This window comes from Chenopodium album, chromosome 27, assembly GCF_948465745.1.
Source record: "Chenopodium album chromosome 27, dcCheAlbu1.1, whole genome shotgun sequence".
Classification (NCBI taxonomy): Eukaryota; Viridiplantae; Streptophyta; class Magnoliopsida; order Caryophyllales; family Amaranthaceae; genus Chenopodium; species Chenopodium album.
The window spans coordinates 30,941,907-31,082,464 of record NC_137860.1 but is presented as its reverse complement, the minus strand read 5'-3'; the positions used below and the strand labels follow the sequence as shown (position 1 = coordinate 31,082,464).

General features: G+C 34.6%; 17 protein-coding genes and 1 non-coding gene across 22 annotated transcripts in view; 7 read left to right on the top strand and 11 right to left on the bottom strand.

The window, feature by feature from the left end:
• LOC145619419 (chaperone protein dnaJ 10-like) overlaps positions 1–5,667 on the bottom strand; it is a 6,643-nt gene extending 976 nt beyond the window's left edge. Inside the window, exons 1-9 of the mRNA XM_081674103.1 lie at positions 5,512–5,667; positions 5,171–5,272; positions 3,750–3,809; positions 3,453–3,535; positions 3,117–3,285; positions 2,906–3,035; positions 1,068–1,226; positions 782–954; positions 142–222 (exon numbers count right to left, since the gene is read on the bottom strand). Of these exons, the coding sequence (XP_081530229.1) occupies positions 142–222; positions 782–954; positions 1,068–1,226; positions 2,906–3,035; positions 3,117–3,285; positions 3,453–3,535; positions 3,750–3,809; positions 5,171–5,257 (942 nt within the window). The 5' untranslated portion in view covers positions 5,258–5,272; positions 5,512–5,667. The remainder of the gene's footprint in view (positions 1–141; positions 223–781; positions 955–1,067; positions 1,227–2,905; positions 3,036–3,116; positions 3,286–3,452; positions 3,536–3,749; positions 3,810–5,170; positions 5,273–5,511) is intronic.
• Positions 5,668–14,444: 8,777 nt separating this feature from the next.
• Positions 14,445–21,514, top strand: LOC145621588 (phosphatidylinositol/phosphatidylcholine transfer protein SFH6-like). Its single transcript, XM_081676311.1, has 15 exons — positions 14,445–14,849; positions 14,962–15,046; positions 16,803–17,106; positions 17,193–17,292; positions 17,435–17,701; positions 17,799–17,876; positions 17,967–18,068; positions 18,164–18,213; positions 18,331–18,430; positions 18,587–18,685; positions 18,768–18,881; positions 19,018–19,150; positions 19,749–20,149; positions 21,086–21,160; positions 21,266–21,514. The coding sequence occupies exons 2-15, from the start codon at positions 15,013–15,015 to the stop codon at positions 21,284–21,286; spliced, it is 1,878 nt and encodes a 625-aa protein (XP_081532437.1). The 5' UTR covers positions 14,445–14,849; positions 14,962–15,012; the 3' UTR covers positions 21,287–21,514.
• Positions 21,515–22,641: 1,127 nt separating this feature from the next.
• LOC145621589 (phosphatidylinositol/phosphatidylcholine transfer protein SFH12-like) lies at positions 22,642–27,566 on the bottom strand. Its single transcript, XM_081676312.1, has 14 exons — positions 27,490–27,566; positions 27,088–27,349; positions 26,857–26,956; positions 26,170–26,436; positions 25,911–25,988; positions 25,701–25,802; positions 25,557–25,606; positions 25,231–25,330; positions 25,008–25,103; positions 24,866–24,913; positions 24,398–24,527; positions 23,507–23,883; positions 22,958–23,032; positions 22,642–22,866 (listed from the first exon to the last, which is right to left on the bottom strand). The coding sequence occupies exons 1-14, from the start codon at positions 27,554–27,556 to the stop codon at positions 22,855–22,857; spliced, it is 1,764 nt and encodes a 587-aa protein (XP_081532438.1). The 5' UTR covers positions 27,557–27,566; the 3' UTR covers positions 22,642–22,854.
• A 5,047-nt stretch (positions 27,567–32,613) lies between these two features.
• LOC145619357 (diaminopimelate decarboxylase 2, chloroplastic-like) lies at positions 32,614–37,158 on the top strand. The gene is made up of 8 exons (XM_081674036.1): positions 32,614–33,236; positions 33,742–33,916; positions 34,907–35,056; positions 35,240–35,401; positions 35,494–35,679; positions 35,813–35,935; positions 36,037–36,126; positions 36,852–37,158. Exons 1-8 carry the CDS (start codon positions 32,707–32,709, stop codon positions 36,930–36,932), a joined length of 1,497 nt encoding a protein of 498 aa, XP_081530162.1. The 5' UTR covers positions 32,614–32,706; the 3' UTR covers positions 36,933–37,158.
• Positions 37,159–38,960: 1,802 nt separating this feature from the next.
• On the top strand, positions 38,961–45,094 carry LOC145621527 (bifunctional dihydrofolate reductase-thymidylate synthase 1-like). 3 transcript variants are annotated; one of them, XM_081676258.1, is made up of 12 exons: positions 38,961–39,142; positions 39,395–39,846; positions 39,929–40,316; positions 40,403–40,447; positions 40,668–40,733; positions 41,392–41,453; positions 41,543–41,617; positions 41,708–41,873; positions 41,947–42,070; positions 42,172–42,278; positions 42,370–42,495; positions 45,012–45,094. In XM_081676258.1, exons 1-11 carry the CDS (start codon positions 39,071–39,073, stop codon positions 42,478–42,480), a joined length of 1,668 nt encoding a protein of 555 aa, XP_081532384.1. In that variant the 5' UTR covers positions 38,961–39,070; the 3' UTR covers positions 42,481–42,495; positions 45,012–45,094. The 3 variants fall into 3 exon arrangements, with proteins under 3 accessions (XP_081532384.1, XP_081532385.1, XP_081532383.1); XM_081676259.1 differs by lacking the exon at positions 45,012–45,094 and adding an exon at positions 43,074–43,152; XM_081676257.1 differs by lacking the exon at positions 45,012–45,094 and having other exon boundaries at positions 42,370–42,625.
• Positions 42,776–44,738, bottom strand: LOC145621529 (AAA-ATPase At3g50940-like). The gene is made up of 2 exons (XM_081676261.1): positions 43,413–44,738; positions 42,776–43,332 (listed from the first exon to the last, which is right to left on the bottom strand). Exons 1-2 carry the CDS (start codon positions 44,403–44,405, stop codon positions 42,925–42,927), a joined length of 1,401 nt encoding a protein of 466 aa, XP_081532387.1. The 5' UTR covers positions 44,406–44,738; the 3' UTR covers positions 42,776–42,924.
• On the bottom strand, positions 44,804–47,202 carry LOC145621528 (AAA-ATPase At3g50940-like). The gene is made up of 2 exons (XM_081676260.1): positions 46,181–47,202; positions 44,804–46,087 (listed from the first exon to the last, which is right to left on the bottom strand). The coding sequence occupies exons 1-2, from the start codon at positions 47,165–47,167 to the stop codon at positions 45,644–45,646; spliced, it is 1,431 nt and encodes a 476-aa protein (XP_081532386.1). The 5' UTR covers positions 47,168–47,202; the 3' UTR covers positions 44,804–45,643.
• A 1,096-nt stretch (positions 47,203–48,298) lies between these two features.
• LOC145620041 (S-adenosyl-L-methionine:benzoic acid/salicylic acid carboxyl methyltransferase 3-like) lies at positions 48,299–50,264 on the bottom strand. The gene is made up of 4 exons (XM_081674695.1): positions 50,190–50,264; positions 49,453–49,857; positions 48,950–49,210; positions 48,299–48,643 (listed from the first exon to the last, which is right to left on the bottom strand). Exons 1-4 carry the CDS (start codon positions 50,262–50,264, stop codon positions 48,299–48,301), a joined length of 1,086 nt encoding a protein of 361 aa, XP_081530821.1.
• Positions 50,265–75,428: 25,164 nt separating this feature from the next.
• LOC145620258 (small ribosomal subunit protein eS25) lies at positions 75,429–77,442 on the bottom strand. Its single transcript, XM_081674898.1, has 4 exons — positions 77,365–77,442; positions 77,177–77,251; positions 76,921–77,055; positions 75,429–75,773 (listed from the first exon to the last, which is right to left on the bottom strand). Exons 1-4 carry the CDS (start codon positions 77,365–77,367, stop codon positions 75,642–75,644), a joined length of 345 nt encoding a protein of 114 aa, XP_081531024.1. The 5' UTR covers positions 77,368–77,442; the 3' UTR covers positions 75,429–75,641.
• Positions 77,443–82,933: 5,491 nt separating this feature from the next.
• Positions 82,934–87,378, top strand: LOC145621449 (glucose-1-phosphate adenylyltransferase large subunit 1-like). Its single transcript, XM_081676177.1, has 15 exons — positions 82,934–83,208; positions 83,575–83,873; positions 84,219–84,341; positions 84,495–84,665; positions 84,768–84,860; positions 84,968–85,051; positions 85,131–85,186; positions 85,307–85,400; positions 85,494–85,679; positions 85,812–85,892; positions 86,008–86,094; positions 86,174–86,278; positions 86,386–86,492; positions 86,635–86,695; positions 86,820–87,378. Exons 2-15 carry the CDS (start codon positions 83,646–83,648, stop codon positions 86,919–86,921), a joined length of 1,578 nt encoding a protein of 525 aa, XP_081532303.1. The 5' UTR covers positions 82,934–83,208; positions 83,575–83,645; the 3' UTR covers positions 86,922–87,378.
• Positions 87,379–88,083: 705 nt separating this feature from the next.
• Positions 88,084–90,077, top strand: LOC145620040 (SNF1-related protein kinase regulatory subunit gamma-1-like). The gene is made up of 7 exons (XM_081674694.1): positions 88,084–88,272; positions 88,354–88,413; positions 88,783–88,890; positions 88,991–89,152; positions 89,255–89,337; positions 89,419–89,607; positions 89,693–90,077. The coding sequence occupies exons 1-7, from the start codon at positions 88,084–88,086 to the stop codon at positions 90,075–90,077; spliced, it is 1,176 nt and encodes a 391-aa protein (XP_081530820.1).
• Positions 90,078–90,386: 309 nt separating this feature from the next.
• Positions 90,387–95,098, bottom strand: LOC145621295 (uncharacterized). 2 transcript variants are annotated; one of them, XM_081676038.1, is made up of 5 exons: positions 94,939–95,098; positions 92,145–93,438; positions 91,980–92,005; positions 91,444–91,743; positions 91,202–91,351 (listed from the first exon to the last, which is right to left on the bottom strand). In XM_081676038.1, the coding sequence occupies exons 2-5, from the start codon at positions 93,361–93,363 to the stop codon at positions 91,334–91,336; spliced, it is 1,563 nt and encodes a 520-aa protein (XP_081532164.1). In that variant the 5' UTR covers positions 93,364–93,438; positions 94,939–95,098; the 3' UTR covers positions 91,202–91,333. The 2 variants fall into 2 exon arrangements, with proteins under 2 accessions (XP_081532163.1, XP_081532164.1); XM_081676037.1 differs by having other exon boundaries at positions 90,387–91,743.
• An 8,470-nt stretch (positions 95,099–103,568) lies between these two features.
• LOC145619455 (protein RER1B-like) lies at positions 103,569–108,372 on the top strand. Its single transcript, XM_081674145.1, has 4 exons — positions 103,569–103,779; positions 103,977–104,362; positions 107,651–107,831; positions 107,935–108,372. The coding sequence occupies exons 2-4, from the start codon at positions 104,019–104,021 to the stop codon at positions 107,983–107,985; spliced, it is 576 nt and encodes a 191-aa protein (XP_081530271.1). The 5' UTR covers positions 103,569–103,779; positions 103,977–104,018; the 3' UTR covers positions 107,986–108,372.
• Positions 108,373–110,303: 1,931 nt separating this feature from the next.
• On the bottom strand, positions 110,304–114,283 carry LOC145619231 (phenylcoumaran benzylic ether reductase Betv6-like). Its single transcript, XM_081673878.1, has 5 exons — positions 114,035–114,283; positions 113,781–113,915; positions 111,256–111,493; positions 110,878–111,081; positions 110,304–110,587 (listed from the first exon to the last, which is right to left on the bottom strand). Exons 1-5 carry the CDS (start codon positions 114,215–114,217, stop codon positions 110,421–110,423), a joined length of 927 nt encoding a protein of 308 aa, XP_081530004.1. The 5' UTR covers positions 114,218–114,283; the 3' UTR covers positions 110,304–110,420.
• Positions 114,284–115,666: 1,383 nt separating this feature from the next.
• Positions 115,667–119,479, bottom strand: LOC145620302 (putative pinoresinol-lariciresinol reductase 3). The gene is made up of 5 exons (XM_081674944.1): positions 119,216–119,479; positions 118,968–119,102; positions 117,239–117,476; positions 116,890–117,093; positions 115,667–116,042 (listed from the first exon to the last, which is right to left on the bottom strand). The coding sequence occupies exons 1-5, from the start codon at positions 119,393–119,395 to the stop codon at positions 115,876–115,878; spliced, it is 924 nt and encodes a 307-aa protein (XP_081531070.1). The 5' UTR covers positions 119,396–119,479; the 3' UTR covers positions 115,667–115,875.
• Positions 119,480–121,325: 1,846 nt separating this feature from the next.
• LOC145620301 (protein THALLO-like) lies at positions 121,326–129,382 on the bottom strand. Of its 2 annotated transcripts, none has more exons than XM_081674942.1 (17): positions 129,252–129,382; positions 128,986–129,145; positions 128,674–128,768; positions 128,315–128,423; positions 127,351–127,496; positions 127,040–127,186; positions 126,767–126,906; positions 125,979–126,066; positions 125,409–125,588; positions 124,319–124,492; positions 124,159–124,236; positions 123,931–124,067; positions 123,658–123,790; positions 121,979–122,253; positions 121,835–121,898; positions 121,668–121,736; positions 121,326–121,562 (listed from the first exon to the last, which is right to left on the bottom strand). In XM_081674942.1, exons 2-17 carry the CDS (start codon positions 129,089–129,091, stop codon positions 121,434–121,436), a joined length of 2,070 nt encoding a protein of 689 aa, XP_081531068.1. In that variant the 5' UTR covers positions 129,092–129,145; positions 129,252–129,382; the 3' UTR covers positions 121,326–121,433. The 2 variants fall into 2 exon arrangements, with proteins under 2 accessions (XP_081531068.1, XP_081531069.1); XM_081674943.1 differs by having other exon boundaries at positions 123,931–124,061.
• A 3,289-nt stretch (positions 129,383–132,671) lies between these two features.
• On the bottom strand, positions 132,672–135,734 carry LOC145620038 (putative pectinesterase 11). The gene is made up of 5 exons (XM_081674693.1): positions 135,427–135,734; positions 134,426–134,585; positions 134,008–134,196; positions 133,457–133,701; positions 132,672–132,876 (listed from the first exon to the last, which is right to left on the bottom strand). The coding sequence occupies exons 1-5, from the start codon at positions 135,732–135,734 to the stop codon at positions 132,672–132,674; spliced, it is 1,107 nt and encodes a 368-aa protein (XP_081530819.1).
• A 3,099-nt stretch (positions 135,735–138,833) lies between these two features.
• Positions 138,834–138,917, top strand: LOC145621783 (small nucleolar RNA U30). The gene has a single exon (XR_014108580.1). It is a non-coding gene; the product is annotated as a small nucleolar RNA U30 (small nucleolar RNA).
• Positions 138,918–140,558: the final 1,641 nt, after the last annotated feature.

The following is a 140,558-nucleotide window of genomic DNA, read 5'->3' as shown; positions in this document are numbered from 1 at the left end:
AGATCTAGATGAAAGCAACCTAATTAACCTGGTAACCTCTTACCAGTAAAAACGCAAAAAAAATACACAACACATATATACAATACAAATAACCAGAAAATAGATCCAGGTTGTTGACAAGATTGATCACACTAAACTTACTTGAAAAATTGTTCCCAGTTTCTTCAATGCCTTAGCACGCGACTTGAGAACATCCTTTGAAACAGTAGTATCCCTTAGAACCTACAATGAACAAAGAATTAAATACAAATCACTTTTCATTGAAGCAGCAACTTCACCGATTTTGGTCTGAATTTCTTTCATGTACCAATTACACCAAAATTTCAAGTAATAAAAATTTAAATGCTATGGGAAAGCATATATCTTTAACAGTATTGCAAGAAAAATGGCAACCTCTTATGACAGCCTTAATTGGAAAAGCAACTGTTTATTTTTTAGGTCAGAAAGAGCATATCATACAAAGTGTAATTACTATGCATCAAAAAAAGATAAATACACCCATATAAATCAAACACAAGTTCGCTTTAGAAGTTTAACCCAAAAATTTCATCTGGTAAGAATATATGATGAAGCTTCACAGGACCCATACATTACTGGTTTTAAATTCACAAAATATCACATATGCACCAAAATGAACATATGAGGCCATAGGTTTGGTCATCCCCTTTTAAAATAAATAGAAAGCTTCACTCTAGATACTTTTCACAGATGCAATTTATCATCTCAGAATGCACCAAAAAATGCCAATTAACCTTGGCATTAGTAATATAACTATACTCACTGCTTGGCAGACACGTGATAAGGTTGTCTCTATATCAATAACATTGAGCTGCCAAAGGGAATTAAGCATGGCATCTTTCTTCTCTTCCATGGCTTTCATCATGTTCTCTTCCTTGTTTTCTCCTTGACTCAGCCGCTTCAAATCTTCTTGTATTTGAATTAATGACACAGCTCCTGCATACCAAAAGTGTGAAGTTATAATTGGAAGTTGGGTGTTAAAGTCTTAGAAGTCAGAAGATCACAAACTCCTTATAAATCTTGCCTACGAATTCTAAGACCATTCTTACCTGAAGCTGCCATCACCTGTGACTTTATCTGGTGTCCTTTGTCCCGAACCCATTCTGCTATATAGGGTACTTTGAAGAACTTTTTATCTTTTCCAATTTCTTTGGCAGCTTGTCTTGTATAAATATAACCAATTGTGTGTAGCATGGCCTCACCAAACACTGTAAACAGAGATCGAGAATTACAAAACTAAATATATAAATAGATTAGCACAATTAGTTTTAAGCAAGCAAGAACAGACTTTACTTTAAGTTATCAATCCATATTATTAAGATGATTTTAGCAATAAAAAAAAGGTGAAATAAAATCTTTAATTGTTTAGACCCAAGTCAAACCCTATACATGTGTGCCTATGAGAAACAGGAACTCTAAATAGGGAAAGAGGAAATATTACACAATACTCCCTTTGTTCCTTTAAGTTATTTCTAATTTCCAGTTCAATTTGTTCCTCAAAGTTTTTCTCACCCTTGATATAATCTTTATGCAGTAATTGTCAGTTCCCTTTCTACAAGAAAAAAAAAAGGGGGGGGGGGGGGGGGGGTGGGGTGGGGGGCGCTCGCTTTTACACACTCTCTTCTTATATCTAGTAAGCATTGCTACTGCAAAGAACTTTAGGGAACAGAGAGAGTACAATATTTGTGAGTGAAGCTTTGCCCCGTACATGGGAGAATGGACTTTATCTGTTCTCAGCACCAGAATGGGGCCCAAAACTTCTTATTATACTGGCAGCACTCATCAGCAACAATTCCCTTTTCAAAATATCCTATTGCATTCACCCAATAAATTCCTGATATCCTTGTGTTTTTATATGTTTTTCTCATCTAAAAAAGATTTCAGTTGATTAAAAGAATTTTAAAAAAAACACCCACATGGTTACAATCTAATAATCCTTTTACAATATCTTGTTTCACTGTCATATTGCCACACAGCCTTAAAAGGCTTACATAGTCACCAAGGGTAAGAAATCTCCTACACCACCCCCCAGAGAACAATGAAAGCTATTGTCTATATATAAATAATACAATATCTCAATCAACAATCGCCTAGTATAAATCCTGACAATACACAAATGCAGAACAAAGAGTTTAGTAAAACTATCCAAAAATCTGATCTTATAAATCTCGGATCTCCTAGAATGGATATCCAATCCAAATGTCAAAAACTTTGGGGTTTAAACATTTTCTTCTTCTTTTTCTTTGTTTTGTTTTTTTTCTTTTGTCTCTTTTTTTTTTTTTTTTTTTTTTTTTTTTTTTTTTTTTGACAACATTAACATTTTCTTTAAAAGAAAGAAGAAAGTATACAAAAATTCTAATTTAAAAGTTTATAATCTTCATAGAAACCTATATTAAGATGTTATGATTTTTTTGTTGATAATACATATTGTTCTTGACAAAATTTAAAGGAGAATGACATAGTGCTTCAGGTATAGGATATCTGAAATTGCACAGAAAAAGTAACATAATGTCAACTACCTAAATCCTGCAGTGCATCTAATATGTATTAAGGGCCATATCTTCCATTGCAATATTCACCAGACCCAGCCTTCTTAATATTCAGCATCACAATCAGATGAAACTGTTGATTTATTCAAACACATGTTTAAAAACCCTTATATGTACTCTGTGATTTTTTGTCATACTTGTATAAAGTTAACAAATTGGTTATGCAAATCTTTTATGACTCAAAGAAACATCTGAAATTTCTCTCCTACGTCTTTAACTCTTCATCTCTTCATCTCTTCATTGTATAAACTGATGTTGTAGTCAGAACTCAAGAACATGCCACGATCACCAACTACAACGAATAACATAATTATAGTAGAAAGTATAATTAAGTATACCAGCTTTTGAGAGATTAGATGCTTCTGATTTAGCCCAATCCACAAACTCATCAATGCGACCATCTACATACGGTTGAAGGCGGTCTTTTAGGGTCACTATGAGTTTTTCTTGCCTTTCTTGTTGCATTGTCTGCAAAGTAACACGGACCAAATCAGCTATGCTTTAATGCTAGAACAATTAATGACGCGTCACAATAATAGAATGGAATACCTTCATCTTTTCCTGAACTTTCTGCCTCCTGAGTTCAGCAGGAATCTGGGGATCCTCTTCTAACTCAACAGATGCTACAGAGGCCAATGCAAGTTGGCCAATATAATCTTCGAAAAAGTCACTTCCAAAAAGCATCCCAAATACTGCTGCTGGATCTACCATGGCATCCCTGACAATGATAGTAAACACAACAATAATCAGGACCAGGAGGATCAGAATGCTGATGATTTGAAATCTATCTTACTGGATAGACTAAGAAGCAAACAAATCAGTCATAAGCGATTTTGTAAATCATAATTTGAAGCAGCTCGACATCTTCCTTCTGTCAACACTTACTGTGGTACACCTGACTTTCCATACTTATCATATGCCTCACGTTTCTCAGGATCACTTAGTACTTGATAAGCCTCACCAAGTTCCTACAATTCCACAAAAGAACATTTGTAAAAGACAAAATCTAGTACATCAAATAAAGATGAAGAACCTCGAACTTGGAGCAAGAGTTTTAAAAAAGTAAAACGTGATAAATACTTAAATATTTCAATCAGCCATTTTATATATTGATAATTTCTTGTATAACCAGTGACTTATCAGTATACCACAGAGGATAATCGGTACCATCAAGTATCATACCTGAAACTTCCGGGCAGCTTGTGGATCTCCGGGATTTTTATCAGGATGAACAAGTCTTGCCTGAGGGAAACAAAAATCATGATTTATATAAGTTCCGCCTAGAGAGACCTCTTTGGCATTAGAATTTAGAAATTTACTAGTGTAGTTGTTAAATCAAACTAAGACGACTTTGTTCTTTGGAGAGGGGGAGGGAGGTGAAAGCGTCATATAACCTTGACACAACAACAACAAAGCCTTAGTCCCAAAAAGATTTGGGGTCATAATAGCATCTCAGATGAAATCTAAAAAAACAGGCACAATCCAAAGAAGCCAACTCACTCACCAATAATAAGGGATGGCGACATGGAAGATGATGTGCAATTTGAAATTAAAGCATGGCCAAGTGAGTAATCTTAACAACATCAACCAAATAAGCATTGATCTCCAAATGCAATATTCTCAAAGGTTGCATATTGAAGTCACAATCTCCTCTACCCCCAAGGCTTTACCTCTAATTGATTCCCACACTCCTGACCTATCTTACTATATCAACTCCATCAACTCATTCTAATCCAACGCAAAAGAAAACATAACATAAGTACTACGAGCATGTTTGGTAATAGTATTTATTGAGTTGAAAGCGGATTCAACTAAACCATTACCGTTACTTAGTGTTTGGTTAAAAGGTCTAGGTGACAATTACCATTTCCAACTAATTGTTACCTCTCTTAAATCAAAGCTAACAATTACCTTTACCCTCCTCAAGCAAAAAGAGAGAAAGTTATGTTTAAGTAATTCCTTTCCATGGTTAAACCGAACATATGAAAGGGTTAAATGATTCCTTTCCCCTCTCTTAATTGTTTCTTTTCCACTCCATTTCTAATATTCATACCAAACACCCCCTACGTATTATAATAAGACTAGCAAAGGCACCCCATTTATCATAGACCCACCTCATATCCACTTGAATATTAGTCCTCAATCACTACATATTGGTAACTCTTTAAATTCACTCCATATCCAGCTTTGATATACGCTGCTGTAAATACTAACTATAAGCATCAAAATCTCCTAAACCAGCATTGTAGTGTAAAATTTGATTACAAAATCGCGTTTATCATTGTTATTAATGTTTACGAATAGTTAATACTTTCTTGCCCCACACGGTCTATATCATACACATATGCCAAACCTAGAAAATTCATGTTAAGTGTTAACCCTCTAATCCTCTATACAATAAGACACTATAGAGTCAAGTCACTTCAATCTACACCATAATTCACCAAAAACCCGGGTTCGAAATCGAATTCTAAAACGATCATATCTCACAAACATTATTTACTACTTGAATCAAATGCAAACAGAACAATCAAAAAATACCAACACACATAAATTCATAAATTAAAGAAAATAAGTTGAAATTGGCAATGTAAAACGCTTGCCTGAACATAGTATGCCTTCTTAATCTCCGTTGGCGTAGCCTCAATCCCAACTCCTAGTAAATCATAATACCCAGTTTCCTTCACCATTTTCTACTGAATTCCCTGCAAATATATAAATTTTATTATTCTATAATACTCTAATTTTAGCAAAATAAAATCAACACAAAAACACCATAAGATTAATAAAAACAAAACAATAACGATGAAAAAACCCTAATTCGATAAAATTCACATACAGAAGATGAAATTAACTACAAATTAAGCATTAAAATCGAGTAAAAATCATGAAATGAGCTAAAAATTGTTACCTAAATTAGCAAAATTAAATAATAAATACTTACCAGAAATTCAAACAATTAGAGATGCACAAAAGATTATATAGAGTGAAAATTAAGGATGAACAAATGTGAAATTAATGCGATCTGTTCTTGACCTTCCCTGAATGTATGATAGATCTGATTATAATTCTGAGAATTTCCTTCAAAATAAAATCAAATCTTATTTGTTCTTTTTTTTTAACTTGGAATGTTGTAGGAAACGACGACGTTTTGGTACATCAGATAGTTCCATGCTGGACGAATAATTTTGGTGGTATGACGTATGATTGTATGAAGGAGATGTCGATAAGGCCAGATGATAATCGACATTTCGAACAATAATACGAGAGTAGTAAAATGTTGTCCAACTAATGTAGTGACGTATTGACGTCCCATATTTTGACGAACAAAGGTTTTTTTTTTTTTTTAAAACGAACAAAGTTGCATACTTACAAAAGTAGCATAACCAAAACCAATGAGTTTTTTTTTGGTGATGGTCACACTTGTCAATAGAATGAATTAAATTCTACATCGTATTATCTCACTTATTAATTAAAGTGTCTTTTCTCCTAAAAGAAGTACTCGTATTAGTTAGCGCTAAATCGCTAATACATTATAAGAGACATTTTATTACATGTGGAAGGGAATCAAGAGATGGTGTATGGGGTTAGCCTTGACATATGCAAAGCTTAAGGATCGTGTTAATTAAATGAAATTTCGTGAAGATAGTTGTAAGAAAGATGGGCCTCGAGGCTAGTTGGTTTAATTTAATCATGAAGTGCGTCAACTCGGTATCGTCGTATTGACTGTGGTTGGGAAGCTGCTCGTCATATCTCTTTAGGAGTTTATGCCTTGTTTAGTTGACAAACAAATTCATGGAATTTTTAATTCCTAGGAAATAGATTAGTGCATGTTTGTTTGGTTGACAATAGTGTAGGAATTGGAACTTCCTAGGAAATTCCACTTCCCACAAAATGAAGGAATTAACTTAACTAGTCCCCCACTCCCCCTTAGGTAAGTGAAACTTCCCATGAAAAGTGGAAATTCCCACATCCAACCAGACAATTTTTGGAAATTCCTAGGAATTACAATTTCATAGGAAACTTCTACTTCATGGAAACTTCCTAGGAATTGAGATTTCATGGAAACTTCTACTTCCCACATCCAACCAAACAAGGCCTTATAACTTGTGTTAAAGCATTCTTTTAAGTCTTGTTTGGCGAAATGTAGATGTGAAGATAAGCATTAGTTGTGATTTAAATTGTAAATTGTATTATGTATCACTTTTTAGCTGTCAACAAATTTGTTAGCTTTGATATGTAGATAGATAGTTTAAGTGTGAATGTTTAATAAATTAGATAATTGATTAATTGTTACGCGTAAAGGTATAATAAATTTAATTTCCTAAAAATTTAGAAAGGGTATTAATGATCAATCACCTTTATTATTCAAAAGTTAATAATTTTAACTTTTAATACTCCTCTGTCCCTAAAAGATCCACTAACACAAAAGTACAATTAAGAAAGTTATCTTTTAATAATTTTAACTTTTTTAACTTTATGGACAATCTTCACGGGTATTAAGAAAGTTAAATAAGAATTCGCAAAAGTACATGTTGAATCCCATTGTAGCCTACTTATGAGTGTCTCATATTGGAGAAAGAGGAGAAAATGTTTCACTTTATAAGGTAGAGGAGTACCTCCTACTATTGCCAATTTGTTTTAGTATGGAAGCTCTAAAGCCTTGTTTGTGGCCCAAACTCTCCTCCTCCTTGTTCAGGTTAAATAACTCTTAGGAATAGTGTGCTACCAATTATACCATCAATATTGTGTGCAAAATGTGTATTTACTTTTTTACCTTCAATAATATGCTTACTATCATTAATACATTTAATGTTTTTTTTTTCATTAAACATATACCATCAATTAATTCGGTTTTTTTAGCAAAATATATGTAATGCTTTTTTTTTATTAATTAAAAAGAAAATTAATGATTTACACTTCATATGATATTATTATTATTATTTAAAATGAAAAAAGAATTGTATGTATGAATAGATGATTTATTACCAACTGCCAAGGGACTATTTTATCTAATTGTTGTTTATGCGAGTTGCAGGGCGTACTTGTTTCTCTTTTTCAGTTTCATATAGTTAATCTCATATACTTATGTAGAATAATTACTAGGTTGGGTAAGAGTATAGACTATCAAATAGTAAATGTTCCGAAAAATTGTTCTACTATTGCATATGTAATTAATGTTAAATTACTTCTTTTAGTATATAATATGTGCTCTATGATTTTTGAATTGTATTTAATCCATTTCTAATTAAGTTTGTAGATGTTTTTGCAATATTACACCGTTGAATAATTGCATAGATGTTACTTGAAGAAAGGTTGTGCAGGAAAAAACGAAAACTTTAAATACACATTCCATTAATTTATCAAATTATTTTCCCTAAAATCCCAATGTTGTGAAAAGTTTAAACACAACCTAATATAGACATCAAGAAAGGGCAAATCACTTCGCGCGCATCGCACGCGTCGACTGCCCTATTATATTGAAAAGGTAAGTTCTTACGAGATAAGTTAATAGGGACAAATTAGCTAATCTATATCTATGTTATATATTAAAAGGCGTTCCTAAAAATGTCAATGTACCACGTAGTTCTTTTTTTTTTGTTGTTTTTTTTTTTTGTTGCGTCATGTTATCTTCCCAACATCTCATGACGTCACATCACTCAAACAATACCACATCACCCAAGCAACCAACATTACTCCATATAAAAACGCTAGGATAAGGAGGATTGAACCATCAACCTCTTACAAGAGCAATAAATAATCTAAGTCAGTTATCAAGTATGTTATTAATATGTTAAAAAAAAAAACTACTAGTATATAAGTGCAAACCACAAGGTTCAATTTTAAAAAATATACTTAAAAAAAAAAATAAATAAAACTCAATTCTAGTTTGACAATGACAAATAGAAATTTTAAAAAGCCTTTTCAATTGGATGTCTACAACAGTAGCAATCCGGGACAACGAACGTCCGAACAGGTTGGACACTTTGAGAGTGGGGGGGAAAAGATAAGGGATCCCCACCCTTAATGTGCCTCTAGTGGGATTGAACCTCCAACCTCAAGGTTAGAAGGTACAATCTTTATCACTAGATCAGATCAAGCTGTAAATAATACCAATAAGTTGCAAATACGAAGTATAAACTGACATATACAGTAAAAAAAATAAATAAAACAATACGGAGTAAATTTTGACCGAAAACTGGATAGTACTGTAATTCACATGTTTCCTTGTAACGGCAATTCGTTTAAGACAGAGGCCTCCAAAGTAGGGGCTTGGTCTAGTCAAGTTCTTGAAGTTGGCGACCAACTTCATGAGTTGTCACCTAACAATAATCGAGGGTTAAAGATAACACAAAGTGGAAAAAAAGAAGAAAAGCTTTTAAAAAAAATCTTTGCATGCACGTAAAGTACTCTTATTGTCTAACTGATCATTATGTTTTCGAGTTGTTTCCTTAGTGTTGCGTGCTTACTTCTACTATTAACAAAACATGCATAACCATGCTTAAATTATTTTACACTTAACTTTATTATTTAAAGCCTGTTTTTGGTTGACAATACATGAAACTCGAGATTTTTTTTTGTTGATTTGCGCAACTGCCGGGGTGTTGCATTCCCCATGGAATAAGTCATACGACTACTTTACCTACTATTACCAGTTTTTTATTGGATTCGGTTACTAATACGAGTATTTTATTAAACTCTGAAGTACTTTGGACAATTACTATATTTACCCGTCTCTAATGAGTAGACAATTCATTACTCACACTAAAGACCTGTCAATTCCTGACCCGATAACTCAACCTGACCCGATTTAAAACCCAAACCCAACCCAAAATCAGTCGTCCGATTTGACCTACTACCTCTAGTTCATATTACTCGCAACAAAAGGGGTATTATTTGTGAGTCATAAAATATTCTTTTGTTGCGAGTAATTCGAATCGGAGGTAGTATTTATTTTTCATATTTTATAATGATCCAAAAGGCTCAACTCAAACGGCACGAAATCTAACCCGAACCCAATCTGTTGATCCGGATTTACAAATATATTACTATTAAGGCCCTGTTTGATTCACCTTAATTTTGCTGAACTGAAATTATTTTTACTGAATTGAACTTATTTTTACTGAACTGAATTTAATTTTACCGAATTGAAATTATTAATACTGAAATTAAATTTTTTTTACTGAACTGAAATTATTTTTACTGGTTTTGTATTATAATTCTTCTTTAAGAAAACTGAATTTTACTGAATTGAACTTATTTTTACTGAACTGAAATTAATTTTACTGAATTGAACTTATTTTTATTAAACTGAAATTATTTTTACTTAATATTATTTTTTTAAGGTGAAAAGAACAGGGCCTAATAAAGAGAAAATTTATAAATATCAATTAGGTCTAAATAAGTAGATTTCACTATCACTTATCTCAATATGTAATAAAATAAATTACCTAAAGTGATATTCCCATCATCCCTACAAAATTGCCCCAAACTCCTAATTAATCTTATTTCATTTTCTTTGATTAGACTAAGAATTTACATCATCTCTTATCTAGCAGCAACAGATTGACACTAAGGGCCTGTTCATATTTACTGAATTAAGCTGAACTGAACTGATTGGAGCTGAACTGAACTGAATTGAGCTGAAATGAATATTTTATGTGAGAGGGAAATTAAGAGCTGAACTGAACTGAACTGAACTGATTGGAGCTGAACTGAACTGAAATTAAGTAAATGTGAACAGGCCCTAAGAAAAACACTACGAGTACAATTTAAAGTGAGATTTATTTAGACGTACTTTATCATACAAATGTGTCCTTTGATCCTTTCCAAAGAATTTTCATAATGTTTTGTTAATGCACAATTTAAAATATTTGATGATAAGCAATCAAAAATTAAATTATGACTTGATGTAATATACTTCTATATGAATATTCTGTAGAGGTTAAAAAGATAAAAAAGGTAAAAAGTTTTTGTAAATTAAGTAGTTATTAAAGTTCTTATAAGTAATTTACTTCCTGCAACAATTACAGGGACATTGTCACATTGGACACAAAAAAATGTCGATGGATGATGAGCACCGAAACTTTATCCAAGAGTAAAAAAAAGTTTGTAAAAGACGGGAAACATGGAGTTCGTAGTAAGGTTTTCTTTTTTAAAAGTCTTCTACGTACAGCTTATCTCTTAGTTGACCATGCTGTACGCGCAAGGAAATACATGGCTTGACAACCACATTTTAACACCCAATTTTTGTATTAATATTGTACTCCGTATTACATTCAAGTAATATGTTTTGATAAAAACAAAACGTCTATGTTGCTATTTAAGAAGAACTTTCTCTCTCTAACCTCTCCTCTCCTCCACCGAAACCCTATCGCCTCCCCCTAATTTTCTCCAGCCATGAGGCTCGCCGGCCGGCGTGCGGCCCACAGCCCATGCCTGGACGTCGGCGAGCCTCCGATCTACTCTTTTAGTTTGTTTTTTCCCTTTCTTTTTCGCGTTTTAGTTTTCGTTGTGGTGTTTTGTTTTTCCGGCCTAGCATCGTGCTCCGTCTCCCTTTTACGGCCGTTCCAGTTCCTCTCCGGCCTTACCGCCGGCTTGCCGCCGGTTTTCGTTGCCGCTTCCCCGCCGTGGCTATGCTCCTCCGTTTTGGCCGTCGGTGCGTCGTTGTTTTCGAGAACGGGGAGGGAGATCCCTCCGAGTCCCTCGCGTAGGGCCGTTCTTAGTCCCTCGCGTAGGGTTGTCGCTGCCGCGGTTCAGGGGTGTGGGGGGTATGGGTTTATCGGGCGGGCCTTGGTGGCTGGGGTCCTATTGTCAGGCGGCTTGTGGGTTGGGTTGGTGAACCTCGGAGCTTTGGTGGTTGTGCTCGGAGTGGCGGCGGGGTGGGTTGTTAGGGTTTTGTCCGTTGTTTTAGTTTTTAAGTTTCTTCCTGTTTTTCGTTTTAGGAGTCTTTGTGTGCTGTTTAGTTTTGTTATTTTTTCTGTCTGTGTGGTGTGTTTGAGTGACATGGGGTATGCAGATCGGTGTACCGATCTTCTGGTGCAGGATTTAAGCCGGGTTTTTTGGCTATGGGGCTTCGGTTGTATCTTTTGTTGGTTTGGACTTAAGGGTTATGCTTCCATGCCGATATCCGTGTTTGAATCGGAGATTGTCTTGTCTATGGTGAAGTGTACGACACCAATTTTGATTTCAGGTCGAGGAGTACGGGATTCTGAGCTAATGAAGGTTCACGTCAGAAACTACAGCATATTGCCAGACCCCCTTGCAAGAGGCTGCATAGGACAGCGTTATATGAGCCAAGGGTACTTAAGAAAGTCATTTTGCGAGTGCAATTGTAGTTTTCTTTATTTCGAACTTGAAATTGGTTCTTTTGTCTTTGTATTGTTCGATTACGATCTCTTATGTAAGTGCCGTATGGCTTATTATTAATGAATTTTATCTCCCCCCTTCAAAAAAAAAAAAAAAGTAATATGTTTTGATTAATCAAAATTTTTCTTTTAACAATTTCTACTATGCCTTGTATTTCTGAATACGTAGCATGAGAGTATGTATTGGTGTGTGATCATGTGAAATTGTGAATTACTAATAGCCTCTTGTTAAGTACAAGAAGTATTGTACAGTAATACATTCTGGTAAGAATTACAAAGTACGAAGTATATGTCACAATCACAAGATTTTGGGATTAATTGCTATTAAGAACGACTTGTGAGCATTTCTTTATCCTCCCTATCTTCCATCCTCTTCAAAAAAAACTTGTCAATAATCTTGACTAGATTTAACCTTTTTGTGATATCGATTCGATAAGGTATATTTTGTTCAGGCTACTTACCTTACCCCCCAAAAAAAAAAAAAAAAAACTTCAATAGTAATATTCAAAGCTTCACAAACTATAAAAAGACTAATTAATTACATCATGTTCTCAGTGTCCCACCTTATGTGAAGGATTGGAGACACACAACACACATCATGTGCTAATTAATACAACTATACAAGTAAATGAACTGAGTACTATTTGTGCTTCAAAATAACTGTATGTCTGTATCATATTGATTTCAGGCAATGATCGATCACTTTTCTTATTTTTAACGGTACTTTTTTTCCATTAACTAATTTAACTATCATATGAGACCAAATGTCAATATGTAAATTGCTATCAAATCATTTTAATAAATACTTGTAGTTTTAATAAGTTTATTTAATCAAAGTGTGCATCTCTATTAAATTGATCATTTTTTTAAATAAGTTTATGTGTATATAACACTATGAGTACATAATGCTTGTTAGAATACCACATAGTTGTGCTAACGATATAAAACAAAAGGCAGTAAAAAAGAAAATAGAGTACTAAATTTGATATGTTTTAGATTAGGTAATCGATCCAAAATCACACTCATGACCAATTTGATAACCATGCCTATCACAAATTGATATATCAAATTGATTATGTTTTATTTGCATTTTTTTTCCTCTCAAAATTCTAATTTTGCTAGTTTGTTTAGAAACGATTTAATCAGCCCTCCTATAAATTTAAATTCTTATATAACATGCACAAAGAATAATGAGTTTAACAACAAAATAAAAGTAAGACATTAGAGAAAATTGATAGGAGTGACACAATACCATATACATAAAAAGGAATCGATGATCAATATATTATGAGACAAGTGAAAAAGTCGAGTGCAAACTATTCTTTAAACTTCACTTAGTGAAATAGATTCTCCAATACATGATCAATTGATCATATGGATCTAAGCTACAAGGCATCAAGTATTTTTTTTGTACCAGTTCCTCTCTATACCATAACCCAAAAAAAAAAAAAAAACACATCCATTTCACAATCACAAAAAGTCATTCGTATTTCTTCTCACAATAAATCAATTTTAAATAATAATTGATTGACATTTGATCAATTCTTCCAACTATATATATTTTCAGTATCCCATTCTTTACAAATTATTGCAAACAATTTAAATAAGTATATATTGTTTTCAACATCAAATTGAAATTCTTTACACTTTACCATTATTTTTGTATTTCTATATGACTAACACTAATTTCTCCCACGAAGCAAAATCATTTTTAATTACAATTAGTCAAATTAATAAATCTCTCCTCATAGCTACTCAATTTTAAATTCAATTATACTTCGAATTGTTTGATTAAATTTCACAATAGTCTCCCATACATATTTAAGGTATCCCCTCACATCTACTTAGAGAATACAATTATTATACAAACACAAACTCCCTCCGTTTTCAAATACTTGCTATATTTTTCTTTTGTGTTCGTTTTTAAAAATTTGCTCCATTACTTTTGCGGTTGTTTTTAAAAACTTGCTCCATTTTCGTTTTCAAATATTCTCAACTAGTGGAACCCAATTTTATTACTTTTAAATTCTCTCTCCTTTAATTTACCTTCCATTAACCCACTATCTCTATGTTTTATAAATTTCTCCAATTTCTCCTAAAACTTTGCGTAGGAGGAGAAATAGAATAAGTCTTTATTTAAAAACGGAGATGGTAAAAAGAACCACAATCCTATTACATCCGAGTATGCAATCCTATTACATCCGATGACCCGAGTGTATAATCGAAATTCTATATTTACCCCGCCCCGATATTTAATTTTGTACTAACCTACAACAGCAACAAGACCAAAAGACGAAGCCAAAGCATTCTGCTAAAAGCCGAGCTTAGGCAAACAGCATAATACCATCCCTCCCTTTCGTCTCCGCTCCACCTTCCAACCATACCGCCACGTGTCAACTAAAAACAAATTCAACCTACGTAGGTCCCACACCAAGTGGGTCCCACCTCAACACTACCTTCCAATCACAGTTCATCTACCCTTCTTTTTTCCTATTTTTCTCTCTCTTCAAATTTCTCTTTTTCTTTCTTTTTTCTCTCTCCTCTTTTTCTCTCTCTCCAAAATCGCCGTCAAATTCGGGAGAATCAGAATTTTACCAGAGTACCAAAATCGGAAGAATTTAATTCATAATTCATATTTTTCTTACAAAAATAAAATTAATTCAAATTTCTTTGACCATATCCTTTTAACCTAAGATCATCATCATCATTGTCAAATTGTCATAGTTTTTGGTATAATTTTGGAAAAATTATCGTTTGGAATTCTGAAAATTTCAGCTCCCTTAAATTTTGGAATCTTTCACTTTCTTCTTTGCTTTCTCTCTCATCCTTAAATTAGCAATTTAGCACCGACAATTCAGGTTACTTGAAATTTCTTCCCCTTTTTTTGTGATCTGGATTTTTGAGCTTTTTTGAGGTATAGGGTTTTTGAATTCTTTTGCTTTTTCGGCTTTGATAAATTTTTTTTGTTTTAATTAGTTAGGGTTTGGGGGATTGACGATTTTAGGGTTTTTTTCTTCGAAATGCAGGCTCCGGTGATGCTAAATTGCTCATAAAAATTGATCGGAAATTTCTAAGAAATGTCGGGACCTCTTGATCGATTTGCTCGCCCTTGTGAGTTTTTCTAATTCTTCAATTTCTTATATATTTTAATTGGATTTTTATTTTTTTAAATTTTTTGTAAAATTATGTTTTTGGGTTTAATTATCTTTAGCTTAAATTTTAGGGTTTTCTTTTTGTTCTGTAACTTCTTTCAATTTGAATTTTTAGCTAATTTATTATTTAGTTTAGGGGTTTTCTCAAAATCAGTAATCATAGGATATTCTTTGATTTTAAAATTAAAAACTATATACATGGATAATGTGAATTTGTATATAATTTGTGGATTTTTTTGGAATTATTAATTTTCTATAAATTTTTGGTGGTAGTGGTTGGGGAAGAAGGGGTAGCTGGTAAAGACGCGTCACATTGTTGTAACAATGCTAATGACAACACTATGAACTATGAAGATATATGTAGGTTTAATTGCTGAGTTAGATTTTAGGTTAGCAGTTGATTAAAATAAACCGAAGCTGTGTAGTTTGATACAAGTGACTTGGGTCTAGTTAGCTGGGTTATGTCCCTTGCGCCCGGTCGAAATTTTTGCTGGGAAGCTGTGTTGTTGAGTTCAACAGGTGGCTTGGGATTTGATGGCATTTGTTTTTTAACAATAGATGGGCTGTAATTTTGATGTTGTGGTATTATATTGAGGTGAAGAAGGCAAAATCCGGGAGTTTTTGAAGTAGTTATGGGATACTTAATGAATGATAGGGTGAAACTTGAAGGATTAGCCACGGGTTTCTCCCCACGCCTTTGTTTTCTTACTTCCTTAACTTATCCCCTGGTCTTATGGAGCCTTTTTGCTTTTACAAGGGCAGTGATTAAAGCGTCTCTTGACGATGGTTAAATTTTCTCTGTCTTGCTTTATATGTTATTGATTTTTGGATAGGAGATGCCAAGAAGGTGTGAAACCTTTCTCCTGTAGCTTGTTTGGTTAGTAATTTAGAAGGGACGGGGAGGAGAGGGTAAGGAAGGGAAGGGGAGGATGGAGAAAAAGAGAGAGGGGTGGGGGTGGGGGGAGAAGAAACGCGGAACTCTCATCTGGATTACAAAGATGATGAGGGAAGGGGAGAGGAGATGTGAATCATTTGATTTGCTTTTAATTTAGCTCAATGCTAAATACTAAGTTGTCAACAGAAAGCTTGGTTTAATCATCCATCAAATACAAGTTTGTCTAACGGAACTCGAATACAAATATGATTGGGGATTGGGGGGTGCATCCTCTCGAAAATAATAAATATGGAATAATAAAAAAAGAAGAATGGGAGCTGTACAGCAGTTAGATCACATGTTTCAGCTTCAAGGCAGAACTTTGAATTAATAGTTGTATTCTACGTCAAATTAGGAAATGATCAGCAAGCAAGTCAGTCATGTATAGTTTCAAGGATCAATGGCAGCAATTTTTTCATAATATAAGCTTTGGACTCTTATTCTTAACAAACGTGGGCTTGAATATCCTCTCCATTTCCCTTCCCCTCCAATGCCTCCATTGCTCTCACCCCCATGATTTGTTATAAGTAAGCCAAATATGCCCTCAATTTCCTATTTTGCTTGTCTTATCTTAAATGTCTGAACTCTTCCCGTAGATTGTGATTTATATGCACAATATGTTATATCAAGATGATTTATTGTTAAAAAAATGTTATCATTTTGAGATGTCATGACTATGCATGTTAAGCTATTAAGTATTTGGCCAAGTGATTTCATTTGCTTTGTTGATTATTTGCATTACTCTTATACCTCCCCCTTGACATTATTTAATTTATTGCAGGTTTTGAGGGAATCTCTGGAAGTGATGAGAGAAGGGAAAGAAAATCTGATTTTGAGAATTCAGAGGATGAGAGGAGGTCAAGAAATTGGTCCTTGAAGAAGAAAGCAATAAATGCATCAACCAAATTAAAACATTCCCTTAAGAAAAAGAGCAGCAGAAGAAAAAGTGATGGACGTGTCAGTTCGGTTTCTATAGAAGATATCCGTGATGTAGAAGAGTTGCGGGCTGTCGATGCATTTCGACAAGCGTTGGTATTGGAAGAACTTTTACCTGATAAACATGATGATTATCATATGATGTTGAGGTGAGCTATCTGTTTTTATGTTTTCTTGATTGTCATTTTGTATATCAACTCTGCAGAGGTAAAATTATGTTTATCTTTCTGTGCAGGTTCCTTAAAGCAAGGAAATTCGACATTGAAAAAGCAAAAAGCATGTGGGCTGATATGATTCAGTGGAGGAAAGAGTTTGGTGTTGATAATATTGTGCAGGTAATAGCTCTTTGTCTATCATTGATGATTATTTTTTATATTAACCCATTATTCTTTCTGATGATATATTGTCTGTAAGCATGCCATTTTTGCTCATCCTATTATAAATTTCATGTTTGACAATTTTATCTGATGTTTCCAGGAATTTGAGTTTAAAGAGATAGATGAAGTCTTGAAGTATTATCCCCATGGCTATCATGGCGTGGACAAAGAAGGTAGACCTATTTACATTGAAAGATTAGGAAAAGTTGATCCAAACAAACTTATGCAAGTAACTACGATGGATCGTTACATAAAATATCATGTCCGTGAATTCGAGAAAGCCTTCTCAATTAAGTTCCCAGCGTGCACCATTGCTGCAAAACGACACATAGATTCAAGCACTACAATCTTAGATGTTCAGGGCGTGGTATGTTGTCTGCATTTACATGCTTTTTCTTTAAAATGTTACAATTTGTATATACGTGTCTAAGCTATACATATTTTTTTTGTTTAAATGAATTCAGGGTTTAAAAAATTTCACAAAGTCTGCTAGGGAACTTGTAACACGTCTGCAGAAGATTGATGGTGACAATTATCCTGAGGTTTGTTCCATTGTTTTTTCGAAGGGAAGAATGAATTTACTAGATTAAAAATTTAGAAGTGACCATAACTGCAGTGGTTTACTTGTGCAGACCCTTTACCAGATGTTCATTGTTAATGCTGGCCCGGGATTTAGGCTTCTGTGGAGTACTGTGAAGTCTTTCATAGATCCAAAAACCACCTCAAAGATTCATGTATGAAAAAACAGATTCTTTTTAGCTACTTATATCGATACGTTCTTTGTGTAGGAGGCTTTATTGGTTGGTTTAATGACATTTTGTTTTCATAGGTTCTTGGCACCAAATTCCAGAGCAAATTACTTGAAGTAATTGACGCCAGGTAATGTGGTCTTATCTTGAAGCATATTTTAAATTGAATAATATAGACCTTCTGCCGCAGCATATGATATGTTATTTGGCTGTAATTTTCTCATAACTTTGTTACTACCATATGCAGTGAGTTACCAGATTTTCTTGGAGGCACTTGCACTTGTGCTGAGCAAGGGGGGTGTATGCTCTCTGACAAGGGACCTTGGAGAACTCCTGAGATATTAAAGGTGTGTTTTTTCTCTTATAAGTTCCTTCTCTGTATCTGTTTTTGCTGCGATGACAATAGTTTCAACTGGCTTAGTATGCAATTGAATTCCTTAAGAAGTTGCATTCATTTATTTTCTTTAGAAATAATCATGGCATGCAATTTCACTCTTCTGCAGATGGTTCTTAATGGGGAGCCACGGCGTGCAAGGCAAGTTGTTAAAGTGTTGAGCAGTGATGGAAAGGTTCTTGCTTATGCTAAGCCTCAGTTTCCAATGGTATGGCTGTTTATGTCTTTAAATGAATGAAATTTCCAATATTTGAGCTTTTGGTTTCAATATTTGACCTACTTTTAAACAGTTAAAAGGAAGTGATACATCTACTGCTGAGTCGGGATCTGAAGCTGAAGATATTGCTTCACCTAAGGCAGCAATGAATTATTCGCATCTGAGGTTGACTCCTGTTCGTGAAGAGGTAAACTTTATACAATCTTTGTAATAGTCTAAATTGCACTATTAGTATCAGATGAAGTCACTTTTTATACTTTGTAATGGACGTGTTAAATTAAAATTTTAAAATGTCCATTTCTTTTGCTTTTGTGACCATATAGGTCAAGGTAACTGGAAAGACAGCCTATGCTGGTAGTTATTCGGGGTATGATGAATATGTACCCATGGTTGACAAGCCCGTTGATGCTGGCTGGAAGAAGCAATCATCCATTCAGAGACCTTTTTCTTCTAAAGGTTAGCACGTTTGCTCAAGATAGCAGTTGTATTTTTATCTATGTAACGTTAATCACTGCGTGTAAATTTCCGAATAACTCTATGACGTGTAGATTGACTTGCTGCTTTAAGGTTCATATTGGCCATGCTATATTCATTGTTTTCAATCAGCCTCCTCTTTTTTTTCATTTTTTCTTTTTTTTTTTTTTTGAAAGAATCAGCTTCCTCTTTTGATGCATTACCAATTTACCATCATAATATCTACATAATTTCCCCTGCCACAGCTGCTGGTAACTAATTACCTGTAAAACTCTTGACTCTTCAGGCTTGGTGTGATTATAAAATCCTGTTTTTATTTTATTTTATTTTTTAATTTTTAATTTTTTATTTATTTTTATTTTCTTAAAATCATCCTGCTGCTTCAGAATTTTGCATTGTTTGCTTATAGAGTACATCTTTAAAAAACTCTTTAGTGGGTTTCAGTATGTGGAAAAAGCCGTGGTCATGGAAAAGTTATCAGCTAATATAATGTGATATTAAATGTTGGCATTTGGTTTATCTTGTAATATATTCATGTAAAAGTTAAGTCCTAACAGAACAATTGTTGTGTTCAATGCAGCGGCACTTCCATTGCCGGATGCAAAGAAGACTCCAAAAGGAATCCGAGATCGTGTGATGATGGTTATTGTGGCTTTCTTCATGACTTTGCTCACAATTTTCCGCTCATTGGCTGGTCGTGTGACTAAAAAATTACCTGATGCATCTCCTATTGATGAGCTTAATATCAAAGACGTCACCTTAGATACAATTCCACAGGAATCTCGTCCCCCGTCTCCGCCTCCAGCATTCACTGAAACTGATCTGATGTCCAATGTACTGAAGAGGCTGGGCGAGCTTGAGGAGAAAGTTGGTACACTTCAATCAAAGCCTTCTGAAATGCCATACGAGAAGGAAGAATTGTTGAATGCTGCTGTATGTCGCGTGGATGCATTGGAGGCAGAGTTAATTGCTACTAAAAAGGTAAAGCTGCTTAATTTGATATTTTGCTTTCTTATAGTAGAGGGGTTGCATATGATTTGCATAGCACATGAAATCTGTTGCTTGTTGATGATTGCATTGAGAATGATGTATGCTGTTTTCTTAAAAGATTGGACCGTGTTGTCCTTTTGAGCAAAAAAATAATGTTGGTTCTGTTATCATCAACTCATCGTAATTTACCTCAGTGTAATTGTAATGTGTCTATATTACATTGTTTGTCTATGTGCTTTTGTCATATTTTTAATCAATGCCAAATTGCTTTAAAATCATGCAGCAGAATGGAGTACAAGTCGTAGAATTGACCTGCCTCATGATTTTTTTTAATTGCCAAGTCACTGTTATGGCCGTTCTTAATGCTATAGCTTATGTTGTCATACCTAACATTAGGTGAAATGCATAATTGTTTAAACAAAATTATATTTGTTTGATCCTTGTGTTGGTGCCAGTTTTGTTAGTGATTAAGGATTATGATGTTGGTGAATGCAAAGTCATACCTAATATTCCTTGCTCGGTCAATAATATTGGATTCATCTAGGCTAGATTTTCCAGTTTACTTAGTATTTGATATTTCTTCCATGGACGTCTTTTATCCCGCAAACTGTTTGTCACTGCAATGGATCAATGATTTAATTTTCTAGGTGTGGACAATATTAACTGAAAAGGGGCTTTGCTGGAAATTGAATTTTATCTTTAAGTCTTGTAGGGAGCTGCAATTTCCTGCAATTAAGAAAAGGGTGTCCATAATACTGTAGTGAAAAAAGTAGGAATTACAGTGAGTACATGCCTGTATGGTTTCTTTGATTCTTTTATGCGCTGTGACTCCGCAAGTAACTTGAAAAATCACGTGTCTTTACAAACTTTAATATGTTCTGCAGTTTTATGGTTTAGATATTGGGTTCTAAATCTCCTTATTTACAGGCTCTACATGAAGCTCTAATGAGGCAAGAGGAGCTGCTTGCTTATATTGATCGTCAAGAAGCAGCCAAGTACCAGGTAATATATATAATTATTCATTTGACTAGTTTTATGAAACTGCTGTATATATTCATCAAGGCTTGTGTTCTTACTGTTATCGCCTCTGTTTTACATTGGGTACAGAAGAAAAAGTTTTGCTGGTGAGCGGATGCATTGAAAGAAGAAACGGGAACGTTGATGATAACAAGAGCTGAGACATTTGCGTAACCTTACCTTTTCTATATGTAAAACTATATCTACTTCATATTTGACAAAACGAGCTACTGCCCGCAACAATGTAAAGAGATGCAGAAAATGTGTATGTAGATTTCACAGCCCCCAGTTCCAACTAAGCGGAGGGTTGAAAAAGAATTACATAATGTTTTCTGAAAACTTGCGTGTGTGTTTATTTCGTTTTAATTACAATCCATCGAATATCCAACGTTGCTATGTCTCTCCGGTTATATGACTTAGTTTTCATGTTATCATCCATAAACCCTTTGTTTTTTTGGTTAAACCATAAACCCTTGATAGTAAGATTTTTATTGTTTGATCTGGGTTTCCACGTTCTCCCTGCTAAAGTAATGTTTGTTCCCGTATAATAATCAAATGATGCCACCAAAAAAAAAGTTAGGGAACATTCTTGATATGAAGCATAATATTAGCATTTCATTGTTTTTGCTAGCTTTTTAGTTCAATTATTGGAACAATAGGCTTCTTTTTGGCCGAACGGAAATAATTTGATAAAATTTCAACGATGCTAGCCAATCTCGTAGAAGTCTTGCGTTGCGTTTGCATATTGCTACCTATGTTCGAAAATGATCATTAGCGAATGCTATCAGGTAATTGGGCAGAAAAACTGAGGGGAAAAGAGTATTCACCGGCGAACAAATTTGTTAGTAATGAATCACTGAATAACCTTGGAACATAAGGTGTTGTAGCTAATCTTGTGATATGTTTCAGGCTGCAAGAAATTAGTGATATTTGCTTACATGTATCTGTAAGAACTAAGAAGTTCCGAAACATCAGGCGTTTATTTAAGTTCAACAACATTCACAATAAAACACATCGAAAGTAAAACAACACATTGGCATAGAGAAAACACACACACACACACACACACACACACAAATCCAAGATGACTGGAGAAAGGACATGTGAGGCAATGGTCCTCTTTGAGCTATCAGCTGTGGCCAATTAAGTTTAGGGAATACAGTTAGCGGCCGATTGAAAAAGGGAGTACAATCAGTGGCTGATGAGGACTTGAGGAACTACAGGGTTGAGGTTCTGCACTAGTTAATCCATAATGACAAACCCTTTCTATTTTAATAGATATTGTCTTAATTAAGTAATTGTTTCCCTGTTAATTGTGGCACAGCCAACATGATGAGAAACTGAACTGCACAGTCCAGTTTCTCATCCAACAAAAGTCACAAAACACAAGGGGTCATAGACTCATAGTCTCATCGAGTACAAGTGTCCGCTGAAGTCATTCTTACGATGTACAAACTTTTCAGAAGTAATATCAAAGAAAAAATATAAGATAAATAATTGAGGTGATAGTATATTAGTCATATACAAAGCAACAGGCAAACGTCGAGGGGGATAGCGGGGGATATAACTCGCAATCGCCTCCAGGTTAGAGACTCTTCGACTCTTAATATTACAGCAAGGCAGCGGACAGTTTACAGACAACTCACTTCTACTATCTCTGATCAGAAGAACTGATGTGCTCAAAAAAGGAACTGCAGATGCAACATAAGGAGAAGAAATCAGTAACTCCAAATTGTGCTGCAGTGAAGTTATAACAAAAATAAAATGAATGTAAATGCATACCATCTTCTTCTTCTTTTTCTTCTTTTCGAGGAATGCCAACAGCTCTCCCTGTCTTTGCATTGATTCCTCAAGAAGCTGCAACAGTTCAATTTTGTCACAATTTGATTTTTCATATGAAAAAATCTCTCCAAAATCTATGTATAAGTTCATCAAACTTTCGATACTTGTAAGACAGTTAATTTGATTTATTTTAGAAGTATGTCCTAAGTAGCATGATGATAACTCCCGTTTGACTTGAATTAAGACACTTTCAATATGTTACTCTTGTTAGATGTATTTATGTAGGAGGTCTAGCTCATAATGTAACGTTGCTAGACAATTTATACAGGAATACATTCTTGTTCTTAGAATCTTAGCCTAGGATACATTTCAGAAACAATTGCAGGTTCAGTCTTAATCTCAGAAACTATCTACTGCCTCCGTTAAATGTTATGTGCAACTTTGGGGTATTATTTGTGAGATATAAAATATTCCAAAGTTGCACATAACATTTAACGGAGGTAGTAGGATTAATGTCAATAAACTTAATGATTAAGATGTATAAAGTACCTTCTTTGTTGCGGAAAGTTCCTGCTCTAGGATTTCTACACGGCTTATTGCATTGTTGAGCATTTCCTCTTTTTCGGGAGGCATGATTGCTGGTTTTGCAGCAAGGGAAATCACCTTCCCTTCCAATTCACCCATGCGCTTCATCATTGCAAAATACTCGACCTCAGAGATTGCATGTCCAGGCAATTTATGCGAGTCCTTCACAGCAGACTCATCACAGTAGGTATATAAGGTCGCATCAGTGAGCTTCTTAGGCATGTTTCGAGTCAATCTGATCATTGTTACAATGCCCATCATCACAGACATGAGACCAGTGACTAGATGGTTGCTGAATTTCTGATTAGAACCATCAAAACTGTTCTTTGATGGTAAACAACCTGCAGTTTCAGGAAGTAAATATCAGTAACAGAATTTCAAACCTTTAACTCTTCTATACATAAACGTGCTTCAGTTACTAATTTACTATTAATAATATCTGCTAGGCAGACCAAAGCAACAACAACAAAAATCCACTGCAACCTAGTGAAATAAATCCATAATCTGCAAAATAGAAACTACATAAATTTTATATCTGCTCTTAACTAGTTTTCATACTTAAATAGAGACTCATAGAAATTCATAAAAGATACAATACGTCAACACATAATGTAATTGGACTTGTATACTTATTTTACTACTTAGTATGCATATAGATTACACCATTTGTAGGTCTCAGGACATATAGTAGTCATGTGCACATATTAGTTCAACTAGTTTATATTTCTGAAAAGGCCAGGCAGTAACTCTTTTCGCCCCTGGCTTAAATCCTTTCCCTTTGGGTGCAAGTCCATAAATAAAAGTAGAGACACATTTGGCAAAATTTCATGTTAAAGAGGGCAGGGATGCCGATACCTTTGGTCATGGCTAGCTTGTTCATGTTGATATCAACAGGTTTGCTCCACGATTTTTCCATGTCCTTGTCTACTATTGGGACGAAGTTGTCATATGGGAAGGGACTAGGTGCATCTTTGCACATAGGTTCCTGAAAATAGTAGACACAAAAACTAATTTAGGATAACAGAAACAAAGTTGTCACCTTTCTAAATGTTGTAATAGCATATAATTTTTGAGTTCTATTATGCCCTCATTTAAACTAAATGTCTGGAAAATATTAGTGGTTGAGACAATGTGCATGTGACAACTATGAAGTCTGTAGTCCATGAATGACTTTTGCTATTTTTCTAAAAGATTCATTCATTATCAGTCATCAACTCATCACTGTACAGCAAAAATTTCTGCAATATAGTATCTGTTTGCTTCTGCTAGCTATTTACAATACTATAAAGTCTGTATTACAATGAATGAAATATTCACACTTACTTTGGGTGCATAATACTGGAACTCATCTGAATCGCATGAGTTGCATCCCTTCACATTACGAAAACAAAGAAATGAAGTTAGTAAATATGCAGTACATTTTCAGTTTGGAGATAAGCATATTCCCTAGAAGTCAGAAGACTACCTTTGGTTTTGCCATCTCATCTTCACCAATGGTTTTCTCGTCTATCACTGGGAAGGGACCCCTTACGTTGCATTTGGCCTCACCATTACGAACCATCTGCAGAAGCGGGAACAGTAGGAAGGAAAAAAAAACAATTAACAAATGAAAGAAAGATAATGTAAGTTCAATTAATTGGAAGATATGATGTACTAGGTAGAATAGAGATTTTCTGCTAAAATCAAACCTTCATGATCTCAGGATCATTCCATGGCCCTTTATCAGATTTCAAGCAGCCACCTTTTTCTGCACAGGTGCAGGTACCGCCCAAAAATTCTGGCAGTTCACTGTAATCATATGAAAATTGGCTTCATAAGTATATAGATGATGCAACTTCAACTATATACAGAGTACTTAAGCCATCTCTCGTCCCAATAAACAGTCACTTTCTGGATTTTAAACTCATTTCACTCTAACTAATGTTAGAGAAGTAAAATTTCAGAGTCTGACACTCGCAGTAAGTTTTATGTAGGAACGGAGGGAGTATAGATCAATAACAGATAGAATAGTAACCTGGCATCAATGATCTCAAGCAGTTTGCTTTGGTACTTGTTGCCCAGGACCTTTACACAAAAAAAAATTATATTAGGCCTAAAATCCTCAATCAAAAATCACAGTAGAACAAAAAGAGATACTTCGTATTTATTAAGTTCTTACATGAATCTTCTGGGTGGTCTTGGGATCAAGGAACGACTTAACGGTGCTCCACAACAGCCTGAAACCAGATCCTGCATTGATGATGTACATCCTGCACAAGGTCTGAGAAAACAGAAAAAAATGTCAAAAGTTTTCCTGATCCTCAGTTTGGCAACCAATCATACCATAAACAAACTTGTAAAATGTGTAAGGAAGCAAGAAAATCTGTACCTCAGGGTAGTTGTCACCATCTATCTTTTGTAGGGTCTGGATGAGTTCCCTTGCCGCCTTGTTGAAGTTCTTAAGTCCCTGCACAAGTGCACATCACACATACCAAATATTAATTTTCGGTCCTGATCTTAATGCTTTGCTATTCTGTGGCTAGTAAAACCATAATTTCTTTGAATTTTAACTTGTGCTTTAATAGAAATAACATTTCAAGTTTTTCAACAAGAGATTTATGTTATGGCACAGTTCATCTCATACATACCACTCCTTGAACATCCAGAATAGTTGTACTCTGATCGATGTGTTTCTTTGCAGCGATTGAGCAAGCAGGAAACTTATCAATAAAGGTCCTCTCAAACTCTTGGACGTGATATTTAAGATATCGTTCCATGGAGGTGACTTGCATCAACTTGTTCGGATCAACCTGACCCAACTTTTCAATGTAAACTGGCCGGCCTTCCTTGTCAACTCCATGGTGTCCTTGAGGATAGTATTGCTTGACTTCTTCAACTTCCTTGAACTCAAAATCCTATACAGGAAAGACGAAAAGTATGGCAAGGCAGTTAGAAAACATCACTACATCACTTGAGACTAGATGAGTGCTGAACATGTCAAAAACTGACCCAATCTGAGCCCAACTGAAGAAAACTTGTCTAAAACAGATAAATTCTTGAAGATAGGTAAAAAAATTCTCTTCAAAGTTCAAACCCATTACATATAGGCATAAGATAGCACCTAACCCGACCTGAACAAAATCCGATCAAATTTGAATGAAATTCATAAAGGCTTGTATAAAGTAAAAAAAAACAATCAAAAAATTCTAATCAAAACATTAGATCGATCAATCTAAAGATTCTAAACAAGATGACCCAACTGATCTGTTTGATTCACCTGACAGAAACATATAGTATAGTATAAGAACATCATCCTGAGAATATACAGTATATACCTCCATGATTGTGTCAGCACCAAAATCCTTTCTCCATTGGATCATGTCAGACCACATTTGCTTTGACTTCTCAATATCAAACTTCCTGGCCTTCAAGAATCTGTCAAATTGTACATTATTTGTTATGCACTATTTAAACCAAGAAAAATTCAAACTAATTTCAGACAAATTGGAATAAAATGTCTAGGAACAATTTTGAAATCAAGTTAAAATAAAGATGGAAAATGTTACCTAAGCAGCATGTGATAATCATCATGCTTTGAAGGCAGCAATTCTTCCAAACTAAGGGCCTGACGAAATGCATCTACTGCCTTCATTTCCTCTGCATCATGTTCATCTTCGAAAGCAAATGACATGACTCTGCTGTTCCTTCTACCTTTCTTTGTCAGCGAGTTTCTGAACATGCTTGAGACATTAAAAGCCGCCTTCTTGAAGGAACCAAGCTTCGTTTTCTTCTCATCATCGTAGAAATCAATGTCAGGTTTCTCAAGTCCTGAGAAAAGTAACCAAAATAGCCAAATAAGATCAATTTAATACCATATCAATCAAAAGGCCTACATTTTCATCAGAAGCATAATTTGTCAGAAATCAGAATAAATCACCTTGAGAACAAGAGAGGTAAAATACACTTACCCGGTTTAAGGGACTGCACAACAGATCCAGACATTGTTTCGGTCATGGTCATTGCTTCTACACTCATAAAACGCGTCAAAAAACTCTGCAAAGAATAAACAACCAAACACTCATATCACATTGTGGTACAAATATATACAAGTACCATATAAAGATTGATTTTGTAGTTATTCAGTTCCATTTCTATAAGATGTTTGTGAAAGATCATGTAGGATATCAATACACATAAGAGCGCGAATCATTTGAAACATCTTCAAGATATATTTGTTCATGACATTTGATTACTCTGACTTCAAGTATACCTTTACAAAATCACAAGGTGAAATCACCACCAAGATAAACACCTCTCAGATATCAGTATCATAATTTGTAACCCCAAAATATAACTTATGGTATATCAAAAAAAAAAAATACAACTTATGGTAAGTTTTTATATTGGATCAAACACATTCAATAATAGAGGTCAATTATTTACACTACATAATCATGGAATAACATTAAAAGGGTTTATCAAATAAATCAACACAATAGTAATGTTATTCATAAAAGCTAACCAACTTGACATTCAATACTGGTATTAAATCTCGTCTACATCACTACTCTACGTGACTCTCTATGATATTCATTCAATCTCGCCTACATCAATGTCATATCCATACACGTACCGAGAAAAAAAAAAAAAAAAAAAAACCCACAAAAGCCCTTAGGAGATTTTACCATTATAGAAAAACAGAATCATTATCAGCTTAATATCACCCCCCAAAAAAATCTACAATTTCATAAGCTAACAAGAAGAAATATACCAACTTAATGCAGAATTATCTCAATTGAGCAACAATGAATGCAAAAAATTGTTGCTTTTGTTTTTTGTTTTTGTTATTTTTTTTAATAGATAATTATGTAATTAGGATAAGAAGAAGAAATTATTACCTGGAAACAAAATATGTTTAGGAGCAAAAAAAAATGAAGGGAGGAGAGAGAATTTGGAGGGAGTTATAGAATTGCTAGGCTCTTCACAACGGCTAGGAGACAACTCTCATTGTAAGACAGCATAATCATAATCTTTTTTTTTTTTTTAATAAAAATAATTTTTGATATTGTATATGATACAGATGTTTTTATAACACCATTGACATAGTCTTAATTAGATTTATGTAAATTCCTTTTCTGTAATTTAGTCATTAAAGAGATAGGAAAATTAGAAAGGCATAATAATAATTAAATTAATACAGAATAAAAGAGATAGGCGGCTAAGTGAGAAATGCAAGGCACTCCGTCCATATTAATGATCATTTTCAATGTTAACAGATGGGAAAACTAGTACAAGTATTAATTTCGAGCATGTACGTATTTTGTACGTATCATTTTTCACTACTTTGGCTGAACTTGATTTGCAATAAGTTTTTCCGAGCTGACCTTATATGTACGGTTTAATAGTTTTCGAATTTGAATAAACCAAAGTTAATACTTTTGATGTTGATGATCATCTTTGTCAATTGTCTTTTAAAGAAGTTTCTTTGCCTTCTTCACGTTAAAGTGCCCGCAATCTTACCAACCGTGGCCAACTAACTACCTACAAAGGTACTAGCCATTCTCTTTTATCCTTTATGATTCTGCCATATGAAAATCATGGAGTATTATTCCTTCAAAAATAAATAATTTTGAGCATAAGGTAATGGGCATGGACCGCATGGTATTAGATACCAAAGTAAGGATGCAAAATTATACGGAGTATGTAAAAGTATCGTTTATAAACATTGGCATGATAAATATGCGAGTTTAAAAGGTCACCAAAATATGTTTGTTTTCGCATTTGTGTCCCTAAATATAGGACTTGTTCTGATTAACTGAACTGAACTGAACTGATTGGAACTGAACTTAACTGGACGGAATACAATTGAAATTATTTGTTTATGAGAGAAAAAAAAAATAGGAATTGAACTGAAGTGGACTGAACTGAAATTAAGCTGAAAATAATAGACCCTTAGTTTACACCTCATAAGTAGATACCAACATATTTCGCATTTGAAAAGGCATTAGTATCATAATGTAGATTATTGGAAACCATGTAAAATACAAGTGGGTAAAACTTAGACAAAAGATAGAAATTGATTGACATTATTTTGAGATGAAAAGTCAAAAACTTTGATAAGTACATTTATTCTAAACAAAAATTCCACGAAATCTACATATATCCATAAATTATCAATGTTGGTAATTTCAAATTTTCACTTCCAAAACTCCAATTGATTCTTTCTCAATTTGACTAAAAGAGTGGGCAATAAATTCGCGACAAGAAATCCAGGATACCGACAGCATGGAAGAGCCAAATTGAGGCCAACATGTAATGTTTGTAACACAAAATATTCAAGCATATAATATAATTAGTCATTAATTTATTATATAGGTAGTTTGATGATGAAATACAGAAGAATAGTTCCAAATTTCCAATTATATTTGAGGTCCTCCACTAAGTTTTGGGTCAGCCTCGTTACATTTAATCATAAACTATACTGATTATGGCCTGCCCAAGTCAAACAAAGGAAATGCTTGTTATAAGTAAGATCTTTACTACTAGTACTCATAAAATCATAAATGATGCCTACTCCTGCCTATTGCTTGGCCTATATCCATACGCCATTGTTCCGTTGTTATATTGTCTCAATCTCTTATAAATATAGAGTAATAATTTTATCCGGTATAAAAAAAACTCTTTCATTTTATTAATGCATATACAAACTTTCTCACTAATTAATATAAATTGATCATCTAGCATATATAATAGCATTAATATTATTTTAAAAGCAAGGTCAACTTTTCTATACATACACTTTCACCGTTTAATATTAGTTAATACATTTTGTGATTAGTATTAAAAAGAAAATATAGTCATGTTAGATCGTACTAAAACTTTCTCAATGCATATATGTTTTTCATATAATTATGTATCAACTTTTTAAATGGTTTTTTTTTTCCTTCTTATTTATAATAAGTAATTGAAATTATAATGTTTGAAAACATGTACTTGTATCAATCAATCGATGATAAACATGCTTATAGAAATGTGTCAACTAATATGAAATAGAGAAAGTGATAATAATGAGCAAAAGCCAATAAGCGCATTTATACATATACAAGTAGGGCCTGTTCTGTTGAGCTTATTTTCAGTTCAATTTAGCTCTTAATTTTCTTCTCTCATAAAATATTCAGTTCAGTTCAATTCAACTCAGCTCAGTTTAGTCAATCAGATTAGGCGCCCGTACATCTTCATTTCATAAAACTATTATTTCCTTAAAGGATTACGTGTATTTAACTATTTATATATCAAGCTTTATTTTTAATCAAGTAGTTTAGAAAACTACTCATTGCCTCCAACCTGCCCACCTACCCTTCTTTTGTTTAAGATAGAGTAAGATATTCAAGTATTTAATTTATTGCCAAAATATGTCCTCATAATGTAAAGCAAGAAAAATTGCATTTAATATTTTTTTGTATAGAAGAGGAATTACATAATTGTCTGCAAATAACTGGCACAATCTTAGTGTTATTAATATTAAAATAATGATAAAGATATTAGCTAGAGATTGTAATTTAAATCAATTATTGGTGTATATGGTGGGTGAGTGACTTTGAGAGTAATTAAGAACTAAGAAGCTTACACGTCATATATCATTATATCATTTTGAACTTTTTAGTCAATGATCACAGCTTAAATATACAGGTACTGAGTAATAATATTACTAGCACACACACACACAAAATAATAATAAAAAGGGTATATTTAGCAATATTGGAACATGTATATTAATTAAGAATTTTAAGTGCTTTATTTAGTAGTCATTGCTAGTTAAACCTAATTTGTCAAATAACATATGTAAGGTCCTTACCAAGTCTACAAGATAGAACATAGAAGGCCAACTATTGTTGTGTTGCACAAGAAATATGTAACTATGTAAGTGCTCATGTAACTACACATTATAAAGTGTTAGTTCAAATGGAAGTTTACATGTCTTTTTGTGTAGAGTGTTAACTATGATTCAATGTTTCTTAATTATTTATGTCATCAACTTACATTCAATAAATTAGAAATGTGACTTATATATCTGATTCAATCATGCAACCTTATGGAGTCATGGCGTAGCACTAAAAGTCTTAGTAGCTAATTAGCCATTACTAAGATATGTCATCATTTATCTTTTGAAAACCAAATACAAAATATAATAAATTACTATGTTATATGATAAGTAATTTTTTTTTCCTTTCTAAAAATCATGTAACTACCGAATCATCTCATGATCATAGTGAAACAAAGGGAGTACTTGCTATCTCATGTAATGACACGGGATCCAAATACTACTACGTAGATCGTATTATCACATTGTAGTTTATAACTTTATATGGGGTAATTCTTAATGGATTATTTTGTTGTTGATGGGTTTTATATTTGAGTGGGGCTTCCTTAGTTAGGGAATAGATGTTAGTGTTGGGCCATCCTACTCCTAACAGTTCTAAGCCCATCAAATGCAGACAACTTCATTCCTACCTATATAGGCTATTTGGCTAGTACTCCGTACCCACTCAGTAGTGTACTAGTGTTCCGAAAAAAAAAAAGAAAAAATCCGTAAAATAACAACAAATCCAGTAGCGCTATGAAATTGTGTTATACGATTGTCCATTGCAGAATATGAGACTTGAGTCCCATATCGATTGTATGGGGGGTTGATGTGGGGTTTATGTAAGATAATGAGCTCTCCTCTCCTTAAATTAGCTTTTGGAGATGACTCTCGTATTATCCTACTACTACATTAAATTGAGTCTACAATCAGATAGTCGATTGTAATAAATTTTGTTTTTTGGATCGCTTTGGTATGTGTCAGGTCGTGATTAGATTAGTTTTTGCTAGCTCCCATACTAGGTTTGTTATTAGGGTCGAATTAGGTTAAGTCTTTTGGTACGAAGGTTTAAATGAAATCATTATGCCAATGCAGATTTAATGATCGGAGTAGAAATTTTATTCGGGTCACTTTGGTATGTGTCGGGTTATGGTCAGATCGGATCAATTTTTGCTACCTCCCATACTAGTTTTCGAACCGGCAGCATTTCCTCCATCATACTCGTAGTAAGTAGAATCGTTGACCACTACAAAGAAGTGACCTATTGCCCTACACTATCACTTCCTTTCTCTCTCCTACTGTTACTCTTCCTCTGTGAACAACCATGGCGGCCACCCACCTTCTCTCTCAATCCACAACTCTCAATCAAACCCCTAACCTCTCTTCAAAACCCAAAACCCCTTTTCTTTCAAACCGCTGTATCACCTTCAACAAACCCTTTTCCCCAAAACCCTCAATCACCTTCAACAAACCTCTCTTAACCCCAAAACCCTTAACTCTCAAAGCAGCTGTTTCCCAAAACGCTGCAACATTAGAGCCCCAAACTAGCGATTTCAAGCATTGTTTCTCAAAAAAGGAAGATGGGTATTTGTATTGTGAAGGGCAAAAGGTGCAAGATGTTATGGAAAGTGTTGAAAAGAGGCCATTTTATTTGTATAGTAAACCCCAAATTACTAGAAATGTTGTGGCTTATAAAAATGCTCTTGAAGGGTTGAGATCAATTATTGGTTATGCTATTAAGGCTAATAATAATGTCAAGATTTTGGAACATTTGAGGGAATTGGGTTGTGGGGCTGTTCTTGTTAGTGGTAATGAGCTCAGGCTTGCTTTGGCTACTGGTTTTGATCCCACTAAGTAAGATTACATCTCTTTCTCTCTCAATTTGGGTAATTTGGTGTAGTTTATGATTGTATTTTGCTGTTTATGTGCTTGGAAATAGATAATTGTGATGTAATTTGCTAAGTTTGAAATTGTGTATTTGTGGCTTTTATGTGTGAATCAGTGTTACCTAATTTGTGGTAGGAGTTGGTACTCGAAACGGGTTTTGAAATGCAAATTGCTATCTATTTTGAAGTTGTTCAATGTGCGTGTTGAAGAGAGGGTGATAATAGTTTATTTTTCAATGCTTGGGAAATGCTCATTGATCATGGTATTGATATGGAGCTAGTTAATGGTCTCTTATGAATCATTACTTTGTTTCTTTGCATTAAATAATGTTACAGTTTTATTATACGCTGTAGTTGACTGCTAGAAGTTGAAGCATTGGGGATATTGGTTTGTTTATAGCTTGTGTGTACCCTTAGTTGATTGGACTCTGAAATAATGTAGCTTGTCCACTAAGATGATGTCTTGATGGTAGGTGTATCTTCAATGGAAATGGGAAGACATTGGAGGATTTAGTCCTTGCTGCTGAGAGCGGTGTATTCGTGAACATTGACAGTGAGTTTGACTTGGACAACATCATTTCAGCTGCTAAAATTACAGGGAAAAGGGTGAATGTATTGCTTCGAATTAACCCTGATGTTGATCCTCAGGTATGTCTGTTAAGATGTCATCTTATTTGTACATATATTATTTTTCCTTCTTAACACTAATATACTTTTAGTTGTTTGAGATAAACCTATTGTCTTCAATTAATAATTTGGTGTGGCATGTGTAGTGAATATGTCAAATGTTATGGAAGCTTGGAACCTTGGCTTGTTAAGTATTTTTTTGAGGCATGTTTGTACAGTATTTAGTCCCTTTTTTTGGGGCATAGGAATCTGGTATATCTCCGTGATTCAATTGCATTGCCTAAGCTGAACAGTCTGTAGCTCATTCTGTGGTATCGTTGCTTTAACCTTTTTCATGCCCATGGGAAACCAGAGTCCTGTGTTGAGTATTTCATATTTCTGTTGGAGAAAAGGAGAAGTGATATAAAATTGTGACAGAGCTCTGGGAGAATTAGAGTCTAGCAATATTCATCAATTTGTTTTTCTTGACAATACTCCTTTGTCTCCTAATGTTATTCTTCAATTTGTTTTCCTTGACATTATTCCTTTGTCCAATTTGTCTTTTTTGTGTCAGGTAAGGAAAAGTTACCAAATAAGATAAGGGGTAAACTCAAATTGACAAACATAATAGGAAATTTGGGCAATCTGTAAGAGACGGAGGGGTTATTTGTATTAGTCAAACTCAAAATCATTTATCATCTTTCAAAAGCAAACATGGCCTTGGGTCCCTAGTGCAACGCATTGACTGTAAATAGTTTAAAATTTTGAATTGCATCCACACCTTTGTTTTAGTTTTCAAATTATGATATTCTAAATGTCTTAAAGTGCTTGTTGAATCCTGTCAATATGCAACTGTACATGAGTTTCATCATTGAAAGTAATAGGTGAGTGTATATAGGGGAGAGATACCGGGAGGCCTAAATTGCCATGTATGTACGATGGTAGGTATAGTTGTATTTACATTCATTTAGGCTAGACAAAGCCTTTCTTCTTGTGTTTCCATATGGCTTACGTATTGGTCGTTACTTTTAGGTCCATCCTTATGTTGCCACTGGGAACAAGAACTCCAAATTTGGTATTAGAAATGAGAAATTACAGTGGTTTTTGGATGCTGTGAAAGCTCATCCTAATGAGCTAAAGCTAGTTGGAGCTCATTGCCATCTTGGATCAACAATCACCAAGGTATTTAAGTATTGTCATTTTTACTAAAGAGTTTTGATTACTTTCAGTCTATTGATTCTGAGATGCTCATATAAACTGTCTAATCTTCAGGACTACTTTGCTGGTGTCTGTTTATTTTGCTTTGTAATAAATACGTCATAGCCTCTCATTAGTCAAAAATTTTTTTTTTTTTCCCATGTACAGGTGGATATATTCAGGGATGCTGCTGTTCTTATGGTAGACTATATAGACCAAATTCGTGACCAAGGTTTCGAGATTAGTTACTTGAACATTGGAGGTGGTCTGGGAATAGACTACTATCATGCCGGCGCTGTTCTTCCTACACCTAGAGATCTTATTAACACGGTACATGCAGATCTGTTTTACTCTAAATCATATACTTAGGCTGAATTGGTGTTGATGATAAATTTGGTTATGACCATCTATGCTTATTGCAGGTGCGTGAATTGGTCCTCTCACGTGATCTCAACCTTATCATTGAACCAGGAAGATCACTTATTGCAAATACATGTTGCCTAGTTAATCGTGTTACTGGTGTCAAAACTAATGGTACAAAGAATTTTATTGTCATTGATGGGAGCATGGCAGAACTTATCCGTCCGAGTCTTTATGATGCTTACCAAGTAAGTAGTTTTCCTGTCAGTTGCATTCAATTAAACCACAAGGCTAGTACTACGCTAAATTATAGTACTGTAATCTACTTGGGTCCAGCAACTGTCGAAACGGTTTTCTAACTACTGTAAATATTGTCTGCAGCATATAGAGCTAGTTTCTCCAGCTCCATCAGATTTAGAGTTATCTACCTTTGATGTGGTTGGCCCAGTTTGTGAGTCAGCTGATTTCTTGGGCAAGGAGCGCAAACTTCCTACTCCACAAAGTGTAATGATAATGCATTTTTCTCCATTTGGATCCCTTTGGTTTAAGTTGTGAAAAATAAATTTCATGTAATCATGTTTTAATACTTGGGTTTTGGCTTGCAGGGAGCTGGATTAGTAGTTCATGATGCAGGTGCCTATTGCATGAGCATGGCCTCCACCTACAATCTTAAGATGCGCCCACCAGAATACTGGGTACTGAGTCTTATCCCTTATTTATGGGAAAATATCTGTTTCCGCATCTTGCTCCCTGATTATCCATTTCTTAACTTAAATTAGGATTGTCACTGTGTCTTGTTTATGAACTTAGGTATATTTTTTTTTTTGACAAAATCACATCATTGGAAGCCAGTTTTAATCCTTATTTTTCCTTTGTTTAGTTCCTTAGTAGAAATCAGAAAATCAATCTAAAGATTGTTTGTTTCAACCATTAAAATAGAAATGGAATGGAATGGGATTAGAGGGAGGAATGATTCATATTCAATCTATTCCACTAATCCGATAGTTGCTTTGTTCAGCAAATTGGGGCTCACCATATGATTTTACTCTTGCACTTGGATCTTCCTCCTTGTTCTTCCTTTTTTTCTCTTCTTTGTACTATATCAGGCTCTTCCATGGTTATACACTTGTACTTGTGATCTTTATTATCAACCTAATAATACTATTGACCCCTTTGCAAACCAAATAGTCTGATAATAGAAAAACTCTGCAACTAAATGCCGGGTTTAGTTAAATGGATAAATTTTTTTTCCTGGCTTTATTTTCTTTCAATTGGATTGTAAAAGGAGTGAAACCAAACAGGAAGAATTTTCATTTAATGGACTGAGCAAGTCGTCTACTTTTTGGTGGTGGTGAAGTCGCTTTGTGTTTTTGTTAGTAATGCTTTTGTGAGTGTACTAACTACTATAATTTCTGTATAGATTGAAGAGGATGGATCAGTTGCCAAAATCCGCCATGGTGAGACATTCGAAGACCATATGAGATACTTTTCTGGTCTCTAATCATTGGTCCGTGAAATGTTGCTATCATCCAATTTGAAGAGGATTGAGTACTTGCCTGTTGTAGGGAAATGATGTAATCTATTGGATAAGCATTTGCCTGTAGAGTGTTGCACGCTTTGTAATATTCAGAGTATATTAGTCTTCTTTTCAGTTTACTGAGAGTACTGATGTACTTCGGCGTAATTGAAAGGCATTTGCCAGATTATGGTATTTATTTTTCCCTTAATTAGTTAATGCACTGCCACATTTTTTTCCCTCCTTCCTTAGTTCCTTCCCTTGGTTCCCTGCTCTCTTCTTCTTGTTTTACTGGAAGGCATTTGCTGTATATGGTGTTTAGTTGATTAGTTCATCCATAAGTTTGCCCCTGATTTTCATCTCTCATTCTTCATTTTCTCTAATTTATATCAAGGCATTTGCAATGATGTCCTTAATGGGTCCCTTATAAAGGTCCGTATGCATCATTTTTTAACTTAATTTATCTTATATTTCAGAAAAACTAAGTTCAAGTAAGGTTTTTTTTTTTAAAAAAAAAAAGTTTAGACAGAATAAAAAATAAAAAAATTATTTAAGATAAACACAAGTTTAGAGGAGATAAAGTAAAATTATAAACAAAAAAAAGTTCAAGCAAATAAAACAAGATTAGATAAAAAGAGGGCATGTTTTGATTTATTGAACTGAATTGAACTAAATATTATATGAGAGGAGGATATTAGGAAATGAGCTGAACTGAATTGAACTTAAGTTGAAAAAAACAAACCCTAAGTTCAAAATAAATGATGAATCAGAGCCTAATATTTTCCTTAGAGTTCATCTCTCTTACCGTAGTTTGAAATCTACATTATGGTTTCATGTTAATATCCTACCAAGATACCCTTTTGTTAAGGGCAAGGAGCCATCCAATTAATCAGTTTGAATAAAAGATAATTACATCTCAAATATGGATGTTAAACACTAAAAAACTCACTTCGAGTTTAGCAATGTCTCTGCTTCACTTTCTCCCTTAGAGCATCCATAATGAATTAGCTACAATCCTTATAGTTTTGTGTGTTATATTTCCCAAACAGCAAGAAATTAGACAACTTTGGAGAGCAACATATATATCTCCAAACTACTAGTAGGTCACTCAATGAGTGAGGGATACCTTAAGTGATTAGAACTCCCCTTCCGATTTCAGATGATCTTGGGATCGATTCTCATCACCCCGCCTTTATAGCTCTCTAAACTCCAAAAAAAACAAGTATGTTGCTGCTCCATAGTATATTTGGTTATTTGCAAGCAAGTTATCTTATACAACCAGCATAGATGCTCTTATATAGTTATATGTAAGACTCCTAGTAATTTACTCCTATTTATAACACAAAAATTACTCGAGGGAGGGTATGATAAATTCTTCACACACTCCCAACAAGGTCCGAACACAGATGGTGAGGTACACCCACTCATACACAACAAAAAGTTGGTTTAAAGTAGGCCTGTACAAAACTATCCGAGGATCCGAAAATTCGAAAATCCGATCCGCAACCGATCCGAATTTTTGAATATCTGATCCGAGTTTTCATTTCGGATCGGATATCCGATTCGAAAAACCGGATATCGGATGCGGATTTGGATATTAATTTTCATAATTTCGGATATCCGATATCCGAAAGATATCCGAAATATAAAGCCTAAAATAGTGAAATATATATAAAATTTTAAATTGTTCATATAAAACTAACCCTGTATTATTAACTTATTGTAATATTCTTAATATATTTGATGATAATATTAATTGCAAAAGGACTACTATTTTTGTTAAAATATTTTGTTCAACTTAGCGATAAAAAAATGGTAAAATTAGTGAAATTTCGAAAGTAATCATAACAATTTTACTTAATATTGGATAATGGATATCCGAAGCATCTGATTCGAAAATTTTGGGTATCCAAATATCGAATATCCGAATTTTTCAAAACGGATTTGGATATCAAATTTTGATTTCGGATCGGATATCCGATCCGTGAACAGGCTTACTTTAAAGAGTTAAAAACTTATCAAATATCCAATAACTAAAAGTCTAAACATGTAATTTGGCGCGAATTTGCGCGCCCTTTCTTCCTCTAAAGTCTAAACCTCACTTCTTTCTTCACCATATTTTCATGTCCTATTACCCCAAAATTGCTGCTGCGATTCAATCAATTAATTCAATCCCTACTATCAGATTACGATTGGTAAGCTTCTCTTTCGATCTGATTTTTCCAATAACATCAATTAGTAATTGCATATTGTTTCATGCTTAAACCCTAAATTTCAATTTTTTAATGTTAATATTGTTCATTACAGTATCTAATTCATGAATTTTGCTTTATTACTGCTTAATTTTATGTTGAATTACTTTGATTTGTCAATAATTTCAATTTCAAAGAGTGAAATTGTTACATCATATCGGATTTCTGTAAAAAAATAATGTTTTTCGATTGCAGAAATTTCTCGATTTTTGTGCCGTTTCGATGGCTAGTGAGATTAGAAACGTTAGTAATGGAACAAGCAATGATAAAATTGATTTGAGAAGGGGATACCAAGTAGTTGTTGCGGCAACTAAGGAAATGGGTATTGGTAAAGATGGAAAATTGCCATGGAAATTGCCTTCTGACCTTAAATTTTTTAAGGATATTACTTTGCAAACTTCTAATGCTGAGAAAAAGAATGCTGTTATAATGGGGAGAAAGACATGGGAGAGTATTCCTCGTAAGAATCGGCCTTTGCCCGGTAGACTTAACGTCGTTCTCACTCATTCTCGAGATTATGATGTTGGAAGTTTGGATGATGTTGTGACTTGTGGAAGCATCAGTTCTGCTTTGGAGTTGTTGGGAATGCGCCCGTATGATCTTTTGATTGAGAGGGTGTTTGTCATTGGTGGTGGTCAGATCTTGAGGTTGGCATTTATGTTGTGTTTTCATGAAATTTGAGTAGGAATGTATCTTTTGCATAAAGGGTTTAATGCTTTGTTTATTTAGGGAGGCGCTCAATGCTCCAGCTTGCGATGCGATTCATATTACAGAGATTGAGACCGATATAGAGTGTGACACATTTATGCCCACTGTGGATAATTCTTTGTTTCAGCCTTGGTATTCGTCTTTTCCTTTAGTTGAGAACAATATACGACACTCTTTCGTTACATATGTCCGTGTGAGAAGGACTGCGGCTGATATTGGTACACAAATCAATACTAACAAGTTACTACCTAGTAAGTTTGAGGTGCAGGACTTCTCCTTCCTGCCTCAAATGGTATTTGATAGACATCAGGAGTATTTGTACCTTAAGCTAGTTCAAGAGATCCTGTCCAGTGGGAATCTTAAGGATGATAGGACAGGGACTGGGACCCTATCAACATTTGGTTGTCAGGTACATCAAGCTGTTTGTTTATATTGAGTTCTTATATAGTTTTTGTTTTGGTCTTTAGTTATCGATTTGATGGTTTTTGCCTGCAGATGCGGTTCAATCTGCGCAAGAGTTTCCCACTTCTTACTACCAAGGCATGTAATTTCTAATTAAGTTTCCAGCTTATTGCTTCTCTTTATGATATATTTTGAGGATTTTAGCTATTTATGTTTTCCTGAAATGGCTTGTTGATATGATCATTCATACAGACTAAGATAATTAATATGGTGGATACTGGATGCTAGTTGTGGAAAAAAATCTATTTGAACTCTTATGCTATATATACTGACAAGTATCTTTATCATTTGAAAACAGAGGGTGTTTTGGCGAGGTGTTGTAGAGGAACTATTGTGGTTTATTAGTGGTTCCACAAATGCCAAGGTATTGTATACAAACTCTGAGAATCATTTTATTTTTGTTGATTCAACATTGCTTTCTTTTTAAATGAACATGCTGCTTCCTTGCTGTCAATCTAATACTTATCTGAGATTCATACGAGGCTGAAGATGCCTTCAAGACATAATGCTACTTTTTTGTGGAAATTACCATGAACTGTTTAGTCTGTTTTTAATGCTACGGAGTATGAGCTAATTTTCCAAGCCTGCCTTGATGCAACCTCTGAGTTTTTGATGCTTTGCATGGTAGACTTTTTATTGATTCTATTTCTGACCTAGATTTCAGTGAATTGTTAAATGTAAATATCACTTCACAACATTGGACTGTTGCCATACCCTTATCGACTTAGGCATCCAGATTTCAGAGGCTGAAATGGATAATAGAAAAGAAAGGCACAATAAATCACCAGAGTGAATGCAGAAGAGTTTGCTCAAGCATGATGGACTATTCATCTATGAATACATATTATATCCTGGTTAAGAGGAATATATACACTTGCATATAAGATACACTATCTTGTACATAGTAAATGACTATCTTCCTTCCATCAAGTGTCTATACCAATAATGGTTTTAATGACCTTTGGGTTTGATAACTGAAATTCAAGGTGTAAGCAGTGTAACAAGTGTTTTCGTTTTTTCAGGTTCTGCAAGAGAAAGGCATACATATTTGGGATGGAAATGCATCCAGAATTTATCTTGATAGGTTAACCAAAAAATTGCAGCTCAAATTTTGTCTGGTGATATGTTACTGTTTTGCATATATGCCTTGACATGCATCCATTCCTGTTGCAGCATTGGTCTACCAGACAGGGAAGAGGGAGACCTAGGACCTGTATATGGATTCCAGTGGCGGCACTTTGGTGCTAGGTTGATCCATAATGTTTGAGAGATTTTTATATGTTGCTTCACATGAAGAAGCCAGATGTTAGCTCTTATGTCTACTTGTTACTTCTACAGATATACCAACATGCATGCTGACTACACTGGGCAAGGATTTGATCAGTTGTTAGATGTTATACACAAGATTAAGAATAAGCCAGATGACAGGCGTATCATCCTCTCAGCTTGGAATCCTTCTGATCTTAAATTAATGGCATTGCCTCCATGCCACATGTTTTCTCAGGTATTTGTTGAGATTCAAGTTATTTGCTTTTATGTATTCTTATATTTCTTTGGTGCTTACTTTCTCTGTACAGTTCTATGTAGCAAATGGTGAGCTATCTTGTCAAATGTACCAGCGGTCAGCAGACATGGGCTTGGGGGTTCCCTTTAATATTGCGTCTTACGCTCTATTGACGTGTATGATTGCTCATGTCTGTGGTAAGCATATTTGCAGCTACTTTTATCTATCCTTTGCTCAGGCTAGTTGTTGATTTTGGATAATTGGATGTATATGCTTAACAAAATTTTCTTTATTGCAGATCTTATTCCTGGGGATTTTATCCATGTCATTGGAGATACTCATGTTTATCGCAACCATATTGCGCCTTTGCAAGAACAATTACAGAATCTGCCTAAACCTTTTCCTGTAAGCATTAGTGGTGTAGCTAGCTTTGATTTGATATAGGATAGTTACCTTTTCTTTTTTAGGCTATTAGGTAATGTTTGTATTTTAACAGGCTTTGAAGATCAACACTGAGAAGAAGAATATAGATTCTTTTGTAGCAACTGATTTCGAGCTTGTGGGTTATGATCCTCACCAGAAAATTGAAATGAAGATGGCAGTTTAAAGTTCACTCTTGACTGTGAGTTTGTTATGTTAATATTAGCCATTGATTAATTGAAATTATGTTATCGTGTTGCCTTTTCAAAATCATGTATACAGTTGCCTATTTTATTGATCAGGTATTCAAGTCGCTACAATATGTTTTATGTATTTACTGTACTGAGTTTTTGTGTTGTTGATCCTTGATTTCACTTAATCTAATATTTTGCCTTCATTTGACAATATAGTATAGGAATAAGTTTAGAACGTTGATACACGATTAATGAATAGAAAAAGTAAGATATACCAAGATTTGAAGCTCTAAACATCCTTTATAGAAGTTGCAAAATTATGAAAGTCCCATACTACCATTACATTTCCTTAGGGGGTCATAGCATTGTGTACTATCTGGAACATATAATTCCTAATTCAGTATTTGAACACTTTCCTTATCTCCTCTTCAAACTCCTTAGTCCTTACTTCCCACTTCTGCTATCTCTTTCTGCTGAGTGCTTCTGAGATCCTCACTTTTCTTTTTCTCAGCAATGAAATTCATTAGCATTCTCAATGTCTCCTCTGAATTTTCACTTTTCATCAGCTGTTCACCTACTTCTGCAGGGGTGACCTTTGTTTCCTGCACCTGTTGTTCAATTTCCGTCAAAAGTGGGTGCTCTGTGATGCCAAGGTAATTTGAAGAGAGTGTTCTGAGTGAAGATTGGGTGCAATAGGACATGTGGATATGCAAATCCATCCTTCCTGGTCGCAAGAGTGCTGGATCAAGTCTGTCTTTGTGGTTTGTTGTGAACACAATGATCCTCTCATCTCCACAGTTTGACCATAACCCGTCCATAAAATTAAGCAAGCCTGATAGGGTCATCTAGGTTATAGAACAGAAAAATGTCAGTTCTAGATCATTACTCGTTAAAATTTCTCTTAGAATAATTTTCAATAACTTACCTCATTCCCTTGTTGAGAATATGAATCTTGAAAGTTTCTCTGGCGTGCCTCCATCTTCTTCTGTAAGTCGATAGAGCAGTCAATGTCTTCCACCACGAGTATCGATCTATTAGCTGTTGCTACCAACAGTCTCCTAAGGTCAGAGTTTCTCCTAATATCAGTCAGCTCTAGATCATATATATCAAAATTTAGATAATTAGCCATGGCTGCGATCAGACTAGACTTTCCTGTACCCGGAGGTCCAAACAGCAAGTAGCCACGTTTCCATGACTTCCCAACTTTTCTGTAGAAATCTTTCCTCTTCAAAAACCTGTCCAAATCCTCCATTATCATCTTCTTCATCTCCATGTCCATTGCTAAAGTGCCAAAATTTGCTGGGTGATCTAGATTTACCGATTGCCAAACCCTCCCCCCCATATGTCTTAATTCAGAATCCAGTGTGTGCAGCTTTGGGGTCTTTTTCTGTTTTTTGACCTCCTGTGCTTGTTCTAGGATGTGCTGGAAATAGGTGGTGAACACCATATCTTTGTGCTTCTTATGGAAGCTCAAGTTGTAATATTGGATTTCATGACTCTCATCGTTGAATCTCTTTGTTACCACCTGTTTAGTCACTTTTTTCCAAGTGAACTTGACTCCATTGAATATGTCAATCACTTCTTGATTTGTATCCATGGAAAATTGGATATTCGACTCTTTGATAGGCAAGGTGGCTCGGAACCTGTGGGTTGATGCAGAGAGTTTGGTGCCCAAATAAAGTTCTGCAGCATAAAAGAGCTGATTTTTAACAATTCCATCAACTTCACCGATGATTATGGTTACCTCTGAGGACATAGAAGCAAAGAGAGCCCTGATTTTATTGGAAATGTAGACTTGAAATTCAATGGGTACGTTGTCTCTAGCAATGCTGCGTATCAGCATAGCGGCCGCAGCGGCAGAGGTAGCTGTGGAGATTATAGTTTTAACAGTAGGCATTTGGATGTTGGTGTCTAACATATTGAGATGGTTTTCCAGATCTTGTTTAAGAAATCAGGTATCCCTAAATAGGGTGGAGAAATAATAAAATGGTTTGTATTGCTTTATTATTATTCATCAATAAATTGAGTATATATACAAAACCTACTCTCATAAGATAGAACCAATATTCCTAAAGATTTACTAACATTATTATATATCCTAAAGATATTTTCTTTAAATATTATCTTAACATTTCTTTAAATATTATGTTAACATAAATAAACCTAAATATATTATAATAAGATATATACGGAAAATATATCATATCTCATATTTGTAATTTTTTTTTTTTTTTGAAGGTAAGGTATGGAGTGTTTCAAGGTGCTGCATTTGGTCTTTCCTATTGTGTTTACTTGAATAGAGAATGTGGTTATACAATGGAAAATTTTAATTTTAGTATGGAGTAATTGAAATTTTTGGGAGTAGTGGATTTTGGTTGGTTTCAGTGTTTCACTGTTAATTCCTATAAGCTTTTTCTGCACTTAATAAATTAATAATTGACCTTGCTGAGTGCTGACTATGAATTGAAAGTTCAGAATCAGAAGTGATGTTGCTTTTTTTGTTTTTTTTTTTTTTTACTCACAGAACACAGAAGTGATAATGCTTCGATGTCTTCCCCTGTTTCTTTTCTAAAGTTACGTTAAATTTAAATGTTTTGGAAGTATGATAAATGAAATTCTTGCAGTATTTATCTTGGGAGTAGGCAAATATTTTGGTAAGAATAGTTGCTTTGGGATTATGTAAATACTTAATTTGTAATTTGTAATTTGTATTTACAAAATAAGAAAAGTTGCATTAGAAGTACTGTGTAAAAACATTATTCCCATGTGTAAAAACTTGATCTGTCTTACTGCTACATACGTAATACTAAGGGCCTGTTCTCTTCATATTCAGCTCAACTCAGCTCAGTCAATCAGAACCGGCCTTAAATTGATAATTATTTAAAAAAAAAAAAAAAAACACTACATTAGTACATGTATAAACTCTGATGTATCTCACTGTAATTAAACTCTGACCGTTCACACATATCATGCATAAGTGTATAACTGTTGTTCTGAGGTTGAGGAAACTCCAATTTTAATCCCTCTTAGTCACTTAGACCACAATATTTAAGTATTCAATTTGTTCTCGAGCCATACATTCCTTGACATTTATTATGAACCTAAGAAACGATCATCCATGGCTGCCTCACTAAATGCAGTTGTAAGGAGAGATTCTTAATTCAGCATTTGAACACTTTCTTTGATCTCCTCTTCGAATTCCTTACTTCCCACTTCAGCTACCTCTTTCTGCTGAGTTCTTCTGATATCCTCGCTTTTCTTCTCAGCAATGAAATCCATTAGCATTCTCAATGCCTCCTCTGAGTCTTCACTTTTCATCAGCTGTTCAGCTACTTCTGCAGGGGTGACCTTTATTTCCTGCACCTGTTGTTCAATTTCCGTCAAAAGTGGATGCTCTGTGATGCCAAGGTAATTTGTAGAGAATGTTCTGAGTGCAGATTGGGTGCAATAGGACATGTGGATATGCAAATCCATCCGACCTGGTCGCAAGAGTGCCGGGTCTAATCTGTCTTTGTGATTCGTCGTGAACACAATGATCCTCTCATCTCCACAGCTTGACCATAACCCGTCCATAAAATTAAGCAAGCCTGATAGGGTTACCTAGTTATAGAATAGGAAAATGTCAGTTCTAGACCGTTACTTGTTAAAAATTTTCTTAGAATAATATTCAATAACTTTTACTTATTTACTTACCTCATTCCCTTGTTGAAAATATGGATCTTGAAAGTTTTTCTGGCGCTCCTTCATTGTCTTTTGCAAGTCGATAGAGCAGTCAATATCTTCCACCACGAGTATCGACCTATTAGCTGTTCCTATCAGTAGTCTCCTAAGATCAGAGTTTCTCCTAACATCAGTCAGCTCTAGATCATATATATCAAAATTCAGGTAATTAGCCATGGCTGCTATCAGGCTAGACTTTCCTGTACCCGGAGGTCCAAACAGCAAGTAACCGCGTTTCCATGCCTTCCCAACTTTCCTGTAGAAGTCTTTCCTCTTCACAAACCTGTCCAAATCCTCCATTATCATCTTCTTCATCTCCATGTCCATGGCTAAAGTGCCAAAATTTGCTGGGTGATCTAGATTTACCGATTGCCAAACCGTGCCCGGGCTCCTACGCATTAAATCAGGATCCAGTGTGTGCAGCTTTGGGGTCCTTTTCTGTTTTCTGACCACCTGTGCTTGTTCTAGGATGTGCTGGAAGTAGGTGGTGAACACCATGTCTTTGTGCTTCTTATGAAAGCTCAAGTTGTAGTATTGGATCTCATCGTTGGCCTTCTTTGTTTTCACCTGTTTAGTCACTTTTTTCCAAGTGAGCTTGACTCCATTGAATATGTCAATCACCTCTTGATTTTTATCCATGGAAAATTGGATATTCATCTCTTTGATAGGCAAGGTGGCTCGGAATCTGTTGGTTAAAGGCGATAGTTTGGTGCCCAAGTAAAGGTCTGCAGCATAAAAGAGCTGGTTTCTAACCATACCATCAACTTCACTGATGATAATAGTTACCTCTGAGGAGAAAGAAGCAAAGAGAGCCCTGATTTTATAGGAAATGTAGTATTGAAATTCATTGGGTACATAGTCTCTAGCAATGCTACGTATCAGCATAGCGGCCGCAGCAGCAGAGGTAGCAGTGGAGATGATCGTTTTAACAGTAGGCATTTGGATGTTGGTGTTTAACATTTTGAGAGGTTTTCTGATCTTGTTTTTGAGATCAAGTTAGGAGTGTTTTAAGGTGCTGCATTTGGTCTTTCCTAATGTGTTTACTTTAATAGAGATTGTGGTCGTCTCTTGTGGATATGCAATGGAAATTTCAACTTAATGTGGAGTAATTGAACTTTTTGGGAGTAGTGGGTTTGGGTAGTTTCACTGGTACTTCCTATAAGCTTTTTCTGCACGTAATAAATTAAGAATTGACCCTGATGACTTTGAATTAGAAAGTTCAGAAGTGATGGCGCTTTGTTGTGTCCGATTGTTTTTTTTTTTTTTTTTTCTTATGTTATGTTTGAGTTTTTCTAACCAGTACAGTATCATGTTGTGGGAGCAGGTAAAATGTACTTTGTAAGTTTGTATTGTATTTGTTGTGGGAATAGGTTTGGTAAATGGGAATATATGCTATGAAAATAGATAAATATTTTGGTAAATGAAAATAGTTACTTTGGGTTAGTACTTACTCCGTATTTTGTAATTGAGAATAGTTGCATTGAAAGTAGGTATGAGGTTAATTTTACAAAAATATATTGGAAATAATAACAGAACTAAAGAAACGTTAAAAATAAAAGAACCAAAAGGAGCAGCAAATGTCATACTCTGTAATTTTTTATGCTTACAATAACCTTTTCTTTTAAATGCGACTCTAGAACCGCATAAGGGGGTGGCCGGGTGGGGTGGGGTGGGGTGGGGGTGTTATTTTCTTTCATTTCAAATCATTAGTTTTGCATTTTTACAAAATTTGGGTTGAAACCCTTTTTTATTGTGAAACCTTAACTTCCAAAATAGTACAACTCTTATTTAACACATGAGACATGTATAATACTAATATAAAACTTTTAAAAATATTACTAATTCATTTATTAACGTTTATCATTGGGAGTTAAACTATTAAGATACAAAAGGTAAATGTATCCTTGTATAAATATAGGTGCACAGTTGATATAAAAACTTCATCCGTCGTATGTATCCTTATTGTAAATAAACTCTGACCATTATTATCGATTATGTAATAAGGCTTTTCATCAGAATTCTTTTCCTTAACAATCTAAGCAATATGTATAAGTGTATAACAGTTGTTCTGAGGTTTAGGAAACTCCAGCTTTAATCCCTCTTAGTCACTGAGATCACTATATTTAAGTATTCACTCTGTTCTCGAGCCATACGTTCCTTGACCATTGTTTTGAACCTGAGAAACAAATCATCCATGGCTGCCTCACTAAATGCAGTTCTAAGGAGTGATTCTGTAACAGCTCTTATAGTCTTGGATATGAATTTGGCTCGGTTTTCGAGGCTTTGGTTTGTGTCAACGCTCCAATCAACTGTAAAAGTTTCAAGTTTGTTAACAGAAAATGATCCTTCAGCCTCCACTAAATTTTTTATCTCCTCCACTGTTGGAGCATAAAATGGCATGTTGAATCTGTCTAGTTTTTCCTGTTCGATCAAACCCTGCAGAACACCAGAAGTGTTATTTATGGCTCTAGTAATGATTTAGTCACCCTTTTATCTTGTCATATATAAAAATGTCGATTATGACTCAAACATAGTTACAAGTCTTATAACTTTTAATTATGAACTTAATATTTAAATGTACTTTTTACCCAAACTTATTCATATCTATCTGTACATATAGGTGTGTGAATAATATTTGTAAGCCCTCATCAGAAGTCAGAATTTATCTATACTTGTTGGCATTTTGGTTATATTGGCAAACTTAGAAGTATTTTAAGAAGAAAATAATAAGACCATAGTCACCTCTAGGACCATAGTTTGGATGGTAGAGCCAAGCAATTCCCAAATTGAATCAGGGTCATTTCTCTGAATGCTACCCTGCAGAGTCAAGACCATACGGCCACCAGGTATTATCTCCTTCGCTCGTGACCTCATGAAGAGAGTGAAGTCCCTCTTAAACTGTGCATAGTATGCCTGTAATATCTCTGGAGGGCTTGTTTTTGCTATGTATATATTCCCTTTGTTCAATGCTTCTCCAGTGCTACTTTCCAATTCCCTTGGTACCTGCCATTGCAATCCCTCATCCAAGTTAAGAATAAACATACCAAGTATATGCAGAAAATAAAGACATACGAAGTATTATAATCTTATTCTCAAGAAGAAAATTCCATTTTCTTTGTATATATATGCACTAGAAGTAGCAGATCTTGCTCTGCATCAAGGGATTCTATGTCATGCTTCTCATTATAATGTGACAATTGTTTTCGGACATTCTACAGTAGTATTGTATATGATGTAGGTTATACCTGTGAGAGCCAATGAACACTGTAAGAAGAGTGTACAAAGTGAAGGAATTGGTCAGTAAAAATTCTTCCATAGAATGATTTAGGTGTTCCTGATACAGAACATGGTCCGAAGTCACTGCCTTTTTCTTCTATTAGACTCTGGTAAAAGCTTGGGAGCAAGTTAAATATAGCATTGAAATCATTCCCAGGGAGATCATTAAGGAACACTCCAAATTTAGGAGATTTTCGATTTAACTTTTGTCGTTCCTCATCAATTATATCAATGATTTCTGAGACTACTAACAGCGAATTAGGCCCAGAAGAACAGCCTAAGTCGGCCATCATTAGGCATTCTGGCTGTAAGGCATGGTACAGATCTCTTATGCTTTCTTGTAGTACCGGCCTCGCCTTGTTTATCATGGTTCTCTGCTCCAAAAAACAAGGAAAAGAAAAAAATGGCCTTAAAGGGGTAGCTGTAGAGTAAACTGAACATGTATGTCAGTATGTGTTAAATTTTAGTACAATACATTTATGATTTTATTGAAAGAAAATTTTACAACATTTGAGTCATTTTCAATTTTTCATACTCGTTTCATGATTGGGTTTCCCATGAGACAAGTATGAAAATTACTCAAACTAAGCGAATGTTGTTTCAAACTAGGTGTTACATGTTTTATGTATCTCAATATCTTACTACATTCAATTCATACATGTGACTATTATATCTGAAAAATGAATGTATTTATAGATGTTCAAACCTGAAGTAAGGAGTTCTTTGCATAACTACTTTGCCCATCTCCTTCCTTCATGTGGAGGACATTCTCTACTTCCATGTAAGCACCTATCTATTCTTTTCTCTCTAGTCTAAGTGTATTATTAATGATAATTTTTTTTAGTTTTGTCTCATATAATATCTATACACTCTTTATATTACTAGTTCAGGTGTAAATATATGCGTACCAAATAGGCAAATACTACAAGCTCACTAAATTAGCCCTAAAACTTGAGTGATGGTACTATAAGTGCAAAGGTTGTGTCGAGTGATTCACGTTTCTGCTATTTCATCTTCTTTCTCTCTTGTTGAAGCTCTTAATAAACCTTTCACAATATTAACTGTCCCATAAAACTAGGGTACCCACTACCCATCTTAAAGGTTAAGGAAAAAGTTCTACATTAGTATAATTTTAATTTTCAACTATTCAAAGTCCAATTCTTATTTATTTAATTGTAAGTTTATAACCATGATTTTACCAAACATTTGGGAGTAGACTATTGCATTACTTTTGCAAGGTGATCTTTAATTTTCCTCTTAGTCAAAAGTATAAAATAAGATGAAGACATATTACTTTAATAGTTTTCTTAGAAAGTTCGTCATAAATTATAAAATTTAAGTTAGAACCCGAGACCAATAAAGCCTCTTGTGTATAACAATGTGTAAGAGTGTGTGCGATACATGTGGTACTACTACTACGGAGTTTGAAATGTGATACATGTGCCATAATATAGTGGGTGACATTAGGGCTCTGCTTGGTAATTAACGGTTAGCTGATTGACAAGAGCTGATAGTATTAGCTGTTTTGACTAACTGATTGTATTAGATGCATCATAGCTATTTCACTAGCTGATCGGTAAGAGCTTATTAGATGACCCCGGACCCTTTTCTCCCCCCCCCCCCCTCCCAGCCTTTATGTATAACATAATTGTTTGTAAATACTACACTCTGTAATTCTTTAAACTAAGTTGTTTAGTATTCCTTCTCCATTTCTACTTTCTACATTACCCAGTGGAAAGCTGAACAAATGCAGCCTAGATCTTTAAGTGGTTAGTACAGATCTTGGCTCATAGAGTTTCAAAATTATGATCCTTAACCCTTAAATTTACGTTATGCCCCAGCCTTAATCCACTTTTATGTGGTCTCTCTTCTGCTTTGGCCTAGCCTTTTCTCTTTAATTCTTTTGCTCTCTTTTTATCATCTTTTTCCCTTAGAATAAAGTGAATCATTTTATTTACCAAAATTCAAACATATAAAAGTAAGTTAATAAACAAGCATCTAAGACATCACGAAGTAATTGTATGGTAAATTAATTTCATAGGTGAAAGTGAAAACTCAATAATAGGAAGTACGGAGTATTTAAGATTGGAAGACGTAACTTCCTAATCATACTTGATATTTCAGGACAACACTTATCTTCACAATAAAAAGACATTATATCTACAACATGTTATCTTATTATTGGATGAAACAACGAATTGTGAATAAAGTGGTGGTCCTAAACTCGACAACATTTGCTAACGTGGTTATACTTAAGATAAAATTGTCTCGCAAAAATGGCTAATAATAGGCTTCCTAATAGCTAGCCTTAAAAAGAATTGAATAAAGAAGGTTGGCAAGATTAAAGGATTTCCTTTGAACTTAATCAAATTAATTAGGTACGATCCATGGATGTACACCAGCATTCTTTTGCCTTTATGATCTTTATATTTCTGCTCACCTAATTAATTAGCTAAAAAACTTCGAGATCATTCATTAAATCATATCAGAACCAACTTCCTTTTGGATTGTGCTAAACATAGGGTATGTATTATGTATAAAGTACATAAAAGTACTAGTATTAAATCTTCAATAACATTGCATCACACATTGCATGATATTGTTATAAATTACAACCTTTATATTGTACTGTGTTATAAAATGGATTTATTTCGTGTCACTTAAACCTTCGGACCTTCGGATTCTTAAACAGTTAAACAACTTAACATCATGAACTTAAAAATCTTCATTTTTATTACAATTATCAATTGGACCTATTTATGATACTTGAACAATAGGAACTTTGAAATTGACAGACTTCTATAATATTCCTTCATGTGCATCAGCTTTACCAAGAAGATCATCAACATATACTGGCCATCCACCAGGAGGTAAGGAGGACATATTCTTTAGGGCATAAAATTCTCAATGTCTGGTTCTTTTTTTGCATCTAGATACCGAAAATTCGAACAATTTTAGCAGCAGAGAATATATCAGTATATTGCATCATATGCAGTAGAACAAAATATATGGCATAGATTTTAGATTTTGCCCCTTAACAGACAGATGCATTTCATCTCTTTACCATATATTCTCCTTGCTTGGCTACTTGGGGATTTATTTTATTATTTTTCTCTTTTCTTCCATCAAAACTTTTGTATGTATTTTGAGTTTTTGACCATCCTATCAAACTAGAAATAAAATTCATAAATAAATGTATATATGTTACATTTCACACAAATGAAGAAAGAGACATAAATTTACAAAGTGTTAGAAAAAGAATTACTACAGCACATTGTTTACTCTATTCGAAATCATAAATAAGCTCTACCAAGGAAAGTGCTCTTTATGAGCTATACGTAATGAAATTGATTTGATCGACTGTAAACGTAGCTTTAAGGGCTATAAATAAGAAGTTAAAAGTAAATACTCATAAAAATATATACTCGCAAGTGATATGACTAAACGTGTTACATGCATGTTCATGGTTTTAGCCTTTTACTTATTCAAGATATACATATGAACCTTTCCTTTTTCACTTTTACTGTGGATTTGGTTATTATGTTCTGTTACCTTTTCACAATTGAAGATTGATACAGAAGAGACAATATAAGGTAAATGCTAAATTGCTAATTAATTTAGACTTAGGCTTTGTTTTTTCCACCTTGACCTCTTTATCTCAATTTAACATATTTTAGGTCTAATAAGTTTGAAGTTGGATTGTATGGATAAACTAAGGTCAAAGCTAATTTAATAAGTTCAATCGATAATATAAATTCAGATAAGATAAGGCCAAGGTAAATTAATTACTTTAGATTAGGTGACATAAATGAATTTCAAGTGAAAACAACATTAACTTAAGCCAATAGTGCTGATAGACTAGTGATTAACTAATAGATTTCCTTTTGACTTGGAAACAGATTAACAGAATATATTAACTGCAGCATCTGAATATATAGCTATATCTGAGAGCATCTGATTCTGTTAAAGAATGTCATTAGCTAGTAAAGACAAATGTTTAACATAATTAGTGACTTTAAGCTAATCAATATACTTAACACGATCATGATCTTGGGCTTATCAGACCCATGTCAAACCTAAGTAGAGGCTTAGATTCGGTTAATTCGGTATTCCCTTCTCTCATTATTAGTTGTCACTTTGTCCCAACCCTTAATATATAATTGAGGATTGAATTATGACAATTGCATTTAACATCTGATTCTCTTCCAGGGGATTATTCCCGAACAAAGCACGTAGGGAACATGCCTAGTATAACAAGTCTACTTACTATGGAGAGATTGTAATTTGAACTTTAGTACCTATGATATGTTACCTTACCGAGTAATACATGGTCTAGTGGTAATGTTTGTATCTTTAAACCACAAGGTTTTTCCTTTAGGCTTAGCCGGCTGAGCCTAGTTGACTTATGTGAGGTTCAAATTCAATAGGACACTTCTTATTTTCGTATCAAAAAACATATACTAGAGACCTTAAATGTGGAAAACGATATATAGTCCAGGAAATTTTCCAAGGAAAAAACTTGTCTTTCATACTAAAGTTTAAAACCCTTATGGCAAACTATAGCAAACAACAAGTACACTACCATTTTCAGAAGTAAAACTGTACAAAAACCTTCCAAAAACAACTAACAACACCCTTCCACCCCCCCCCCCCCCCAAATCATAGTACTATTGTACAAAAATCTACTCTATAAGAGCAGAGTACTCTTCTTCTCTCAAAAACCTCTGTTGTCTAGCAATAAAGTTTTCTACTGTCTTCTGAAATTCTTCATTACTCATATGATCTTCAGGGTAATGACCTTCCTTTGCAACCTTATTAGATCCACAACCTCTGAAGCTCTTAATCTCCGTGTTCGATCTTCGTAATCCACAGCACTTATTCTCTACTACCTTTTCCCTCCTCACCTTCTCTGACTTACTCCTATGGTAGATTTTGATCACCTGCTGCTGTTCTGAAGTCGAAAAAATCATTGCCATCATTGCGTTTTCTTCTGGCATTACCTGTTTTTTAACATACTTTTGAACTGTCTTCATGTTCTTACGCTCTAATGAAGAAGTTTTTGGTGACTTAAGGTTGCTGTTTAAATGGCCCGAGTTCACGAAAAGTGTGATCACAATCGCGTTCCCTAAGATGAACACGAACTGAGGGCTAACTAGGAAGATAGATAAGCTGTTGATGAATTCATTTGAAAGCTGGAATAATGCTAAGGGTAACTGAAATGATAGCCTTGAGATCACTGCAAGAATTAGGATGATTTCGAAAACTCGAAAAAAATGTGTGATCTTTCTTAGTTTTTGGTACCTAAGTTTGATGGATTTTGCTTTCTCTACTTTGATGTGGTTTATGTTTAAGGGATTCATTTGCTAATTTAGAAAGTTGAGATTTTTGCTAGCAAATTGTTTTGCTGCTAACTTAATAATCTTAACCAAAAAAAAAAGAGTTTGGAATATTGAATTTTGTAATCAAAACATAGTTTGATAAATTAAGTTTTTGGATATTAAGAGGGAAAATTGAAGTATGAAGGAGAAATAATCAGAAAAATGGTTGAGTTGGGTGCACAAAGATTGAGTGAGCCACTATATATAAAGGCAAAGGATATAAAGTAAAGTACACTAAGAGTAATTAGTTTTAGTGATATTTTTTAGAAAAATTATTTGAGTGTGGGTTTGGTATACATAATAGAATAAGGAACATCTTTTCTCTTTTAGTCACTTTTACTAAGTCTATTATCTATGATTTAGTGCTTATATATATGTTTTTAAAATTTTATTGCTTCCTCCACCAAAGTTTTTTTTTTTTTTTTTTTTTTTCCCATTGTTGAAGTAATAGATCGTATTAGATTTTTTTTTCCCCCCCCCCCATTGTTAGAAATAACTCTTCAATTGTAAACACATGTATCTAACTACATCATTAGTGTGGCTTATAGAGCATGTCTATCAAAAGCTCAAAAATAAAAATTATACTTGAATTATTTGAGGGAAAAGATTAATTTATTGTTGCAAATCCGAAGTCATTAAATCACTTGTATTGTATGTTAAAGGACCAATTCAACCAAACACTTAAGCTGATGGTTGAAACTCAAAATCGGTTTATATACTCTATCACAGTAATTTGAGCTCCAGAGTGAAACTAAGTTAAATTAAACAAGGCCGGATTAGATCAAACAAAGCCGGATTAAATGATTGGTTAAGGTAAACTATCATGTTTTAGCTAACCTCAAGAGTAAACTAGGTTAGAAGCTAAATTGTCACATCCTAAATTAGGCTCTTTGCCATTAAGAAGTGCCATGTGGCAAAAGACAACATTATCATTGGCCATCCTTTTCTTACTTCCTTACTAAGATAGTGTCACGAAAATTAGCAGCCATAAATTTTAAAATCAACTTCCACTGTGCTTGACAAAATTCACTTTAATCATACCAATTACTTCATAGCCCCACCAAAAAAAAAAATAATGCAACAACTTTAGTCTAAAAATTAAAAATAATGTATACTTGTATACAATATGTCTTGGGTCTTTATTTAATTTTTTGGTGCTTTATTTTTGTAGGTCCCTTCTAATTTTACCGTTTTTCTGTTAAACTTTCCGTTACTTTGAGACCATGATGGAGATATCAAAATGGTGGAGAGTGGAGACATCATTTTCATATCAAATAAGCTTCTCTTTAAGTTTTTATTTTCTTTTGAAAGATAATGTTACGTTACAACAATCAATTTTTCGCGTATCTAACCATATACTAGCATCAAGGGTTGCAGATATATAATTGTACCACTTAATTTGGGTATTGTACAAACTTTTGATGCATCAACAACGTGTTTTGAAGTCCTTATTTGATGGTGATTGTTAACGGTAGGTGTACATACATCACAAGCTGGTCACCGGAGATGCATATATATATGTGCCCTTCCATACCATGTTTATTGTGCACGCAGGTGATGATCAAAATTAAAGCACAATCTAAATTACTTTCGAGGGCATAAAATAATTTGCAATCACGTGGAGTTTAAATACAGAATTTTAAGCTAGTGTTAATTAATATCAATATTTACTAATCTACGCATAATTTTTTCATACAATGTGATATGAATATCAATTTAGGAATTTTAAAAGTCTTATATGGAGTAGCATAATTCCAGTTAATATTGTAAGCCGTAGTAGTAGAAAGCAGTAGAGAACTTCTAGAGCTAAAGTATGACAAGTACTTTTTAGTGATGAGATTTGACCCTTTATTGACCATAATTTCAATGTTACTAGGTTAGTATATTAACTTATTAAGTAAGGACTATAAATGTCTAGAACTCTTCTAAAAGAGTAAATATCTCTGCTTTAGATAAATAATAGTATTATAGTAAAACAATAGTATAATAAAAATAGTTTTAACTTTTGTTTTCACTATAGTATAGTATCTTTGATCATGTACTTGAATTTTAACCCTTAGTTTATTATCATTTTTTTCATGGCCACCACACCATTTATATATATGTACTTGGTAAAAGATTTAGGGTACATTTTATATGTAGGCATTTGATAGTCTTTTGTTATGCATCAGTAGCTAGCTAATCTAGCTATTAGATATGCACGCACATTCTTGACCATTGTAAGAGGCAGAGGAAAAGCACAACTTTTGTACTGTTAATCTACATATGCATAATCGAAGGATAATCCAATTAAGCGACGTGTGTCGATCCTACATGTCTTCTATTGTAAATTCTTAATTGTGTCTACTTTTAACTTCTTATACATAATCCTTGGAATTATACTTGACTATACAAACTCCTCAACAAATCGTACTGGTTTTAATTAAGGCTAGCGAACATATGCACACCTCACATCAAACCAGATCATCCAACCTCTAGTACAAGCAAATTGATTTAGAATAATTGAGTTGAATTCAGCTTGAATTGACCTATAGATTATCTTATAAGATGCACACTAATGTCCCTTCAAAAATTTAAAGATGTTTTCTATTGTCATACTTTAAGCTTTAAAGTAGGGCCAAAATAATGAATTGTACAAACTTCACATATAAAAAGTGAAGTGCATGAATTTAATCTTAGTTAGGAGGTTAGGATAACACATTAAAACACTAGACTACAAGAGTATTAGTTGCTTCACTAATCCAGGCCATTAAACAAAACATTAGTAATAGATTAAGTTTTGTCATGATATAATCCTATATAATATGATGTACAAATTGGCAGACAATCTTTGTGAATGATTGAAACTTTTGGAACCTATACCTAAAGCAAACCTAGCTAGCCAATCTTTGTCTTGGTCAATTATTTAGTTTATCTGACAATGATCTATGTGGACATCCTGCAAAAGGGTATAAGAATTGTGCTAAAATGCTCTCAAAATTATCAGCATGTGTGCTTCATTCAATTTTCTACTAGTATATTTCAAAATTATTTTAATTTATGGAGAAAAGTGGTAACTCTATTATTTTGATTCTAAATTGCATGTAGCTGATTCAAAAGATATATCTTTTTGTCTAACACAAGTTCCCACGAGAGTTCTCTTTAGAGATGTTGAGAAGAGATGTGGTAACGAGATAACCGCGTAATTGGCATTTTGTTATGGATTTTAAAGTTTTTTTTTAATAGGTAGGTACATAGAGTTTGTCGTCAGTCATGAATAGAAAATAAAGTAGGCGCGCGAATTTAATCTCAAATCTTAGTATTGACAATTTGCCATAGTTTAGGTTAATAAGTGCATGCATAAACAAGTTGCAGAAGACATCAAATATCGTACAATGTACAATATATACTATACTAACTAATTAAATGAAATTAAACACGCCCAAAATTTCAATTGTAAACCTACTTCTGTAAATAAAGTGCAAGAATGAAGCATTGAAGCCTACTCGACCTCAAATACCATCACGGGCACGGGGCACATTGTATACAAGTGATGTGCCTAGATTGTATATTCGTTTTAGTTTTTTTTTTTTTTTTTAATCACGTTTTAATTTAATTATACCCATGCTATATTAGATGAATTCTTGATTTAATTAACTACAAACAAATTACCAAAATTAGAAATTAAACTATTTTCATTGAGTATAAAGTGCATGCATGCAACTAAGCAACTTATAAATATGTTCTTTTATACTCCACATAAACCTTCAATCTTAGACAAATATGTATTTGAAAGGCTTGAAAATTTAATTTGGTCGGAATCTTGTTTATATTTAATTTCATATTTCATACATTGCATTTCATGTGATTTGATATTTGATTGTTCGAATCACATGCAAGAGAGAGATGCTTATTCCCCTATTTCTAACAAACTTTTTCCTTATCACAAATTATACTTGTATACTTTATGTCTCAAATCTCTTCGATGCATTAGAGCATGATAATTAGTATACTATAATATCCTCCTAATTAACCAGTGGTGTATAAATGCTTAAAAAGTGGATTTTGTCACGTCGGATATGACCATAATGCATCAGATCCGACATATAATTCTCATGCAATATGACAGTCTTCGTAATCCACTGCATTTTCCAACTCATTTCCTAATTTTTATATGCCTATGTACGAATACAATTTGACTTTCACGGTTATAATTAGTTAATTACAATACCTCGAGTACGTCCGCGACTATTATTATATACTCATATAATTTATCTTAGTAAACTTATTATAAAATAATCTGATCTATGAGAATATGCATTAAAACTACATTAGTTTCAAAATTATTATATGAATAGTTTTCATAAAATAGTTTAACATTTTATCTAGTACTAGAATAAAGATATACTGCAAATACATGGCATTAAGAAAGATTATGAGTTTAAGGTTCATTTCGATTTAAAAAGGAGATTAATGTAGTATAGCTCTTCGTAATCAGATATGTATTTTTTAGAGATATTCAGAGATATAAGAACAAATTATATGAACGAAATTTAATCTCATATAATCAGCTATATATGCAAACAGATTTTTATTCTCTGCTGACATTTATCAGATTAAAAAAATAAGTACTTCATATTTTATACTTCCTCTATTTTTGTATACTTGCAACACTTCTCTTTTCAAGCTTGCCGATGTATTATTTCAATTGTTTATATCTTTAATTAGCAATATGAAAAAAAAAAAAATGTTAGATATTAAAATAGTATAAACCAAGACGAATCTAACAAGATCTCACATGACTATATTTTTTCTTAGCTATAAATCATCAAAGCTAGTCAAAGTGGAGTATATGAATTGTGTAAAAGTCAAAGTGTTGCAAGTATAAAAAACCGGAGGAAGTATCTAATAGTGAATCCAAAGATCTGTAGCCCATGGATTGGGCCCATTCTAGTTTCAATTAATTACATTTTCATCATGGGCTTCATTGACACAAGCCTATAAATCAAAGCCCAATAACTTCAACACTACCATTGAGTGAGCATGTGACTATGAAGTATGAACCAAATGAGTGTTATCTGGATTCTGGAACCATGTAACTTCCACCAGTTAAGCAATTAGTCATATAAAAGCCCGCGGTGGGTTTGAGTTAATCTAAGGAGGTGTGTATGTACCTTGTTAATAGTATAAAGTATAATACACGAAATCGAACGATTTAGAAGGTGTCGGGAGCTGGTGTTGGAATTTCACGGAACACTACGAGATGAATCCCGGTATCATATAATATTGTGTGGACCCATATGTGACCATTATCTGGCAACGTAAAGGTCCAGTGAGAGCTTATAGCCAATACAAGAGGCATGTACGAAAACGGGTAATATGACCATTTAAAAGCAAATTGGATGGTTCAACCCACCCAATTAAACTCTCGGAGGGTATTAGGGAACATAGTAAACATCTCGGCAATTTTTATTTCTGAGCGAAAAAAAAAGTCAAAATATTACAATATTAAAGGCTATAAATCAACAGTTTTTGAGGAACTTTTAAGGTTTCGGGGCCCGGTGGCAAAAAGTATTGAGACTCTAAAGCTGTCAAAAACTGATCCGACACGAGGACCCGATCTTAACTGATAATGATCTGAACCCAGCCTGTACTCGAACAATGGGGTGGATTATAACCTTCAATTTTGCCAATTTTCGCCATTTGGCCCCAAAACCTTAAAATTTCCTTAAAAAGCGTGGATTATAGCCTTTAATTTTGTAATTTTTTTTTTATCTTTTTTCGCTCGGAAATGAAAATTGCCGAGATATTTACCATGGTCACTAATACCCTCCGAGAGTCCAATTGGGTCGGTGGGAACCATCCAATATACTGTTAAACGGTCATTTTACCCGTTCACAACTTGAAGTGATTTCGTAAAATCAAGCCTACCACGGACGTTTATGACAACATATAACGATCATATGTAATTTTTAACGGAATTATATGACTACGAGATGTATCCCTTAGGGTCTCAAGGCTTTTCGCCACCGGGCCCTAAACCTCAAAATTCCTCGAAAAACGTGAATTATAGCCTTCAATTTTGTAATTTTTTTACCTCTTTTCGCCCGTAAATAAAAATTGCCAAGATGTTAACCATGGTCCCTAATACCCTCCAAGAGTGAAATTGGGTCGGTGGAACCATCCAATATAACCTTAAACGGTCATTTTACCCGTTCACAACTTAGACTGATTTCGTAAACTAAACCTACCACGGACGTTTATGACAACATATAATGATCATATGTGGTTTCAAACGGAATTATATGACCCCGAGATGTATCCCTTAGGGTTTCAAGGTTTTTCGCCACCAGGCCCCGAAACCTCAAAATTCCTCAAAAAGCGTGGATTATAGCCTTCAATTTTTGTAATTTTTTTACTTTTTTTCGCCCACAAATAAAAATTGCCGAGATGTTTACCATGGTCCCAAATATCCCCCGGGAGTCAAATTGGGTCGGTGGAACCATCCAATATGCCTTTAAACGGTCATTTTACCCATTCACAACTTGTAGTGATTTAGTAAACTCAAGCATATCACGTACGTTTATGACAACATATAATGATCATATATGATTTCAAACGGCATTATATGACACTGAGATATATTCCCTAAGATGTCAACACTTTTTGCCACCGGGCCCTGAAACCTCAAATTTTCCTCAAAAAGCGTGGATTATATCCTTCAATTTTATTATTTTTTGACCTTTTTCAACCGGAAATAAAAATTGTCAATATGTTTACCATGGTCCCTATTAACCTTCGGAAGTCAAATTGGGTCGGTGGAACTATCCAATATGCCCTTAAACGGTCATTTTACCCGCTCACAACTTGCAGTGATTTCGTAAACTCAAGCCTACCACGGACGTTTATGACAACATATAATGACCATATATGGTTTCAAACGGCATTATGTAACCCCGAGATGTATCCTTTAGGGTTTCAAGGGTTTCCACCACCGGGTTCTGAAACCTCAAAATTTCCAAAAAAAAATTGTGGATACTTCAATTTTGTAATTTTTTTGACCTTATTTCGCACGGAAATAAAAATTGCTAAGATATTTATCATGGCTCTAATACTCTCCAAGAGTCCAATTGGGTTGGTGAAACCAACCAATATGCCCTAACGGTCATTTTACGCGTTCTCAACTTGCACTGATTTTGTAGCGCATGCCTACCACGAACCTTTATGACAACAAATATGTAGGGATTTATAGGTACTACGCAGCGGAAATAACATGAATCATATTCATACAGTACCTAATCCAAGGATCTAATGCATAACACATAAAGCACAAATAATCGTACCTTTGAAGCGTGATTCCACGATGATCGAGCAAGAACAATGGGGAGATAAAGAACCTCAAACGCGATTCCTCTATTCAGTCCACGGGCACGGATTAAAGCCTCCACTAATGCTAGTTAGTCTCGAGAGAACACTTCTATCGATCTTCTACGGAGATGGAAGAACAATCAACTAGGCAAGGAACACCGTGCAACACCACGAGGACCACTAGGGGTGGCCGGCCGTGGGGAGAGGTGAGAGGGAGGTGGCGTGTGAGAGAAGGAGGAAGAGGGTCTTTGGATGGTGGTTGCTTGTTTTACAATTCACTGTAATGTCAATTGTGTAACTATCAACCCTAGGCAAGGCTATTATTTATAGATCACATCTCTAAATAATAGCCCAAGTCCAATTCCAAGCCCACTTCTATTCCTACTCAAACTATACTTAGCCCACTCAAGCTTATGACTAATTGATTGCTCATGAGGCCCATAAATGGGCCTCTAACTTGCTTTAACCCAATACCCTTGTGTGTGACCAACATAGGATCCACTCTAAAGGGCTTTGGGCTATTTGACTAGCCCAAAGATCATCTCTCATAGTCTAGCAACAGATGATGACGCCCCAATAGAATGAACTTATTATCTCCATAATAGTGATCCTTGATATATCTAGTAATTGCACTTATCGAAGACACAATTCCTTCAATCTCCCACTTGTCTGAGACAAGTGCGCAATATTCAAATTCCTTAAGTCACTTTGTGTCGATTTGATGATATGATTGCATCTCATGCTAATCCATATTAATCCACAAATCGTTTCTTGAAATCTGAGTTAGAATTACAAAACAAATGTTTACTATGTAACACATTTGAGCACGGCCATGCATTTTCTGAATTCTCCCTCTTCAAGAGGCCAAAACATGACACATTCCTAATTTAATAGGTAGACTCTATCCAATCTTGTGGCAACCAAAGCTCCCACTCAATTTCTGAAATAACCAGGAAACACCCTTTATAATCTCCAGTTACGGGCAGACGTTTGAATGTACCACAGTTACATCATCCATTGAATGAAATCAATGTTCCACTCATGTCAAAGGAATTCACTAATATATCCGGAAGTCTTATACTTGAACTTCAAAGTTTGGTCTATAGTTCGATCCTGCATCATTCATGCATATCCATGTGATTGACCGAGCCTTATCACTATGCTCCTATAGCCCATGAAACCGAGCTATCCAATCAATCTTACATGCTAGTCCATTCATTGAAATCATTTATGTCCACTTTAATGATTTCGAACTAGGAACTTAAATAATATATGGATCTGTTCACCTGTGGGGTTTCATACACCAGGTCTGCATCGAATGCACAACCTGATGAGCCCATCAATCCACAATTATTTTTTTTTGGACATTTCATTTAATTTTGAAACCACAATTAAATAAGATTGAAACTTTGTTTCAATTGATAAACATAATTCTGCAAGCTAATGTATTTACTTTTGTAATATGCTTTCTCAAAACATACACAACTAAAAAATTACATAACTTGCTTCAATCCAAAAACCTTAGTATGACTCTCATTCCTTGGTTACGGAAGGGGTTTAGAAAGTAGAGTTCATGAGACATTCTCATAAACATGAATTTTGCAATTTCTAAATTTTATAATCATTTTCATCTCCATACACTAAGAATTTTCCTTCGCCCTTTCACAAAGAACTTAGGAATTTCTAATTTGTATTCCAACGTCACATTATTGGATTTTGATTGAAATCTATCATCACTTGTTCTTAGAACACGTGAATCAAATAGACGAGTATAGTCCATGGCATGCATGATGCATCCTTTGCGAATTGCATAAGGATCACCACTCAAAGTCTTAATTTCATCAACCTTTCTTAAAGTATTGAATCATTAAGCAATGTGCCATGTTACATGGGATTGAAACTCCTTTCAATATAATGTTGAGCCCTATAAGAATCTTATCAATATAAGCTTCTTAACAAAAACTCAAACATCCTTCGAGACCTATCTATATAGATCTTGAATCCCAAATGTACTCATTTTCTTCTTCAAGTTTTCCATACAAAATGCATTAACCATTACTTGACTATTCAAGCAACAAATAATCGCTCTTTGTACTAGACCAAGAAGACTTCATAGCTCCCACTAAACGTCTTGTACACTCAAGACCTTTTCCTTCATTTTACGAGAACATCAAACGATTTGATTAACTCACAAAATTAAGAACATAACTCCCTGATGCTAACTTCAATCCATTATGGATCTTTTAGGCATCCCTAGGATTATTAGATCTCCAAACTTTTGATTGTATCATATACAAATCTTCTTTCATGAACAATTTCAAGAAAGTGTTTTGATATCCATCTACCAAATCTTATAAGGTAGAAATCACTAAATATCTTTAATAGATCTTTGCAACATGTAAAGGTTTCATCATAATCATAGTCATACTATGAATTAGTTGAATCTTTTAACAAGTCTTTGCTTTAGTTAGAAAACATTTTTTTTTTTTTTTGTCTGCTTTGCTTATATTGGGTTTCACCCAATTTAGGCAAATTATTCAAGTGTCATACACTTGCTTACAGATTTAGAATCTATTTCAGATTTCCTGGTTTTAAACCATTTGGAGTTATAACTTGTCAAATCATCTTTATTACTTGCATAATCACAATGTTCCAAAATGAATAATTTAGAACTCTTAGTCAATATGAAATCATATTTCTTTGGCTAAGATTTACGTGTGCCAGTCATCATTGTGGGTTTTTATGCAACAATTGAAACTCATACAACAACTTTGTTTAGCTTTCAATGAGAAATGACAATAGAGGATGTGCACTTGGAATGTACTACCTTCGACACATGGTTATTAATCTCATTACACTTAATGAGACCACGCATTGTCATTTGTATCATGAGGTGAATCATGCTCATATTGTTGCTTTTATTCGATAACTTCTCAAATTTCTTCGAGATTTTCGAAATCACTTTTCTTGAACTCTTTCAAGGCTTTCGAACTTTTCAAGATTCTTATACTCCCACTTTCCTTTTGAGGAGGCATATTTAGCATAGGGTGAACCAATCATGGTTTGAATCATGTTTGTTTGTTGCTTTTCTCAAACTCTTTTGAGATTTACACTACTCCCACTTGACCTTTTGGAACAATTTCCATAAGGGCACCTACTTGAGCAACAAACATTTTGTGCTAAGTATGGTTGTGTAGTATTACCCCGTGCTCTATATAGGAATCAAACGTGCATCAAACGGTTTAATGCATGTTTTATTCCTTGCTTTGTAGAAAGACTTAATAAGAACTTTTCTTATCCATATCACATATGAAGTCTTTACTACATTCTGATTTGACCTATGTAATTTTTGTTTAGTTTTGTAGCTTATCTTAAAAGTATATCCATTGAACAATGGTTGGAAGATAGGTAATTTACATCCATTATCAAAATATATCTCATATAGGTTGATAGCTCCCTTCATAAATACTTCACAAGGTTTTCTTTCGGATTTTGTTGTAAAACGATTTCACAACTCTTGGATGTTTATCAATGTCTTGGCTTAAATTCTCATTATTACGATCATATCGCAATACTTTGAATGTGTTGCCAAGTACATGTCTTGACTTAAATTTTTTTTACAATTACAATCATATTGTAATGTAATCATTATCTTGTCAAGTTGATACTGAACTTCATACTGAACATTTTGAACATTTCAAAATTTTCACCCTTATGTTTCAACTAAGCACAAGTAGTGATCATATCACAAATGAAGTTTCATTGTCGTCTCTAACCTTTGAACCTTTGGTTTTCTTACATCGATATGTATTCGACCTTGAGTTCTCATCATCATTTCTCTAAATGGTGACTTAGTCAAAATTTCAAATTAGAATGATAATTACATATATCAATAGATTCATAATCTAATGATATTGAAAGTCCATCCTTTTGGATCTTCCTCATGCAATTTTCATTCGAATTAATTGATATATTAGAGACAATTTATATATTTAGAAATGGTTTAATTATTTCTATCATATAGAACTTTAAACCTATTTAGCAATTCAAAACACATTATGACTCAAAGAAGCATAGAATAACATTTATTCTACGTTTTTGAATCTTCGATGCTTAGTCATTACTAACATTGAATGGTGTTTTGATAATGGCAAGAATGAATAACATTTATTTAATTCTAGCCAATTACTAGTGGTGAAATACTAGTTCTACTTGTAAAGTTGCAACTTTTGCTTCCAAACTTATAGATTCTACTTGTGAAGTAGCAACATTTGCTTCTAAACTTGTAGATTTATTTCTCCTTTAGCAATAACTTCTTCCTTTAGTTCAATCACATTGTGCAATGAATGATCTAAACAAGACATCATATGTCCAAGAGGTAGCAATATGCTAAATCAATTTCTATAATATAATTCTTAAATTGGAACATTTCCATTCTTTTACCTTCCAACTATATGAGGTAGTTTCTAATCAATTGGAATTGGTCCATTTAATTTGAAACATTTGTTGTTCATAACAACTTTTAGCATATAAGTAGTTCTAGGTTTGAGAAGTAGCAACTTGTTTGCATTTCTTGGCCTAAAACATCTTAATGCAATCCTCATATATTCCTAAACCTTTCCCTTTGAGCCACTTAGAACATTTCTCTTAGGTTCAAAATGATACCTTGCTCAACTACTTTAAGCACTTTTCATGATTTTGCTAAGTCTATTCTATCATTATTTATATTTGAGTTTAATCAAGTATTAAACTCTATATAAAATAGATGAAGAATACCATCATATGATCAACTTTTGATCATAGAGATTTCCAATCACTTTCTCATATTCAATCATATTGAAGATAAGAGATTTTATTGGATTTCTATACTTGTCTTTTGGAGGGTTTGTACCTCTCATCTCATTATATCCCTTGAAACATTTTTCAAAATGAAGATGTGTTGGCATTTTACTCAAACATTTTGAATAAGACCAACCTTAGACTTGTGACATGAATTTCTAAAACTTGCCTTTTAGAACAATCTTAGCAAAATTGGAATATAGGTTTATGGATTATCTTTTAAACTTTTGAGAACGTTTCTCAACTTTATTTTCAATCGAGGAGATTATATATAATAATAAAATTAGAACGATATGTTACTTATAAGTAAACGCAAAATTCAATTATGTTTATTAAATTTAAAGTACCATAAACGAATTAAATTGGTAACTTTAAAACATTCATTCAATATTTAAATGATCCCTATTGAATAAAATGATTCCAAGATCCTTTATTCGTGCAATAATTAACCGGACTTTGGCCCTGCCATCAACCATTACATTTTCAAGGTGAGTAAACTCTTTACTGATTACAACTCTTGTAATTCTTGGTTGAATAATTAATCATCACATGTTTAATTATTACCCTTAGCTTCAAGGTTCTAAACTTTGTCTTTAGGTAACCCTGTTGAGAATAACCAATTAAAAGTGTAGAATTTGTCCTACCCCCACTTCCCCAATGAAAAATATGATGCCCAGCTTTGGCATGACCCATCATAAATGTCAAAGGTTTTCATCGGGTTTTTAATTGGAAAAGCTGCCTCAATATTGCTGGGATCTAGATTTATTATGTTGTGATTTTATAGTGAACTCTAACGCATCATCAAGCAACATAAATAAACCTAAACATGCATAATCTACTAATGCAATAAAACATGACATAGTATGGCCCCTTAATCCTAAGAAAAACTAATAAAGTAAAATGCTCCCACTTGAACCTTCATGGATCTCATCCATCTTGCTCCATTGGGCCTTTACTTCATTGGCTTTTGGATCAACTGCAACCTGTAATTTTATTCTATTCTACCACTACTTAAATAAAATAAAATAAATTACAAAAATACTCAACGGTACGCAGACCGTATTTAGATTACAAAATACTTCACGATGCGCAGATCGTATTTTAGAATCTATGGGCCATACTAGTCTATATATAGCAATAAACAATATCATATATTATAAAGTGCCATATAATAAATCACTCATCATGCTTTCCTAAACTACAACATCGAATGTTCATAATAAAGGAGCATGGCTATAAATATCTCATATTTTAATTAATTACTGTAATTAGATAATATCATATATTAATCATGACCAATTATAAAATATCATATATTTTAATTTAGGTATGAGATAGAATCAAATCTTATTTGGAATTATGGAATATAAATCATATTTATTTTCCATGATTATCCTAACTAATTTAGGAATTCTATCCTAATTACTTGCCAATCACATATTTTAAATCAATTATATCCAAAATTAATTATGGGATAATCACATTATTTAAATCAATTATTATCCTTTTTGGAATATGCTCAGAATATCCTAATCATTCTTATCCATAATTAACCACTTTAATTTAGGATAATTACCAATTTAACAACTTAAATATGGATAATATCAAATATAACAACTGTTGAATATTTGATTTTATCCTAAAATAAAAGATTTTATCCAAAATAAAACTGATTTTATCCCAAAATAATTCATAATTATCTTGAAATAAATTTTTTAAAACTGATTTTTTTTTTTTTTTTATTTAATTTAAAATTGCGCCAGCCACCGTGGTGTGGCCAGCCGAAGCTAGCCACGGTGGCCGTACACCGTGAGGTGTACGCTGCTCTAGGCAGCGACGCACAGCAGCAGCAGTGCCGCGCAACTGTTGCACGGTGCTGCTGTTGCTGCACCTTTCTGATCCACCTGCTGCCCCTCTTCGCCCCTCCCTCCGGACCACCTGCAGCGGCAGCCGCCGTGGCTGCGCCACCCAGCCGCGGTTGCCGCTGCTAAAATATAATTTTTTTTTTTTTTGATTTTAATTTTAATTAAAACAAAACATTTTTGTTAAAATTAAATTAACTTAATGTGGTCCTTTTAATTTCAAAATTAAATCATATTCAATTTCAAAATTAGGGTTCTTCATGAATTTCAAACCCCAATTCAATTTAACTCTTAAATTAAATAATTTGATCATGAAAAATTCATAATTTATCATGAAATCAAATAGATTAAAAAACATGAAGCGTGAAACTATCGAAATTATTCAAAACCAAAACACAAAATCAAAATTTTAGGGTTTAGGGTTTCGAAATTTTCGAATCTAGGGTTAGGGTTTTCGAATAAATTCGAATAAACTAGGGCAAAATCGGATCTCTTCATGGCTATTTGAGCATTATTAAATCACATTTAATCTATTCCAAAAGTTTAATCCCATTAAATATAACAATTGAACCATAATTAAAAATTCTCCCTCCTAATTGAATTAAAATTGTGGATTATCAAAGAATTATTGGCAATATGCGTAAATGCAATAGGCTAACTGATACCACTGTAGGGATTTATAGGTACTACGCAGCGGAAATAACATGAATCATATTCATACAGTACCTAATCCAAGGATCTAATGCATAACACATAAAGCACAAATAATCGTACCTTTGAAGCGTGATTCCACGATGATCGAGCAAGAACAATGGGGAGATAAAGAACCTCAAACGCGATTCCTCTATTCAGTCCACGGGCACGGATTAAAGCCTCCACTAATGCTAGTTAGTCTCGAGAGAACACTTCTATCGATCTTCTACGGAGATGGAAGAACAATCAACTAGGCAAGGAACACCGTGCAACACCACGAGGACCACTAGGGGTGGCCGGCCGTGGGGAGAGGTGAGAGGGAGGTGGCGTGTGAGAGAAGGAGGAAGAGGGTCTTTGGATGGTGGTTGCTTGTTTTACAATTCACTGTAATGTCAATTGTGTAACTATCAACCCTAGGCAAGGCTATTATTTATAGATCACATCTCTAAATAATAGCCCAAGTCCAATTCCAAGCCCACTTCTATTCCTACTCAAACTATACTTAGCCCACTCAAGCTTATGACTAATTGATTGCTCATGAGGCCCATAAATGGGCCTCTAACTTGCTTTAACCCAATACCCTTGTGTGTGACCAACATAGGATCCACTCTAAAGGGCTTTGGGCTATTTGACTAGCCCAAAGATCATCTCTCATAGTCTAGCAACAGATGATGACGCCCCAATAGAATGAACTTATTATCTCCATAATAGTGATCCTTGATATATCTAGTAATTGCACTTATCGAAGACACAATTCCTTCAAAATAATGATCATATATGGTTTCAAACAACATTAAATTACCTCGAGATACATCCCTTAGGGTCTCAAGCCTTTTCGCCACCGGGCCCCAAAACCTCAAAATTTCCTCAAAAAGCATGGATTTATAACCTTCAATTTTGTAATTTTTTGACTTATTTTCGCCCGTAAATAAAAATTGCCGAGATGTTAACTATGGTCTCTTATACCCTCCAAGAGTGCAATTGGGTCGGTGAAACCATCCAATATAACCTTAAACGGTCACTTTACCCGTTCACAACTTAAAGTGATTTCATAAACTAAAGCCTACCACAGACCTTTATGACAACATATAATGATCATATGTGGTTTCAAACGGAATTATATAACCCCAAGATGTATCCCTTAGGGTCTCAAGACTTTTCGCCACTGGGCCCCCAAAACCACAAAATTGCTCAAAAAAGCGTGGATTATAGCCTTCAATTTTGCAATTTTTTGACCTTTTTTCGCCCGGAAATAAAAATTGCCGAGATGTTTTCCATGGTCCCTAATATCCCCCGGGAGTCAAATTGGGACGTCGGTGGAACCATCCAATATGCCCTTAAACGGTCATTTTACACATTCATAATTTGCCGTGATTTCGTAAACTCAAGCCTACCACGGACGTTTATGACAACATATAATGATCATTTATGGTTTCAAACGGCATTATATCACCCTGAGATGTATGCCATAGGGTTTCAAGGTTTTTCGTCACCAGGCCCCGAAACCTCAAGTTTTCCTCAAAAAGTGTGGATTAACCTTCAATTTTGTAATTTTTTGACCTCTTTTCGCACAGAAATAAAAATTGCCGAGATGTTTACCATGATCCTTAATATCCTCCGGGAGTCAAATTGGGTCAGTGAAACCGTCCAATATTCCCTTAAATTGTCATTTTACCCGTTTACAACTTGAAGTGATTGCGTAAACTCAAGCGTATCACGTACGTTTATAACAACATATAATGATCATATATGGTTTCAAACGGCATTATACGACACCGAGATATATTCCCTAAAGTGTCAACACTTTTCGCCATCGATCCCCGAAACCTCAAAAAGCGTGGATTAGCCTTCAATTTTGTAATTTTTTGACTTTTTTCGCCCGAAAATAAAAATTGCCGAGATTTTTACCATGGTCCCTAATATCCCGTGGCAATCAAATTGGGTCAGTGGAACCATCCTATATACCCTTAAACGGTACTCGTTCACAATGATTTCGTAAACTCAAGCCCAGCACGGACGTTTATGACAACATATAATGATCATATATGGTTTCAAACGACATTATGTCACCCCGAGATGTATCCCTTAGGGTTTCAAGTTTTTTCGTCACCGGGCCCCAAAACCTCAAATTTTCCTCAAAAAGTGTGAATTATAGCCTTCTATTTCGTAATTTTTTGACATTTTTTCGACCGTAAATAAAAATTGTGAAGATGTTTACCATGGTCCCTAATAATCTCCGGGAGTCAAATTAGGTCGGTGGAACCATCCAATATGCACTTAAACGGTCATTTTCCCGTTTACAACTTGAAGTGTTTTCGTAAACTCAAGCGTATCACGTACGTTTATGACAGCATATTATGATCATATATGGCTTCAAACGATATTATATGACACCGAGATATATTCCCTAAGGTGTCAACGCTTTTCGCCACCGAACCCCAAATCCTCAAATTTCCTAAAAAAGCGTGGATTATAGCCTTCAATATTGTAATTTTTAAAAAAAATTTCGCCCGGAAATAAAAATTCACTAGTAGAAAAAACAAATTGGGAAGCCCCAATTTCGAAGCGGTTTTTCAAATCCGCTTGGAAAGACCCATTTTTTTTTAAAAAAAAAAACTTGTTTAGAATGGCAAGCGGTTTTGGCCTGAACCGCTTCCCATTACAAGTATTGGCAAGCGGTTCGGGGTTGAACCGCTTGCCATTTGTTATAATGGTAAGCGGTTCAACCCCGAACCGCTTGCCAATTCAAAAAAACCCTAAAAGATTAAAAGCCCCTCAATACTCACGCTCTCTCTCCTCCCCTCCCTTCCCCTCCCACGATTCTCTCTCTCCTCCTCTATCTCACTGCACGCCCTCCATTCTCTCTCCCCTCCCCTCAAATCCTCTATCTCACACCCTCCATTCGATCTCTCTCTCCTCCCTTTTCCCCTCATTTTTCCCGTCATCCTCTTTCCTTTCTCCATCTCCTTCTCTTTCTTTTGTCATCTCCTTCTCTTTCATCTCTCATCTCCTTCTCTTTCGTCCTCCCTCACGAACTCAAGGTGCGGTGGTGGTGCGTTCCCTTGAAGGACGACGGCGACGAGTAACCTTGAAGTCCGGTGGTGGTGCGTGTGGGTCTTCGAGTTTTCTAGGTCAAATTCGACCATAAAAACTCTAGATCTAGAGTTTTCATGGTCGAATTTGACCCATAAAACCCAAATTTCAAGCCAATTTTGAGGGTTTGGAGGAATTCATGGTATGCTCCTTTTTTTTTATTTTTTATTTGTTTTTTAAAGTTTTTTTTTTTAATTTTATGGTGATGTGTGGTTAAATCGGTTTGTTTCAGGCCGATTTGGTTTGGGTGGGGGTTTTGGTGGGGGTCGTGGTGGGCGAAGTGGCTGGGATCTGGTGGATTGTGGTGGTGCTGCTGCTCGTGCGTGGCATGGTGCTGCTACTGGTGTGGTCTGCGATCTGGAGGTGGTGGTGGTGGTGGTGGTGCGCATGGACGGTGGAAGAACTCTAGTTCTTCGTATTTTTATTTATTTATTTTTTTTAAGATATCTTGTATTAATTTATTTACTTGTATATACTGCAAAAAAAAAAAAAATTATTTACTTGTATAAATTTTTGTAATTTTTTTTTTTATGAAAATGTAATCACATCAATTAATTAATAAAAATATTATTGTTCTTATATATATTTTGTTTGTGTATCAATTTTAGTGAAAAAAACAAAAAAAAAAAATTAATTTTTTTTTATTTTTTATAGCCCTAATGGGCAGCGGTTTGGCGCCAAAACCGCTGCCCATTCTCTTCAAATGGCAAGCGGTTCTGAACCGCTTGCCATTTGAATGGCCAATGGCAAGCCCCCCAAAAGCAAGCGGTTCAAAACCGCTTGCCATTAGGGGGTTTGAACCGCTTGCCATTTTGTTTATTCTACTAGTGATTGTCGAGATGTTTACCATGGTCCCTAATATCCCCCGGGAGTCAAATTGGGTCGGTGGAACCATCCAATATGCCCTTAAACGGTCGTTTTTACCCGTTCACAATTTGTAGTTATTTCGTAAACTCAAGCCTATCACGGACCTTTATGACATTAAATAATGATCATATATTGTTTCAAACGACATTATATCACCTCGAGATGTATCCCTTAGGGTCTCATGACTTATCGCTACCGGGCCCCTAAACCTCAAAATTCTTCAAAAAGCGTGGATTATAGCCTTCAATTTTGTAACTTTTTGACCTTCTTTCGCCCGGAACTAAAAATTTTCAAGATGTTTACCATGGTCCCTAATACCCTCCAGAAGTACAATTGGGTCGGTGGAACCGTCCAATATGTCCTTAATCGGTCATTTTACCCGTTCACAACTTGTAGTTATTTCGTAAACTCAAACCTACCACGGACATCTATGACAACATTAATGATCATATTTGGTTTCAAACGGCATTATATGACCCCGAGATGTATCCCTTAGGGTTTCAATGATTTTCGCCACCGTGCTCTGAAACCTCGAAATTTCTTCAAATAGCATGGATTACAGCCTTCAATTTTGTAATTTTTTGACCTTATTTCGCCCGTAAATAAAAATTGCTTAGATGTTAACCCTGGTCCCTAATACCCTCAAATAGTGCAATTGGGTCGGTGGAACTATCCAATATAACGAAGTCTACCACCGACGTTTATGACAACATATAATGATCTTATGTGGTTTCAAACGGAATTATATGACCTCGAGATGTATTTCTTAAGGTCTCAAGGCTTTTTGCCACCGGGCCCTGAAACCTTAAAATTTCCTCGAAAAGTGTTGATTATAGCTTTTTAAGGGTAAATGGAAAGTTCCAAGCATATTTCAAAAAATAAAAAAAAAATAACAAAAAAAATAAATAAATAAATAAATAAATAAATAAATAAATAAAAAAAGAAGAAGAAGAAGAAAGTTCCAAGCAGAAAATTGTCGAAAATTATCCAAAAATAAAAGCTATAATCTATTCCACACTAAGTAGAATTATTGAGAATTTTTTACAAAATAATTAAATGTTGGGAGTGTTCATAACAATTGATTTATAATAGGCCTACCAATAGGTATGTATAAACTCTAGAGACTAATTATATTTGATTATATAACTATTTTAAAATTGTATTATAGTGATATAATAGAGATAAATTCAATCACTAACCTAGTGGTTCTATTAAGGCATTGGAAATTCATCATTACATCATCATAACCAAGCCCACCCCATACATAGTAGGGAGAACCGGTGTTTGAATCTAGATCAGCCCAAACGGTGAACCGGGTAAAACACCAACAAAAAAAACATTTAGCCGCATTAACTTCCACTATGTATCACTAGCCAGCATATAAATGTTCAAAGTAGATTTGAGTTCACTAAGGTCATAAGGTGTAGTTAATTAAGGAAATGTTCAAAGTAGATTTGAGTTTATTAAGGCGTAGATAATTAAGGGTAGGGTTGTCCATGTCTGTGCGTGTACTCGCTTGTGTAAGGGTGTTACCAACTAAATTGATAACATCAAGGCAAAGTAGACAATTCCTACCACATAGTCACATACATATGGACAATCCTGCATCGGTTTGCCATAACCAAACCCACACATTAACGCCATTATCATTTTTTGAATGTTGATACAAATACATGGTATTGAAAATCCTACTTTGGGTTGCCATACTAGCCCACCAAACCAATACACAACGTTCCCTATTTTCTGTCTTACTTTCACCAATTTTCCTCTATTTATCAAAATCATTAACATAATCATGTGAAAAATGCCCCTAATTGCCAACACAATCAAGACGTTCGTTCATGGACGGAGTAGCAATGGCAATCATGAAAAAAAAAAAGCACTTCCTAATAGAAATTTTGCATTCTTAACACACTGAGAAGAAGGTTCAACGATGGAATAAAATAATTTCTCAAAGGCTAAGAGTTCTAGATGAGTATTCTGCCTCAAAGAAAGGTGTCAAAAACATAATTATCCTACAAGATGATAATCAAAACTAGCTGCCCATGGCAACCATTACATGTACTAAAGAGAAGAGAATTAAGCAGCAGCAACAACTTTCTCATTGGTTGATCTGGTGTAAATCTGCAAGCTTGAGTGATGAGCTACCATCTTAATAGCACCCCTTGTTACGAGCTCTCTGATTGCCCTCCTTGCAAGAGATCCATTAATCTGCCAGGAGGAAAACCAAAAACATTATAGATGAATCAGTAAAAAGAATTAGTGTAGTTAATATTTCGATGCTGCAAAGATATGCAAGACTGAAATCCAGCAACACAACATTGATCTCGAAGCTAATCAGTAAAAAGAATTAGTGTAGTTAGTATTTCAATGTTGCAAAGATATGCAAGACTGAAATCCAGCAACGCAACATTAACAGTAAAAAAGCCTAACAATGCCACAAGAACTTACACAAGTTTAAGCATTTATTTGACTCGGTCATATTATAAATGGCTACTTCAATACTAACCCAAGGCTTGGGAACAAAAAATCAGTACAGCTGCGGTTCAAGAATAACATCACCTCATTTTACGAATACCAAAACTTTGTTCTTAAATAGGTTCTCTCTATAAAAGAGTATACCCTAAGGGATGATCACTTCAAATTTGTTTAATCAATCAAAATCTCACTCCAAGATAAAACCCCCTTCTTCACAATGAAGACAATACAATTGCACGTTAATCAACTTCTTTAGTCTAGACTATGGTTCCGTTGTATACTTAGATAATACAATATACGAAACCACGTAACACAAGTATTAGTTACTTAACAAATCTCTAGTATCATACTATTAGAAATTGAAAAGTAAACAAACTCCACACATCATTCTTATGTGATATCAATCAAAATTGAATACCTTACATTGCTTAATAAGACAAACATTTCATAGAAAAAGGCAGAAAAACTTCAACTACAAACAACTGGGCACCTAATAATCGTGATAAGTAATTACCTTAATTCATTTGCAGTAAATTCTAATTAAGTACAAATAATGAACACTAAATTCTAATCAAGTAAACCCTAAATCGCACAAAAATTTCATTGTCCCCTAATAATTCAGAGAAATTTATTGAAAACTGAAGCTTGATAAATATTCAAATTATCACTATAATTCGCTACTAAACGCACTGACACATCATACTATAAATCATAAAAACCAGCATTAAAACACAAATCAGATCACAACTAATACCTCTTTTATATTTTTCAATCATGTAATTCAAAACCCTAAAATCCTAACTTAAACAATCAGATCGAAATACCCAGATTAATTACAAAAATCAAAAAAAATTGAGATGGAATTAGATAGAAATCATACCCTGAAACGCTCAGAAAGAGTAGCAGCTGTAACGACCTTCTGCTTAGCAGCTTCAGAAAGAAGCTTGTCAAAAGTAGCGTTATCGAACAAAACCAAGTTGTTCACCTTTTCCTTTTGCTTTCCCTTACTCCACTTCTGCAATTTTTACCCAAAAAAAAATCTATTAATCTCAATTTGAACACACAAATTATACAAAGTATCAAAGATAAAAACTAAAAATAAAAATAAAAAAAACCCATAAAATTAAGAAATTAACCTTCTTCTTTTGCTTTCCACCTCCAGATTTAGCTGGTTTTGATGAAGGTGCAGCCTTCGTATCCTTCTTTGGAGCCTGGAAATTAATCGAAAAAAACCCATAAATTTAAAATCGAACAGTAACAGATGAAAATCAAATATCAAATCTGTGTAATTAGAAGAGAGAGAACTAGAGAGAGAAATGAATACCATGGTTGAAAAGAGGCAGAACGGCAAATGAAGAGAGAGAAACTGAAGGAAGGAGATAATTTAAGGAGTGAAGCGAATTAGGGTTTTAGATGAATATATATTCCCATTTTCTAGGTTTTGCAAGTTTATTGGGCTGGATTGCGTGAGTTTTAATTTCAGGTTTATTGGGCTAGACTGCGTATAGTTTTAATATTGGGGATTTTGATAATATGGGGGGTATATGATGGTTAGGGATGGCTTTTCGGACCCTATCCGGGTATGGTAAAGGTTAAGTGGTATTAGTTAGGGTAAGGGTCTGAGTACAATTTATTATACCCAAATACGTACTTAGATCCGTCCAGTTTATTAAATAAAAAAACAAAATAGAATAATACTTGTAAAAGTAAAACCGTTGTTTCAAAAAAATAATGTAAAACTGTAAGGAAGGAAGGAGCGTACGCATAGCCGAATTTCACGCAATATCCCCATTCACTTTCACCAGTCCAACAAAGAAACCTCACTCCTCAGCTTCAGTACTCCATCGTCGGTTTAAAAACCTATCTACATTGCTGATTTTCGAAAATATTTTGAGCTCCGTATTAGTTTTTTTTTCATCAAATATGCAATCGTACACCAAAAAAAAAAAAAAAAAAAAAAAAAAAAAAAAAAAAGACGATAATTAGGGGAAAAAATTAACGGGTCCTGTTTGAACCCTGCCCAGACCATGTTAAACCAATAGGGTCCGAGTAAGGGTCTTAAAATTTTTCGTAGCGTATTTTTATGGGCAAAAAATACGGGTATGAGTCCGAGTATTACTAGACCCTACCCAAACCCTATCCATTGCCATCCCTAATGATTGCGACTCTCTCTAACTATGAGAATGCTTCCCGCGTTGTTCTTAAGGAAGTAAATAGTTGATTGTTCTTAGGCTCATGGATGCATAGAACCAAATGGAATTAATCCAATGATGTGGCAATGATCCAAACAATTGCAGTGTATGAGACCCTCTCCAATGGTGAGACTTAAGTGAGTATTTTTAGGAGAGAGAGAGTATTTTTTGCAATGTATACCAATAAGTTAGTATCTAAACTTAGCAACTCCAAAAGAAAATTGCTAAGTTTAAATACTTAACTTTGAGTCTCATTTGACAAAAAGTGTGGGCCCTTGTCAATATTCTAATATATTTTGAAATTTATTTGAGTTTTACCTTTTTTTTAATTAATTTTTAATCTTACAATAATTGATGGGTCATAAATTGAAAGTGACATTTGTATATTTTAGAAAGTCTCACCATTGAGAATTTAGACTTCATATGAGTTGCTAAATTGAGAAGTGAGTATGGTATCACCATTGGAGGTAAAAAACAACTCATTTTGTATTTCAATACTCAAACTTGAGTCTCACCAGTGGAGATGGTCTAAGACCTATTTGGAATCCTCTTAGTTTAGATTTGCCAATTTTTGACCGGTCTCGCAAATCCGACCAGAAGCTGACCTTTTTTGTAGGTCTTGAACACAATTTTTTTGATCTGTAACCCGTTTTAACCCGAACTTTTTTAACCTGCAAAATGTGTGGGTCAAACCCGACCTATTCCGCCAACCCTTTTTTATGGTTTCTTTTTTTTTTAACTATTGTTATTTGAAAATTAACATCTAGTTTATTGGTTGAGTTTGATCATTTCCCTATTTCATTTATCCATTCATTTCTCTATCTAGTTTAAACCCAAACTACTAGATTGAAGATAGAGGAATTAGGGCATGATTCAATTCATCTGAACTGAAGTGCTTGGGGCTGATATGTTTGAACTGCTTGGAACTTAATTTGAGCTGAAAATGCCTGAAATGAATTGTTTATGAGATAATTGAAGTAAATAAAGAACTGAATTGAAATTAAGCTAAACAGAAATGGCCCTAAGTGCATGTTATCTTCAGTCCTTCAAATTCCATACTCTGTAATATACAAAGCATTTGCGGGCTTTTTAATCTTAGAATAAGAAATAAGAAGAAGAATTGTCCTATTGAACTTTAATTAAACCAAAATTTCACACAATCCAATCGAAATACTTAATCCATTCAAAATTATGTTTAAACTTTTTATACAAATAAAAATCTTGTCAGATTCTTCTGAATGTGTGATTTTATTCCACAACTCTTTTATAATTTTAGCTTATCAATATTAAATATGTCAACTAGTTTGAAACCAAAACATTATTTTACTCGTACTCCATATACGTAATACTCCCTTTGTTTTTATTTAAGTGTCCCAGATTGACTTTGCCACTATTCACATGCACCGCTTTGACCATTATTTGTGTTTTAAATGTAAGACAAAATATAATCAATGAATACTTGTTAGAATCGTCTCAAAGTATAATTTTCAAATCAACTTTTTATAATTTATACTTCCTCCATTCTGTTAATATTGCAACAATGGACTTTTTGCACTATTCATCACTCTTGTTTGACCATATTATATGATTTATACGTTAAGCAAAATATAGTCATGTGGGATCTTGTTAGATTCGTCTCAAAAAATAATTTCATAATATTAACTTTTTATAATTTTTACTTTTACACAATTATAGATATTTAACATATAAAATGTGCATTGGGATGCATAATTTCCTCTTTGTTGCAACATTAATAGAACGGAAAAAGTATTTGTTGATTCTTAAAAATATCATTAATCAAAGTTGTGTATATGCTCTCTCTAACCAAAGTTGTGCATAGGCAAATATGCTGAATAAATTGGACACTTAAATAAAAACGGAGGGAGTGATACAAAATTACAAATCCACGAAGTCACGAATAATAGTGTTTTTTTTAAAAAAAATGATGTTTTGAGATGCAATTCTTTTCCCAAGCCAAAGTCGATTGTTTTTTTTTAAGACCACCGCGGGAGGGTATTGTGGTATTGTGTAACATACTAACAAGTAACATCATAAGATTCATAACATTTGTTTGTTCGGACTTGCTGTGTCCCTTTCTATCTGACCACTTTGTTTGTGTAATTTGGGATATTGGACTTCTATTAAATGTGAGAATTTGTGGGCCAATTATAATTGACATTCTACGGCCCTTACTTATGGGCTTTTAATCCTTGTTGGGCCCACTTCTGTGATACGTCCAGCTGGGACCCAGTCGCAATAAAAAAAATGACTTAAGAAATTTCTACTTTTTTTTTTTTGGACAAAAAAATATGAACCGTGAATTCCTGACACGTGTGCGGTCAGGAGATATTTTCAGTTTTTTTCCAGAAAATTATTGGCATCCTGTGTCTAGTAAACTCCAACCTTTGTAGTTTACCTTCATTTTGCATATGTTAAATCATACTGTACTAAAAATATGGTCCTTACCTTCTATGTTTCCAAATTAAGTGTATAATTGATCTTTGTTACCTACAATACTTCTTTGACTCAAAACTTTGTTTCCTCTTGTTCGTGTATGCTAATCATTCATCTAAAAAAAAATCGCAGTTTTTTTATTGATTATGTAACATCGGAGTATGAACATGTAATGTGAAAACCAAATCTAATTAGGGAACATTCAATTATAATTTAGTAAAGCTAAATTATTTCTAGAAAGTTTTTTTTATACGTAACATATGTAAATAAATCAAAATAAGTACCAGCACATTACTATATGTAGAGTTTATACTAGTATGTCTTCCAAGGTTACTATTTTAGGTTTCCCCAATACTAAAACTTGTTTGATACTTGAACTAGTTGAGCTATAGAAAATAACCTTATAGGTTATGCTTCCAATAATGCTATTATCAATTTAGTGGATGCTCAATTATACTTATTCGATTCAGAGTTAGATGATGTATCAAAATTAAAGATTACTCGTATTGAATATCATTTACATCAACTTTCTATCCCTATTTTGGTTCTTAATACAAAAAACTAAACATAAATATATAGATTCAATTTTTACTTATAAATTTCCAATGATTATTCCAAACACTCGATGAAAATAATACAAGGAGTGAAGAAAGTTACACTAAGGTAGATCTAACTCCAAAGGTTTCTATTAGAGAATTGGAACAAACAAAATTCATATATCCTATTCTTGCAAAGATGATTTATAAAATCGCCCTTATTCCCCTTTTCATATAAGCATGTCGTATAATTAACAATAAAGGTTTTTGAAACAACAACTCTTTATAATAGTTGTAGTTGACTAGTTGGATCATCATCACGCTTTGCCGTACACAATCTTAGAATCGATTTTTGGAAAAACTAACTACAAATTTTAATGTTGATTGCATTGACGGTTACTTTGCACCATATTTAAAATTAGATTTTTTTTGTAACATCAATTTCAACGTAATTGATTTTCATTTATATAGGGAGTTCGAAAAGACAAGAGAACATGTCACAAATCCTATCAAGCACCAATTGTATCATTATCAAACACTTCAAATATGAACCAACAAACAAGACAACTAATAATCCCTCCTTTCTCGGTGGTTAAACAGTCAAAAACTTTGAATCAACCTCTTCTTTCTTTATTTTTATTATTTTTTTTGGAAGGGGTCAATTCAAGCTCCAATTAAACTAAACATGTTTTTAAGAGAAAAAAAAAAGCTTAAAATTGAATAAAGGATTGCATTAATGTACTAACGATCCTAGTAGCCAATAGATTGGTCCAAAACTCCGTCCACTTCTTATCCCTTATAACAATGCTACTCCGTATTTGCTAGACAAGGATAATGCCGTGCATTACATGCTCAAAACTTAAAAGCAAAAAAAAAAAAAAAAAATACTCTAAATACCATTAATAGCAAATAAATGATCGAGACAAAAAAAAAAAAAAAAAAAAAAAAGGAATGTACCATATGGATTATGGAGTATTTATCTAGGATAATTTACGTGCCCTTAGATCTCATTTCTCGAGTACCCAAGAACATACGGTGTTATTATTTGACATGACTTAAACAAATTTTTTTACTCTAATAGTAAAAACTTTGTATTAACAACCATCAAAAGGTGAAAATATAATACGAGTACCGCATATCAAACTAAACCAAACCAAACCAAACCAAACCAAACCAAATAATCTTATTATTAATATAAGTTCAGCTCTTCCTATTTGTAATCAATTAATCACTCCGTAAATTAAGAATTCCCTCGTTATCAAATAATTCTAACTTGACATTAATTTACTCCGTATTAGATTTTTGTTAAATTAATCTCAATATAAAAGTATACTACTATCTTCAAATTATTTTACTTGTTGAACATTAAAGATATTAATAAATTAAATATATACTTGTATTTTTTTTTATCTCACGGTAATTGACAAACGTGACAATCTCATAATTAATTTGAAAAGGAAGAAAGATTTTTTTTACGTTAATCAAACATTGCCTAATTTGTCTGTTTGTCTCTGAATATGGACAGGTGTTTGGCTACTAGTGACTAATGAGTGGGATTTTTATGCAGCAATACACGGAAAGCAATGATATCATCTTGAAAGGCAGTAATTACATTTTGCAAACCCAAAATTACTTTATAAATTATAAATTTATTTATTTATTGGGTCAAACTCAAAGTGGCCATAAATAAAAATTCATTCTTGCACATTTTAAGAGAGAGAAAATAGAACAAAAACAAATAAGGAAGAAGATTTCACTGTCAATAAATTTAGTTTTTCAAGGCATATAAAAATAACAAAATATAATTTTTCCAGTTATCATAAGAAGAGGATTCTCGTGAAAAGAGGGCTCACAAGCCAATAAAGCCCATATTTTCACCATCATTCATGCTTGTTTGCCTCCTTATTTAGTCTTCATCTTCTATCATTTCTTCATTCTCCATTATTATTTATCTTTGCAGCTTTTGGGTGTTTTCCTATTTCTAAGGTAACAACTTTCCTTATGCCACTCTTGTTACATTTTAACGTGCGAGATTTGATCTCATGTCTCGAGTACCATATGTCACGACTTTATGTTAGATGATATTGTAAATTATTTGTTGTTTGTTTGTAATGTTGCAAATTTATTTGTTGTTTGTTTATAATGTTGCTTGTTTAGTGGGTTTACTTTGTTAATGGAGTTTTAATTATAGTTTTTGTAGTACCAATATAACACATGGAACAATTATTTTAGAAATTAAGTACAATTTTGTGATCTAATTACTTTACTTGGTTGCTTAGATTGGAGTTGGTACTTTATTTGTTTTCTTAGGATTCTTCAATCTTGTTCATCATCATCTTTATCTTTATTCAGGTCATCTGATTTGTGGGTCATTGCTAAAAATAAAAATTACCCAAAAAAGGAAAAAAGTTTGAATTTTTGGGATGGATTCTTATTGTGCAACAATTGGAGCAAACACCAAATTAGCAACAACTGGTAAAAATTATGGAGAAAATGGTATTTGGGGAGAGAAAATCAGAGGAAGTTTAAAAAATGGCAATGTGTTTGTTAATCATTTGCCAAGGAGCTTGAAGACTGATCAAAGAGGCAGAAAGATTAAACCTGGTGTAGCTTTTTCTGTCTTGACATCAAACAATGTCACCGAGACACTTGTAAGTTCAATATTACTGTAATTTATATTTTCAGTCTTTATAATTTGGTTTGATTCATGCCCTTGTACAAGTTATGTTGATCATTTATATGTGTGTATGTAACATGTCACACTTAGACGTCATTAAATCTATTTTTGTTAACACGTTCTGTTTTTGGATTCGTGTTTTTTTAATCCCTTAGTTCAATTTCGTCTAAAATACTATGATCACGCATAGTTCATATGACCACCCGTAGTTCAATCTAGGCTTTTGGTTTGATAATATTTCACATGGTTTGTGTACAATTCCAATGAAAAATTAGTAGTTCCTTTATTTTAATCCTCGAAAATATTAAATTTATTGCAGATTAGAGAGGCACCAATCATAGAAAGGAAAAGTGCTGATCCTAAAAATGTTGCATCAATTATACTGGGAGGAGGTGCAGGAGCTCAGTTATTTCCTCTTACCAGCAGAACAGCAACACCTGCTGTAAGTAGACCTTTTGAATTATGTATAGAACTATGAAGAGTAATATTATGGACCAATTGTGTATATGTTATGCACATAAATGTTTTGCAACAAATAAAGTTTTGTATCAGGTTTTTGGTATGGACCATGTATATTAAATCAAGTATGATGCAGGTTCCTGTTGGAGGATGCTACAGGCTTATTGATATTCCAATGAGTAACTGCATCAACAGTGGTATAAACAAAGTGTTCATATTAACTCAGTTCAATTCAGCTTCACTTAATCGCCACATACACCGTACTTATCATGGGAACGGCATCAACTTTGGTGACGGATTTGTGGAGGTAAACTTCTGATGCTGTATACCATAGCCCAATTCTAGATGTAGATTGAATATTTTTTTAATCATATGTGAGTAGAAAAATTGACCGCGAATTATGTAACAGGTTTTGGCAGCTACACAAACACAAGGAGAAGCTGGAAAGAACTGGTTCCAAGGAACAGCTGATGCTGTCAGACAATTTATATGGCTGTTTGAGGTAGGACAGTTGATTTCATAGTTCAATTACTGTTATTATGAAACATAGATTCAGATCTATTGGACTGTGGTAAAAGGGTATGTGCTGAATGTCTCTAATACATACAGGACGCGAGGAATAAGAATATTGAGAATATTCTGATCTTGTCTGGTGATCAGCTCTATAGAATGGACTATATGGATCTTGTGCAGGTATTGAATGAGTTTCTTCTTGAGTTCAATTATATAAACTGATCATCACATAATGATATTAACTATAAATTACTTGCAGAATCACATTGATAGAAACTCTGATATCACAGTTTCTTGTGTTCCTGTGGGTGAGAGGTATGCTGGTACTTCTATCTTTGGTGGTTAATATTCTTTCATAATCTGAATATTTCTTTGTTCATATATTTATATGAGTTTCCTGTTTGTATCTGGATTCAAATTTATGCCTCCTTCCAGCCGTGCATCGGATTATGGACTGATGAAGATAGACAGCAGAGGCCGAATTGTCCAATTTTGGGAGAAACCCAAGGGAGCTGATTTGGAAGCAATGGTAACCCAATCTTTCTATGATTTTTCATGTTCTTTGTATATAAAACTTAATTTGGTGAACACTAACTCCTTTTCGATGTCTGGTTTGCTGCAGAAAGTGGACACACAAATTCTGGGATTATCTCGAGAAGATGCTTCAAATAGTCCTTACATTGCATCCATGGGAGTATATGTGTTTAAGACAGATGTTTTACTTAAGCTTCTGAAACAATCATACCCAAAATCCAACGACTTTGGGTCTGAAATACTTCCTTCTGCTGTAAAGGAGCAGAATATTCAGGTATGTCATTAATTTATGCTTAAGATGGTCTTTCTCTGATTTTCCTTGTCTTTGTTGGATTTTATTACTCTTCAATCACCATACATGATATCAGCATTCTGATATACGAAGTGTATTTTCGTGTCTTATCAGGCATATCTGTTCAGAGACTACTGGGAAGATATCGGAACCCTGAAGACTTTCTTTGATGCTAATTTAGCACTCACTAAAGAGGTGATCAAGCTTCTTAATCCACAGTTGATAAGTCATCTATATAGAACATGCCTGCATTGACATTGAGATAAACGTGTTGAATAACCACAAATCATCCTGTTTTATTTTCAAACAGTCACCAAAATTTCAGTTTTATGACCCAAAGACGCCCTTCTACACATCTCCTCGGTTCCTACCTCCTACGAAAATGGACAAGTGCAAGGTATGCTCTACTCTATAACCTCTGCTTCATAGTAGATGCAGTCACTAGTTAAATCAATGACCATATTTGACTTGTACAGATTAAGGATGCTATTATTTCCCATGGATGCTTCCTGCGAGAATGTACAGTTGAGCACTCTATCGTGGGAGAAAGGTCGCGTTTGGACTCTGGTGTAGAGCTTAAGGTATAGATTCAGAAGTTTCTTATCTATCAATCTGTGTAGTAGCATGGAAATCCTTTTTTCCTGCTCTTTTCAGCAATATCTGATAATCTGTTCTTTTGGCCTTCCAGGATACCTTGATGATGGGTGCAGACTACTACCAAACTGAATCTGAGATTGCATCTCTTTTAGCTGAGGGTAAGGCACCAATTGGGATTGGACGAAACACGAAAATCAGGTATTGACTCTTGTCAGATTGGACTGCTGATAACACTTACCAGTATTTTTTTTGTTATACTGAAAACAATTCAGATTATTATAGCATTTGGAAACAGTTTTATTACATGTGTGTTTAAAAAGGTGATTCTTTTCTTATATAGGAACTGTATCATTGACAAGAATGCGAAGATAGGTAAAGATGTGATCATAACCAACAAAGATGTGAGCATACTTGACCTTATATAGCCACCTTTTTATGCTTTCTCTTTATTCTTTAATGCTTTTATTGAGAAAATGCACATTATTGTAAAGCACAAGACTGAACACTTTTTTCGCTACATTCAAGGGTGTTGAGGAAGCTGATCGGCCAGAACTTGGATTCTATATTCGATCAGGAATCACCATTGTGGTGGAGAAGGCAACCATTGCAGATGGTACCGTCATATAGTCATCTTCCAAGTTCAGCAATGAAACATCTTTCAATACATTAAGGCTTGAAACAGGGGATTCGGATTAGGAACCTTCAGAAGACATTATGTCTAAAGGTGAGGAATACCGTGAGCATGGACTACAAAGAACGAGCAGCCAGAGATCATATATCGCTGTATGCGTGTATGTTCAACTAGAGACCAGCTTGGCTATGCTGTGTACAAAAGAGAAAAGTGGAGAAATAATATTAAGCTGACCTCATGCTTATAATCATACTACTTACTACTAGTACTGCTATTACTACTTCTAGAACTACATTATATAGCAACATTCTGTCTGAAATGAAAGTTTTTGGGGTAGGTAATAATAAAATGTTCAGCTGTCAATTAATATAGATTGAAATCTTGTATCAAACTTCAGTTTATACATCAATAAAAGTTGTACACTTTTGGGAATTACACAAATTCTTTCATTCTTTTTTTATTTTATCCTTTGCTTGACTATACTATCCCACATTATGGAGTTTTTTTTATTTATTTATTTTTAATAAATTATTTAGACTTTAATTTTTAATCATTAGTTGTTAACTTGTTATCAATTTTGTTAAAATTAAAAATTTAGTAGATCTGTGCAGCATTTGTGGTGTTAAATTTCAACTAAACCAATAAAATGATGTGATAATTTCATAGCCATGTGGCACAAAGTGAAAAATTCAAGGAAAAAAAACCAAAACACGGAATGTAGCTTAATTAGTTATTCAGTTACAAATTTGCAAGCAATGTAACCATCATTTTTTCCCTTCTTGAAAAACATGGAGAATGATTCAAAAGACTATTCCTCCGCCCTCCAAAACTACCTTAAAAGCATCTCCATCTCCTCCTTGCCTGGCCTCAGAGATGCACCTGGTTAGTATCCTTCATGTTTTCGACAATTATGTGCCCGATTATTGTTATTATACACGTATCTAGTTGTCACGTTAGTACGTTACTAGATCATTATCATATCACATTATCAACGTGACTAGGAAATCTCCATATGTTATTATCATATTACAAGTCAAAACCAATGTTGTTGGTGCACTGGATTTTGTTGTAATCTTTTTGTTCACATAATGTTTTATGTTATCTAAATAGATCTAACTCCCCTTTCTTTTTTATTCTTTCCTGCTGAACTATGTATTGATGGCACAAGTACTGGAAGTAAAGGCTGGGGATTCACTAAGAGATGCAATACACTTGCTGTATGAGAAGAATGTAGCAGTAGCACTCATCACAGACAACTCTAGTGCTAATAATGCTGCCACTTCAAAGCTCTCGGATCGCTACATTGGTGTCATTAGTTTTGCTTCTATGGTCCTATGGTGCATACAGGTACAGTACCCTACTTGTCGAGTATATGATGTGTTAGTTGTGTGCTCTTGTTTTAATTTTGTTTTGTGGTCTCATGTAAAGAGGGAAGGCAATTATGTTGCTCATCACCTCGCTAGATTAGTGCTTTTTGGAGTGGAGCAGGTTTGAGTTAATCATTGTCCTTGTGAGATTACCCATATGTGTTGCATTAATAAAGTACTAATCTTTTCATTAGAAAAAAAAAAGTATACAAAAAAACCAGTCATCAGATAGTTTATTTATCAGAACGATAATCGGTTGTAAGCACAATGCCTCCATATGTTGTACAGGAACAACAGATAACCATATCAATGCATACAAGATTACTTTTATATGGTGTAACAGATGAACTAGTGGAATAATCAACTATCTCTTGCTTGTTTATTTTTGATGTAGTATATATATGTACATTATTTACTTCATTAATTTCTAAATTTGTCCAGTTTTTCAGTCCTGGTACTGTGGTCATCTAGTGATAATGAATTATTGCAGAGGCTTAAAAAGTATGAAACTAATCAAAGCCAGAAGGAAGCTGGACAACATGCTTTTGAGGGCTTCTTCTCGAGGCTAGATCAGAATCCTGATTTGAAGAAAGCAAAGGTACAATTTTCTACTCCCAATATCCGGAGGAAGAATTATACAATAGCCACTAGAAAGCTTTTAATTAACATGTTATGGCATTATATAACCAATTCAACAGGTGGGAGAGCTAGCAAAATACTTCCTATGGGATCCATACATTCCTGTGCATTTGGAAGACGATACTCTCTTTCAAGTGCTCCTGCTTCTATCTAAGCATCAGCTCCTCGTTCTGCCTGTCATAGAACGAGCCACAGATCAAGTTATCGGTTATATTTCACAGGTACTCTTCTTGCAAGCTTTCAAGATCTTCCATAAGTAAAGACTGCAAAGATTTTCACTTTTTAGAGCTGCAGAGAACTTATTATCTCCTGTTTGGTAGCAGAATACAGTAGTCAAGTTCCTTCTCCGATCAAGTGGGTTAGAGTGGTTTGACAGCGTTGCTAACGTTTCCTTGTCAAAATTTCGGTACTATAACAAGTTCAAGGATTTTATATTAGAGGAAAAAAAATGAATACACTAACCCAAGCAACATTAATGTTATGGCAGATTTCAGAGGAAGAACTCTGTGTATCAAGTGTATGGAGATCAAAGTATTTCAGAAGCATTGTTAGTTCTGTCGGAAAACAGATTCGCTACAGTAGCTGCAGTAGACAGAATAACTGGAGAGGTGATTGGAACAGTAAGAAAAGATAACATCACCCTTCTAAACAACTATCAACTGTTTCCAAAATCCAAGTGAGTTACATCCTTATTACCTGTAACTGTAGGCTCATTTTCGATGAGTTGTTGCTAAAACAGTTTTCTCATGCTCTTGTTATAGGACTATGACTTTGGCAGAGTTCATTAAAATAGTCAACAATGAAAGTAGCAACAACCTTATTGCTGAGAATCAGCAGCATGATCTGGTGGTCCAAAGTCTCCGCCTAAGAAATAATTTTATCCCGAGAATGGATTCACCAGTCATCCACAAAGAAACCGACACCCTTAAGCAGGTCATGGTAAAAATGATGGAGACAAACAATGAATCCAGCTTCATAGTTGATGAATCGAACAGAATGCTAGCTGCAGTTACCTTTAAAGACATTATCATAGAGTTTGCTCCACCCTGTTTGGAATCGAGGATCAATGGAGGTGGGTTCTTTGAATCCGCTTTACAGAAAGCTGGATGCCATATAGAAAATGATACCTTAGTGTCTGATCAGTAAGCTCCTTTGCGTCTTTTTTTCTTTCTGAAATTTAAGGTGACGTGAAGATGCTATAGAAATGACTGTTCTAATCAAGTCTAATTTAAGGTTGAATGTCATAAGCCCTGTCAAGTTAGACTTCTTACTATGTGTGATCTTAAAACTGTTCGATTATGTGTAGTGTGGAGCTTGACGCTCAAGCTGTGTACAATCTTGCAATCTTATTTTTCAGCTGCCTGACTCAATTCTGATAGTTAGGGTCTCCACTCTCCAGTCAGATGCTTGGAGTTGGATTGAATTTCACAGCAGAGATTATAACCATCAGCCATATAATAAACAATCTTGCTCTAATGAAAATTATCATGCCAAGGGCAATCTACATAGTCTCAAACCACAAACCAGGCAGATGGAGTACAATTGTACAAAGAAAGCACAATAAAATTGAAATATTAACAAAGAATCCCTTAATAATGAATTAATTGACAAAAGATAACTGACCACATCAAACTACAGCAGAAACACTGGGGATCATCTGGGAAGTCTCCATAACCTGTTTGGAAATGCCGAGTAAGAAAATTATGCCTCAGATAGCCGCCAAAGGAGTAAATTATGCCTCGTTGTTGAGAAGTGATGCATCATTGTCTTAGCAATTCAATACAGGCTCGGTGGCAGAAAAGTGATGCCTACTTGGATTTTATACCCAAAAAAGGAGGTCCTGCCACAAAGTGGCTGCATCCAGGAGGAAAAACACTTCTGCAGGATGATCCGCCCATTATAAAGAACCCCACTGTAAAAGATGTAGAATGCTAGTGGTCTCTAAAACATAATCCTATCCATCAATTGTTGGATTAAGAAACAAAATTAAGGATAGTTCTGTATATCCACATTATACAATCATTGCAGATGTATCTTAGTACTCCTTGGTATTCCAAACTACAATGGATCCTCTTTTCTTAAATTCGCATGATCTGATTCCATTCATGGCTTTCCCCATCAAAGCCATGGCAGCAATACTTGGGAACTGTTTCTTTGCAAGCTCATCCTGCCCTATCTTCAAGCGATGAGGCTCACAGATCACCAGGGGCTCAGGATTACTTGATGGGGGAGCAGTGCTATTCTGACACCATCTCTGAATCCAAGAACAACCGAGCATGCTTCGGTTCTTGTTCGTTGCCACCAGGGATGAGGATCCACCATTTCTTGGAGACTCCACATTTTGATCTATCTCCATCTGTGCCTTGCCACGATGCTTGCGTAACTTGGCATCAAAGCTCTCTTTATTGTATTTTGTTATTCTGTTGAAGAACGTATTAAATTTCTCATGCGAAGAGCCTTCCCCCATATCTGAGCTCTTGGTACCAACCCCTAATGAATCAGAAGAACTTACCTTCAGACGCTTGATCCATCTGTTACCCGAATCTGGTCCAAGAGAACGCTCTTGTCGGGTATTACTCTCAGACCTTGAGGTCTGTTCATGAGATGAGAAGAGCTGTTTGGCGTTTAAACTATGGACTCTTGAAGTACTTGGGTCTTTTCCATCCGTTGAGCTTACTGCAGGTTGAAGCCCGGGTTGCTCTTCTGCCTCTTCATTTATATCAGGTATCTCTGTGATAGGCCTTTTGCTTCTGGTTTTCTCCGTGCTTGAATCACAGGCAGCTGGTGGGCTACTTTCAGCCATAGTATCATCCTACATGCAAAACATCAAGCAACATGATCTTCTATAATTTGGAGAAGCACATTTTTGTCAGGCAATTTATAATTATTCCAATTGAAATGCCTCGAAACACCAATATCCCATCAAAACTAGTACAAGTTCAGAGAAAATACTAGTTTGATATACTTAAATAAAGATACTGCATGTACAAGTATTCTTGTTAAATGACCATGCAACCGCATAATCAACAAGAATTAAGAAATAGATACCTTAGTTGATGGAGATGGTTCCATACCTGAGATAAAATAAAGAAACATGCTGAATTAGTTAAAGAGAATTGGTCTAGAACAGCTCAACTTCCTGCTTACGTAAAGACAAGAAATAAAGGCATGGTTCAGCAAAGTCTAAACTACATTGAGAGAGCTGCAAAATACCCAATAGAATATGCCGGTTCTTAGGAGCTTCTATTTGAATTCCATTAGTTTCAGCAGATGCTTCATTCCTTGAACCCATTTTACAGATGGAAGGATTTGCAGTATTTTCCTTCTCTTCACTATCATCAGTGGAGGTCCACAGAGGTTGGATCTTCACTCCTCTTGAACGAGGAGCAACGTTAGTAAACATGCTAAAAGGCCCACCGAATGTCTTCTCTTCTTGATGAGCTGATGTTGGTTCAACCATCACCTGATGTCTTTTTGACATATTAACACAAGTTTCTTTGGTGAATAGAATGTGGTGGGCTCTCTGAGAGATTTTGGGAGGATCTCCAGGTGAATTCTCCACAGAATCAACCATTGTACAAATCCTCATAGTCTCCACATTGCGGAAAGAACATGGAACACTATCGAGGGGTTGGCCCCCATTTTGAGACTGCTGCTTGAGAAAAAAGGACTGAAAATTCTTTTTCCCTGAGGGACAACCATGTTGCAAACGTACTCCATCACTCAGTCCAGAATCATGACAAAGGTCATTTCCCATTTTCTTTTCATGAAACAGGACTGAAGAGGATTTTTGATACTTGCAACGATCCTGACTAAAACATGTGAAATTATCATTCGAAAAGTGTCTTTCAAATACCACAACTGGCTTTGATGCATCAGATTTATTATTGTTAAAAGATCTTGATACACCTTTGCCTTTCTGTTCTTGAAATAAATTCGACATAGCTTGTTTCTTGCTATTCCTCAAACTGAAATCCCTCGAAGTATCCTCTTTACCAACAGCTAAGGTTAGAGCCATGGACTTGTTGCCAAACTCGTGATCAACTTCTGTCCCGACTGTGGAAGCATTCTCTTTGTATTGGCCAAGGGTGAGACTTGGAAAAGATAAATTACTGAATTTATTCTTAAAATTTCCCAGTTTCTTAGTCAAATCATCGTTAACACATCCCCCGGTTTTTATTTCTTCAGGACTTTTACTTACTCCTTTCCCAGATTGAAGACTATCTTCTGCCTTAAGCCCACTTTGCATCAGGGAACCTCTTGTATCAACATGTCCTTTATTGTAACACAAAAATGAGGAATTGTCACTGATTGATCCTGGCTTAGAACTGTTATTCATCCAGCGGGACATCCAGCTGGGCTGATGAGCTTGTGAGGATGTCATCGATGTTGCATCCTCATCATGAGAAGGCCTAGCAGCATGATCAGACATGTAGCTGGAAAATGCAAGTGTCCTTTTCTACTCTTCCTTAAATCACTTTACTTACTCTCAAGATGCAATTGCCGCCTGAAATGCACACACACACCCAATCAAAATTCATTTTACAGAAAAACAAACGAACACAAAGTTGATTAAACATTTAGGCATACATCCATGCATTAAGGTGAGCTCATGTACATCAATCAAGTTTCTCCATCAGGTAAGGTACTATGTTAATTACAAGCTCCTTAAGAAAATCCTGACTTGAACGAAAATTTCTCGAGAACAACAGATGAACTCAACAACAGTTTACTGGAGTGCCAGTAATATCAGTATAACATGACAAAGAATTGGATTGCAGCCAAATTCCAACACAGTAGACCAGTAGTACATCCTTAAAAAAAAAAATCTGCTTAAGACAAAACAAAGAAGATTTGACATTGATAATTATCACAAAACCCTTAGATTACATAGAAGAAAAGAACAAAGTGAGCCCTATGACCTATGTCAGACAGACTGACTGCCATCAACCAAGGACAACCTCCCACCAGTGATCTGACATCAAAATATCAGCAGCCTTACTTATTTGAAGTTATTTCCTTTAACACCCTTAATTGTAAGTATATCAACTATTCCACTAGTTTGTGATCAATATAGTCATAATAATGCTTGCTTGACCGCCTTAATTCCATAAGTGGGTTTGGCCACATGAACTAACACGAGGACTTTCCAAGAGGTCACTCATCCTAGGACTACTCTCAATCATTGTGGCTCCTTCCTAATAATGATTTTTTTTTTTTTTAAAAAAAAAAAAAAAAAAAAAATTTAAAATAAAATTACTTAGTTCATTTTAAGTCATGATCATAGTTTTATCGTGTAAACTCCGTTGTTTCCTAGGCCAATGTTAAACTATCAATAAAGCTTTGGATCACGTGCCCAGAAGACATATTCGGTCCCTAGTTTCTTAAAGGATAATGAAGCTGTGCTATCTGCTATGTACACGTCTGACAAAATTTACTCCTTTAATTTCCTCACAACTGACCAGCAAACTTAAGCTCCAAAGTTCAAGATAGTAAGCCATAGACTATTCAAATTCAAACAAGATCACAAAAAACCCATCTAGGTCTAGCTGCATACAAGTCAATTTCATGCTCCGCGAAGTTAATGATGTAAACGAGATGTGATCCCGGGTGTTAGATACCACCCCAAAAACTTTACACAAATTTCATATGTAGTTTGGCACACGGTATGGCCGGGTTACTTACCCTGAGTGTTATGGTGTGTGTCAGCTTAGCGCTGAAAACTTTAACTATCTAAGCTAACTAAAATCCACAGAACATAATTAATCACGAATTAACCATAATCGACAAAAGTTTAGTACTTTAACATATAAAATTACCAAAATTCAGATCATATGAACTTAATTGAATTCCACTTAACTGAATTCCACCCAATTGTAAAACCCACATTCAACAAATGAAAAGGAACAGAAAAAATCCCAAAAATACAAAATAAGTGCATTGAAATTCTATAAATTGGCAGATCAAAATTAACAAAAAAAAGCAGGGAATTTGAAGAAAAACTGACCTGAAGAAGAAGAAAGTTAGGAGAAAATTGCTGCACCCAGAAAAAACAAATAATGATAGAATTATGGAGATGGATATGATTTTCCTTTTCAAGTAATTACTAAAATAGTTGTACAACTTGTTGGGAATTTGGGTAGGCATGGAATTTGGGACCTTTTTTAATAAGTGTATAATGTATGGTCTTAATATGAAGAATATGATTTTGTGGATGATATTGCTTTGAAGAAGGCAGTCGATGGAGGAAAAGGTCATGATGTCTATTCATATGGTTCTACACTTACAAGTTGGTACTACAAAGACACAAAGTGTTTTGTGATGTGAAATTTTTCTTCCCCTCTTCCATTAGTGTGATGTGTGTTTGGTATTATTATCAATTTTCCGTTTTGGGTTTTAAAATTTTTTAATTTAATAAGTGTCATAAATTTACATTTATGATTTATCGTGTTTATATTAGAGATATTAAGTTTGAAAATTGACAATCGATCGTTACCGTGCATTGTAATAATTGATAAAGCAAGTGGAATAACAAATAAAAATATATGAGAAATATTGCAAAAACTAGTTAATTGTTGTTCAAACTTATAATAATCAAATAAAGTAGTGTTATGTTAGGAAAATTGGCATTTTGTAAAGTCAAATTTAAAGATTTTTTTTTGGTACTTTAAGTCTTTAGTGAAAGCATATCCACTTAAACTAAAAGGGGAGAGAGTAGTAGTAGTAACAGAGGGTTAATCAATTGTGAAAATTTAAGTTTGAAAATCAATTTGTGGCTCGGGCAATGCCTCGAGATTTGTTTAAATACCAAATGAAAAAATTATGTTAACTTTAAGTAATATTTTGAAAACATTATCTTAAGTTAAAAATTAATAAAAAAATGGAAAAAAGATGTATGGGAATTGAAAGAGAGATGTAATAGTATACATGTAGATATTACTATGTGCAATTGCTTAACTGATATTTAATTAAAAAATACTCGTACGGTATGAAAAAGAAACTTTAGCAAACCTCCTCGAGAAGTGAATTCCTAATTTAATGTACTAGAAAAAAAAAAAGAATAGTAACTCAAACAGAATAATTATAAACATTTAATATTCACACTATCAGTTATTAAATGACTTACATTAGGCTAGGGATGCAATTTATCTCTCAATATATATGAGTATATGACGGATTCTCCAACTTTTAAACTAAGTAAGGAGAGAACACTTCAATAATTTCAATAATGTGCTCGATCAGGGCCATAAATTGCCCTAGTGTCTTTTTATTGATATGATTATTAGTAGATTGTCATATTCAATTTGAACCTTTGGATTATGCTATAAATGGGTGTCGAGGTTGAATGTACAAGCCTTAACAAGGGCGAGCTATTGTGAACTAAATCGTTAAATTTCATTTCAAAGAAGATGATGGGTGGTGTTTTTCAAGATGTAAGGATAGATGATGAAGGAATACGAGGGAAAATGAAAAAAAGGTATCTACAGGAATTATTTAATGTAGGAGTTTGTGTTTCAATGAGTATTTAATTTACTTTTCTTCGAGTTTATATAGAAGTATAAATGCTCATTTAAAGTAGTGAATACCCTCTTTAAGAATGCATAATCCCAATCATTTACAAGCCAAAAAATCTCAAGGTGACGCAGGTTATCTTGACTTCTTGAGCCTCATTTTCTTTTCTGGTAATTATCATCTTACGATGTAACCAAGTGTAACTTCCCAAGGCACGATTTTTTTATTATTTATTATTTATTTTTTTACTTTTAAAAAAAAACGTGACTCGGAAAGCACCAAGTTGCAACATAATAGAAACAGTTTTAGTATACATTACCAAATGGAGAAAATAGATATCCTTAGTATAATCAATTTAAATCAAGATCTAATAGACTAAAATGTATGCATGTATGAAGTTAAAGTGAATAACAAATTGCATTAAGTTAAAATTAAAATTTACCAAACACCGTCTATAAGTAAAATAACTTCAAGTAGCTCAAGAGCTTGGATGCATTAGTGTCTGTTTGATTGGAAAATGAAGATATCAATGCGGTGAAGTTGGTTGATAGAGAGCAGTGGCTCACTTAATAGCAAGGTGAGACGCTATGGGTAGTTTAGAATTAGTACTCCGTATGTTCTAACAGTTTTGCTTAAAGCATTCAGACTTTTTTTTTTGAACGGGAAAACATCCTAACTTATTTCTCTAAAAAAAGAAGGTTAAAAATTACCTTATAACAGGCGTCGTATAAATTGTAATCTTGATGTAAATTTTTTTTAACCTTTAATAAAACGATTTGGAAAAACCAAAATCGAAGATTAGTAATTCTTGTCAAGTTTAACCAGATCGCTCTAAACATTATAAAACTCGAGTCAATTCACTCATTTGCCATCTACCAACCTAGAAATTTCGTCAAATTAGGGAATTTCCAATTTCCCATACGCTAGCATATTGCAATCACTTGGAATATTACGCATGTAAAATGGAATAACAAATTCACCAAGTACAGGAAATAAATACGAGCAAACCCAGAGATTTTTTTTTTTTTTTTTTTTTTGGTGCAAAAGAGGGAAAACCCGAAAATAAAAAACAATTACACAACCAAACGTGGCAATGCCACTCCTACCATATCCTCCCAGAGAATGTTCTTTATTTCGATTGGAGGATCATCGAAATAAACCACATTCTCTTGGAGCCCAACCCCCAAATTGGCGAGTTGATCCGCCACTCTATTCCCTTCCCTAAAACAATGACAAATATTGAAAAAAGAACCAAACAAATTACAAAGACGACGACAATTACTAATGATGTGCACACATTCTCCCTGCGGCTGGTCTTCCTTGGTGATAGCCTCCACACACGCTTTGTTGTCCATCTGTATTGCTAGCCTTGAAATGCCTTTCTGGTGAGCTAATTTCAGTCCATACTCAAGAGCAAGAAGCTCAGCTCTATAAGCAGTACAAATGCCAAAATTGGCTGCAAATCCACTAATAAATTTGCCCTGCTCATCTCGAATAACTCCTCCACCTCCTGCTATTCCTGGAGAACCCTTTGCTGCGCCATCTGTATTCAGAGTCCACCAGCCTGTAGGAGGAGCTAACCATCTAACTTGCACTTCTCTTCGAGCTTTGCACGCTTGGTTGCTGCTTGAATGAGGCAAGACAGGAGTGGAAAATATACCCCAAACTTCTTCAGCTTGGCTTCGAATAAAGGGCCCTGTGTCACTCGGAATTTCCTCACCCTTTCCAAACACAAACTTGTTACGCCACTTCCATATCCACCATAAAGTAATAGCAAAACAAGTGGGCCATTTTTCAGGAAAAACACTACCTTCAGCCTCTAGATTTCTCACCATCCATTGCGATAGATCACCATTGTAGAAATCAGGATTGATTGCTGCACAACCCACACTAGCCCAGATTTTCTTTGCAATAGGACAGTCACGCAGTAAATGAAGCAGGGATTCATCTACTCCAAGGGAACATCTGTGGCATAGAGGGTCATCAGTGAGCTTGCGCTTTAGCCTATTTGAATTACACAATAGACGATCATGGAGAGCCAACCATAGAAAGGTGCGAACCCTCTGCTGTACTGGAGTTTTCCAAGCCAATTCCCACTTTGGCTCCCTGGGAATAACATCATTATCACGCATCAGACTCTCAGCACTTTTGCAAGAAAATTTCCCATTATTTGTTCCTCTCCAATAGTGAGAATCCGCAGCAGTAGGGTCATCTATCAAAGAGTGAGCAGCTATTTGTTTCACTTGTTGTTCGGGTAGAAGATGGGCAAAAAGTTCCCATCTCCAACCAACACCATGCTCCCACATTTCTTCCACTATAGCACCTTCAATAGAGCTTGGAATATTAGCAGTAGCATACTCACGCAGAGGCTTGATTGAGGCCCAGCAATGCTCCCAGAATAGCGTTTTACAGCCATTACCAACTGCTACTTGTGAACCCTTCTTGATCCAAGCCTCGTTATCTGTTATGCCCCTCCACACGTTGGACATACTTGAGGTAGGTGTGAACATATCAATGTCACACCTACCTTTACAGTACTTGGCTCTAAGAACTCTCGACCAAAGGGCTTGTGGTTCAGTTAACACCCTCCACCCAAGTTTTGTTAGAAATGCTGAATTGGCTTGCCTAGCTGATCGGATACCCAAACCCCCTTTGTCTCTAGGAAGCTGCAATGTATCCCATGACAGGAGGTGGATTTTCTGCTTCTCATCCGAGCTGCCCCAAATAAATCGTCGAGCTTTCTTGTCAATTTCATCACAAATTGACCTTGGGAGTTTAGCTGTTTGCATTGAGTAATTAGCAAGGGTGGTTAGAGTAGATTTTGCAAGAGTTATTCTCCCTGCCAACGAGAGATATTTAGTTTTCCACCCAGTGAGCCTCCTGTCAATTTTTTCACAAAGGTGAGAATAGGTTTCCCTAGTAACTCGGCTAGTCAAAGTTGGCATACCCAAATAAAGGCCCAAATCATCCGTGACTTGCATTCCCAATTTGTCACTAATTGCCAGCCTATCTTCCTGCTTCATATTTCGTGAAAAATAAACACGGGATTTAGGCAAACTGACCTTTTGCCCTGAGGCACTACAAAACCGATCAAGACAGTCCTTGATTACTAGAGCTTGTTCCTCCGAAGCCTCTGCAAATAATATGAGATCGTCCGCAAAAAACAAATTTGAGAGTAAAGGACCTCCCCTACTTGCGTAGATAGGTTTCCACCTCCCCTTGATTATTGCCTCCTCGATAACTTGGTTCAAACGCTCCATACAAATAACAAATAAGTATGGAGAGAGCGGGTCCCCTTGACGAATTCCTCTAGATGGATAAAAAGCATCCGATTTTTCCCCATTCCAAAGGACACGCATGGATGGAGAAGTGACACATTCCATGATGACTTCAATCATGATTTGAGGGAAGTGCATTTCTAAAAGAGTATCTCTAATGAAAGACCACTTGAGCCGATCATAGGCCTTTTCAAAATCGATCTTTATAGTCATGTAACCTTTACCCCCTTGCTTTCTCTTCATCGTATGCAAAACTTCTTGAACTATGACAATATTATCCGTGATTTGCCTTCCCGGGACGAAACTTGATTGAGACTGAGCAATTATTTTCGGGAGAACAAGCTTGATTCGATTTACAATAGCCTTTGTAATTATCTTGTAAGTCACATTACAAAGGCCAATTGGCCGAAATTGAGAAGGGAGTTCCGGATGGTCAAGTTTGGGAAGAAGCACAAGGAATGTTTCATTCAGAGTGTCGGGAAGTCCTTTTCCTTCTAAAGCTGCGAGAACCATGTCATACACATTAGGGGCAACTAAGTCCCAGTTTTTCTGGTAAAATAATGCTTGAAATCCGTCAGGGCCCGGGGCTTTGAGTGCCCCCATATTGTTAATAACAAAGTCAATATCTCCTCGAGTATATGGTCTGCATAATTTCCTCCAGTCTTCTTCTGAGAAATGATCACATATACCCGTTGGTATGTTGTATACCCCATCATCATTATCAGCAGTAAACAGTGTAGCAAAATAATTCACCACCTCATGCTTGACTTGCTCTTTATCATGAATCCACTGCCCATTGCTATCTTTAATAGCAACAATTTTATTTCGCCATCTTCGAATGATCGTACTAAGGTGAAAAAAGGTAGTGTTTCGGTCTCCGTCTTGAATCCAATCCACCCGTGCCTTTTGATACCAAAGCATCTCTTCTTGATCAAGAACCGTGTCCAATTCTCTCCTCAGCCGAGCCTCGAGTTTAATTAACCCCGAGTTGCGACCAAGAGCAAGTTTTGTTTGAACCCCCTGTATCCTCGCCATCAATGTTTTTTTTTCTCGAAAAATATTATAAAAAACCTCTTTGTTCCAATTTTGAAGATCATTGGAAAAAGAATGCAATAGGGGGACTAATGGAGCCGATTTGTCCCACTTCTCCACCATGAAATCTGCAAATTTTTCGTGAGACAACCAAGCTGCTTGGAAGCGAAACGGACGATCAAGAGCATCAATAGGAGCAAAACCATTAGAGGAAATAAGCAGAGGACAGTGATCCGATTGGATTGCAGGGAGGTGTTTGACACGAGCCGTGTTAAATCGAAGGCCCCAATCCGAGTTGCATAGAGCTCTGTCTAATCTTGCACTTCTTCTTGTGTCAATAGAATTTCCTCTAGCCCATGTGTGAGTTGGGCCAGAGAATTCCACTTCAATAAGCTGATGATCTTGCACCCAATGGTTGAAGTTGCGACTCCGTCTTGAAGTTTCAGCACAACTCGAGCTACGTTCCCAGTCATATCTTGTTTCATTGAAGTCACCCATGAGAAGCCATGGTTTGTTATTCCTCTTTGCAAATTCAGATAATTCACGCCACAGATCACGACGATTAGAGGGGTCAGGACTTGCATAAACAGAAGAGAAATACCATGGTTCTTCTCCCCTTCTCGACACTTCCATTGTGATGTATTGATTTGATTGGTGAATAGGGTCTATGGTAACCAGTTCATTCTTCCAGTACACCCATATTCCACCGCTAAACCCTTGTGCATCAACACGAGTATGACCAGTGAATCCCAGAATATTACCAACACGCACCGCATGATCACCACCCATATGAGTCTCCACCAGAGCAAGGACAATGGGCTTATTAATCCGCACAACTTCCTTCAGAGCAGTAAGAAATTCTCTACTTCCAGCACCTTGTACATTCCACACCATACACGTTATGGGAAAGGAATCAGCAATCAAATTATGTTCACTATTCATAAGACCTAATGAGTCAGGGAATTCAGAATGATAGGCATGAGACATTGCACGAAAAGCTTGATTAACTTTCCAGGGCAATTTCAATGTCACAATTAGCTCCGGTGTCATCTGACTCGACACCGACCATGAGTGTATCTCCACCTCCACCTTGTGAATCAGGGGGTCTACTGTTCCCAAATAAGGTTCTGTCATCGGAGAGGTTACACACAGGATTTTCTCCGGGGGTATTCGAACACAAATTGGTCTCGGGGGTAGCTGAGACATGGGAAGGGTCTAGGGAATTTTGTGGACTGGAAATTGGCTTAATGCTGACTTCGTCTGTTTCTTTGGGAAGGGCTTCTGTGGTAGCTTGGAAAATAACTTGTGTGTTTTCTTTGCCAGCTGGATTGATATGTGAGGGAATAATTGGATTGCTCACAAAGGGAATATTTGTGGAGTCTGTTAAGATAGTAATTTGCTTTGATTTATCTTTTTTTCCTATTTTGTTTCCAATTTTTGATTTACCCAAAAATTGTCCCTTTGAGCTAAGATTCTCAGAAGATTTTCCTAGGATAAAAGGCAAATCTTTAGCATGATTATTATCTTTTTGAGAAGCATCCGCCAAATTAACCACATTATTCTGAAAATCCCTAGAATTAAGGCTAAGATTACCCAAATTCTCCACACTATCCTCGCCCAATATTTCCTCTGTTTCCTTATTCTGCTGTTCCAATATAGCAAATCTTGACCCGGTTTGCGTAGTTTGCGGAGCGTTGACTCCCTTAGGTTGACTCTGGCGTTGACCACCTTGCTGCACTGTTTGAGCTGGTGCACCACCAGCCTTGTCCTGCTTTCCTCCTCGTCGCCGTGGTGGTGGTTTTTTCACCATCATCCATGTTCCATAATCATGTTGTTCAACAGATGGAATTGGTATCTCCTGATCCCTATCCTGATGCATAGCAGCTACATCCTCACTGTCCGACTTATTTTGATCATTAAAATTGCAATGATCACCCTGATGGCCAATTTTCCCACATTTGAAGCATATCATTCGAAGCCCTTCATACTGAACTTTCCAGATTTTCCCTTTAAGCCAAAATTTTGACAGCAGAGGCTTGGTCAGATCAAGTTCCACACTTAATCTTGTAAATTGGCCTCTTTGAGCAAGTTCAGTGTTATTGTCAATTCGAATAACTTTGCCAATCTTTCCTCCAATCAATTGCAAGAATTCCTTGTCAAAATATTCGACAGAGAGATGTGGGATACGGACCCAAGCTGTTAAGAAGCGTAAAGGTGCATCATCAGGAATAAAGTTGGGTTGCCATTTACGGATTGTCAAATAGTTGTCATCTAACATCCAGGGACCCTGAGTGAGGACATGGTGATAGTCTCCAAGATTAGAGAATCTTGCTATAAAGTAATCATGCCCTATATCTGTGAGAACCAGACCCCCCTTCAACTCCCATTTTTTCTTGAGTCTCTTCATAAGCGCCATATACCCAATCTTGCTATCAAACATTTTGATAATAAGAGTGTGTCTCCATGGCTCTCTGATTCTACGCTTCTCCTCCTTAGTTAACAGAATTATGGGGCATTTGGGATCATCAATCCAATTGTCCGGGGGTTCATCATCATCAGAGATGTCGTCTTCATCAATATCAAATTGATGAATTCTGTCATTTCCCTGTCGCATTTCATTTGCAACCAAATCCCTAAAGGATACAGTCTTATGAGTAGTAGGCTGACTGTTTGGGGCGTCAGAAGGGATTATAGTATTCTCATTATTGAAAATGATATGATTAATTTTTCTCTTTGGCTTTTTGGATGAGCGATGAATGAGGTCTTGTTCTTCACGGGAAGGAGCAGGGTTGAGAGAAGTGGTTATCATCGAGAGAATTTCTTCAACCCAGAGATTGGTAGGCAGAAGAAGCATTGAAGAGAGAGAAAAAATCGGGATAAAGAGAAAGATAAAAAAAATTAAAAATAAAAATCCCCAAATCTCTCAATTCTACTCTACGACTTTTCAAGCATCGCATTTTTCACCATTACCACTGTCGGTCTAACTCGGATTTCACTCGCCATTTCCAAAGCTTCAACTCTTACAGGTAAATCAAACTTTTCTCTCTCCTCAATTTATTACCAATTTAACAAGAAAAGATTCATCTTTTTCTCGTGAAAACAACCAGATCACACTATTTCGACCTTATTGTAAAAATTAAAGAAAAACCCACATCGCAAAATTCTTTAATTTAGCTGATTTCCCCATAAATTTCCCTAATTTTGTGTGATTTTTGGTGGGCAGATCTTGTATTGCAGCAAACCCTAATAAATCTAGGGTGTATTAATGGAGGGAATAGGTGGGTCATCTTCAGAATCTCCGGCGAGCAAGAAACTTCATGAACTTTCGAGAATTTACCAGTATTACTTAGATAAGACGACCCCACATGCAGTTCCAAGGTGGGTAGGAACCCTAGTTCTTGCTGTGATTTATGGATTGAGGGTTTACTTTGTTGAAGGGTTTTATGTAGTTACATATGCTCTTGGGATCTACCTCTTGAATCTGCTAATTGGGTTTTTATCCCCTTTGGTTGATCCTGAGCTTGAGGTTTCTGATGGCCCCACTTTACCCACAAAAGGTTCTGATGAATTCAAGCCCTTCATTCGTCGTCTCCCTGAGTTTAAGTTCTGGTAAATTCTTATTTTTTTTGACTAATTTATGTTGTTTTGTGCAATTTCAGCTTTAATCTTAATTGTTTTTGGTTTGACTTTCTTGTGGATTTGATTTAGGTTTTCTTAATGATTGGTAGAAGAATGTATGTAACGTTGTTGAATGATTTAGGGAAATGATTAGCATTGTAGATTATAGGTTCTCAAATGTAACAATGAGTTTCATGGCATTAAAAAATTAATGGAACTATTGCCAGTGGATTACTGTTAATGATGTTTGTCAGTGAGGTTGATAGGTTGGAGATCAAGGTAATGGGGTTTTTATATCTTGGAGAATAGAGTTTGGAGTTGTTGCCTTGTTGGTATTTTATCGTTGTACAATTTTCTTGATCGTTGAAATTGTTAGATAAGTGATCTAGCGTCAGGCTTTTGTAAGTCTCGGTTCTGACAATAGTTGATGAGGAATTTTGGAGAGTGCTGGGATTTGTGTGTTTATATTTTAATGGCAGTAGTTGTTGGTGAAATAGGGGCATTGTGTGAAAATGTTATTAGAGAGTCAGTTCTTAAAGGCTTTGTAACAATTCTTGTCAAGTTTAGCCACATTGCTCCCATGGACTCCCACCTCATAAAACTCGAGTCAATTCATTTGCCATCTGCCGACCTAGACATTTTGTCAAAATAGGGATTTGGTTTTGGTTTTCGTTAAATCTTGGTCGAGGAATGTTTGTAGTAAGAAACTTAAAGTTGTTTGATGATTTAAGGAAATGATTAGCATTGTAGATTTTTGGGTTTGGGAATGCAACAATGGTTTTTGCAGACTATGCCAGTCGCAGTTGATAGGTTGGAGTCTTGGAGATCAAGGAAAATGAGGGTTTTGTTTTTAAAGAATAGAGTTTGGAGTTGTTGGCTATCGGTTTTTATGGCTTTGTTGATATTTGAAAGTTCTAGATGAGTGATCATTATAGTAGCTTTGGGCTTTGGAAGTCTTGACAATATTTGATGAGGCATTGGGAGACAGCTGGGATTTGTGTGTTTATTTGTTAATGGTTATAGTTATTGGGGTGCATTGTGTTAAAAAGGTACTGCCGTTTTGAGGCTTTGATATTCTTGTTGCGGTAACAGTCATGTTGAAGCTGTTTCTTTTAGATAGGGTGGTGAAGAGTATGTTACCTAGATTAACCACTCCAATCCTAGTAACATACTTTCATGCAATTTGAAAGGCAGGTGGCACTCTTTTAACATCAAGGAGGATGTCTAAGGTTAAGATTTTTGTTGAGGGCATCGGGAAATTTTCAATGGACAAGCCTTTTTATGCTTATTACTTCATTCCTTGCTGGCTATTGCACTATCTCATGTAGTTTATCTTTAAGACTGATGTTTTCTATGGCTACGGTTACTTGGTATTCCTTTGTTTTCCGGGTTGAGGCTGTGGTTTCTTTCATATCTTACTGTTACTTGAGAATGTTGAGGGACCCTTGGTAGAGATGTTGATTACGTTTCTTGTAGACATTAGACATTTGGTAATTTATACTAATCCCGCTGCTCAAAGGATTCAAACTAAGAAATTTCTGCACCAGGCCTTGTCAGACCTTTCATTTGATTAAGACAGTTCCAATAGTTTATTGAAATTTTGCTCTCTTTGATGCATAGATGTTGATTAAGTGCTGAAGAAGAGCAATCTGTGTCTTGTAAGATAAGTTGCTGGCTTCGTTTATGCATTTATGCTTTCATAACATTTCAGTGAAGCATTATGTGTATCTCAAAACCTACGCAGTGAAAAAATTTCCATTAAAAATCAATTAGGGCGCCACAAAGGGCATACGGGGAAGATATATGATTGAATAAATAGGTAGCATAAGTTGTATTGAATCAGCTAGAAGCTGAGAAACAGATTTATATCCTGTGAAACAAATTCTTGATTCTAAAATTGTGGAATATGGACTCTAGAGGACTACCGTGGGATTTGGGTTGCTACCGTTATGAAGACAGATATATTTAGTGAAGGACTTTGGATTGTATAAATATTCTACTAGTTCAATGGTTTATGGTGCCTGTATTTAACACACTTGTACTCGTTCCTGTACTGGACATTCTCAAATGTATTGCATTATAATGCTCTTGATGAGCTTTCCCAAGGATCAGCATTACCATCTTTGTTATCCATTCAGGATACGTTGGGGTCCACTGTTCTTGGCATAAGTTGTTATGTGAAGTGGGAAGACGTATTATGTTACCCATGAAGCAGGGAGCTATCGTTTGGATACACATAAATGGCTTCCGTAGTGTAATTGATCCTTTTTACAGTTGATTGTTTTAGCTACCTTATAGCATTGTAGGTTTATGTTCATGGTATCCAGTCTACATATGGGTTGCCTTGACTCTTGACTACAAGATATGGGTGACGAATATAAATTAGTGTTTGTTTGGTCATCTGTAGGAGAGATTTAGGGGATAGTTATTACATAGGTTATCATGGAAATGAAAAAGAATGACACTTTTTGCTTGGTTATTGAAAGTTTAGGAAGGTTGTAAGGGGTGAGATGATTTTATTTTATTTTATTTTTTTTAATTTGTGATGGAGGGAGTATTTCATTTTACAATTATCTAGAATCTGAAAGAGAAGAAATGTTCTATCAATCTAGTTTAATATAAACTAATGAACTATGGAAAACATATATATGATATTGGTCACTTGTTTACTCAAAAGTGAAGGAAGTTTAGATAAGAGTATTAATATCCTGTGTATGTACTATTTTGATGGTTTAAGCTCTTCTTCATGTAAGTTGTACACATGTAATTATACCTTTACAGTTTTGCTCTGATTGTGCATGGTGAGCTTTTCCAAGGATTGGTAAGTTGGATGATACTTTTGGTTTTACTTGGATGTCTTCACTTGGGTTAGTTGAAGTTGCTATGTGAATTTGATAAGACATTTCTTATTAGTTATTACCAATGAAATGAGGAGCTTGATTTAGGACTGAAGTATTGGACATGTTGGCTTGCCTACCATTTCTGGTTCTTGTTTTACAGTTGATTATTCTGATGCCGTGGAGCATCACAGGTTTGAGTTCTTGGCATAGGACTATATTGATGTGATCTTGGCTCTCTATGAGAAAAACTGATGAGTTGATGTTTAAGAAATGTTATCATATCATGAGAATTTAGGCCTAAGGTGTGCTAAGTGTCTAACTCTCTAACTTCAAGAAAGCTGGTAGCTGTCAACTGTAATGTAACACATTCTTAGTACTTTTTAAATATACATAGATATGCCTTTTTTTTTTTTTAACAATCTCCCCTCTTTCCCTGCAGGCACTCCATTACTAAGTCATTCTGCATAGCATTTGTTATGACTTTCTTCTCTGTGTTCGATGTCCCTGTATTCTGGCCAATATTGCTGTGTTACTGGGTTGTGCTGTTTGTTCTCACCATGAAGCGTCAAATAGCACACATGATCAAGTACAGATATATTCCTTTCAGTATCGGAAAGCAGGTAGGTGTTCCTCTAGTTGCAATTTCTGTATAATGTTTTTGGCAGTCTCTGACTCTTTGTTCATGATGTAATCTTCTAATTACTTTTTGATAATGTGATACAGAAATATGGAAAGAAACCTGCTGGATCAACCAGTGGTTCTCGTGCTGACTGAATCACCAAGAATTCGCAGGTATTGGAGAAGTGAAAGATCAATCCTTCCTCAAAAATTAGTTTAGGACAAGAGTGAAGGGGCATATTGTGAAGATTCAGACCAAATATATCTTTTTATCTGCGTATTTCAGAAGTATATACGGTATCTGGTTGCATTTTATTACCCCGCAGCTTTTCCTCTCGTCAGGAGATTTGTTGTTGCTTAGATTGGACCTGGCCTTGTTTTTTTAACCGTATTGATTTAACGGTGTATTAAAAGCTCCAAGTATTAGCAAGGCACATCCCCTATTCATTTATTTTCTTGTTCTTTTTTCTCCTCAAATACTTCCTACTATTCTAGATTTTGAATACACTATATTAACTGTGCTACTTGAAGTGCATTTCATAATATGCTCTACTTTATAATTTTTTTGCAAATATGTTGCTATGTATTGTCGGCCGTGAAATTTTTTGGTTTAATCGAAGCTTTTGGTGCTTAGTATTTGATTTTATTGCTACTTATGAGCCAAATAAGGTCATATTAGGGCAATTAAGTTCATACGAAGTATAAAAGCAAGAAGAAGTTTGGAGACGGGGCAATAATTTTGATAAGGACCATTAAATTACGATAAGTTCCAATTGTAGCTAATTTGTGACCTTTTCACTCCATTTATTGCAAATTTCAGCATCAATTTTTATTCAAGGATTTCAGAGCTGATTTTAATAGCTTAACTGGAAAACTTAAAACTTTAACTCTTTAAATATGATCATTGGTATAATTCTACATCTGTTTATTTATTACGTAGTATTTTTATTTAAATTTATTTGGCATGATTATAAATTACAACGCAGCTAATTTATAATATAAACTAATTGCCAAGGGTCTAGTGTATGGCCATTGAGCAACAAGCATTTTACAAGCCTAGGAAGTGCAAGGGATCCTTTTTATACCCTACCAGCATCGAGCATGCACAATGGTGAAGAAAAATAAAATTCCTCACCACTTTCTCTCTAACTTTCCCTCTCCTCCACATCAGATTTTTTGTGAGGAAATTTTTTTTATCCCATCAATGAAAAAACCAAAAATTCTCTTACCAGTATCTCATTAATGGACTATAATACGATGAATAAAATAATTTGACTTATGTGAGACAAAATGCATAATCATCGAGTGTGAAATGTGAACCCTCAAAATTAACTCAACTAATGAACTAAGACATGGAGTAGTTATAAGTTATGTAAATTGTTCAAATATCGATCATTTTTTTTAAGAAAAATGGAAAAATGATTTACTCTTCTCAAGATTAATTTTTTAAATAATCATAATCAAGGAGTTATGGAATACTAGCTAGCTATTGTGCATTTGTAGTCAATAATTCAAAAAAAGTACACTATACAATTTGATACTCATAAAGTCATAATACTTGTATTGTTTTGTTCCATTTATTTCAGAGAAACAAATTCTAGAGACAAAATATAATAGGTTCATAGTTCATACTTCGTACTCGTAATACATATGTCTATAGAACATCATACCCTAACATAATATACATTGATTCATTTTTATGTAGTGTAACTTTTATAGTAAATCAGTAATATGCATATGAGTTTTGCTGAAAATTGACTAGGATTGTGAAAAACATTAAAGCCTCTCACTATTATAATCCATAATTATAAATTAAAAAAACCAATCTCTTTCCTTCATATTCCATCACATTGATCACAAATTCACAATATGGTTGGTGGCAACTGCTTTGGGCCTACTTTGGCGGTATCATGGTTCTTTGGACCCAATTGGTTGTTTTTTATGATGTCCAAAATATGGAAAATGGCCTCCATTTACTTCTCTTTGTGCTGTGGTGTTAGCCTGTATCCCCTCATGAGTTATTGCGTCACCCACCAGTTGACCAGCTATATTATGTAACGCTGACATATATGCTGTTCATTTTTTTTTTTTTAAAAAAAAAAAAAAAAAAAAAAATTGTTCATATTTATTTACTTAGATATATACAAGTACTAGATAAGTTTGATGAACAAAATTTGGGTAATGTCATTTTGAGTCGTTTTGACTTGGTACATATAAAAGCTAATGATCAAAATCAGATTATCATTATCAGACGGGTATTTCAAATTGAGTCGCTAAGCCTTTAAAAACAATAATTTTATGGTATGTAATTTGGAGCACATTTCAACAACACTATATAATGCACGAAATATATAGTTCCATGATTGAATATATTATTTAGCTACATCATATAATACAAGTGATCATAGTTCATAATACAAAGCAAAGGTTTCACATTCTCAACATCAAAAGGGAAAGCTGAGAATTGTGATCCCTTTATAGTTCCTTTTTTTTTTCTTCATGGTTTTCTCTTTATAATTAGGCAGAAGAAACACTTGCATCTTGAATAGGAATAAACCTTGGAAATTTTGATGGCCAAGATGTTTCAAATCCTAAACAAACTGGTTGAGGTATTCGTCCACAGAGGTGTATTTGACATCAGGATAGAGTTCAGAAGCTTCCACTCCAAACGATGGCTCGATCTCGAAGTTAGTCTGATCACCCCTCACGAAAACAGCATGTCCAATAGACAAAATGACATTGACTGGAGGTGGAGAATCTGCAATAGTAGCATCACACCAATATATCAACCCCGACATTAGGCAAATCAATAAGACTGACATCCTAATCAAGACTTGTTTAAGACAAAGTATCGGGTGCAACGGTCACATAGTGCTACCAAACATGCCACTGATCGACTAACGAATATGAAATGTCACATTGTACTAACTTGTTACACCTTACACGCAATACCTTTCTAAGCTGATGGTTGAAGCCTAGGATCGGTTTATAACTTTATATACTCTCTCACTTTATGTATATGGATCTCAACATGATTAAGTGACATACCTTGGATATTCTTCAAGACTTGCTCTTCAGGAACATACTCTTTCTCAAGAGTTTTACCGATCTTTTTCTCCCACAACGAAACAAGCTCGTTGAAAGACAATATGTTACCAGCAGGTTTGATGTAGAGAATCTTGTTTAAGGTCCTTGGATCGTCCACTGCTCGAATGGTGTAGGTTCCAATGTCATCTTCCTTGTTGTAAACCGCTGTAATATACCATTTGGACAAATAATATCAACTTCAGATGCATGGTATAAAGACTCAAAATTATGAAAACTGTAAAGATATGACTGAATCAAGTAAATAAATGAATTAATATTATTGCAAGATCATTCAAATAATTACTTATGACAACCTTATAAAACTGTGCATCAGATTACCTTTAGCATTTCCATCACCCAAGATGACAACTTTATCTCTTGGTGGTGCTGTGGCTCCAGGCTGAGAGAAACTGGGGAGAAAGTAGCCAGCAAAGTTGTTGGATGACACATAAGTGTAGGGAATTCCAGCAGCCTCCACTGATCGACGGATTTGAGATTTGATTGCAAATGTCGATTTTGCAGGCTCCACAGCACTCGTACGATCCACATCCACACCAAACTCCGAGGGGAAGAACCTCTATAGACCCCAATGATTTGCACAATTAGTAAGGATCAAAATTAAGGAAATTTTTGTTCCTTGTAGGCTTTTAGCTTGTGAACACCTTTTTCTTTTGCTAATTAAATGTATAATTAATTAATAGTACAATATTTTTTTTTCTGATCTTTATCAATTAGATTACATAAGATGACTAGATGAGTAATAATTGGATCAGATGGAGTAACACTAATTGCTTCTCAATATTCTCATACACAAACACTCTTGGGACCATTTGAAAAAGAGGGAAAAAAAAAATATTTATGGACTGAAAACTAAAGGCACCGAGAATTCAGTGGAATGTCTCAACATCAACAGTCCATAATGAATGTAATAGACTCCATTTGTTCATTACATCAACAAGTTTCATTCAAGACACATTTAGGTAGGTTTGCAACATTTTAAGTTAATCTACTTAAAAACTTCTTTAGCAGTTTACATATAAGAACTAGGGTGCTTTATATTTGTGTGATTTAGATCAACACGGTTTGGTATTCCCTTTGTACGGATATAATAGTAGTACATACTTTCTCGTTTCTTTTTACTTGCAACACAGCCCTGTGGCTAGAGCTGTCAAAAGTTGACCCAACCCGAAATACCGACCCTAACCCTAACCCGTCTGAACCCGAAAAAAATGGCGACCCGAACCCGACCTAACCCGACCTGAAACCAACCCTAGACCCGAGTTGACCCGAGCATTTGAGACCCGAACCCGACCATGACCCAACCTAGAGAAGACCCGACCCGAATGTGACCCGTAAATTATTAACCTGAACCAAACCCGACTCAAACCCGAGAATGACCCAAACCCGATTTAACCCGTCAAAACCCGAATTCAACCCGACCTGTTACTAACCCGACCCGAGTTCAACCCGACCCGTGCCTAACCCGACCCGAAATAAACCCGACTTGTTATTGACCCGACCCAAATTCAACCCGGCTTGTTATTGACCCGACCCGAATTTAAACTCGACCTATTACTAACCCGAATTTTAGGATTTAGGAATTTTTAGGATAAAAAGAGTACTCCGTATTGACTATTGAGTTTCAGGCTTTTTTTCAATTTATTAACATGGATTCTAATTATAAAACAAAAGTGGCCTTTCTCATCTTACTTGACTTATCTCTTACATAATCCTCGTCAAAGAAAACCTGAACTGGACAGCAGCCAAAAAAAAAAAATTAAACAAAAAAATAAAAAATACACGGGACCCAGACAATAGCAAGTCTTTCTCATCTTACTTGACTTATCTTTTTTTTTTATTATTATTTTTTTAAGGGAATTCAAATCTTTGACTTGAACCACACCTGAGACCGACTTGGAAATGATCCGACATGATTATAACCCGCAAATTATTGACTTGCCAATTTGAACTCGAGAATGACCAGACAAGTTTAAATGACCCAACTTGATTGTAACCCGCAAATTATTAACTAAACCCGACTTGAACCCAAGAATGACCCGACTTGGAAATGACCCGATTATAACCCGCAAGTTTTTGACTTGAACCGAACCCGACCCGAACCCGAGAATGACCCGACTTGATTATGACCCGCAAATTATTGACTTGAACCGAACCCGACTCAAACCCGATAATGACCCGACCTGATTATAACCCAAAAATAATTGACTTGAACCGAACCCGACTCGAACCCGAACAAGACCCTAACTCGTTTAAACCCGTAAAAACCCGAATGTAACCTGACCTGTTCTTCACCCGACCCGAATGTAACCCGACTTGTTATTGACCCGACCTAAACCCGACCCTAACCCGATAAGATGTATGACCCAACATGACCCGACTCAAGCATGACCCAACCCGAACCAGACCCGCATAGGTCCCGACATTAACCCGTACTGACCCGACCTGATATGACCCGACCCACACTAACCCGACTCAAACCCGACCCATTTACCCGAATTGACAGCTCTACTTGTGGCACGTGTTTTAAGGTCGAGTTTATATGATGTAAACGGACAAATTATTTAAAATAATTTTTACAAATTATACTTAGCCCTATTCTAATATTCGTGTAAAAATTATATTGATAAAATCGCTCGTTTATCTACACTAATCATCTCCTAAAACTGCGTGCCTAAAAGGTGTGTTGCAAGTAAAAAGAAACGGAGGAAGTATTATTATTTTAACTATTCGGGAAAAAAAAAAAAGAGTCATCACATTTTCTACACTATACCACAAATTAGATCACATTTTGCTCATGAAACAACATACAATTCTTCATAATAAAGTGAGTGAAGGATCAATACCTTAATATTGCCAGCTTCCTTAATTGCATCAATAATTTTCACTTGATCCGCCAACAAAAGGTAACCAACTGTTGAGATTACCACATCTACTTGCTTAATTGCTTTCACCAAACTTTCATGATCATAAACATCTCCCTACATACAATAATAACATGTAACAACCAAATTAATATCATCTCAAATTTCCTAGCAAAAAATCACAAAAAAAAAAAAAAAATATTAGTAAAAGCTAGCCAAGAACATTTTTTACGTACCGAAACCAAATTGACACCTAAACTCTTAAAGTTGTCAATGATGGAAGCCTTAGCAGGATTAGAGAGTGTCTCATTACGAACAAGAGCGAACGTTGGGTGGCCCTCCTTAGCACTCGCTTCGACAACGAATTTTCCGATGTATCCTGTGCCTCCGATCACCAAAATCTTGCTCTTCTCGGCCATTGTCAAATAATGCTTTTTTTTCAAGGAAATATTGTGAACAAGAGTTTTACTAGAAAGGAGGTAGAGGATGATTGTACTTTCTAGGAGAGCTTCATGTCATGCTATTTAAAGTCGCTAAAGAAGATGAAATTACAGTTATGACCTTGTACTTAATTGTAGTACATTGTTAAGATTTACGTCCACTTTCATTACTTAGATCATTAACATGTCTACGTTAACGCTATATTTGTTTAAGGGTGAAAAAAGTTACTATCTGTATTCAATTTTTCTGAGATGTCGTTGACTTATAGTTTACAATTTATTTTAGGAAAAAGGTGACAACTAATCCAAAATTGTATTATGTGGGCTAAATCCGAATAACACAATTTATTAGTTAAAACATGAGTTTTAGTTCGTTTATTTAATACGAGTACCTAATTGGGCTAAATCCGAATAATAACATATTAAAAATTTCTAAAAATGTGGTTGAGAGAGAATGAATATAACCCAAAGATCCAACTAGGGTAAATTATCATATGAAGTACTCCCTATTTCCTACTATATACTGCATTTGTCCTTCACACGGATTTAACTATCACCGAACAGGTTCAATCACACTATCAACAAGACTATTAATTCCAGAAGGAGGAAGTATTTGGCGACTAGCTAAAAAGATCATCTACGGTATGGAACTGAAGTATAGATGCTGCTGCAACATCGTTACCACAAGACAAAAACGACACCTTGGTACTAGAAGTTGTTAGCTGGTCATCATCATCAAGACTAATGTTGGTCACCTTCATATAGTTCCTTAGACTACTTTTGATTTATTTCGTATGGCTAATATAAAGTACTAGTGGTTGGTAGTCGAAGCTTCAGTAATCAGTAATGTTTACTCATCTTTAAGTGCACGCAAAATATGATAATTAGACTAAAAGAGAGTAGTTTAGTCATCACTTTGTGCTGTACTGCTGCGCTAGTGTGCTCCAACATGGGCTCATGACTATTAATAATTGAGTCACCCATTCAGCGTGCAACGATAATTTGGTTACTGAAATCATGTCATGAGAACAATAATGCAGAAAAGTGATCAAAATCATATTATAAAAATGAAATACTGGGACCTATGTTACAAATTAAAATGTGGCTTCCAATTATTTTTTCATCATAGTATTATATTTAAACTAGAACCTGATTAGTTTCAAAAAAATTTGCCACTTTCCTCCAAAATACAACAACAAAGCCTTAGTCCCAAAACATTTAACTCTTTTTCTCCAAAATATTTCAAACAAATGGGTTGTCTATTATTACCCACAAAGGTGTGAACCTACTAGTTCAAGGTACATCCGCACGAATGCACGATCACACCCAAATTCAATGAGTCTCATGTACCTTTTATTACAACTCTCGTGTACATGTTAATATAACTGCGAGGTCACAAATCCACAGTCTAAAATATACTCCATATAGGTGTATGTAAGATAAAAAAAATGAATACGAGGGAGCATTAAGCCATTAACGATAGCTGTTAAGTGTTTAGACAAGAAATGAGTAATAGTTTCAATGTACTGTTCCAGTAACTCGATTCGTCACTGGACCTCTAAATTCTACCTATATGATACGGTTACCACACATGCTCAACCTACAAAATAACCAGAATGATTAATATACACTAAGTTTCACAGAAGGGTGTCTAAATACTGGCTTATTGTAGTGTACTTAAGGTGAGGGTATAACTTAGTTCCTTCCACACCACCAGATGCCTCGACATCAAAGTACGTCTGATCCCCCTTCACAAAAGCAGAGTATATGAAGATAAGCTCCATGTTGTTTGGAAATTGGGTTTCTGCAACACAGAGGAATAGTCTTAGAGAAATCTATACAGCATATGGTATTAAAACCACACAGCATGCGTCCCCCTTCTACTGAAGAACATAATAAGTAATGGAGTACCATATTATTGGAGAGCTTAGAGCACATTTTTTTAATCTTGGTGAATGCCCTGACTTTCAACCCTATCACCCTAATTAAGACTATGTTGGTAACTCAAGGGCTCCATGACCTTGAACAACTAAATCTTCGGGAAACGATTGACATAGTTAACAAAGAAGAAAGTTACTACAAACCTTGAACAGTTTCTAGCTAGTGCCATAGTTTTAAGAATTGAGATATTAGGCTTCTTGGTTAAATCACAACACTACAAACCCCATACACTATACGCCTTCTGTCCTAAAAAATTATACCTCCCCAAAAAGTAGGCCACTTTCTAAATCTAGTAAATTAATATTTGAATGTCCACAGTGGTAAGGTAAAGAAGCTATAATAAACAGTTTTGCCGTGGTATTTTACTTACAATGCTAGAAAATAATATCAGATCTACACCAGCCTGTTTTATAGGGACAGTGGGAAAAACTTATATATTCAGCTTCTCTTGTATAAAGCATTAATAAAACCTAATAAAAGGATAGTCATGGTAGTGATGTAAAAAATTAAATTGTGAAGAAAAGCAGTGGAATTTTTACTTAAATTCTTAGAACGACTATTAATCAAAAGAGGCACATTATTTAGGGACAGTGAGAGTGACTTATTTCAGTTCTATTACTAAGTACTCCGTATAATCATGAACAAGACCAGCAGAATAACACTCCATAAGTGAATTAACAAAAACTCAAAAGTCCGAAGCACTGCAATACCTTTGATTCTGGTAAGAAGCTCTTCTTCTGAAACATGTACTTTCTCTAATTCTTTCCCAATCTTACTTTTCCAGACATCGACCAGTTCGTTCATGGAGTAAACGTTACCTTCAGGTCTCAAATACATAGCCTTATTCAAGGTACGTGGATCATCTACTGCACTAATTGTGAAGGCAGCAACATCAATTTCTTTCACGAACACACCTATACATGAGAGCAAATAAAAGAATTACTTCTTGCATTCTCGAAATTCCTAATAACAATATAATACTATATAATATCAATCTAGAAAATCTCTTATGCAGCCTATACAGGATAGACAAAGGAGCTGAACTGCAATTTAACAGACCTTTGACATTTCCATCTCCAAAGATTGTAACTTTGTCCTTTGGAGGAGCTTTAATCCCAGGTTGAACCAAAGATGGGAGTAAATAGCTCATGAAGAAATTGCAACAAATGTATGTGTAGGGAATCTCTTCAGCTTCCACAAGCCGCCTTATTTCAGCTTTTCTTGAATAAAAATTGTGGTCCATGCCAGATATTTGGACCTTGTCCGGATCTGATCCAAATTCTGAAGGAATGAATCTCTGTGAAATGATAGGACGTTACGGTTACAACATTGCATATAGAAGCAAGATCTGGCATAAAAGTATTCATTTAGCACTCTTAGTCCAAGTACACTCTTATTTTTCTATCAGAACATGATTCCATTGACGAAATGACTACATTAATAGTCCCATGATCAAATTATAGTTGCATTGTTCAGACTTCAGAATGGTAGCTAAAAACAAATATCATCCTATTTTCTATTTGATTTAGAAAGCCTCAAACAGCTAGGAGTTTTTTCCTTTTGTTTTCCACTGATTTAAAACTAAGCAACTCATGTTGAATGGGATATAGTTGATTTTATGTATCGGATGCAAATGCAACAAGGCTATATTCTGAATTCTAGTAGCGAATTCCATTTCCATGACAATGAGTAGGACCATAAGTCATGGTAACATGGTATGTCTCTTAAATGATTTACATGATGATTGGCATGCAAAGAATCTTTCACTCAAAAGAGGATAAATTGGGAAATTATATCAAAAAGACCTTAAAACCTTTTAATTCTCAAATAGAGTAAACTGACATGGACCCTCACATTAAGCTCTACCAAGCCGAACTTGATCTAGTGATAAGCTTCTCATAACTTGAAGTCATAGAACCAGATCCTACACGTGATACATTAAGGGTAGAAATTCCTTGCATTGCCCTTGCCCTCAGGTCTGACCTTTAGGCTGAGCCGGGGGATCCATGAAGGGTACAACTCTAACTAAGTCATTTACCCTTACCTATCCTAAATAAATCTTCATTGAACACTAATCACACACAGTTATTCCCTGGAATAAAAATAAGGGACCCAATCATATTAGGAAGTACGTACAAAACAACTCAGATCTACTCTAAGCACAAGATCTGGAGAGCAATATGAAACTTGTGTTGTGAGCAAGTGTGTATTAAACAAATTTCCATGACTGTTCTATTCACCTTTAAAAAATCTTGACAAATAAAATTTAGATAAAGATCAATAAGTTTTATTAAACACAAGTTACGCAACCAGGTTCACTATACAACTTGACTTCATATAAGTTCAGGAAAGTACGAAAGCTCATCTAAAGTCCGGATGAGGAAATCCAAGTAAAAAGAGCAAGAATCTTTGTTACTTTCTGCGGAATAAATCCTAGTACAAGTACAACCACTATGCCTGTTATAAAATGCTCACCACAGTCACACACAAACTCAAACAAAGCAATCACACTAATTAAACAAACCCAAAACAATGATTAAAATAATTGTGATTAAGCATTAGAAAATTAACTCTACTAAATGCATGTGTTCTCAAATGCAATTAAATTTATTTTTTTTTCTCCACATCTAAACATCTTTTTGTTAATTAATGTAGTTTTGCATGTTTCCATGATCCCAGCAAACCTAATTAACAATTAAACAAAACATAACAAAAACAATACTCTACTGCATCACATTATCTAAGTATCAAAATTCAGATTATAAATAACTAATGAAAAAGAATTGACCTTTATACAACCAGCAAGTTTGATGGCACGAATCAAACTCTTCTGAGCAAGAACTTGCTTAGATGGAATAGCACAAATTACAACATCCACTTTTTTCACTGCTTCAAGTAAACTCTCCTCATCTTCCAAAGAACCCTTCAACAAAAAATTAACAAAATATAAATAACTAAATATATAAAAATACCCACAAAAATTAATGAATTACAAAGAAATACCCACAAAAAATTAAGAAGAGGGTAGAAAAAGACCTTAAAAAGAAGGGCACCAGCATCTGAAAGAATTTGGAGTTTCTGAGATTTTAGAGGATCGGAAAATGCTGTTTCTCTGATAAGAGCAAATGTAGGGTGAGATGCATCAATACTAGCTTTTGCGATGTGATAACCCAATTTTCCAGTTGCTCCAATTATTAAATTTCGGCTTTTCTCCATTTTCCGGTTACCGGAGATATCATCACACTAATTTTGCCCTTTTAAAAGTTTTTCGATGTATTTTTATTTTATTTTATTATTTTTTTTATTATGGGCGTTTGAGGTTGACGCTTCCCATTGGTACAACCGTGGTTTTGACTTTTCCCATTGGTACACTAAAAATTTTTTGCCTTCCCATCGGTACACCCATGGTTTAGTCTTTTTCCCAACCGTGACTAACACCGTTAAAAAGTATTTCGTTAGCTTAAAATAATTAAGGAAAAAACTATAATACCCCATTTAAACATATAATGTCTTGATTTGCGTGTCGAAAATTGTTCAGTTAAAGTTTTGGGAGTCATGTTAGTCGTTAAGAATCCAAATTAACCTCGAAATTAGCAAAAAAAAAACGTAAAGGTCTCATATGCGTTCAAAAAATATCTCGATTTGCGTGCCATTACTTTTTTGTGACAGTAATTTTTCGATTAAGGTTTTAGGGGTCATTTTCAACCTTTAAGGCACTAAATCGAACTCGAAATTGTCAAAAAATTAATGAAAATGTCTCGTTTTGCGTGTCTTGACTAAAAAAAAATCATGATGTGCAAAATGAGATATTTCCCTTAGTTTTTTTTTACTATTTCGAATTCAATTTAGATCTTTAAAGGATAAAAATGACCCCTAAAACCTTAACCGAAAAATTACTGTCACAAAAAAGTAATGGCACACAAATCGAGATATTCTTTGAACGCATATGAGACAATTTTTGCTAATTTCAAGGTTAATTTGGATCCTTAACAACTGACATGACTCCCAAAATTTTAACCGAACAGTTTTTGACACGCAAATCAAGACATTAGATGTTTAAATGGGGTATTATAGTCTTTTCCTTTATTATTTTAAGTTAATGAAATACTTTTTAACGGTGTTAGTCACGGTTGGGAAAAAGACCAAACCATGGGTGTGCCGATGGGATGGCAAAATTTTTGAAGTGTATCAATGGGAAAAGTCAAAACCACGAGTGTACCAATGGGAATTTCCCTTTATTTTATTATTTTTTTATTATGGGCGTTTGAGGTTGACGCTTCTGTAGAGTTGATCAAAATTCAGGCTGGGGTTTAACGTCAAATCTCTGTCCAAACCCGTATAAATTAATGGGTTTTATTAACTAAAAAAGTGTTTTCTGGCTTGCTCAAATCCGTTCTTTTCCATACGTTTTCACCTCTGCACTTTTAGTATGTGATTATTTTTTAATTTTATTTTGGTGAAATGGTAATGTATGGGACTTAGGGGAAGGCATAGTGGAAATGTACAATGAACTAATGAAGTACGAGTAATCTTTACCCACATGCTAAATGTATAATGCTCATTGAGTCATTGTATATATGTTACATGTATTCTGCTCGTATATTATCGAGCACATGGTCTAAATTAGAGCTCATATAGTCATATATACGATAAGTTCTAATAAGTCGAAACAAGCTCATATCTATCGATGGTGAGCTGGCTGTTCATATATTTCTATCAACGATATAAGAGCCAAAACTTTCATCTAGAGACTAGAGATGGGTGGAGCCGTGGAGTAACACCAAAATTATAGTGAAAAAAAAAAAAAAAAAAAAAACAAAACAAAACAAATGGGGGAGTATTAATTTTATTATTATCATTATTTTCACTATAATGGTATACTAATAAAAATTGTTATACTAGTAAAAAATACTTGTAGTAATTACTTTCTATATCATTCTTTTTGTTTGTCTTGTTTTATTTTTTACATGGTATTCAATGCAGCACATTTAAGTGTATACAATTATCAATTATGTAGTATATCTCCAAAGTGGACAAAAATGTATATATATTATTATAAAAAACAAAATTGGATTAATCATACAGTATGGTTTGTTTTAATTAGAGACAAGCTGGTACACAAATAATTCAAAATTTTCTTTATAAAAAAATAAAATACCTCTACTCTCTAGCTCCCGTAGTAAGACTCTTCCACCCTACTACCCAATTCCAAATACATTAGACTTCATCCATCACCCAGACAAATAACAGAACTTCATCCCAGCCTCCTGCTTCGACTAATCCTAGGATTGATACCAGTAAGTTCCCCTTCATAGCTAAGCTTCGGTCGCTTAACTTCACGCACCTGCCCCTTGCGGCTATTGACCGCTTTTTTATGCTGTAACTGCATAAATTTAAAAAGAGCACATCAGAGAAAGGAAACCACGCAATCACATATGAGCTTAACATAGTTCACAAGATCAACAAAACAATAGTTCTAATCAAGTACCTTGTACTTCTTCCGTGGATTTTTTATTTGCTTCTTTCGATCACGAGTAAGTCCTCTATTTTTCTCCATCTAAAAAATATATATACAAAAATAAATACTAGGACAATCCATAGAAATTAATGCAATTTGCCATACTTTTTACAGGAGATAGTGATCTTGTAGTTTACCTGCGTGGAAATGTGACGTTTTCCATCAGCAGTGACCTCTAGTTCATATTGATCTTGTGGGTTTCTGAAAGAAGAATATTATGAGAAACATGCCATAATGCCAATTAGAAAAGTACATAATATGAAAAAAGTTCAGTAACTCACCTTGAAAACTTGGCTGCCTTCAATTTATGCTTGGCTTCTTTTTGTTTTTTAACTAAATTGTAGAAGTCTTCTGATTCGTTATTATCTTCATCACTATCTCCAGCATCAGCTCCATTGCTAGTTTTGCCACCCAAACTCTCTGGCTCATTATCAAGTTCAGCATCATCATTATCTTTTGACTTAATTCCGGCTCTAGCCAGAACTCGAAGTTCGTGTTTCCATCTCCTTTCTCCTAGATCATCTCTTTCTGGCAAGTCATCATCGCCAGAAACACCCTTTGAAAAGTTGCAAGAAAATAACAGTTAATACCAGGTCGCCAGAGAATGGACAACAGTACATAAGCAGTCTGATTATACAGATATCTGACGTAAAACAAAAAAATTCACATTTCCTCGTGGGGTGTGGTGAGAGAGGGGTGGTGGATCTTTGCTAGAGATCATCCCAGACCTCCAATATTGGTTACATACGCAAGGAAGAAGCAGGGCAAGGGGAGTGGAATCAGTTAGCAATGCAAGGGCAGAAGAGTCTTTCCTCTTATAATTCTGTTAGGAAAAGTTGTTATAGAGAGAGAAGAATCTTTAGTTTTGGGTTTAGCTGGCTAATCTTATTTAAGGGAGGGATTTTCTGTTGTAATAATCATGCTAAGAATTTTGTTAAGCTTTGCTTAGTGGAGAGCCCTTTCCTCTCGAAAAGGAAGGTGTATTGATTATTTTCTGTTGATCATCAATACAGACTATCAACCTCTTTTTTCCTCTGTTTATCTTACTGATCTTCTGGAAATTAGCTTGCAAGGCAGGTTAATTCCTAGCAATCTTCTGACCTGATTAATAGCAAAGAAGACACTAGGAATACTAGCAATCGCTGGACAATGTAGACATAATGAATAGGATCACAGAGAGAGTGTGATCAAGAGTGCTATCAAGTTTGGCAGTAAATAGTATTGAGCAAATGAGCTTATTAATTACCGTAGTACAAGTTGACAATATATACCTGTCCAAAAACAAAAAGTCACATAGTCCCAAGACTCCCACCACCTCCTGGTCGCTACATCACTCTATAGGCAAGGGTATCAAGGTAAAACCCAATCACACAGCATAGCTAAAATATACTCTTATTACAGACAAAGTGACTGTGTTTTTTGCAGTGAACAGTCTCACAAGCTGTAGCTAGAATGTCGACGCTCTCTTTAAAAAGTAGAAAAACAAACTTAAGCCACAATGAAGCTGACAAAGTCTACTCACAAAAAAAAGGGGCCCTTAACTAAACCAGAAAAATGTTCATGATCAACGGACTGACACCCCTCATCCTACGGCATATAGCTGGAAGGTGGCAATGGATCAGAAACTCATTATCAGCAATCAGGACCTCTTCTTACATATTCAAAATTTCAACCCTCACCGCTCTGAGCCGATGAGGCATGTTTCTTTAAAACTTCAATTAACATCAGGACACATAAAAAAAAAAAGTTTAATATCCCATGCTCCACTATTCTCAAACATCTGGCAGGGAAGGATCAGAATCCAAAACATGCTCTCCAAGGCATGAGAAATTTTAGCATTTATAACAATTTAAGACTTTAAGTTATCAAAGTACAGGAATGCTGCTAAAAAAATGAAACAGATTGCAATCAACATACTGAAACAAGGATTATTGTTAAAAGAAAAAAGTTAACAATGTACCTTGAGTCTGTTTCCCTTGGAAGGAACGATCTGGGAGAGTTTACTAGAAAGAGTGGAGGCACGCCTACTGTCACGAGTAGCACCCTCCAAAGCCATCACATCATCATCATAATCATCAGTCGTTTCAAGCTTTCTGTTAATTTTACCAATCACACCACAACAAAATCATACATTTAGTCATTTACAAAAAAAAAAAAAAAAAAAAAAAAAAAAAAAAAAAAAGGTCATCTCACATAGCAAATATCTGTATTAAACTAGCAAAACAAAATATACCCAGGAATTTTCTTTAGCTTCACGTTCTTGCTGTTGTCGATTTTGGGCGCAACAGAATCGGCTCTCTGCTTCAATTGTTTCTGAAGTTCAGCTCGATATTGCAACATTTGCACACTCTCTGAGCTCATTGGCTGTTCCTGCCATACAACACGTCATTATCCTTAACTTCTAAAATTAAAATTTAGACATGAGAAGCTGCTAGAAGAGATAGAAACAAGAAAACTCTACCTGGTCTTTTATCATCCTAAGCCTTTTCTCATTGACCTCCACAGATTGCTTCTGAACTGGTTCAGCAGCTTCTCTTAACTGCAGTACAGTATAGATTTCGGAGATCTTAGCAAACAAGAAACCAATCAAGTTGAGTAATCAAGTTAAAGATAGTGATCACCTTAGATGGTTTTTGTTTCTCAATTGATGACCCTGTGAGCTCATCAAGCTTAGCAAAAAGATCAGATGATAATTCATGTCCTTTCACAAGTGGCTTCTGAGCACTTGCAATATCACTTGTTTGGACCAACACATCCTCAAGGTTGTCTGGAATATGCACATCAAGTTCTTTCATCTAAACAAGAACAAGAGAGTGATATGAAAATTAGATTTTCAAGAGCTAGGTTTCAGAGAGCAAATAAAAAGATGGAAAAGAGTCAGATAGCTGATATTTAGCAGTTACACTAGGCAATAAGCATGATGAAGCTATTCTAAGAACATAAACACAAACAAACATAACCATATATGTTGGTGAGGTATTGCAAGCAAAATAGATTCCACAGAAGGGAGAATTAATGAATTGATGGTATAATTGGTATATCATGGATCATTTTTTGTATAATAGCAATCAAGCAAGCTTCTGCACCTTGCTGCAGAACGATTATGAGCTAAGGTTCGGCATAGAAAACCAGCAAGGGAGAGAAGTAAGCCAAAGACAGCCGAAAACATATAATATTAGCAAGCAATGGCAGATACCACTACAATAGAAATAAAGGCAACTATCAAGCCAGGGAAGATAATGGAAGGAAGATAAAAAAAAATTTAGTTCAGACACGTGAACCGTGAAGTGTAGAGGAATCATAGCAGAGGGATAACAGTAAAAGGATTTGTGATGGTTGGTCAAGAAATCAAGGCCTCTCAAAATCTCTGCAAACAGAGCTAATAGGGAAAGAGATACAAGTAGCTCACTCCAACATGCACGCTAAGTTTAGATATAGTAGAGGAAAAAAAATTACAACCACCCTGTAAATCCCATAAAGCTGGGTAATGATGACCCTCTCCCAGACCAAAGCTGTCTTGGAAAATTTGAAACCCCAACATCTAAATGCCATACAGGCATACATATTGCGCAAGCATCAAATTAAAGTTAAGGGAAAAGACCAGCTAACTCAACAGCTCATCAAGCACCATTTTGGAATTACACAAAATAAACTAAAATAATAAACAATATGAAAAAAAAAAAAAAAAAAAAAAAAAAAAAAAAAAAAAACCTTTTCCAATAAGCTTTTGATCTCCACAAGGCGGGCTATAACTGGATGATCACGAATAGGCTGCCCTTCAGATTTCAGAAGAAGGTAAAAAGTTATAGCTTGGCAATAAGCAAGCAACAGGAGTTGTTTCACTTCCAGATAATGTAATCCTTCTTTCTTCGCATTCTCCCCCTTCCTAACCTGCAAGCAGCAAAAACGGCTCAATGTATGTTGAATGGCATGTTGAAATTTTAGGACTAATCGGCAGTCAGTCAGCTGATAGGAGGTGGGCATCAACAAAACACTAGTGAAACCAAATAAGTAGTACTTATTACAGTTAATTATACATTCCTATGATTCACAGCTGTTACAAAAATTATTCCAGATAATTAGTCATCAATTAAACTCCATGCTATCCTAGCCGGGATTAAAAAAGAAAAAAAAAAAAAACAAAAAACAAAAAACAAAAAACAAAACAAAACAAAACAAAAATTACAAGTAAAAAGGCATCAAGCAAACCAAGCTAAAATACATCGCGGCATGAAGAAAATCAACATTCGTTTCAAAATTATATGAAAGGATAATATATACCTTAGAAAGAAGGGGATTGACATGGGTCTCGAGTTGGTTGGTTGCATCATTTAACTCAGCAAGCAATCCAACTAATTCTGGAGCCGAACTGCAGCAGAAAGAACAGTAAGCGCAATAAACATCACTTGAGCATGGGTCAGTCAAATTCATTTAGTGCCTTGGTTAAGTTAAAGTCATTTCAAATACATGACCATTTGCATTTGAAGTAAACACCAAGTTATGGAAACCAGGAATAGACTTCTCAAAGCTACCAGAAACAGTGATTATTTGCGTTCTCTATACAATACCCAACCAAACATTACTTAGTCTATATATCTCAAAATTCAATATTTTTCTTCAATATTGAACTCATCCAATATCTCATATCATGTGTATTATACTCAATGGTCTCAATCAAACACGTATAATATCTCTAAAACCTGTACTCTACAGTCTAGACAGCTAGTCATGCATCACCCAAACAAAGAAATTTAACTCTGAAAATTCATTCTCCCATTTATGCATTATTATCATGTTACACACACGAAGCCAAGGGTTTATAATACTACATTATGCAGTGAAAATGTAAGCCAAATATATTTTCATAGCTCCAAATATAAAGCCCTAATGCTCCAAGCATAACATGAGCACCTAGCAATTCCACAGTAACATACCTTTTACAATTTATACCTGATACTATAGAAGTGGATCAATGCATGCAGAATTTTGGAATCCATAGGTGTACAAGAGAGTTAACAAAACAATTCAAAATTCTAGAGTAAAAACATGCTTGAAAATGAAGTACTTACCTATATACAACATCCATTTGCTCATCCCTTGATAATGCATTCAAATCTTTCTTCACATCTTCAAACATCAGGACAGCATCGACTTCAGCTTCTTTATTACTTGAAGATTTTGACTTAGTCTTTCCTTTGACCATCATTTCCTAATATTATAAAAAGTATAGAATAAATAACACACCAAGAGACTCCAACAATTGTCAACATCCAAATCTACAGCATCGGTTTCTTTATCATCAAAAGTGGGAAATAGTTGACAGCTTTATAGCCAATAATTACCTCTAGAGTTGGCTCTTGATCACTGTCATCTTGCTCATCACCCAGGAGGCCAAAATCCTCAGCCCTCAAGGACTCTGCCCTTTCTTTCTGAATTTTTATCACCTCTTCCTCTTCCTCTGCAGGGGTATCCTCACCACTTGATTGTAACTAAGACATGAACAAAGACATGATCAACAGGTTTGATAAAGATCTTATGGGAGTATCTTGTTGTTAAACTCCAGCAACTAATTTATGTATCAGCACCCAGTTCTTTTCTACAATTACATCTACAGCTTCTATCTGATTGATACAGCAGCTCATTAATGAGTTACCTCATAATCGGTATTTTCACCACCATAGTGGATGCCCTTTTTACTGGACCACACTTTTGGTATCTTCTCATCCTCCTCAGCATCATCATCCACCTCATCATCAACACCACCGGTCTTTTCTCGCATAAATTTCTGCTGCCTTGCCACTGAGAATAATCCACCGTACACCAAGTAATTAGATATGGTACCAAACATAGCTTAAAAACATACTAAGATAACAGAGAAAGAATATGGGATGGACAACAGGAAGCACACACGTATACAACAGTTAACAACAGAAGCAAAAAAAAATGCAGCCAAAATGACTCCTTCAGATAAGAAAAATATATTCGAATGGATCTTGTCTGACCAATAAGTTGATGCTACACCAATGGCACATGATAATAAGAAATACAAAACTCAAAAGTTACGTATAGATACTATCGTAAATCCTGATTTCCCAACAGGACAAGGTGGCATGACCTGGAGGATGTATTCAACCTTCCTGAAACTGTGCAACATATATGGAGTATAAGATACCTATGTTCTTGACGACATAAAAGGTAGCAAATTTCTCATATCTCATGTGAAATGTGTATGCTTACTAGAGTATGGCAACAGTACTTGGGAAATTACAACACTCGTCTAATCAGATACACAAACAAAATGTCTATTGCAGACACAATAGAGCGTCATCCATCCACAACACTTGAAGGACCCTTGTCATTTAACATTGTACATTATTGAAGCTTACTGATAAAAAAGAAGCAATAAAAGAACTACTCAAGATTAATTAACCCCAATCACACAAGCACATAACCAGTCAATGTAACTAAACATACCCCCCCCCCCCAACTTCCCACAAAAGATGGGTTTGCATTAAATTTCACCAAAAACGAGTTTCTAATCATAGCCTTGGAATCACATACCAACAAACAATCCTCATCCCAACAAACACATACAACAACACTAAATTACATCTTACTTTTCGCAGCAAGGCCTGTCAACTTGCTGTCATCTTCATTGTCGTCGTCATCATCATCATACTCCTCGTCATCCTCATCCTCATCTTCATCATCATCCCCATCAATACCCTAGAATAAAGCATTGAGAAGACAAATTCAAGTAAGGCTAAATTACTATAACAACCAGCAGCAACTTAAGTCTCCTTTTAACACTAATTTTTCAACAGAATCACCATAACTCCATAAGAAGCATTAACATAAACAACTAACAATCAAAGAAAAGTTCATACTTTTCAGCTAAAATACCAAAAATAACAAAAGTAAAACATTACCTAGCATTTGTTCAATTAAATCATACACACAAATATAAGAAACAAACCTCATAATCAAAAACAGGCAGCTCTTCATCATCTTCATCAGAATCAACATTATCATCATTTATATCCAATGGAATTATATCCCTCTTACTATGAACTGCAATTAACACAATTATTCATCAATACCCACATCCCATTTATCTCTCTCTTCAAAAAAAAATACTAATTACCAACAAAATTTAAAGGGCGTTAATTTAGTGCATAATATAATACAATACAATAATTAAAAGAAAAATACTAATTACCAACTAAATTTAAAGGGCGTTAATTTAGTGCATAATATAATACAATAATTAAAAGAAAGAAAATATTACAGGCATCAATTTCATCCTCCATATTGTTTACATCCTTATTATTATGCAGCTTAGCTTTCTTCGAAATTTGAGGGCTTTTCTTCTGATTCTTCCCACGCTTCCCCATTTTCTCAAAAAAATAATGCAAGAACCCCAATAAAATTAAAATTAATTAAAACCCCTGAAAAATCAAAACAAAAAATTAGCAAAGAAAAAGAAATAAATGGAAAAAAGATTAAACAGTGAGTGTAGTATGAATTGGAAATTGATAAATTTCCGAGTCTGACCTCTTAGAAATACGTTGGAAGTTTCGATCAGTTGCGGCGAAGCAGAGCAGGGTAGAGGGGTTTTAGGGGCGGCAAACGGCGGAGGGGTTTTGTGTCTGTCACTCTGTCTAAGACGAAGTAGTATATGTTTAGCTGAATAATAATAATAAGGGGCGTCTGGCTTGCTAATTGGAATGGAATCCGAAAGGGAATCAAGGAGAAGGGTAAGGAATGAAAATCCCAAAAGGGGGAAAAAAAATTTGGGATACGGTAATTAATTTTTGGGTAAAGCAACTCCAACGGTTGTAAGCAGGGACCTTCTTGCAATTTTGGATGGTACAAGTGCGGGATTAAGACAAGTCACAAAGCCTAAGTGTTGAGATTTTGGATGGTACAAGGGGCCGTGTGGCATGTGCACAAGACATGTGCACCCAAAGACAAGGCATACCGAGTTTAAGGCACTATTTACGATTTCCAAGGCCCTTAAGACATGATGATTGAGGATGAATGATATGTTTCCGGGCACTATTTATGACTCCCAAAGCCCTTTCGGAACCCTTGGAAGTACTTGGATGCATAATCTCGCCGGGTGAAAAATTGATATACGAATGGAAAATATAAAGGCTATAATACATGAATCGGAGCGGTTTAGGAGGTGTCGGGATTGGAATTTCACGGAAAATTACAGGATGCATCCCGGGGTCAGATAATATTGTTTCGACCCATATATGACCATTATCCGGCTACATACAGGCCACGTGAAAGCTTATACAGTAGCCAATACAAGAGGCGTGTAAGAAAACGAGTAAATTGACCGTTCTAAGGCAAATTGGATGGTTCCACTCACCCAATTGGACTCCCGGAGGATATTAGGGACCATGGTAAACATCTCAGCAATTTTTATTTCCAGGCGAAAAAAGGTCAAAAAATTCCAAAATTAAAGGCTATAATCCATGCTTTTTGAGGAATTTTTTAGGTTACGGGGCCCGATGGCCAAAAGTCTTGAGACCTGAAAGGATACATCTTAGAGACATATAATGACGTTTGGAACCATATATGACCATTATATGTTGTCAAAAATGTTTGTTACCAGTTCACGAAATCAGTGCAAGTTCAAACGGGGTAAATTGACCGTTTTAAGGCATATTGGATGATTCCACCCACCCAATTGGATTCCCGTAGGGTATTAGGGACCATGGTAAACATCTCGACAATTTTTATTTTCGGGTCAAAATAAGTAAAAATTATCCAAAATTAAAGGCTATAATACACTATTTCAGATCATTTTTTAATATTTTTTCAAAAAATGAACTGAATGTGTTGGATAACTCCTGGGGGTCATATAAGGAGGTATGAAACCATAAGACACCGATATAGATGTCCATAAAATACTAAGAATTAATTTTGACTCTATTTTGATATTCATGAAATATAGTGATATCATATAAGTGTAATAATGTGATGTGATCGATGTGACTTTAGTGATGTCATATATTTATAATGATGTCATATAAGTGTACTGAACTACTGAAGTGATGTCATCAATGTATATAAGAAGTTATGTGACTTGATTATAATGATGTCATATTATGTAAATATATTTTTAATGATGTGATGTCATAATATGACATGAGTTGATGACAATAATGATGTCATAAACACATTATATGCTATATATGATGTAATATAGTAATGGAAATAAACACATTATATGACATGATGATTGATTTGACAACAATGACTATTCATTGTTACTATTCACATGGGTGTTGATTTGACAACAGTGACTATTCATTGTTACTATTTACATGTGTGTGTGTGTTAATTGATATGATGTATGATGTATTATATTGAGTAGATTGATATATTTGAACAAACTATTCATGTACGTAATGTAAGTATCATACATGTCCAAGCTGATTTGCTTGACAAAAAAGTTTCCAAATTTAATGGAGATTAATATATTAAAATAATTAAATTTTTAGGGCTAATTGAGAAAGTCAAGCTTATTAAATTAGCAAGCTACTAGCTAACCATTGGGAAACAAAATAGCTATAAGAAAGTTAGCTTTAAATTATATGTGGCATGACAAGCTAATTTAACAATTAGCTTATCATTGAAGCTGCTCTAATATATATATATATAGCCCTTAGGGCTATGTTTAAGCATTAAATATACATTCTAAAATGGAATTAAGCTAATTTAGTCATGCATGATGGAAAATCATAAATATGTTTAAAATAATTATATAAAATAATAAAGATTTCGTTTTTTCCATGGAACCTTAGTTCCTTAGTGTCGTTTATGCTAATATGTGCACCCAATTACATAGCTCATTAGTTTGTGCTGTACACCGCACCCTTAAAAGGTTGTGCTGGTACATGCACCTTTATCATAGTTGGTGTTGTTGCGACCAATTTTTCCTTTATATTTTGATGATATTAGAAAATAAATGTATTGTAACTAATTCAATTAAAGTTTATATATACTTTGTATAATAACATTTGGTTTTTATATACTTTGTATTACTCCCTTTATTTCATAATTAATAATTGATACACTTGCACTTTTTTTTTTACTATTCATATATTAACTTGATTATGGTTTTTTTTTTTTTTTTTTGGTTAGCATAATAATATAAAAAATTTATCATGTCTAATGTTGTTAATTAAATACTACCTCCGGTTTCAATTATCTGCAACAAAGGAATATTTTATATCTCATAAATAATACCACTTTGTTGCAGATAATTGAAACCGGAGGTAGTATATTGATATAAAGTGAATCTATTGATGCTACCATATTTGATTGTTGAGAATTTAAAACTAATAGCTTCGCCTCTAATTGTATCAAGCAATGATGTAGGGTGGGTGGTATGTTCACTTCAGCTTAATTTCAGTTCAGTTCAGTTCAATTCAGCTTCAATCAATTCAGTTCATTTGATTTCCTTCTCTCATAAAATATTCGTTTCAACTCTATTCAATTTAGTTCAGTTCAGTAAATGTGAACGGACCCGTAGTTCGATACTTCGATGATCAATTGATCATGTGACCTAAATTCCTCATAATATATAAAAGTTGGCTTACACTTTTCTTCCTTATTTTAATAAAAGTAAAGGGGAAAAACATTAGGAACCCCTCATCACGAATTTGTCCCTACTACATTAAAAGAGAAAATGGAAACATGATCGAGTAGAGTTATTACAACTAAAGTAGTACCAATAAATGAAAAATACGATTAGAAAATGGAAAAGGTTCAAATATTATTACATACTCATATTCTTTCTATGGCTAAATTCACAACATTTCAACTTAATAGATACAAAGCAATCCATAATAATCAACGGACATACACAACAATACTATATTACATCGTATATATACAAAAAAAAAAAAAAATTAATATATGTAGTATATACTCCGTCTTAAAATGCGTAATAAATTAATTTTTATTTGAATGGTGCTTCATCACAGAGAAGCCTTTCTTAAACTTGGTTGGTGCAGGTCTAATCCAGGCTCTTCCACCAATCATGTCCTTGCTTAAGAATGGTGCAGCTTCATCGTTAGTGAGACTCTTCGACCACGAAACCCTCATTGCTCTATTAGACCCTGGTCCATAGCATTTGTATTCTCCATATACCACATTACTACAACACAACATAAAAACACCAAGACATTATTAAAAGGTAAAGTTTTGGGTGAGACGGACTCACGTGACTCACGTGAGTCCACTATCATGTTTTTGGTGTTGCGGGACTCGCGATTGGGTTTAGTTAGCCCGCGCCTTTTTATTGGACTTTTGTTATTGAGACCGATCTCACGTGAGTCCGGTCTCACATAAAACCTTTTGTTATTAAAATTAATGTTATTGTTATCCAATCAAAAGCTTATGCAACCTCACAAGAGAGGGCGAAGGAATAAAAGAAATCTCCACCCCACCATAAGGTATTTGATTATTTTCTGCTCATTTCCAAATCAAATGATTAAAAAAAAATTAACCTCGTGCACCCGAGTGTATAAAAAAGGTTATATGTGAATAAATTCAAGTGGTTGATATGAATTGATCGACAACCTCAAAGTTACACCAAACTAATTTGCCAGTTAAGATTGTGTAGAAAAATTACTTATGTAGTTATGTCGTGTTGTGATATCTCCATATTATTTGGATGAATTGAAATAATTTAAACTAGTGCGGTATACATGCATATACGAAGTATATTGGTATACCTCTCTTTTTTGGGATCATTCCAGTTATTCCATCCTTCAGGTGAAACTACATTAGATAAGTAACTTAGTGTATATATGACCCTCGAATGTTCTCCCCATGGCCTTCCAAGGTCTGCCGTTCCAACCCCTTTGCCGGTAATTTTGCATCCCAGGAAGATATAACCGGTATTCTCCCACGGTGTCTCCCTCCTTTGGGCAGTAATAGCTCCGTTTCCGGCTGTCAGCACCGAATGTATATGACATTTCTATAAAAATCATAGAGAAATATGAATAATAATTAGAAAATAATAACGGTGCAAATTGATCAAATAAATAAACATTCTCAGTCCCTCCATTTTTATTTATTTTGTTATATTGTGATAATTTAGTACTACATATAATAAAGGTCTTGTTATCTTCAACTTATATAAGAAAATAACTTTAATTTGATAAACTACGACAAATAGTTCAATTTAGTTGTAACAAATGGCCAAAGTTACATTCTTTCAAAAAAAAAAAAAAAAAAAAAAAATGGCCAAAGTTACATAGGATTCGAATTGATGCTTAATTACCTCAAAGAGAGAAGCAGCGTTGCCACAAATGAAATCAGTGGCTCCTTCAATGTAACAATTTTTATAATAGTGTCTTCCAACATCATCTAGGAGGGTATCTTGGTATGAAATCATCCTACAGCCGTAGAAAGCTGCCTTATCCCCTGCCACTCTCAAAGCAACTCCCTTTCCTCTTGCCCCATACGTATTCTGCACGTACTTATTCAAGAGAACGTTCAGTACTCGTACTAATGTTTATTAATAAAAAGTATATATGTACGTAAACTACTACGGAGGTACACACTTACGTTAATGCTTTTGTGTGCTCAAATGTTGTATGGCGTGTAAACTAGTACCGGAGTACTTGTAAAATAAATATATGACGCGACATATATAGTATAGAAATTTGTATAAGATTATAGTATAGAAATAAACTTGCCTCGAATGTAAGGTATCGCCCCACAAAATTAGAAGCCAAGACAGAGACAGTAGGAGAATCATAAATGTGATCACCATCAGCCCAAGTTATAATGGTGTCCTTTGCTTGATTTCCACTTAGAGTTATGTAGGGCTTATCAGCTGGCACAACAATCTTTTCACTGCAACAAGGATTTGCAATAATAATCATGCTAACATCCAAAACATAATTAAGCCTCAAATTAAACATGCAACCTCAAACCAACCAAATTAAAATTATTACTTGAATTAAGAGATCGAAAATGAACAGTTATAGTATACTCCTAGCTAGAGCTATTCAATTCCTATGAAATCAAATGTATTTTGGAAAGAATATATACTTTTCACATCTACTAGTCAGTCATTAGTGAATTAATAGTGTTTGATCCAAAAATAAAATAAAATTGTGTGGAACTGTAATCGATCCTAGGAAAAAAGAAAGATGTTCCAAAATATCTCTCCAAGCTAAGATCGATCCAATTTTCATTACCACACAATATACTCCGTGGAAAGTATATCTAGACTTATTAATTGTTATAAACACATATTATCATTATCATGTCATGTAGAAAATTATATTTGCAAATTCATTATCGCCTATTTTCCCTTCTAAGATTAGCAGGCGATGAATATAGATTTAATTATTGTGTATTACTCTGTACTAATTAGGTCTAGATGAATTAATTGATCGTACTTCTATATAAATGTGATAAACAAAAAAAAAAAAAAAAAAAAAAAAAAAAGTTATGCATTAGTAGGGCTGTAGGGGTGTTGGGTTTTTCGGATTATCATAAGACCTAATTAAGAGTAAACATTTGTATTATATGGTCTAAATAAATGGCTATTGTAGTATTTGGAATGAATATCCTTTAGCTTAAGAAACATTCACATTTCTATACTTGTACACCATAATGACCATATGTATAAAATCATGCATGCATGCATGCATTCAAACTTAGCGTGCAAATAGCTACTAGAAATTACCTATAATTTCCGGGCTTAACCCAAATATAAACAAACTCGGTATTATTAGACGGCACAGCATCAATTGCATCCTGTATCTTCTTATAGTCACCATGACCGGATTGATCGACTCGAATAAGGACCGCCGTGGACGGGTCCATGGGAGCGGCCGAAGACGAGGAGGAAGCCATAATAAGCGTGGATAAAATGAAGAAGTGTACAATATTTTCAAACAAGTGATAAACAATGTAGTTGTAGTAGTAACGATGATTATGGCATCGAAGATGTTTAATATAAGGGCCATAAACTCCTCCCATGCATGTGCGCATGTGATTGGTTTCTTGCAAACAAAATTCTCCTTACTCGATGGAAGTGAAAAAGGGCCAAGGTTGAAGAATAAAGCTAAGGAAAGTATAGTATGTGCAATTAATTCTCTCAATTATTATTGTTGAAGATTTTTAAGCAAAAGGTACGTGTTTGTGAACGTATCTATTGTACATGTTTTTTGAGTTTATTAATATGTACGTATAATATAAGGTTTTGACGAGTTATTTGTATATGTGATGATTGCTAACCTTTTATGTAATGGTTATTATTATATGATCTTCATGTAGTTAGCCGATTTCTTACCAACAACGTACAAGCAAGTATGACAACTTTCTAAGTTTTGTCATCATTCATGATTAGAACTTTAGAACTTCTTGGCATAAGAAGCTAGCAATGTATGTGTTATCATTGATTCTTAAATAGTTGAACCAACTCATCTATAATTAGTCTATTACAACTATTACTCCGTAGTCTGTCTAGAAGTTACTACGTCGTACTCCAAAGTCCAGGCCATATGATGTAAACACAAATTAAATGATATTATTTAGTTCTCCAACTTGCAACCTTTAGCAATTTTGACTCTTTTATTTGTTTCTTACATTTTTGTAAGTGAATGTATATACAATTCGTTTCTTAATTATTGTTTTTGTAAATGTATATTCAATAACACAAACGGGAATTGAAGTAGATTAGGAAATTGTTCATGATTGCACTTAGAGAACTGAATCTAGAAAGAAAAAAGTATTGATGTGATGCTGTTTACAAATAAGATAGATGCCTTTAACAATATATATTCCGAATGTAGTATATGAGAACTTTTTTTTTTCTTTCTTTATGCGCTTTAATTTGTAGTAAATTTTGTTGAATTGTTAATTAATTATTTGCGTGATAATGCACGTATCATCATATCATGCATGCATCATATTGAAAAAGAGAAAAGAAATATATAAATAAAATAAAAAAAAGCAAACAAAATTGTTAATTATCAATTCAATGAAATCTAGAAGCATATTGATGTTTTGACTTCAGATTCAAATGGTTAATATGAAGAGAAGATTTAACTTCCAAGTCAATAAGATGAGATATATATAACTGATTTGGTCCTTTCTAAACAAAATTAAGTTAATTAATGATTACATTTTATTATAGTACCACCGATTATTTTATTTTGTTTTCATATTAAATTATTTTATGATGATGTCGTGTACATAAATTGGTGGGGTAGAGGAAAAAGGGATAGAAGATATTGCTGCAATCCAAAGAAGCTACTATATTGGATGTTTTGATTAATGTTCAAGCTTTATAAATATTTTAATATAATAAGTTGATGATTAAATTACAACTGTTAATTAAAGTCTTCTATTTGACAGGAAAAATGGCGGTCATTATGAGTTGAAAATAATTTACAGGTTATAATCCCAGATTTTGCGTTTGACATTCTTACTAGAATTTTGAGTAAACTGAACTCTAATACTTGTCAAAGTATTTGGTTCTTAATTCTTAGCCAATAATTATTGATAAGCAATAGACGTGTGTTTGATATGGCACAGTCTTTCTTTATGACACGCATAAATGATGAGAAGGTTTAATTACGTAAACCATTGCAAAATTTGACATTCTTACATTTGAAAATGTGATACCAATTGGCAATTACCAATGATGAACAAGTAAATTAGGTGATTATAGGTCAACATGCATAAATTACGTTGGCGTTATTAGATCCCTACTCCATATCTAGGCAAATTGGTATAACATCTCATGTCAATATGAATCCACTAGTAAATATTGTCTTATTTGGGCTCTAGTCCGCAAGGATTTGCTTTGATGCAGTATAAGTAGTTCTACCCACTTTACTTGGTTAAAGACGGTTTCATTCTCTTTTACTTCCATGTAAGAGCGTTACAAGCACCTTCTCCCCTCCTTTAAGGAATTTGCGTCCCGAAGGCACAACATGACACTGAAATGGGACCTGGCCCTAATACTATTTTTAGTATTCCAGGTCAACATGAGCCCACAAGTTTGCAATGACTAGTAAAAATGGTACTTGTATTATGCAGAGTAATAAGACGATATTCTACTACGTACAAATGTCCTCTTAGGACTTGTTTGTTTGACATAAAAAAAAAAAATGAAAAGTGGGAATTCCTAAGAATTGCAAGTTTTGTGTGTCATTTAGTTGACAAACATTCGGTGAAATAGGAGAAATATTGAGTTCTCACAAAATGTAAGAATTTACTTGCCTAATTTTCCTAGGTAATAAGAAGTTCTCCATAAAGAGTTATTTCGCTCATTGTTAACCAAACAATTTTAGAAAATTCTCATGAATTTGATTGTTACTCCCTCCGTTCCTTAATGTTTTTTACGTTTGAAATTATGCGCGGTAATTAAGAAATTGTGTAAAGTTGAGGCATATTGAAATATTTCAATGATTGAAAGTACAAATTTATTGAAAAATACAATGTTGAGCATTTGGGGTGGAGAAATTAGAGGAGAGAGGAGAGAGAAAGTAATAATAAGTGTTGAAAAACTATTAAAATAGTACAAAAAGTACCATAGCACATGGAAAAGTAAGGACTTTTGAGTAATAAAATTGTAAAACAAGGGTAATTTAGTCTAAAATTTATGACCAAAATAGGAAAGATACTAAATGTAAAGAATAAAAAGGAACACCCTAAATGGAAACGCAAAAAACATTTAGGAACGGAGGGAGTAGTATTTAATCCCATAAAATTGTAATTGTTTTAATTCCCATGTTAATCAAACGATACCTTGATCGAAAATACTCTATACGAGTAATAAAAATTAGTTCGTATAAGAAATGAACAAAAAAAGAAGGCCAAATTCATCCGCAGATTTAAGCCCAACAATCAAAGGCCAATTTTAAACCCAACGTGCGAGTAGGTCTTTTTCAGGTTTCGAAAACCAAATGAGCTCACCCTCACTCACCCACACTATATAAAAGCCCTCCATCTAAAACCCCAATTATAAACCCTACTTCACACTTTAGCATCTCCCGCCGCTTCGATTTTCTGTTCTTCGTTTGCTCGTATAACTCTTTTTCCGTCTTCAATTTGTAATTTCAGATTAATTAGGGTTGAAGGTGCGATGATGATTGAAATAAATCTCGTTAATCCGAGTAATTATGCTGCGGATAATTTTCAATTCCATTCTAATTACCTCTGAGCACCTTCTCCTTTACTATTGATTATGTTTTACAAAGCAGTATTAGTTCGTGCAATATTATTTTTGTTTTCAAAACCTAATCTGTATGATTTTTATTACAAGTTTCTTTTATTATGATTGAGATTTTCTTTTTAACTTCAATTTTAAAATCTGAACTATAAAAAGCGTAGTGGATTTTCTTGTAATTTATCTTTGATTTTTGTGTTTTTACTTTTTACTGAGTACATTTTTCCAGAAGTTCTAATTACTTTTGTTAGACAAGGAGTCAGTAAATTAATTGTTATTGGTCTGTCAAAATTATATAAATTGATGGCATTTGGTTTTGTATCAGTGTTATGAGGCGAGGAGAATTTCGAAATCAATCATGTATTCATGTTTAATATTGTTACAGAGTAGGACTCCGTAGGAGTACAAAAATGAAAAAATGTAGCATGAATTTTATTTGTACAGGGACTAAAATACTGTACCATTCGCTTGTTTGTAAACAGTCACCAAAACTAACATTAACTTTGAGTTTGACTATACCAACAGTCCAACATTAACTTTGACCTATCATAAAATGATAAAATACTAAGGCATACAAGTATATAACTCTATTTGAATACTCGTATATTGCAATTCTTAATAAGGAGAAGCGAACACATTCCATTTGCATTGGATAAATTTATGTCTCGAAGCACGAATAAAAGCCTGGTAGTCCGGGCAAATTTTAGTCCCAAAATGTTCACCACATTTGTTTTTTACCAACAACCCTAAATATTAATTTTTTTTTTATCAAACTTCCCTCCAATTTGCAACAATACTTGTGCAAATTTATATTTTTAATGTAAATTTTGTTTTTCCGTGTATTTTATTACTTTCTCTCTCTGCATTTTGCACATCCAATGCCAATTTACTTTTTCAATGTACTTTAACTATTCTTATTTGTGTTTATTAATTCCCGTGAAAAATGCCCATAAGGAATTATCAAAAGGGGACAGAGGTAGTAATAGAATTGACATATCCATTAATGTGGAGTAATAAAATTTCACTTATATTCTTTAATACCATCTCCAACGGTGACACTCAGTTTTGAGTATTGAAATACAAAATGAGTTGTTTTCTATCTCCAATGGTGAGAACTCTCTAAAATATACCAATGTCACTTTCAATTTATGGTCTATCTATTATTGTAAGATTTTTTTTTTTTTAAAATGTAAAACTTAAATGAATTACAAAATATATTAAAGTAATGACAAGAGCCCACACTTTTTGTCAAAAGAGACTGAAGTTGAATATATAAACTTAGCAACTTTCATACCAACTTATTGATATACATTGCAAAAAATACTCACTCATAAAAATACTCACTTGAGTCTCACCATTAGATAGGGTCTAATAAAATCAATATGAATTCTATTCTTATAAAATTGACAAAATTTTGACATAAGAACATCTCCAATAGTTTAATTGTAAAGACTTGCTTGCAATCAGCGGCGGACTTACATACAACTAAGAAGGAAATTTTTTCCTCTAAATTTAAGCCTTTTTCCTAAAAAAAATCAAGTTTTTTCTATAAAAATTATTCACTTGACCCCATTAAAATTTGTGAAATGTTATTTGACCCCGTTAAATATTTTTTCTGGATCCGCCACTGCTTGCAA

Excerpts from the sequence above, each read along its gene's own strand:
- LOC145620041 (XM_081674695.1), bottom strand. The coding sequence starts at position 50,264 with ATGGAAGTAGAGAATGTCCTCCACATGAAGGAAGGAGATGGGCAAAGT. Across the intron at positions 49,858-50,189 it reads CAAAGAACTCCTTACTTCAG|AGAACCATGATAAACAAGGC; the intron begins GTTTGAACATCT and ends TTTTTGGAGCAG. Across the intron at positions 48,644-48,949 it reads TCCAAACTATGGTCCTAGAG|GGTTTGATCGAACAGGAAAA; the intron begins GTGACTATGGTC and ends GGTGTTCTGCAG.
- LOC145620258 (XM_081674898.1), bottom strand. Across the intron at positions 77,056-77,176 it reads GTGGAAAGCAAAAGAAGAAG|AAGTGGAGTAAGGGAAAGCA; the intron begins GTTAATTTCTTA and ends TAAAAATTGCAG. Across the intron at positions 75,774-76,920 it reads CTCTTTCTGAGCGTTTCAGG|ATTAATGGATCTCTTGCAAG; the intron begins GTATGATTTCTA and ends TCCTCCTGGCAG.
- LOC145620301 (XM_081674942.1), bottom strand. The coding sequence starts at position 129,091 with ATGGGGAAGCGTGGGAAGAATCAGAAGAAAAGCCCTCAAATTTCGAAG. Across the intron at positions 128,769-128,985 it reads GGAGGATGAAATTGATGCCT|TTCATAGTAAGAGGGATATA; the intron begins GTAATATTTTCT and ends TGTTAATTGCAG. Across the intron at positions 121,737-121,834 it reads AACGTCACATTTCCACGCAG|ATGGAGAAAAATAGAGGACT; the intron begins GTAAACTACAAG and ends TATATTTTTTAG.
- LOC145621589 (XM_081676312.1), bottom strand. The coding sequence starts at position 27,556 with ATGAGTGTAGAAGCAATGACCATGACCGAAACAATGTCTGGATCTGTT. Across the intron at positions 25,803-25,910 it reads ATGGTGACAACTACCCTGAG|ACCTTGTGCAGGATGTACAT; the intron begins GTACAGATTTTC and ends CTGTTTTCTCAG. Across the intron at positions 25,331-25,556 it reads CTTGAGATCATTGATGCCAG|TGAACTGCCAGAATTTTTGG; the intron begins GTTACTATTCTA and ends ATATGATTACAG.
- LOC145621588 (XM_081676311.1), top strand. The coding sequence starts at position 15,013 with ATGTCGGGACCTCTTGATCGATTTGCTCGCCCTT. Across the intron at positions 18,214-18,330 it reads CTTGAAGTAATTGACGCCAG|TGAGTTACCAGATTTTCTTG; the intron begins GTAATGTGGTCT and ends TACCATATGCAG. Across the intron at positions 18,882-19,017 it reads TGACTCCTGTTCGTGAAGAG|GTCAAGGTAACTGGAAAGAC; the intron begins GTAAACTTTATA and ends GTGACCATATAG.
- LOC145621529 (XM_081676261.1), bottom strand. The coding sequence starts at position 44,405 with ATGTTAGACACCAACATCCAAATGCCTACTGTTAAAACTATAATCTCC. Across the intron at positions 43,333-43,412 it reads ATTCTCAACAAGGGAATGAG|ATGACCCTATCAGGCTTGCT; the intron begins GTAAGTTATTGA and ends TCTATAACCTAG.
- LOC145621527 (XM_081676258.1), top strand. The coding sequence starts at position 39,071 with ATGTCCTATTACCCCAAAATTGCTGCTGCGATTCAATCAATTAATTCA. Across the intron at positions 39,847-39,928 it reads GGTGGTGGTCAGATCTTGAG|GGAGGCGCTCAATGCTCCAG; the intron begins GTTGGCATTTAT and ends TTGTTTATTTAG. Across the intron at positions 42,071-42,171 it reads TATGATTGCTCATGTCTGTG|ATCTTATTCCTGGGGATTTT; the intron begins GTAAGCATATTT and ends TCTTTATTGCAG.
- LOC145620038 (XM_081674693.1), bottom strand. The coding sequence starts at position 135,734 with ATGCGCACATGCATGGGAGGAGTTTATGGCCCTTATATTAAACATCTT. Across the intron at positions 134,197-134,425 it reads GGCGATACCTTACATTCGAG|AATACGTATGGGGCAAGAGG; the intron begins GCAAGTTTATTT and ends AAGTACGTGCAG. Across the intron at positions 133,702-134,007 it reads ACGCTGCTTCTCTCTTTGAG|AAATGTCATATACATTCGGT; the intron begins GTAATTAAGCAT and ends TGATTTTTATAG.
- LOC145619455 (XM_081674145.1), top strand. The coding sequence starts at position 104,019 with ATGGAGGGAATAGGTGGGTCATCTTCAGAATCTCCGGCGAGCAAGAAA. Across the intron at positions 104,363-107,650 it reads CTCCCTGAGTTTAAGTTCTG|GCACTCCATTACTAAGTCAT; the intron begins GTAAATTCTTAT and ends CTTTCCCTGCAG. Across the intron at positions 107,832-107,934 it reads CTTTCAGTATCGGAAAGCAG|AAATATGGAAAGAAACCTGC; the intron begins GTAGGTGTTCCT and ends AATGTGATACAG.
- LOC145619357 (XM_081674036.1), top strand. The coding sequence starts at position 32,707 with ATGGCGGCCACCCACCTTCTCTCTCAATCCACAACTCTCAATCAAACC. Across the intron at positions 35,057-35,239 it reads TTGGATCAACAATCACCAAG|GTGGATATATTCAGGGATGC; the intron begins GTATTTAAGTAT and ends TCCCATGTACAG. Across the intron at positions 35,402-35,493 it reads CTAGAGATCTTATTAACACG|GTGCGTGAATTGGTCCTCTC; the intron begins GTACATGCAGAT and ends TGCTTATTGCAG.
- LOC145620302 (XM_081674944.1), bottom strand. The coding sequence starts at position 119,395 with ATGGAGAAAAGCCGAAATTTAATAATTGGAGCAACTGGAAAATTGGGT. Across the intron at positions 119,103-119,215 it reads CTGGTGCCCTTCTTTTTAAG|GGTTCTTTGGAAGATGAGGA; the intron begins GTCTTTTTCTAC and ends TTTTTGTTGAAG. Across the intron at positions 116,043-116,889 it reads GCTTCTTACCAGAATCAAAG|AAACCCAATTTCCAAACAAC; the intron begins GTATTGCAGTGC and ends TCTGTGTTGCAG.
- LOC145620040 (XM_081674694.1), top strand. The coding sequence starts at position 88,084 with ATGGCACAAGTACTGGAAGTAAAGGCTGGGGATTCACTAAGAGATGCA. Across the intron at positions 88,414-88,782 it reads TGCTTTTTGGAGTGGAGCAG|AGGCTTAAAAAGTATGAAAC; the intron begins GTTTGAGTTAAT and ends GAATTATTGCAG. Across the intron at positions 89,608-89,692 it reads CAACTGTTTCCAAAATCCAA|GACTATGACTTTGGCAGAGT; the intron begins GTGAGTTACATC and ends CTCTTGTTATAG.
- LOC145621528 (XM_081676260.1), bottom strand. The coding sequence starts at position 47,167 with ATGTTAAACACCAACATCCAAATGCCTACTGTTAAAACGATCATCTCC. Across the intron at positions 46,088-46,180 it reads ATTTTCAACAAGGGAATGAG|GTAACCCTATCAGGCTTGCT; the intron begins GTAAGTAAATAA and ends TTCTATAACTAG.
- LOC145621449 (XM_081676177.1), top strand. The coding sequence starts at position 83,646 with ATGGATTCTTATTGTGCAACAATTGGAGCAAACACCAAATTAGCAACA. Across the intron at positions 84,861-84,967 it reads AATTTATATGGCTGTTTGAG|GACGCGAGGAATAAGAATAT; the intron begins GTAGGACAGTTG and ends TAATACATACAG. Across the intron at positions 86,095-86,173 it reads CGAAAATGGACAAGTGCAAG|ATTAAGGATGCTATTATTTC; the intron begins GTATGCTCTACT and ends TGACTTGTACAG.
- LOC145619231 (XM_081673878.1), bottom strand. The coding sequence starts at position 114,217 with ATGGCCGAGAAGAGCAAGATTTTGGTGATCGGAGGCACAGGATACATC. Across the intron at positions 113,916-114,034 it reads TAGGTGTCAATTTGGTTTCG|GGAGATGTTTATGATCATGA; the intron begins GTACGTAAAAAA and ends TATTGTATGTAG. Across the intron at positions 111,494-113,780 it reads AGGAAGCTGGCAATATTAAG|AGGTTCTTCCCCTCGGAGTT; the intron begins GTATTGATCCTT and ends TGGGGTCTATAG.
- LOC145621295 (XM_081676037.1), bottom strand. The coding sequence starts at position 93,363 with ATGTCTGATCATGCTGCTAGGCCTTCTCATGATGAGGATGCAACATCG. Across the intron at positions 92,006-92,144 it reads GAACCGGCATATTCTATTGG|GTATGGAACCATCTCCATCA; the intron begins GTATTTTGCAGC and ends ATTTTATCTCAG. Across the intron at positions 91,744-91,979 it reads AACCATCTCCATCAACTAAG|GATGATACTATGGCTGAAAG; the intron begins GTATCTATTTCT and ends TTTTGCATGTAG.